Genomic DNA, 136,861 nt, shown 5'->3' on the forward strand with positions numbered 1-136,861 from the left:
TGGATCCACCAGCCCCACTCAGGCTTTGTTGTGAGTTAAGCCCCAGCTGATCTCTTTTTTTTTTTTTTTTAAAGATTTTATTATTTCCTTTTTCTCCCCAAAGCCCCCGGTACATAGTTGTATATTCTTCGTTGTGGGTTCTTCTAGTTGTGGCATGTGGGACGCTGCCTCAGCGTGGTCTGATGAGCAGTGCCATGTCCGCGCCCAGGATTCGAACCAACGAAACACTGGGCTGCCTGCAGCGGAGCGCGCGAACTTAACCACTCGGCCACGGGGCCAGCCCCCCCAGCTGATCTCTTAACTGCGACCCTGTGAGAGACTCTGAGCCAGAACCACTCAAATTCCTGATCCTCAGAAACTGTGTAAAACTATAAATGTTTATTGTTTTAAGCTATTTAGTTTGGGGTAATTTGTCACTCAGCAATAGGTAACTAATGCGGATTTGATGCCAGGAGTGGGGTCAATAACAAATACCTAAAAATATGGAAGTGGCTTTGGAACTGGGTAGTAAGCAGAGGCTAGAAAGATTCTGAGATAGTGTTAGTGAAAATCAGAAAATCTTGTGTTAGTTATCTATTGCTGTATAAAAATATTAGCACAAACATAGCAGCTTAGCACAACACACATTTATTTCCTCACAGTTTCTGTGGAGTCAGGAGTCTGGGCATGGCTTATCTGGGTCCTCTGCTTAGGGTCTCACATGGCTTTGATCAAGGTGTTGGCTTTGGTTGTGGTCTCATCTAAGACTCGACTGGGGAAGGGTCCTCTTTCAGTGGCAGAGTTCAGTTCCTTGCAGCTCTAGGACTGAGAACTTTAGTTTTCTGCTGGCTGCTAGCCAGAGGCCATCTTCAGCTCCGAGAGATTGCCTGCAGTTCCGTGACATGTGGGCCTCCCAATGGAGGGGGCCCTGTGGGGCAGCCCACAAAATGGCAGCTCGCTTTTTCAAAGCCAGCGAAGGAGTAAGAAAGACTCCAGGAAGACAGGTGCTACGAACTTATGTAACATAATCATGTACATGTAGTCATGTACACCCTGCCACCGTTAATATTCTATTGGTTAGGAGCAAGTCATACGTCCTGGCTACACTCAAGGGGAGAGGATTACACAAAGGTGTGAATACCAGGAAGTGGGGATCGTAGGGGGCCACTTTAAGACTCTGTGCACCACAGCCCCAAGGATACTTTCAGTAGAAGCCTAACAGCCTTTGATAAACTGACAGTAAAGGCTGAAGGAAGTGAGGAAAATGTTATCGGATACTCAAGGCAAGGAGACCCTTGTTATACAGGGGCAGGACATTTAGCAACACTGTCACCTGTGGTAATGTGGAAAGTAGAAAGCGTACCCGATGAACTGCGTGATCCAGCTAAGGAGGTTTCCAGGCAAAATGTTGAAGGTACCACCTCATTTCTTCTTGCTGCTTAGAGTAAAATGTGAGAGGAGAGATATAAACTGATAGAAGCACTTTAAACAAAACGGAGTTAGGACTTGAAGATTTTGAGAGTTCCCAGCCTCTCCGGACAGCAACCACACTAAAAATAAGAAAGGGCTTCTGGGAAAAGAGCAAATACAGAGCACTGTCAGGAAAATACGGCACAAGGTGGAAGCCCCAGGTATGGCTGTGAAATCCCTTGTTAAGGCCCCAGAAAGGTCTAAGGCAATAGAACCTTTCAGCCAACCAGTAAGTCTTTCAGGAAGCTTACAGGCATTGTCTATCAGCATAAGCCCAAGGTCAAGAGGGGCTTATCTCAAAAAGATTTGTGGGCCAAATTTAATGGAGTGAACCCCAATAAGATTCATAGAAATCTACAAAGTTTTTAGAATTGTATTGGCAGAAATACTGCCAACTTGGAGTGTAAAGGACAGAAATATTATAAATGAAAAACAGGCACTTGGATCCCTCAAACTTCTTTTTTTTAATTAATTTTAATTTTTTTCTTCTTCTCCCCAAAGCCCTCCAGTACATAGTTGTATATTTCTAGTTGTGGGTCCTTCTAGTTGTGGCATGTGGGATGTTGCCTCAGCATGGCCTGATGAGTGGTGCCATGTCTGTGCCCAGGATCCGAACGTGTGAAACCCTGGGCTGCCGAAGCAGAGCGCATAAACTTAACCACTCGGCCATGGGCCAGCCCCCTCCAAACTTCTATAGATAGGAACCAGGCTGAGAAAACTACTCAGTTATCAGGCTACCTGTCATAGAAAAGGAAGGATGACTCAGGGGATGGAGCTAAGAGCCCAGAGGGTGGAGCCAAGAGCCATGGATAATTCTTCCCAGGTTTTTGAGTTTTAATCAAAGAAATGCCAGTTTGTGTCCTGCTAGGTTTCAAAATTACCATGTACCAGTGACTCCTGTGTGCCTCCCGTATTCCCCTTTTTTGGCCAGGAGGGCATCTATGGCAACGATTCTATGCCTGTCCCACCATCGTCTGTTGGATGTGTAAGAAGAAGATAACTTCTCTCTTTAGTTCACAGGTCTTCAGGTGGAGAACTGTACTTGAGGGACTGTATCCAAGGAACCATGCCTGGGGAGCCGTATGCATACCCGGACCTGGATTAAGTGGAAGAGATTTTGGTCTTCCAGCTGATGCGGTCATGGGGTGAGATGGCATGGGCGGTTGGGGAGGGAGTGCATTTTTAATATGGAAGGAGAGTCAGAAGGCAGTCTGTGATGCCAGCCTCCAAGATGCCCCCCAACGATCGCTGCCTCCTGATACTCACACCCTTGTGTGGTCCTCTCCCCCACTGAATAGGGCTGATCTGTGTAGCCAACAGGATATTACAGAAATGACGGCGTGTGGCTTTAGAGGCTAGGTAAAAAATAGAAGACATTGTGACTTCTGCCTTGCTCTCTTGGGTCACTCACTGTGAAGAAAGGCAGCTGTCATGATGTGGGGACACTCAAGCATCCTTAAGAAGTCAAATGGAAAGGAATGGTTGACCTCTTGCCAACAACCAGCACTCACTTGCCAGGTAACTGAGTGAATCTTATAGAAATCGGATGCTTCAGCCCCAGGTAAGCTCTCAGATGACTACAGCTCCAGCTGGCACTGGACTGCAACCTCATGAGTGACCCCAAGCTAGAACTACCCAGCTAAGCCGCTCCCAAATTTCTGTCTGCCAGAAACTGCGTGAGACAATAAATGTTTATTATTCTAAGTCATTAAGTTTTGGGATAATTTGCTATGCAGCAATAGCTAACTAATACAGCCAGGCACTGAGATGAGCTATCTACAAGCACCATTTGGTTTAATCCTTACAATGACCCCACGTGGTGTGTCAAGTGTATATATTTAAGCCATCAGTCCTTTCATTATAAAAGGGAGCATAAATTATAACTTCTATCACCTTCCAGAATGGAAGTCAGCAAACTTTTTTGGTAAGGAGTCAGGCAGTAAATATTTACACTGTACTGGCCATACAGTCTCTCTCATGATTTAACTCTGCTGTTGTAGCATGAGAGAAGCCATAAACAATACATATGCAAGTGGGTGTGGCTGTTCCCCAAGAAAAGATAGTTTACAAAAACAGGCATCGGCCTGGATTTGGCCTGTGGACTGCAGTTTGTTCACCCCTGTTCCAGAACTAAACATCGTCTCTCTCCAGTCCCCATTGCACCAGTTGGGGGACAGTGTCATCTAGTAGGTTTCAGCTTTCCTCAGTCATTCCAGATTTAAACTCTGAGTCTTTCAGCCTCCTCACCTCTCTTCTACTTGGAATGGCTTCTCAGATCCAAGAAGACTTCCCTAGCATCATGGCACTGGAAAGATCCAGAGGCCTGTGGACCAGTGATTCTGGAATCTGACTAGCATCTACTGAGGTACTTGCATCGTCTGGCCTCTGGTTGTCAATCCAGGTAGGCTGACCCTACCTCCTGTCAGGTATGACACCCCTTCCCAACAACCTCTCTGAGCTTTGCCCTTCTTGGGGACAGAAATTTCAAGGTTTTCCTGTGTCACTTACGCATCCTGCAGGCACAGGCACAAACCCCACCCACTGCTCCCCTGACTGTGCTCCCAGGGCTCCCCTCCAAAGCTCGGCCTCAGCAATGAGGCCCAGGCCCCCTCTGCTCTGGATCCCCAAGTCTATCCGAGGGTACTTTCTTTTCCCAACCCCACCCCCCACCTACAATAAGGCCTCAAGGGCAGAGCCCAGCATCTTAGCTCTTCCTTCTCCTCTCCTCTCCAAATCTCCCGGCACAGAAAAAGCTTATTGTTATTGCTTTTTGTTTGTTTTGTTTTTTTCAACATTCCTTCTCAACTAGATACACAAATATTCTTCCAAACTGTTTATGCCAGCCCCTCAACTTTGAGCACTTGAAACCAAGAATTAAAGAAACAAAAGTGGTATCTTCTTCCTTCCTTTGTCCCTTTTTTTGAAGCAGTAGGGTCAAGATCTAGATTGAGGAGAAAGAAGGGAGGGGTTGAACAAAGGGATTTCAGAACAATACTGCCAATTTTTATCCCACCACAGGTAGGTGCAATTATTATTCCCACATTTCAAATTAGGAAACTGAGGCCTAGAGAGATTAAGAAGCTGGAGTTCTGAGAATAGAGCATGGGACTCTATATTAGATCCAGAAGCCATGAATGGAACTTGGGCATCTGCGTCTGTTGGTGGTGTCCCAGCTCGCCCTTCCTTTCCCCCACCTGACCAATGCTGGGATCAGGCCAACCCCAGGCTCCCAGAGGCCCGTTGTGGTCTGGGCATGCCCACCACGTGGCTCTGATCCCAGCGCTCTACCCCAGGAGGAGTCTCTGCCTCCTGCAGTGAATCCAGGCAATTTCTCTCAGCCCTTCCTCCCTGCAGTCTGGTGTCAGGTGGTAGCATTAGAGCTCTGCTCAAACTTCAGCTCCATACCTGTCTGGCTGTATGACCTGGGGCAAGTATCCCCGCCCCCCAGCCTCAGTTTCCACATTTGTAAATTGAGGATTCTAATAGTAATTCAGCACCTGTTCACTGAGGGTCTGCTCTGGCAGGCAGTGTGCTGGAAGCTGGGAGTGCAAAGGGGAGGAGACTGTCTCAGTGTTCCCACGTCCTATGGTGGCTGTGCATACCTGGCATGAAAGTGGGCATACTGTAGGCGTTCAGCGATGGGAGCTATTCTGTGGTGCAGGATTTGTAGGACCTGCTGCCAACAGCCCAGCAGTCCAGCCTGCTCGGCGGTGGCCTCTCTGGGAGTTTCTCTTTGATTAATGAGTGCCTTTGTCCCTAAAGGACATGCTGCCGGCTGCTTTCTTGTTTCATCTGGTTGCTGGGGCCCCAGAACAGTTGGCAAAGCAGTTGGTATCCTGGACTATTTTTAGGTGGGGGAGTTAGTGGGGTGTGCAGATGTGGTGGGGCCCCGGGGGAGTCTCGGAGACTGGGAGCTTCACAAACAACAAGTTGGGTGGGTGGGATGCTCTCTCTCAGGAAGGTGAGGGCAAACTTTCTCTTATTTTTCATGACTGGGGCCAAAGGCCACCTCCTCTGTGTAGCCTTCCTTGATTTCCTCAATAAAACACGCACACCAAAGACGGAGGTTAAGGGTCTAGCCCCTGGCCTTCCCCCAGGCCTTGGTTATAGTCCCAGAGATAATGAGCTGTAGGGATCTTATCTGATGCACCTCTGGTCTCTCCTGCTCTGCACCTGGGAGCCCCATCCTGCCATCTCTAGTCATAACAACAATTCCCGCCTCCAGGAATTAAAGGGCTTATTTTGCTCAAAGCACAGCGTACAGACTGAGAGACGAGATCTCTTGCAAGCCCAGGCCCGTAAGGGGCTGTGCACCCCCAAAGGTCTCCATCCCCTTTGCGGGATATCGGGTGGTGTGTGCATGCTGAGGGCAGGAGGGGGGTGTTTCTGGACACCCGGGGACCCAGAGCCAGCCGGAGGTCACCCAGCGAGAAACTGGCTGAGCTGGGCTGGAAGACAGGTCTGCGATTCGAGTCAAACGCAGCGGCTTTCCTCGACTTCCCTGCTGACGCACACCCCCTCTTCCGCCTCATCTGGTATTTTCTTTCTCTCTCCTTCTCGCCCCCGCTCCTTTTCTAATCCTGAGGCTTCCCCAGCTGGGAGGCGGGGTCTCAGACAGGAGGTGGAGAGTCCCAGGGCTAATGTGGGGAAAGGGGCCTCCCGCCCACTGCGAAGGCCCTCGCATTCGGTGGGTGGGCCGGCACCCGGATCTCCGGGAGATCCCCGGAGTCCCCAGAAATGAGGGCGGGGTTTGGGGAGCCCCCAATGGGGGAGGGGTCTTGTAGACTACGGGGAGTCCCTGAGCCAAGGAAAACGGTGGAGGGAGTCCCTGAGACAGAGTGGTGGGTGGGGCGTCCCATGGCCCGGGGCGGGGCCCTGAGGGGGCGTGGTCTCTTGGGAAGGGGCGGGACTCCGCCGACTAAGGCTAAGCTTCGCCGCAAGGGGCGGAGTCTAGGATGGGGCGGGAGCTCTCCTCGGGGCGGGGCATATTGGGCGGGGCATCGAGACAGGGGGCGGGGCGTGGCGCTTCGCGCTCGTCCCCCTCCCCGGGCCGCGGGTGTCCCCGTGACGAGGCAGCGCGGAGCCGCCGCGGGCCGGGCCCATCCCGCCGCAGCGGCCCCGGGGCCGAGCAGGGGCGAGGCGCGGAAGGAGCGGCGCCGAGCGGGGCCCGGGGCGAGGCCAGGTGAGGCGGCCGGGGCGGAGGGGGCGGGGGCTGCGCCAGGCGGCCCCGGCGGGCGCTGGGGGCGTGTTAGCGTGCCTGGGGGAGGCAGGGGGAGTGGGTCCGAGGGCGGGCGCCTGTGGCAGTTTGCGCGCTGGCGCCTGCGGTCGGGGGCCCGGGTGGGCTGTGCGCCCGTCCGGGCAGTGCCCGCGGGGCTCGGGCTGTGAGGGACTGTGTGCGTGCGCGCGCGTGTTTGTGTGGAGGGCCGCCGGGTGTGTATCTGCGTATGCGCTGGGCCGTCATTGTGCCTGCCCCGGGCGCGGGGCGCGGGCCTGCCCCGGCGCAGTCCCTCCTGCGCGGGGATGTTTTCCAAACAGGCTTCCTGCGGAGACGGGCTCTGCTGCAGCCGGAGCCGGAGGAGGGGGGAGAGCCGCCCCCGCAGGCCTCCGGAGACCGGGCGGCCGGGGGACTGCAGACAGACGCCTGAGGGAGGGAGGGGGCGCGCATCGGGGAGGGGTCTAGAGGCCTGCAAGGCCAAGATGGGGAGACTGAGGCAGGTGGATGGGGAGGTGGAGGTGGCCAGACAGGCAGAGATGGGGAGGAGGGTGGAAGAGAGACGGTGAAAAAGGACAGCGGCGAGGAGGACAGAGAGTCATTGAGAAAACAGACAGACAGGCCTAGACCTGCCAAGGGGCAGAAAGATTGATGGACAGATAAATTCCAAGAACCTGGCAGAAGACTACTCAGAGGTTTCCGGGCTGAGAGCTAAACCCAAGAACTGAGTCTAAGATGAGGAGTAAGGGCCCCAACTCTTGAGCTGCCCCCTCTTTCAAGCGTGTCCCAGACTGGGGTCCTGGCTACCCCCAAGTTGGTCCATGCCTGTGACCCTACCAAATATCTTGACCTCCTGATTGTGCTGCCCCTCCCTCTTGGTTCCATCTCATCCATCTCCCTTCCCTGATATGCCAGCAACCCCGGAGCAGTTTTTAGGGGAGGCAGAGGTGAAGTGGTCACCATAGCAACAGAGGGGGTGAAAGGTCACTGAGCTTAGGTGATCCTGCAGCAGGCAAAAGCTGGCATTGAGAGAGGTTGGGGTAGAAGGCTGCAAAGCTGTTTTTTCTCCCACTATGCCCAGGATGGTGCTGGAAGGAAACCCTGAAGTGGGGTCCCCCAGAACCTCAGACCTCCGGCACCCTGGAAACCAGGGCTCTTGCGTCCTCTCTCCTCCTGGTGAAGATGCGCAGCCAGGCGAGGAGCCCATCAAGTATGGTGAACTCATCGTCCTGGGGTGAGCATCCCTGGTCTGGGTGGGGTGGGGCACCAGGCATCCCCCAGGGCAGCCAGATCAAGGGCCCCAGCTCTCCCCAGTGTGGCCTTTTTGCTGTTGGTCCCTCCTCAAGTTCCCCGAGAGAGAGAGAGACAAAGTTGACCAAACCCACCTCAATTCGTAAGAGTTTTGTCTTCCCACTTGTCATAAATTATTGAGACAACTCTAACTGCCCACATAAGTTTCAGAAAAAACTTAGATCAGAAAAAAGTAATATCAGCTGCCTTTCATAGAGCACCGAGTGTGTAGTCTAGGGTGAAGAACTCTGGTTCTCCAGCAAAACTGCTTGGTTCAAATCCTACCTCTGCAAGTTGCTTAACTTCCCTGTGCCTCTGTTTTCCCATTTTACAAATAGGGATGATGATAATACCTCAGAGGGTTGTCGAAAGGAATGAATGAGGTGATTTCTGTAAAGCACGTAGAACAGTGCCTGGCACGTGTCATGTGTTCTGGGAGGCAGGCCTGTGCCAAGCCCTTTCATGGACATTATTTCATTTCAATCTTCACAAAGATGCTGTGAGGAAGGAGGTGAGGAAACCAAGGCTCAGAGAGGGGAAGTGACTGGCCCAAGGGCACACAGCTGGTAAGTGGCAGGGCTGGGATTTGGACCCAGGTCTTTCTTAATCTAGGTCTACTGTACTTTCACTAAGCCGCAGCTGACCCTCACGCTACAGATGAGAAAACTGTGGCCAGGACAGAGGAAGCGACATGAGTTGGTGACAGGGTAGACCTCATCCCTTCCTGGTCTGTGCCTGACCAGACCTTTGCCTGCACCACCCACTTATCTCTTCCCCCAGGCATGGATCCCTCTTCCTCCTCCCGCATCCGGACCTCCTTTTGGCCTCTCTCTCTGCTGTCTGCCCTGAAGAAAATATTGGATACATAATGTTATCATAAGGCTGATGATTTAGAAATAATAATGGCTACTGTTTGTTGACATGTACATGCCATGTGCTTTCATTTTTTTAATGATAATAGCTAACTTTTATCAAGGGCTTACTGTATATACGCCAAGCTCTGTGCCAAGCATTTTTAAATGCTTTATCTCATTTAGTTCTCACAACTAACCTGCGAGGTAGGTCCTGATAAATTAGCACCGTTTTACAGAGGTCATGTGATAAGTGGAAGAGCCAGGATTTAAGTCAGGCCCATCTGAGGCCCAAGCCTGACTCCTGAACTCTCCCAACCCCCATACGTGGGAAGAGCTTACGAGGGCAAAAGTGACCTCAAAAGCAGCTGCTTGGTGTCCCAAAGGAAGAGCTGGCTTTGCAGCTAAGAGCAAGGCCACTGATGGGGGAGAGTGTAGACCCCAAGTTACAGGCCCTCTTGACAGCTGTTTGTTCTCTGCAGAGCAGTGAAGCCCCACACGGGCTGTACCCCAGAGCTGCCTGGAGAGTGCATTGAAAATACCCATTGACGGGCCCATCCCAAACCCACAGAATCAGAATCTCCATGAGTGGGGCCAGGGAATCTGCATTTTAACAAGCTCACTCGAAGATTCTGATCCAGGCGGTCCTTGGCTGTATTTGGCAGCTCTTCATCCTGTCATTCCCTGCTGCAGAACCTTCTGTGGCTCCCCAGTGCCTACAGAATAAAGTGCAGATCCCTCAGCCTGCTGTTCAGGGCTTTTCCCCTGTTGCACTTTACCACCCAAGTCACCACTCCCTGACTTCCCCAAACCCAGCCTCAGGGCCTTTGCTCAGGGTGAGCCCTCCATCTAAAAGCGCTTCTGTCAGAGAGGCCGGAGTCAGATAGACCCAAGTTCAAGTCTAGACTTTTCCACTTACGAACCTGGGACCTCAGACAAGTCATTTCGCCTCCCTGAGCCTCAATTTTCCTCATTTGTAAAATGGGAAGGATACTTGCCTGGCAGGACATTGCACAGATTCCATTAGGTAATTAATAACGCGAAGCCCCGGGAACACAGGAGGCTCCAGTATATGGCAGCGATCAAGGCCATGACTCACCCCATCTTTGCCTTCCACAATCATTCCCTCCGGACAAGAGCTGGAAAGGAAGGTAGAGATTTGACGTGTATGGATATATGGAGGTGGTGGCATTGTGGGTCTGGTTTTTTTTTTTTTCATTCTGGTTTCTGGTAGTACTTGTGGTATAATAAACGACAGTTTGCTAAGGGTGAATCCTTTCCAGTTCTTCAAGGCCTAGTATAGGTGTTCCGTCTCCCAGAAACCTGATCCCCAGGCCAGAATTGCCTTCTCCTGCCTCTGGGCCTGTGGCACACTTGGTTTGTGCCTGGGTCATTTCAGGCAGCAGCCGGGTTCCTTGAAAAGCTGAGGGTCCCCCTCCCCTGGCACTGAGGACACAGAACTGACCCGTCATTTGTTATCTATGCCACCCCAGCGCCTAGCACCTGGCCAGACATGGCTCAGGCATCCAGAATTGGTTAATTGAATGAAAGGCCTTTTGCAGATGTTCTAAGCCCGACCCCTCTCCCAAAGGCACTGATTTGACATAGTAGGGTGTTCTAGTTTCGGGTTCTAGGACTTGTTTCTGAAGGTAGGATCTGCCCAGAAGTTAGCAGTTCCTCCTAGTCTCTCAGGGGCTCACTTTCTCTCTCTCTCCCTGCAACCCTTTCTTCTTAACACCCCACATCCGCAGCTACAATGGGTGTTTGGCAAGTGGGGACAAGGGCCGCCGGCGAAGCCGCCTGGCACTGAGCCGCCGGCCGCATGCTAATGGAGTGAAGCCAGACGTCATGCACCACATCTCCACACCGCTCGTCTCCAAGGCAAGCAGCTTGTCCCGGCAGACCTGGGCGCTGGGCCTGCCCTCCCTGCCCAAGTCCAGGTCTTCAGCCTTCCCAGCCCTGCTTGCGCCCAGCCCCGCTGGCACAGGGGAGCCCCCTGTGTCTTCACTCCCTGCCTTGGGCTACCAGCGAAGTGGTGCTAATGGGAGATCCCTTGTAGTATGCACGGTCCTTTACAGTTTGCAAAGTGTTTCCTTGACCACGAGATCCCATCCATTGGATGGGATTGATCAGAATCATTTTAGAGGCAGCCGAGGCTCAGAGAGGATGTGACAGTCACACAGCAATGGCAAAGGAAAAGCCTTTGGCTTCAGAGGATTTGGGTTAGAATTTGGGCTCTGCTGTTTCCAGCTGTGTGACTTTAGGCCAGTTTGTTCTCCTCTCTGAATTGCTGTTTGCTCAACTGCAAAATGGGAATAACAATCATGCCTCCTTCTTGGGGTGGCTGTAGCGATCAAAGGAGGTAACCTATGTAAAGAGCCAGCTGCACTCTTTGCAAAGGGTGGTACTGCCCCTTCTCTGGGAGTGGCCGCTGGGCCTTGGGCTCCAGCTTCTGGCTTAGTGGCTCGCAATTCTCATGGCCACGTGCTCTGGGAAGTGACTTCTCCTTTCTCCCCACCAGGCGCTGAGTAATCGTGGCCAGCACAGCATCTCGTACACACTGTCCCGGAGCCACTCGGTCATAGTCGAGTACACACATGACAGTGACACAGACATGTTCCAGGTATGCTTGGGCCCCTCCACAAGCCTCCTGGCCACTGGGCCACCAGGCCTCCACACTTAGCTCTGCAGGTGTTCCAGGGTGAGGCTGGAGGACCAGAGGCCATGGGAAAGTGCTTTGGGGGCACTCAGTGCAGTCGTCATCAGATGAGGAAGCAGGACATCCCAGTGAGGGCTGTTGACTTCCCAGAGTCACACAGCAAGTCGGTGGTTGTATCAAGATTCAAACCCAAGATCAGACTCCCAGGCTACAGGAGGCCATCCAGTTCAGGGTTCAGAGTGTGGTGTGAGAGTCATACTGCCAGGCTTCAGATCCCAGCTCCGTCACTTAGTAGCTGGGTGACTTTGGACAAGAGTCACTTAACTTCTCTGGGCCTTGGTTTCCTCATCTGTAAGGTGGGCCCTTAATAATACCCATCCCAAGGAATTCTTGGGAAGACTAACTGAGATATTGCACATAAAATGCTTAGGATGGTATACAATAAATACTTCCTAAAAATTCACTATTTGCTGCTAATATTTGAGCACTCCTTTCATGGTTCTATCAGCTAATCAACTGATTTTTATTGAGTGTGGTGCTCCCCACAGCTGTTGGGGAGACAGAGAAGGAGAAGCCCCAGACCCAGGCGATTGGATTTAGAGACCCCAGGACTTGGGATGGTGCTGCCTCATTGTTGATGACCCTGCATGCAGAGTAACTGCCGGGAACCCTGGGGTGGGAAGCCCGTGGGATAGACCTGTGCACACAGCATCCCTGTGCTTGCCCTCTCATTCCTCACAGATCGGCCGCTCCACAGAGAACATGATCGACTTTGTGGTAACAGACACGTCCCCTGGAGGAGGGGCTGCTGAGGGCCCCTCTGCCCAGAGCACCATCTCCCGCTACGCCTGCCGCATCCTCTGTGACCGCCGGCCGCCCTATACCGCCCGCATCTATGCCGCTGGCTTTGATGCCTCCAGCAACATCTTCCTTGGAGTGAGTGAACCCCCCAGGCAGGGACCACCGTTTCATCTGAGAGTGAGCAGAGGGGTAGGCTGGGAGGGGCAGCATCCTGGGGTGATGGACCAGCCTCCGGTAATCATCATAACCATGACCTATGCAGGGATTAGCAAGCCCACTTAACAAATGAGCGAAATGAGGCTCAGAGAGGTCAGGAGATACCCAAAGTCATGCAGCACCAATTCCAGTCCAGTCCAGGCCACCTCTGACCTTGAGGGTAGAGGGGCAGCACCCCTGGCTTGCAGCCTGCTGGGGGCCACTTGGAGATGTGATCTGATCCCACATGTGGTCCCAGGAGCGGGCGGCCAAATGGCGGACCCCCGACGGCCTGATGGACGGCTTAACCACCAATGGGGTCCTGGTGATGCACCCAGCAGGCGGCTTCTCTGAGGACTCAGCCCCGGGTGTCTGGCGGGAGATCTCTGTCTGTGGGAACGTGTATACTCTGAGGGACAGCCGCTCGGCACAGCAGCGGGGGAAGCTGGTAGGTGACCCGCTCCATCCCTGCCTCACCCCATCTTTCTTCCCAGGCCCTCCCAACCTGCCCTTCCCCCTGCCCAAGCCAGGAGAGCATCTCCAGTCCTCCTGCACCAGGGAGCCCCAACAGGTTCCATCTGGGGGAAGGTGCCACTTGCCCCACAGAGAGGACGAGACCAGCGTCCCCAAGTGTAGCCCACAGACTGCTGGAGGTCCATGGGTGACGTGAAGCGGAGCACACATAGACACACCATGCAGTGCCAAGTGGCATTGAGGATGCCCGCAGCTTAAAAAATCACACCCTCTTATGAGGGTGACACTTGGCCTGTGTGTGAACAGTTTATAATCAAAAGTGTTGGCAGTTTGTAACGCGTCTGTCACGTTCAGATGGGTTTAGCTTTATTATCATCTCCCAGTGGGAAAGGGCCTTGGAGTAGTTCTGACACAGGTGACAGTAACACTCCACGTGGTACAGATCCGAGAACTCAGGTTAGGAGCTGAGAGAGTCCTAGAGAGAGGAAGGAACTTGTCCAAGGTCATGTGGCCAAGCTCCTCAAATGGGCCATGCAGAGCTCTTCCTGGATGTGAGCACGTCGGGCAGAGAGATGCAGAACCTCAAAGGAAGGCATAGTTTATCTTTCCAGAGCATCACTTCTACTGGGAGACTTGGGACAACACTTATTTTTTAAATCATGCACATGACTGTTTCACTAGCATATGCTCGCTGAGCACCCGCTCTGGTCCAGGCACCGTCCCAAGTGTTTACAGTGAGTCATTGATAAGAACCACCTGATACATGGAGACGTGAACTCCATCTTGAGGATTAGGAAATTAAGACACAGAGAGGTTGAGTTACTTGACCAGAGACGCAGAGTTAGTAAACAGTGAAGCCAGAGTTCACACCCAGTCTTTACTGCCAGAGTCCTTGCTTCTAACCACAGCCCCCTTAGGACAGCTGCTTGGGCTAGGTCCCCAGTGTTTTGGATAGAGGAGTTTCCTGCCTCTGCCATTCGGGGAGAGCCTGGGAAAACATTTTAGAAAACCCCCATTTTGGTCCAGACTTCCTGATTTGACAGATCAGGTGACCAAGGCCCATATCCCTCAGAAAGTGAGGGACAGTGCCTCCCTGGAAGCACCTGCCGGCCCTCCCACATGGCTTCTCACTGATCCCCACTCTTCTGCCCCAGCTCTCCCCACTCCTCTGCCCCAGCCTGCCTTCCTGGTCCAAGGTACCCTCTCCAGGGAGGGTTGGTAGGGTGGATTGGTGGCTTGGCTGGGGTGATGGCTGCCCGATGGCAGGGGGTTTGGGAGTTTCTTGGGCAGTAAGGCCCTTCTGCTGCCCCTGGCAGGTGGAAAATGAGTCCAACGTGCTGCAGGATGGCTCCCTCATCGACCTGTGTGGGGCCACGCTACTGTGGCGCACACCGGCGGGGCTGCTGCGGGCACCCACGCTGAAGCAGCTGGAGGCCCAGCGGCAGGAGGCGAACGCGGCGCGGCCCCAGTGTCCCGTGGGCCTCAGCACTCTGGCCTTCCCCAGTCCAGCCCGTGGCCGTACGGCCCCCGACAAGCAGCAGCCCTGGGTCTACGTCCGTTGCGGCCACGTCCACGGCTACCACGGCTGGGGCTGCCGGCGAGAACGGGGCCCCCAGGAGCGTGAATGTCCTCTTTGCCGCCTCGTGGGGCCCTATGTGCCCCTGTGGCTCGGCCAGGAGGCTGGCCTCTGCCTGGACCCTGGGCCACCCAGCCATGCCTTTGCGCCCTGTGGCCATGTCTGCTCTGAGAAGACTGCCCGCTACTGGGCCCAGACACCACTGCCCCATGGCACCCACGCTTTCCATGCTGCCTGCCCCTTTTGTGGGGCCTGGCTCACTGGCGAGCATGGCTGCGTCCGCCTCATTTTCCAGGGGCCACTGGACTAGACTACCTGTGGTCTTCTGCTGCTGTGTCCGCCTGCCCACCCAGGTCCCCCACCTCCTGCAGCCCAGAGGGAGCTCTGCATGTGGGACTCTGTCTGCTGGCACATAGCCACACCAGATGGACGCGTTGGATGGGCTGTGCCCCTCCCCTCTTAACTCTGGCCCCTAACGGGGTCCCCGAGACCCCTACCCCAGTCAGAATGACGGGGCCCTCAGCACCAGCTCCGTCGCGGGCTGATGGAGGGAAGCCCACCTCTACGCCCCAGCCCTTCCTGGGGCATCCCACATCATGCCGCCTACACTGTGCCCCTGGGGGAGTGAAGGGGCCGTGGGCCCCTGACCCCCAGCTTAGGCTGGCTGCGCCCTGAGCCTGCCGACCCAGTTCCGGATATTCACCTTGCTGCTGCCCTGGGTTCCTCTATAAACCTTGCTGTTCAGCTGCCCTCACAAATCCCACGTGTCCCGCATGCGTGCAGTGCCTCCGGCCCCCATGCGAGTGATGGGTGGGTGGCAGGCTGGGGCTGGCATCTGCTGATTCCCACTGTGGGCTGGATTCCATGCCAAGGTTCTCTGGGGACACAGAGACAATCAGACCTGGTTCCCTGTCCAGTGAAGTTCACAGTCTAATGGACAACAGTCCAAATTGCTGAATGACAGCACGACTTCCTGTGTGCCAGGATCAGAGAATTATCAGCGGCTGTGGAGCAGGTGTCGCTGGCGGGTGGAAAAGGGAGGGAGGCTTTGCCGAGGAGGCACATAGGAGCTCAGCCTCCATGGCTGCGTGGGAATCCCCTGCAGGAAGGATCCACAGGCAGGGGGTGTTGCTCTGGCCAGAAGGGAGGCCAAGCACAGGCTCAGGTTAAGTAAGCAGGGAGCTGAGTGAGGGGTTCAGAGTGGCTGGAACAGGGCTGCGGGGGTACAGAAAGGAGGCTGGAACAAGAGGTTAGGACCGTGCTGACAGGGAAGATGCTGGATGGAGGATTTAGAACCTCACTTGTGCACAGTCAGGAGTTGAGGGAGGAGAGAGGACTCATGGATCCAGAGCATTGGCTGTGACAGAAGGTCTACCATGACTGTGCGACACAAGGCCCACTGTGTGCCCTGCACTGTGCTAATGAGAATAATAACTACGTTCATTGAGCACTCACCAGGCACCAGGCTCTGCTTCTTGGAGATTTTATTTAATCCTCACAGTAACCCAGGGGGGGAGGTGTCAGCCTTTCTGTGCACGGGGAGATTAAGGCACATGCTCCAAGTCACAGAGTTAGAGAGTGACCAAGCCAGATTCAAATCCACGGCTGCCAGTCTGGCCTCAGAGCCTGCCCTCTCCTCCATGACGCCATGCTGCTTTCCTTGGACAGGGGTGGGAGGAGTTGGGAGGGAAGCCCAGGTAAGGAGAACAGCATGGGCAAAGGTGTGACAGGGACAGAAAAGAGGAATGAGGGGTGGACACCTGGCTGGGGCCTGGTGGGCCGCGGTTGCCATGGAGGCCAAGACTGAACTGGACCCCTGTTCATTGTGGCTAAGTGTCACCTCTCCCTGAGAGCCAAGGCAAGCTTGGGGTGCTGCTGGGGTTGCCCCCAGACTGTTCCTGGGGGCAGGGAGCTAGGAAGACAGGTAGATGGAGGTTCCGGAGATAGAAACATCTGAAGAAGAGACTCTGAGTACAGTCCTAACCTGGGCATCGTTCCCAGTGGAAGACAGCCACCGGAGCCTTAGGGAGTAGATTCCAAGGGGAGAGACCTGCCCTAAACCACACAGCTGGCTGGGGCCACAGAGACCAGACCTGGGGCTGTTGAGAGGACAGAGGGCACCTGCAGGTGACAAGAGGAGCATGTGATCGGATCCTTGCTTCCAGAGCCTCACACTGCCACAGTGGGGGAGCCCAGATGGGGATGCTGTGAGGGATGTGGGAGCATTGCAACTCCTCCACACACACACACACAACACTAGGATCCAACTCTTCTCTCTTCTGATCTGGTTGGAAACCAGACGGGAACATTCTGATCCCATTTCTAGTAAGGAATCCCAGACTCTGGGAGGAGAGACAAGCAAAGGGCACAGTCACCACCCGAGGGGGAACTCGGAGGTCGTGGTGGAGCGGGTCAGACAGCCTGGTCTTGGCCCAGCTCCGCCCCTTTCCAGCTCCTGGAGCCTCAGTCTCCTTAACTAAGTGGAGTAACAGTCCCTATGTCACCAAATGGTTGTGAATGTATGGAGGGCACCTGTAACGTAGTATGTCCTTAATATTAATTCACCTACCCTTTCTTCAGTCCCATGGGAAAGAGCCAAAGCTGGGGACAGTTGTGACGCCAGTGAGCGAACTGATAGTGTGTGTATGTGTGTGTGTTTGTGTGTGAGTGTATCGGGGCAGGTGAAGGCAACTGTGGTGGAAGGTCTGAGTAAGGCTAGACCCCAGTTCAAGGATACCTGAGGACATGCTGAGTGGCCTTAAGGAAATCAGTGAACCTATTAGCCTCAGTTTCTCCATCTGTACAATGGGCACAATGATGATATCCTATCTCAGGGTTTTTACGAGAATTAAATGAGAGCCTCCATGTCAAGCTGCTGGCACAGGACTTCCGTGAGTGATGCAGCGTGGTTGGGGCGGGTGGGGGGGGTGGTCTCAGAAGTACTGGGATCTTCTGTTGGCCTGAGCTGCCACTGGTAGCAATGGACAGCACTACCTCCTTTACCAGTGTGCATTTCAACTTCACGCAAGTCAAGGAAGACTTTATACCCATTTAAAAGACAATGAAAACTGAGGCACAGGGAAGAAGAAGAGTAACTTTCCTAAGGACATAGACCAATCAGTTGAGCTCCTCTCTATAATGATAATCATCATCAGAGCCAACAGTTAGTGGCACTGTTGTGTCAAGTAGGTCCTTGGGCACCTTCATGAATGAGAAACTGGTGCGCACGGTGGGCAGATGATGCTCTGGGCCTAGACACAGGTGTGGCAAAGGCTGGCAAGGAGGGTGTGTGGATTTCAGGCATCCCCTCTTCCCACACGTGTCTCTGCACAACTCTAGGGGGTGGCACTGCCTAGTCAGCACTTCACTCAAGCCTACAACATCCCTCGGAGTAGAGGGATTATTAGCCTGGGTTTCTGGCTGAAGAAGTCAAGACTCAGGTAGAGGGACCCACCCAAGGACACACAGCCAGTAGGCAGTAGAGGCCTGATTCTCTACAAGGCTTGCCTTCGCCCTGACTCTCACCTGGGGCCCTCACAATGCTCCCCACGCGTGACGCCAGGCACTTGCAGACGCAGTGCCGGAGCCAGGCTGTCTTCTTCTGAGTCTGTGCAGACATGCGACAGTGGACCTCAGGCCCGGCTCTGACCTGGGCAGCCCAGGCAGCTTTCTCATCCATCAGGCACACGGTGCCAGCACCAAGAAACTGCCAGGCCCCTCGCCCCTTTGTGCTGAGAAAACCGAGGCTCAGAGATGTGTAGCGGCTGCCCTCCAGGCCCACGGCGAGGTGAGAAGTGGCGATGCAGTGATGCACTCAGAGCGTTTCTCCGCGCCCCACATGGGTGGGACCATCTATAGGTCCTGGCATCTACAGCCCGCTCGCCTGTAGCCTCCATCCCTGTAGCCTCCATCCCTTGCACTGAGCACTTTGCAGTCTTCACCTCCCGGCTCCTGAATCCAGTGAGGAAGGGGGAGCCACATCACGCCCATGATGCAGGTTCCCACCTGCAAAACCCAAGCTGGAGGAACTCAGAAACACCCCAAAGGAGAGCGGGGTCGGGGCTAGCGGGGTGGGTGGGAATCCCTGATGCTCCGTCCCTGACATCAACGCTGCCCCACCTGGACTCGGGGGATCTTGTCAGCCCGGTCTGCCAAGACTAGGCCACGGCCAGGCCGTCCGCGTAGGTTCCTGGCCGCCGCGCGACCTCGGCCCGTGGACAAAAGGCCAAGGCCGCCGAGGCCATTACGTATCTGACCTCGCAGCTCTTAGGGGCGGGGAGTGGGTGGGCCGACGAAGCTCTACTCGGCGCGCCTATTGGCTGTAGCCGACGCCCATCAGGGCTCCGAGGCCCGACTATTGGACGGCAGGGCGGAGCTCGCCGAGCCCCAATGAATGGGGGAGACGGAAGCAGGAAGTGAGTTTGCAATCGGAGCAGCTGCAGCAGGTGAGGCCCGGCGCCCGGGTTTCGGGGTCACAGTGTGTCACACTCGGGGGACAGGGCGAGTCTGGACCGCGCACAAAATCATTCTCTTTCTGCCCCCCATCCGGTACCCCTTCCAAATTCATCGCGGCCTGGAGGCCAAGAAATGCTCCGGGCAGCGAAGGGTTAACATCCCTTTCAGAACCCGGGGGTTTGTGCTGTCGGGGCGGAGCATCGGGAGTGGCGGGGGAGGCTGGAAACTCGTCCCCAGCAAGGGAAGGCAGTGTGGAAGATGCTCTGGGTCGGGAGATCCCCGGATTCCAGCGGGGCTGTGAGACCGTCGTAAGTTGCTTGGCCTCTCTAAACCTCAATCTCCCTATCTGTAAAATGAGTTTTCTTCCAGCTCTGAACTTCTGTGGCTCTGTAGCTCCCTGTGGCCGAGCACAGGGAGAGGGTAGGAGTATGGAGGGCCGAAGAAAAGACCGTTAGAGGGATAAGAGTGGGACAGATCCTAGGAGCAATGAGAGAGGAAAAGAGTACAAGGAAAATCATTTACTGCTATAGGTGCATTCCATCCGGTGTGACCTCATCTAATTTGCACACCGACCTGGTGAGTTTGGGGTTATCACCCCCATTTTACAGAGGCAGAAACTGAGGGACAGAGACAATTGACTTGATTTTAGGAGTCTGAATTGAGCCAGGATTGGAACCTGGGTCTTCCAGCTGGGAGCCCGGGTCTCTGTGCTTATGAACACAGTGGTGGGTGGAATTGAAGAACGTGCAGGAGAATTCAGAGGAGGAGAAGGTGAGACCGAGAGGTGGCTGGGCTGGGAGTCTAGAGATACGGGTCTTTGCTTCTGACTCCTCCACTGCGTGATTAGGCAAAGCTCCTGGCCTCTCTGGGCCTCAGTTTCCCCATCTGTAATACCAGGTAGTTGGATTCAATCTTTAAGGTTGAGTGGCTCAGGTCAAACATGGCCTACCAGTGTATTTTGTAATCTCCCTGGGTGAGTCACCTGACGTTCTCTGAGCCTCAGTTAGCATGTCTGGTGAATGGGTACGATGGTATTTTCCCTTTCTCATGGGCTTGTGGGAGGATTAAATGAGATCATGAGAGTGCAGAGCCAGGTGTGCAGTTGGTGTGTGTAAATCATGGCTGTGATGATGGTGATGGTTCTCAGCAGGGCCCATGGCGGACACCCAGTACATCCTGCCCAATGACATCGGCGTGTCTTGCCTGGACTGTCGTGAGGCCTTCCGCCTGCTGTCGCCCACAGAGCGCCTCTATGCCCACCACCTGTCACGGGCCGCCTGGTATGGAGGCCTGGCTGTTCTGCTGCAGACCTCCCCTGAGGCCCCCTACATTTATGCCCTGCTCAGCCGCCTCTTCCGTGCCCAGGACCCCGACCAGCTGCGCCAGCATGCCCTGGCTGAGGGCCTTACAGAGGAGGAGTATCAGGTCAGTTCTCTCAGGTCAACCTGCGTTTCTTGGGTGGCTTCTGGGTGTGAGGGATCAGGAAGCAGGAGTACAAAGGTCTTTCTCTGTGGATTAGAGCAAAAGTTACAAATCCAAATACAAAGGTTCCCCTCCTGGGACCTCAGTCTTCTCATCTGCAAAATATGCATGAGGGTTGTCTGTACCTCTCAGGGTTGTAGTGACCTGACGCCAAGATAAATGGTGGCTGCTGGGATTACAAGGACTGTGAGTAAAGGAAACAGCTGTGGAGGTTCAGAGACGGTGGAGGAATGAGTCCAGGGGAGGAATCAGGAAGTCTGAGTTCTGGACCTGATCATCCTCGACCACAGTGTGCGTTCCTGGGCAGGGTGTTCTGCCCGTCGCCTGGTTTTTATTTGTTTGTGGGTCTACTGGCCAAATAATACAGGAACGCATTCTTAAGTATTGCAGCAATGCGGACAGACACAAAACGAAACACGAAAATTGTTCATTCTCAATGCCCTTGCCAGAGGTAACCTCTGAGGCTGCCGGGTGTACAGCCCTTTCAATCCTCTGTCTGTATTGTGTACCGACACATGCACACCTGCCCATGTATCAGTTCCTTATTTTTCCTTTTACATAAATGAGATCATGCTCTCCATGTTCTTATGAGACCTTCTTTTTTCACCAAACACCATGTCTTAGAGAACTTCCATAGGGTACATATAAGTCCACCTCATTCTTATTTATTGGCTGTGAAGCTTTCTGGAGCAGTGTACACAATAAGCAATTTAATCTTCAATTTATTGCTGGGCAGATTGTTCCTGGTTCTTCTTAGAGATAGTACCACAATGAGCAGACTGGTGCCCATGTGTGAGTAGGATCTCTTTCTAGAAGTAGAATTGCTGGGTCAGAGGCTCTGTACATTGACAACTGATTGGTGCTGTTAAATCATCTTCTAAAAAAGCTTCACCAAGAATGTATGAGAATATGGGCTTGTTTTTCTACATGTAAAATAAAGGGATTGGATTGCTTATCTCTGAGCTGAGGCCCAGGCTGTTTTTTCCTCCTTTTTTGAACTTTGGTGATCACATCTCATCTCTAGGCCTTGATGTACTCGTTAGAAGAGCTAATAGCTGGGGGACTGCTCATAAATGGAAAAGTGCTGCCCAAGTATGACCATTTTCAGTGGGATTCTGTTGTTTGTAAGTAGCAGAAACCCACCTCGAATGGGCTTAAATGAAAAAAAAATTCTGACTTCCAGTTTCTGGTCTGGCATGTGAGGAGGTTAGAAGACTCCAGTTTGTCCTAACGACAACGAAAAACTTGGACAAACTGGAAAAACCAACAACTCTTCTTAGATCTCTAAGAGAAGTGAGGTCGCAGGGCAGACGGCTGCCCCCAGGGCTGGAGGGACAGACAGGCAGGTCAACAGAGAATCACAGCTCACCAGAGCAAAAGGTCTGAGCTGGAGCCTGCCCCGCAACCAGTGCTGGGGTAGGAAAACCTGAACCATGATTGACCAATTGCTGGAGGCTCAGTGTGGACAACGCGAGAGTTAAAAACTCCGGGGTGACCCAATCTTAAGGGGGCTCCCACACTTGTGGGGATTTTGCCTCCGAGAGCCTGACTGGATTCTCAGAAGGAATTTCAGAGAAAAAGCTCCTTGTGCTTTCAGCAGGGTGCGGGGAAAAGGAACCGTTTTTGAAACACACTGGAACATTCTGTTGTTAACATGGTCTGCTCTCAGGAGAGACTATTCAGCCAGAACATCACCTGCCAGGGTTTTCTCGGAGCCTGAGGAAATACCCAACTCCAGCTTGCTCTAGCCATCCTGTCCCACCTAAGGGAGGTGGGGGGGACATGGGACTGAGAAGCACATGTGAAGTTCACAGTCCAGAGGCAAAGGCTCCCTAGGAGACTGAGACTTAACTGTGGGACTCTAGAACGCTTTCCCTGCTCCCACATCTCACCATGTGACTGAAGGCCTACTTACAGCAGTTCCTTTTACCCAGGACATCATGTCTGGCTAGCAAGAAAAAAAACCATGAAACATTCTAAATGTCAAAAAACACAGTTTGAAAAGACAGAGCTGCATCAGAACCAGATTCAGATGTGGCAGGGATGATGGACGTACTGGGCTAGGAGTTAAAACACCTGTGACTAATATGCTAAGGGCTCTGATGGATCAAACAGACAGCATGCAAGAACAGACGGGCACGGTGAGCAGAGAGATGGAAATTCTAAGAGAGAACCAAGAATGCTAGAGATCAAAAAACACTACAGAAATGAAGAATACCCAGAATGGGCTTAGTAGCAGACTTGACACAGCTGAGGAAAGAATCTCTGAACTGGAGGATGTCTCAAATAGAAACCTCCAAAACTGAAAAGCAAGGAGAAAAAGGACTGAAAAAAGCAGAACAGAGTATCCTGGAATTGTGGGACAGAGGATGTAACATATATGTAGTGGTAATACCAGGAGAAAAAGAAAAAGAGAAAGAAACAGAAGAAATATCTGAAACCATAATGACTGAGAATTTCCCCAAATTGATGTCAGATACCAAATCGCAGATGCAGGAATCTCAGAGAACACCAAGCGGGATATTAAATGCAAAAACCCCCACAAACCCTGTACCTGGGCAGACCATTTTCAAACTACAGAAAATCAAAGATTAAAAAAATTCTTAAAAGAAGCCAGAGGGAAAAAATAATCTTACCTATAGAGAAGCAAAAACAAGGGGCTGGCCCTGTGGCCGAGTGGTTAAGTTTGCGTGCTCCACTGTGGTAGCCTAGGGTTTCACTGGTTTGGATCCTGGGTGCGGACATGGCACCACTCATCAGGCCACGCTGAGGCGGCGTCCCACATGCCACAACTAAAGAAGGACAGTCTTTAACGTGTGTGTGTCTAACAACAGAGCATCAAAATATGTGAGGCAAAAACTGATAGAACTGCAAGGAGAAATAGCTTAATCCAATATTATAGTTGGAGACTTTAACACCTCTCTCAGAAATGGACAGATCCAACAGGCAGAAAATCAGTACAGACATGGTTGAACTCAACAACTCCATCAATCCACTGGTTATGACATCTATAGAGTCCTTCATTTAACAGCAGGATACACATTCTTGTCGAGTTCACATGGAACATTCACCAAGATAGACCACCTTCTGGGCCACAAAAAACAACTTAACAAATTTAAAGGAATAGAAATCATGCTCTCAGATCAAAATGGAGTTAAACTAGAAATCAATAAAAAAAGATAGCTGGAAAATCCCAAAATACTTAGAGATTAAACAACACACCTGTAAATAACACATCGGCCAAAAAAGAACTCTCAGGCGCAGTTAAAAAATATTTTGAGCTAAATGAAAGTGAAAGTACAACTTATCAAAATTTGTGGGATGCAGGGAAAGCAGTGCTTAGAGGAAAATTTATAGCACTGAATGCATCTATTAGAAAAGAAGAAATATCTAAAATCAATAATCTAAGTTTCCACCTTAGGAAACAAGAAAAAGAAGAGCAAATTAAATGCAGAGTAAGCAGAAGAAAATAAATAGTAAAAATTAGATCAGAGATCAATAAAAATGAGAACAGGAAATTAGTAAAGAAAAATCAATGAAACCAGAAGCTAGTTCTTTGAAAGGATCAATAAAATTGATGTCTTTTGTTCTCTTGGGCTGCTATCACAAAATACTGCAGACTGGGTGGGGTATAAACAACAGAAATTTATTTCTGAGAGTTTTGGAGGCTGGAAGTCTTGGGGTGCCAGCATGGTCAGATTCTGGTGAAAGCTTTCTTCCAGGTTGCAGGCTGCTGACTGTGTCCTCACATGGTGAAATGGGCGAGCTGGCTCTCTGGGTTCTCTTTTGTAAGAGCACTAATCCCAATGATGAAGGCTCTGCCCTCATGGCCTAATCACCTGCCAAGGGCCCTACCTTCTAATAGCATCACTGTGGGGGTTCGATTTCAACATATGGGTGTAGTGGGGGAAGACAAACATCCAGACCATAACAATCAATAAGCCTCTAGACAGTCTAACTAAGAAAAAAAGAGAGAGGTCACAAACTGCTAATATCAGAAATGAAAGAAGGGACATCACTACAGATCCCATGGGCATTGAAGAAATTGAGTCCGTAATTAATAATCCTCTCAAACAGAAAACACTAGGCTTAGATGGGTTCACTGGTGAATTCTACCAAACATTTAAGGTTGACATTATACCAATTCTGTATAATCTCTTTCAGAAGAGAGAAGCAGAGGGAATACTTCCTAATTTTATGAGGCTGGCATTACCCTAATACCAAAACCAGACAAAGACATTACAAGAAAAGAAAACAACAGATCAATGTTTTTCATGAACATAGATACAGAAATGCTCAACATATATAGCAAACCGAATCCAACAATGTATAAAAAGAATTATACACCACAACCAAGTAGGATTTATCCTAGTATGAAGATCTGGTTAAACATTTGAAAATCATTAAGTTTTTTGATTCGTATCAACAGGCTAAAGAAGAAAAATCACATCGTCATATCAATAGATGCAGAAAAAGCATTTGACAAAATCCAACACCCTTTCGTGATAACTGTCAGTAAACTAGGAATAGAGGGGCACTTCCTCAACTTGATAAAGACTACTACAGAAAACCTACAGCTGGCATCATATTTAATGGTGAAAAACTCAAAGCCTTCCCACTAAGATCAGAAACAAGGCAAGGATGCCCCTCTCACTGCTGCTTTTCAACATGGTGCTGGAAATCCTAGCTAGTGTAATAAGGGAAGAAAAGGGAAAAAGGATATACAGATTGAGAAAGAAGACATAAAACCACCTTTCTTCACAGATAAAGTGATCATCTGTGTAGAAAATCAGAAAGAATCAACAAAAAAACTCCTGGAACTAATAAGCGATTGTAGCAAGGTTGCAGGATACAAAGTTAATATACAAAAGCCAATCGCTTTCCTGTGGAGACAGTAAAAAGATCAGTGGTTGCCAGGCATTGGGGGAGGGGAGGTGGAGCACAGAGGATTTTTAGAGCAGTGAAATTACTCTGTATGATACAGAAAAATGTATCATACATCATGGTGGATATGTGTCATACATCTGTCCAAACCTATAGAATGTAGATCACCAAGAATGAACCCTAATGTAAACTATGGTCTTTGGGTGGTGATGTGGCAGAGTAGGTTCATCAATTATAACAAATGTACCACTCTAGTGGGAGATGTTAATAATGGGGGATGCTGTGCATGTTTAGGTGCAGGGGATACATGGGAAATCTCTGTACCTTCTGCTCAGTTTTGCTGTGTTTTAAACACAGTTTTTCAGTTTTTAAGACTGCTCTAAAAAATAAAGTCTATTTTTTTTTAAAAAAAGGGAGAGTTATTGGTTCCAGGGCTAGGGGAGGCTTCAGGTATGGCTCGATTCAGGGGCTCAGTGCTACCATTGCGATGCAGTCTTCCTCTCTCAGCTTTACTTTCTTTCCTCATTCCATAGGGGGGCTCCAGGGGCTCCAGGCTTAATGATCCCTAGTATAAGATAGGCTTTTTATTTTTTTTTTAAGGAAGATTAGCCCTGAGCTAACATCTGCTGCCAATCCTCCTCTTTTTGCTGAGGAAGACTGACCCGAAGCTACCATCTGTGCCCATCTTCCTCTACTTTTTTTTAATATGTGGGATGCCTACCACATCATGGCTTTTGCCAAGCGGTGCCATGTCTGCACCTGGGATCCGAACTGGCGAACCCCAGGCTGCCGAAGTGGAATGTGTGAACTTAACCACTGCGCCACCGGGCCGGCCCCTAAAACAGGCTTTTTGCCGCTGGGAAATTGCCTGGGTATGGCTCTTCCTGGCTAGCCTGAGCCTGTGCCTACCACAGGAGTCGGAGAAGGAAGATTCCTCCCCCCGTGAAAGGAAGATGGAGCTCTTATTGCTGCAGGAAAGGAGACTAGATTTGGGGCCAGCAAAAGCTGTGGAATAGATGGCCAAGGCCCTCTAGCTCGAACATTTGATGCTTCCAACGTCAGCTGCCTGACAGGTTGGGGGCAGAGGACAGGCTTTTTGCAGAAGGAGGTCGTGCTTGAACTGGGCCTTAAAGGTCATATGGGATGGCCACAGGTGGCTGATAGGGAGCTAGCCATAGCAGGAACAAAGATGTGTGAGCCTTTAGATGTGTTTGGGAGCTCCTGAGAAGACTAGTTTGACTGGACAACGGGTGTGTGAAGATGGGTGTGTGAAAGTATGTTGGGGCCAGACTGGGGCTTCCCGGGATCTGGGTCCTGCCCCCAGATTTCCCAGCCTCACCCCTACTGGCTCCTCCGGGGTGTTCACATCTCAGGAGGGAACTTCCCTGGCGTGTGGGAGGCTGTGCTTCCAGGTTTCTGATGCTCCCCTCCCCCCAGGCGTTCCTGGTCTATGCCGCGGGTGTCTACTCCAACATGGGCAACTACAAGTCCTTCGGCGACACCAAGTTTGTGCCCAACCTGCCCAAGGTGAGCTGAGGGAAGGCTGGGGAAGGTGGGGAAGTCGGGGCCTGTGGTGTGGCAGTGGGGCCCCGAGCGGAGCCTTGACCCTGTTGCTGCCATTCCGCATGACCTTGGGTAAGCCACCCAGCCACCCTGGATGCTGCAGCCTCTTCGTATATAAAGAAAAGCAGTGGTTCCTGCGACCATGCTGACCCGAGGGGTGAACAAGGGGAGGATGTGGAAGTGCTCTGTGAACTGTTAGGTGCTTGCAAAAAGGGAGCCTGTTGGTCATCACTGTTGGGGACAGTGGAGAAGCCTGGGCACAGGGAGTCCCTCGCTGTGACAGGCAGAGGCTGCTCCTACACCGGGGCTCTCAGCCCTTGCTGCACACTTGAGTTGCCTGGCAGTCCTGCTGAAATGCACCTGCTGATTGAGCAGGTCTGTGACGGGGCTCGAGGTTTGACATTTCTCAGCAATGCTGATACTGCTGGTCCATCGACTGCACTTTGACCCGGAAGGTCTTGCGCTGTGGGAGAAGAGCTTGGGGTGGATGTGGAGGCTCCAGAAGGCAGGCTTGGGTGGTGTGGCTGGGCCAATGGCCTCTCTTCCCCTGCAGGAGAAGCTGGAACGTGTGATCCTAGGGAGTAAGGCTGCTCAGCAGCATCCAGAAGAAGTCAGGGGCCTCTGGCAGACCTGCGGGGAGCTCATGTTCTCTCTGGAGTCCAGGCTTCGACACCTCGGGCTGGGAAAGGAGGTGAGGCCCCCCAAGCGTACAGAGGAGTGGAGGGTGTCCTTTGAGGACACCTGGTAGGGAGGGACAGGTACCTGATGGAAAGGCAGTGGGCTTTGCCTCACACTCTTGAGGCAAAACTGCTCCCCACTGCTGGCCTCAGTTTTGTCATCTGTAAAATGGGAAGCAGGGCGGATGAAATGCTTTCTGAACACCCTCCTGATTCTGACATCCTGGGATGCTGTGTGCAGGAAGAGGGGAGGAGAGAAGCATTGAGAGCTGGAGGGAGCTGAGGAGGGGTGAATGGGGAAGGATTGGGCCCAGGCTTCCTGCCTCTGGAGGCTGCTTGGGAGCTGCGTGGGGTGAGGGACACGGCAAGCCTTAGGGGCAGGCCAGCCTGTGCGAGGCTGCAGCAGAGCTGCAGGAAGGCTGGAGATGGGCCTCTGGTGCTTGTGTTAGAGTTTTTTCCCCTGCAAAGAGATGGAGGGGGACGGGGTGGAGGCTGCTGAGAGGACGTATAGGAAGCCTGGGGCTGGAGAGTGCACTGGGAAGGGATTCGCCAGCCGCCCCTGCAGCACCCTGACCTCCGGAAATCCTCTTTCCCATCATTCTTCCCCGACAGGGGATCACCACCTATTTCTCTGGGGATTGTACCATGGAAGATGCCAAACTGGCCCAAGACTTTCTGGACTCACAGGTTTGCGGGTTGGGCACTCGGGCAGTGGTTTGATGGGGCCCCCTCACCTCCGGCACCCACTCCTGAGTCTCAGCTTGGGCCCAGAGACAGGGGCATCTTGGGTCCCCCAGGTGGAGAAGACTTGGGAATCCTTGTCTAAGAGTCAGCCTGGCTCGAATGAGGTAGCCATCCCCAGGGGGACCCTGATGGAGCTGCCCCTGCTCCACCCCAGGCTGAAGGGCCTTAGGACGGCCTCAGGGCTGGCGACACAGACCGTCAGAGCCACTTCCCACGGGGCTCTGGAGTCCACGCGTCGGTTTCACCTCCCAGCTCTGCATGACCCGTTTCCTTGTCTGAAACGGGGCCTGCCTGCCTCCTGTAGCCCTGGGTTCACTGAGGCCATGCAGTGCCTGGCACGGTCGAGTCAACGCTTAGTAAAAGTTAGTGCTCAGTGGGCTGAGCAGAGCAGCAGAGTCTGCCCACCCTGTCTCCCCTCCCAGCCGACTCAGGTGGGTCCCCCGCAGGCCCCGGCCTGCTTTGCTGCTGTATCTCCTTTCCCTGGTGTGACTCATTTTCCCTCCCCACAGCCCCCTCTGGACATACTCTCCCCCAAACCTCTGCCCTGGTCTTTTCCAGAACCTCAGTGCCTACAACACACGGCTCTTCAAGGAGGTCGGCCAGGATGGGCAGCCCCGCTACGAGGTGCGGTTGGCTTCCGTGCTTGGCGCAGGTGAGCCTTGCGCACACCCTTCTCCTCCCTCTTTAACGTGGACCGTGGTGGAGGGCGCCAGAACTGAGGACAGGGCTTAGCAGGTTATGGGGTAGGTGTGGGAATAACATTCATAAGAGTTATGGCAGATGTTGATCAAAGACTTACTGGGTGCCCAGCTCCGGGCCATGCTCAGCATCCCGTGGTTCCTGTGAGGTGAGCACGGCTAGCCCGGTATTGGCGGTGACAGTAAAGGTATGCAGTAGGGGGAGGGGTTCTGTTCAACTTGGCCAGTGTCACGGCTGCAAGCCTCTGAGGGGGCTGTGTGTTGGGCGTGGTCCCCATTCTCCAGGCAGTGGCCCCGAAGATAACAAACTACGTAAACAGCAGGGAGAGAGGCTGCACCATACGTCCCATAACAGCCTAGGAGAGAAATCCAAACCTCACACAGTGAAGGCTTAATGGAAGAGGTGACCATATCTGTCTTGGAGGTTGGGGGGAATATAAAAAGGTGAAGACGGTGAACTTATTAAATTCTGCTTCCTAAATATCTCTCAGAGTACCCTCAGACTAAAGCCTAAATCTACCTCCAAGGGCTCTGTCATTCAGAACTCTTTAGTTACAAGTGAAGAAACCTATTTCAAATTTCCCTAAACCAAAAGGGGACTTTACAGGCTTGGGTAATTGAAAAGCCCAGAATAGGATGGCTTCAGGCACCGCTGGATCCAGCTGCTCAGACAGTATTCTCAGAAATTTCTCTCTCTGTCTCTTGTCTTGGCCGTCTCTTTGACCTTGTCCATGGAAAGCTGCTCCCCATACAGGGCCTGGTGGCCAGTAGCATGGTCATTCCAGCAGAAAGAGACGCTTTTCTCCCAGGAGTTTCTTCATAAGGCCTGGAAGTGACTCTGGTTTCTCTATTTTGGGTCCCATATTTATCTGTGAACCAATCCCTGTGGTCAAGGACCAGGTCTCTGATTAGCTAGACCTGGTCCCAAGCCTACCTCAGAGCCAGGCAATGAGGTCAGCCCCTCCCACCACCTGAACTGGAGACAGTAGTGGGGCGGGGGATTCTCAAAAGAAAACTGGGGTCTGTTACCAGATGAGGAGGAAATGAATGCAGTGTGGACAGAGACGTCCAGACCCCTCTTTGCAACCTGGTTCTCCCTTCCCCATCCAAATCCCACCTCTCAGCCCCACCCTCATATGTCCCCAGCCTCCCACTTAGACTCTGTACCCCAGCCATGCTCAGCAGCTTCCAGTTCCCTGAAAACGCCATGTTCTCATGTACCCTCCCTGGGCCTTTGCACAGTCTGTTCCCCCTTTCCGCCTGGAATGTCATCCATCCCCTTGAGGTGTTCACCTGGTGACGATCTGCTCATCCTTTAGGGTGTACTTGGACATCACCTCCAGGACCTTTCCCTGCCTTCCCATAACTGAGTCCGGGCCCTTCCCTTTTCCCATCAGCATGCCCGGTAATTTCCCCGTGATTTTCCTGTTGACCACCAGCTCCTCGAGAGGAGGAACTGTGTGTTCCGTTCACCATTGTCTCCCCAGCAGCTGGCACTTGTAGATACTCAAATACTCAGTGTCGGACTAAATGAAGATGGGAGGGCACTGCGTCCCTGGTGGAGGGAACAGCAGGAGCAAAAGCAGTGTGAGGGAGAGTTTAGGGATTAGCCAGTCGTTCGGTTTGACTAGAGAAAAGGATATTGGGTTCCAGCAAATAGGAGTAGGTCACACCAGCATACAAACTCAGCCTATACTCGTAGGATAGGATGCAGCCTGGGACAGTGGTTAAGAGTGTGGCTCTGGAGCCTGGCAGCTTGAGTGTATCAATTACCTATTGCTGTGTAACAAACGCCCCCAAAATTTAGTGATGTAAACCCACCTTTTCATGATCACGGACTCTGTGGGTCAAGCATTTGGACGGGGCATGGTAGGAACAGCTCATGTCTGGTTGACGATATCTGAGGCCTCAGCTGGGAAGACCTGGAGGCTGGGGTGACTTGACAGCCAGGGGCTGGAATCATCTGCAGGCTCACACATCTAGTGGGAGATGCTAGCTGTCTGTTTGCTGGGACCTCAGCTGGGACTGTCAACCCAAACGCCTCACGTGGCTTCTGCATATTGCTCATGGTGGCTGGCCTCCGAGAGCAAGCGTCCCAAGAGAGCCAGGCAGAAGCTGTGTTGCCTTTTACAACCTTGCCTTGGCAGTCGCATGGCTTCACTTCTGTGTCGTCACAAACCCTCCCCCCATCAAAAGGAGGGAATATAGCCGCCATGCCCTAATGGAAGAAGTCACACTGGGAGATGGCAGATACCGTGGCTGTCTTTTTAAAATTCTTTTTACGTAACCTAGAAGTATATTATATTCTTCAGAGCCAACAAACAAAATACAGCAGTATGTTGGTATCCCATTGCTTCTGTAACAAAATCACTACAAATTTAGTGGCATAAAGCAACATACATTTATTCTGTAATAGTTCTGGAGGTCCAGTCTAAAACAGGACTCCAGTCCCTTCTGGGGTCTGCGGGGGGCAGTCTGTTTCTTTGCCTCTTTGGGCTGCTAGAGGCCGCCTGCGTTCCTTTGCTCATGGCTCCTTCCTCACATTTCTGCAACCCCTTTCTCCTGTCGTCACATCTCCCACTTCCCATTCACCCTCTTGTCTCCTTGTAAGGCCCATTGTCATTACGTTTAGGGTATGGCTGTCTTGTAAGATGCAGTCTGCTGCACTGGGTTTCAATCCTGCTCTGCCATTGCCACTTGCTGCTGTGTGACCTTTGAAAAGTTACTTAACCTCTCGGTGCCTTAGTTTCTTCATCTATGAAGTGGAGATAATAGTTTCCTTCTCTCCCCAGAGTTGCTGTGAGGCTTAAATGAACACATGTAAAGCACTTGGAGCATTTCATGTTACATAATATTAGTATACACTTACATCTTTAAAAATTTATATATTATGTAACATGAAATGTTCTTAGGGCTTTATACATGCGTGAGATCTTAGATGAAAGAGTGTCGTGGAAGGCTGCTGGGGTGTCTTGCACTAGCCTTTTCCCTGAGTGAGCCCTCCCCCCTCAGAGCCTGCTCTGGACTCCGAAATGACTTCCAAGCTGAAGAGCTACACATTCCGGGGGAGCCATTTCCAGGTGACCCGGGGGGACTATGCACCCATCCTCCAGAAGGTGGTGGAGCACCTGGAGAAAGCCAAGGTAGCGCTGGCTGGGGGCTGAGGTGTGTGGGGGGTGGAGGGGGGGTGGAGGCTGGATCCCTCAGGCAGCAAAGGCGGGGCTCTGGGCTGGGTGGGTGCCCCGAGGCTGATGGACCACTGCTCACCCCCAGGCGTATGCAGCCAATAGCCACCAGGAGCAGATGCTGGCCCAGTACATAGAAAGCTTCACCCAGGGCTCCATTGAGGCCCACAAGAGGGGCTCCCGCTTCTGGATCCAGGACAAAGGCCCCATCGTGGAGAGGTGAGGTGCCCAGCCTTCACCCCCACCCCATCTGCTCCTGCGCGCCGCTCCTCCATCTCTGCCCTTCTCTCCCCCAGTTACATCGGGTTCATCGAGAGCTACCGCGACCCTTTTGGTTCCCGAGGAGAGTTTGAAGGTAACTTCTGGGAGGAGGGCGGTCAGGTTGGAACCTTTATCCCATGTCCCCTAAGGCTGCTGCCTTCCCCCTTGGCAGTGGTAATAATAGTAACAGCAGCCGGCGTTGATGAGTTGTCTGTATTACCTGGGCACTTACCTATATTAGCTCGTTTAGACACCATCATCCCATGAGGATTTCTGTCCTCACTTTACAGATGTGGGAACTGAGGCACAGACGCCCTGTCTCTGAGCCACTTTGCTGTGCTGCCTCTGGTGTCTGGTCTGGGCACAGGCTCCATGCTTTCCAAGCTCCGCGACTATGTGACCTTGGGTCAGTTAACCCCACCACTGAGCATCAGTCACTCCCTTTCGGGTGTGTAGGAATTGAGGTATTGTATGCAGACTGCTCAGCACAAGGCTAGGCACCTAAAAAGCCCCGGGTGAATGGGAGCACAATTAACATTATATCTGTGAATGGTCTCAGCTGCTGTTATCCCAGGGCAGGTGGCAGGCTGCCTTGGCCTCCATGCTTACGCCCCCGTGGGACCTACCTGTGCAAGGCAGGGCATCCAGCCTGAGGATTTAGACTCGTCTCTGCCAGGCCTTACCCTCCCCAGACCTTGGGTGCAGAGGCAGGAGCATCTAACTGCTAGAAGCCAGAGAGATTAGCCTGGAAGGAGAGAGGAGATCCTCAACAGCCATCCAGGGGCCTTGGATCTGAGTCCATAGATCCAGGCCCAGGGACGAAGCATAAGGGGGCAGGCGGTCCTGGGGCCTGACGAGGAGAAAGGCATACACACCTGCAGTTTTCCTGATTCACCCACAGCAGCTTAGCCAGGCCTACTCTGGGGGCTGAGACCCCAGGGCCTCCTCAGCAGCCTCCATCTCAGAGGTTTCCCTTCTCATGTAACTTATTGTGATTATTAGAAAGATTCCATGTTCATGGTCAAAATTTTTGAAAATACACAGAAAAAAAAAGAACTGTAATTGCACCTACCCCAAGGTTAAAATTTGGAGTGTAAGTCTTGTCTTTTGATTTTGTATAGAGCTATAAATGTTTATAAAAGTGTGTGTATATGTGTGTGTGTGTGTGTGTATATAATTTAAAAATCCACGTTTGTTGTAAGTAATGGGAACAATATTGAAGTCCCTCCTTTACCACCCTCCCCTATGTCACTCTCCTTCAGAGGTCACCACAGTTCACAGTTGAGTACAGATCCTTCCAGACCTTTGTTTAAGGATTCACGCACACACACATTACTTTTAATTCATCCAAGTGAATGAGATTATACTCTCTGTATTGTTCTGCTACTCACTTTTTTCACTTAACAGTATATCTTGGATATCTTTTCATATCAGTACATATAGACTTGCCACATTCCTTTTAATAGCTGCATAGTATTCACAGTATATATTAAATAATTTCCCACAACATTTGATCTTGTCCTGTATGTCTAACAGTTGCATGGTGTGCTGTCGTATAGCTGCTCCCTAATTTATTTAGCCAATCCCCAATTGTTGGACATTTAGGTTGCTTTTCTTTCTTTGCTATTTTAATCCTCCTGTCTTCCTGGCCTGGTGTGACGATTCCACCTGACAGACGGGATCCAGACAGGGGGGCTTTGCCAAGCCTGAGTCTTGGCCAGGTTAACTCATTCTTCTCAAGAGCCTGACCAGCCAACAGTCTAGGCCAGGCCTTCCCAAGGTTTAGTCCATGCGGTGTTAACGAGAATTACATCCAGGAAGGTTCAGTGCTAAGCAGCAAGGGGTCTTGCCTGCAGGCTCTTAAGTACTTTTAAGATGCAAATGTGCATTAGGAACCTCCAAGAAGTTGGAAATAGAGTATATAGCATTGCCCAAACTTATTTGACAAGGGAGCTCTTTCTTTATGAAGGATCTCATAGAAAACGTGTTCTGTAGAGTGTAATTTTGGAAACACTACTTTGAGCCAGGAACTCTCACTGCATTAAGTCTAAAAGGATCAGTCCCAGTCCTCTGTGCAGCAGCCGCACTCACAAGCCAGAGGCTCTAGCCATGCAGGACAGCTCACAGGTCCCCCAAGGAGAGCATTTTTCTTTGTTTGTGCAGTCCCTTCCACTGGGAATCTGATCCTTTCCCCAGCACCCCCTACATGCTCCCTTTTAAGATCCATCTCAGACGTTACCTGGTGAAGCCATCTCTCCACACCCCTCACCGCCACCCTCCATGAAGGCAGAGCCCAGGCCTGGGTCACTGCTCTCCCCAGTGGCCAGTACAGGGTCATTACACACAGCCCGAGTCAATAAATTTGTGATGGCTGGAGCGGTAGAGGAGTTGAGTAGGGGGTGGGATCCCTCCTACACCCTGCCAACCCCCGGCCCCCCTTCCTCCCCTGCAGGCTTCGTGGCCATGGTGAACAAGGCCATGAGTGCCAAGTTTGAATGGCTGGTGGCAAGCGCAGAGCAGCTGCTGAAGGAGCTGCCCTGGCCCCCAGCCTTCGAGAAGGACAAGTTCCTCACCCCCGACTTCACCTCCCTGGATGTTCTCACCTTCGCTGGCTCTGGCATCCCCGCTGGCATCAACATCCCCAACTGTGAGCTTCCTCTAACCGAGCCCCTGGAACCAGGACAGTCACCCCAAGTCCCCAGGAGCCTCCATTGAGAATCGCCCCCTCCCCCTCCACACACTCACTCTGGCCACAAATTACCTGCTCAGTTCCCCATCCCAGCCTGTCCTCTTGTCTAGACTTCTTGTCCGTGACCCTTGACCTTTGCCCCTTCTCCCTGGTCTCCTCCCCGCCTTCTCCAGACGACGACCTGAGGCAGACGGAAGGCTTTAAGAACGTGTCACTGGGGAACGTGCTGGCTGTGTCCTACACCACGCAGCGGGAGAAGCTCACCTTCCTGGAGGAGGATGACAAGGTGGGCACTGGCAGCCCGAGGGTCAGGGCTGGGCCTGGCCTGACTTAGCTGACGCAGGAGGGCAGACAGCCCAGTGCAGTGGAGAAGAAAGGCTCTCCCACTTCTTAGCCGTGTGGCCTTGTGACTTCAGAACCGGTTTCCTCACCTGTCAATCAGTGGAGGCAGTCCCTTTCTCCCTGTTGTGCAAGGATGAGATGGGCCCTGTGGTACGCAGTGTGGAGCCTGGCGTGTAGTAGGTCTTTACCAAACGTGCATCAGGCTGGGCCCTCAGCTTGGCAGAGGGGCCGTTGGCAGGCTATGTGGCCATGGTGGGACAGTGGACAGCGTGGGCCTCTGCTTGTCTTGGCAGGACCTGTACATCCGCTGGAAGGGTCCCTCCTTTGACGTGCAGGTGGGACTGCACGAGCTGCTGGGCCATGGCAGCGGCAAGCTCTTCGTGCAGGTAAGAACATGGCCATTCAGCCCCTGGTGCCTAGGCCTGCAGCTCCCCTCCCTGTGATCAGGCCTTCCCTCAGGGGCTTTGGGTCAGGTGGGGGAAATGGCCCCTTAAGCAGAGAAGTCCCTGTCTTGCCCTCTCCCAAGATGTCCCAGGACCTCCAAGGACTGAGTGGGTGCAAGGATTGAGTGTGACCTGCAGGACAGTCCCACTGAGGTCCACCACCACAGAGTTTTCTGCCCAGAGTCTTCCAGAGGAATTGCTTGGCCCAAGCCAAGGAAGCCTGCCCTGAGGGTGTGACTCAGGCAGCCCCCGGGACAGAGAGGCTGGGAGGGGCCATCTCTGGGTGCTCCCAGTCCTGAGTCTTCAACACTGTCTGGCTTTGCACTGCTGTTCCCTGGAGCTGTACCTTTCTAGCCAGTGTAGGGAGCCAGGTCTCCTGAGGGCAGCACCTTCCTGCCATCTGGCCAGAGTGGCTGGAGCCCCCTCGACATACACTCAGGGAATATGAGAAAGACAGATGGCCTTTCTGGCAGGCTGAGGAGAGCCCATATGGACCCCCAGCACGGAGCCACAACAGATGAGATGACCGGAGGCGGGCGGGGCGAGGACCTCAGAGGGAGCAGAGTTCTGGATGGGGCCTGCTCCCTGTGGGGTGGGGCTGCTTCCCTGAATGAGGAGGGGCTGGAGGTGCGCCTGGATGTCAGGAGGATTCAGAGCACAACTGCTGGGCACAGCAGCCTGGCCTTGGGCCCGTTCAGGCTTGGAAGTCACAGGGAAGTGGGGACAAATGTGGCCACTCTGTGGCCTAGGATAAGTCAGTTCCCCTCACCGAGCCTCAGTTGGCCTGTCTGTAAAATGGAGTTCCTGACCCTTACTGTATGGGCTCACGTAAGGAATAAAAGCGAAGCCGGATAGTAAGCCCTGAGGTTTGCTTGACACGCAGTAGGCACTCTGGAAATGGATGCTGTTAAGAGACAGTGCATGGAGGTTATGTGCTCTGATTCCACTTTGGGGCTCTTAGTCTCTGAGCCTCAGTTTCCTCATCTGAGAAGTGGGCTAATGATGGAACCTTCCTCAGGGTGATTGTGAGGATTAAATGGATGATGCAGAAAAGATACTTGGCGCAAGGAGAGGATGGTGAGGGTGGTGCTTGTTCGAGGTAGAGAATCACATGCTGTGCCCTCCTGCCAGCACTGGGAGAGGGACAAGGAGGCACGTAGGGCGCGAGCAGCCCAGCTCTCTGGCCCACCCCCTGGGACATCTCCAGCTAGGCTCCTGAGATACGCGGGGTCTTCGCCTGACTCTGGGCAGGTCCTTCTGCTCTCTGGCCCTCAGTGTCCCTCTCTGTGCGGTGGGGCAGTGGCTCTGCTTCCTCCACCTCCTGGGGGCTCTAAGAGGGCAGCCAGTGTCACAGGCCTCAGGTGCGGAGGCAGCAGTTTGTCACTAGACCCCGTGTTCCTGCGGGTCGGCCTGCTGCTCCCGGGCTCACCTTTCGGAGCTACGCGTCAGGCCCTGGGATCCTGGAGCTGCAGGCCCAGACTAGGGCAGGGCCTCCTTTCCCTCAGCCGCCCCGTGTTCATGACCCTTCTCCTGCAGGATGAGAAAGGAGCATTCAACTTTGACCAGGACACGGTGATCAACCCCGAGACCGGGGAGCAGGTGAGGGTGGCCTCGGCGGAGCCCCAGGATGCTGGGAGGGTGGGCACGGGTGGGGTGGCAGCCGCCCCTAAACCTGCTTCTTGGGCCTCCCCTCCAGATTCAGAGCTGGTACCGGAGCGGGGAGACGTGGGACAGCAAGTTCAGCACCATCGCCTCCAGCTACGAAGAGTGCCGGGCGGAGAGCGTGGGCCTCTATCTCTGCCTCAACCCCCAAGTGCTGGAGTACGAACAGCAGGCGTGGGGCGGGGGGGTGTCCTGCGGGAGGAGGGGTGCCGGCAGAGAGGGCAGGGCCCAGGCAGCCTCAGACACCCCCCCACACACACACCTTCCTCTCCCTCAGGATCTTTGGCTTTGAGGGGGCTGATGCCGAAGATGTCATCTACATGAACTGGCTCAACATGGTTCGGGCCGGGCTGCTCGCGCTGGAGTTCTATACCCCTGAGACCGCCAGCTGGAGACAGGTGGGGCCGGGGGGAGCCCTCGGGAGCAGGGGAGCCTGCCGTGGGGGCCAAGATCAGTGAGCGTAGGGAGGGGACATACCCACGAGGCACATGAACTGGGTTTAATCCCAGATCCGCTGCATGTGGGGGCAGGTCACGCACTGCTGTGAGCCTGAGTGTCCCTGTCTGTGGAGCAGGAGCGATCATCTCCCTGCCCATCTTTCAGGGCGAATCAGATGAGAAGATTTTACTACGACTACTAATAGGTGACTTGCGTAGGACTTACTCTGTGCCACACACAGTTCTAAGCACTTTACGTGAATCAGCTCGTTTGCTCCCATTATCAACCCAGGAGGCAGGTACACTATCATTACCTTCATTTTAGAGATGAGGAAATTGAGGCACAAAGAGATTAACTAACACACTGGTAAGTAACAGAGCCAAGATTCAAATCCAAGCGGCCTGCCGGCAGACCCATCAGGCTGCAGCGCTCGATTATGAGATGTATTTGGAAATAGGGGAAGCAATAGAAATGTTGTAAAAAGCCAAAGTATGTTTTGAGGAGGTAATATATCACCAAAAGAATACACATTTTAGTGTCAGGAAGCTTGGGTCTGAGTCCTTGCTCTCCCTTACCAGCTGTGTGACCCTGAGCAAGTCACTTCACTTCTCTGGGCATCTGTTTTCTCATCTGTAAACTAGGGATATTGATGCCTACTTGGTCCCACTGTTGAATGCTAACAAGATTTTGGAGGAGAAAGTGCTCGGGGTCCTGGTGGCGAGGGACCCTCTGGGGGACTGCTGTCATCAGGGTGGGGTTTGGAGCAGCAGAGGGTGGGTGACAAGGGGGAGCAGAGGGCTCCGGGTCCTGCCTGGAAATGGCCTCCCAATCCCTCAGGCAGCCCGCCCTCCCTTGTGAGTAGAGGAGGGAGGAAGCATTTGAGGGGAGAGGAATAGGCAGAAAAGGACCCACAGGGTGGGGGAGAATAAAACAATAATAGTAATTGACGATTAATGAGCGCAGACTCTATTCGGCCTTGGAACAAGCTCTTGGTACGTCTTATCTCAGGGCTGCAAATGATTCCTTCTCCTTGGCCCCGGCAGGCCCACATGCAGGCCCGGTTTGTGATCCTGAGGGTCTTGCTGGAGGCTGGCGAGGGACTCGTGACCGTCACTCCCACCACAGGCTCCGATGGGCGCCCAGATGCCCGGGTCCGTCTTGACCGCAGCAAGATCCGGTCTGTGGGCAAGCCTGCCCTGGAGCGGTTCCTGCGGAGACTCCAGGTAAGCGGAGGCCTGTGAGGGGCACTCGATCTGTGTTTCTCGCATATTCAGCACAGGAGCACTATAGGAGAGCAGACACGGTCCAGGGCTGTGGCCCCTGGCAGAGCCCTGTGGACGCGGGGTGGGCGCCCATCACAGGCACCAACTCCATCTGCCCTCCCACAGGTGCTGAAGTCCACAGGGGATGTGGCCGGAGGCCGGGCCCTGTACGAGGGGTATGCGGCGGTCACCGATGCGCCCCCTGAGTGCTTCCTTACCCTCAGGGACACGGTGCTGCTCCGCAAGGAATCTCGAAAGCTCATTGTTCAGCCTAACACTCGCCTCGAAGGTAATGGACTCCTGAGCCCCCTCGGATGGGGGCCCTACAAGCCCTATGGGGGCACAAGGAGGCCCGGAACGGACCCGGTGTGGGGCTCAGGGAAGGCTGCCTGGGGTGGCTCCTCCCTCCGAGCCACAGTCCTCGCCATGCCACAACTCAGGCCCAAACCTTGGCTTCTACCACCACCACCCCGCACACCCAGGGTCACACTGGTCGTAAGAGGACAACAGAAGGTTTGAGGAAGGCCAGCAGAGCAGGGGCTAGTGGAACAGACAGATGCCACGCTTATGGGGAGACCAGGCAGGCTACTGGAGAATCAGGGGGCCCAGGAGTGAGGTCAGGTCACGCTGTGAGTTGGGACTCAGGAGGATGAATGGAACCCAGGGGACAATGCAACTTGGCAGAGAACAGGACAGGATCAGCATCCCCGTCCGTCATCCCTCTTCCTTAAGTGATGATTCCATTTCCAGAAGCCCTGACCCCGTCTGCGTTGCACTTGTACCTTTTGTATTAGAAGCCCTTGGGGTCCCAGCACCTCACTGCATTCACTTTCCTGTCACGCCTTGACTCATCTTTCCCGACACCTGTCACATGAGGCACCTGAGAACAGGTGGTGCCGTGTGGTGGTTAGAGCATGAGCTTCAGAACTGCCCTGTGACCTTGGCCTAATCACTTAACCTCTCTGGGCTTCAGTGTCTTCATTTGTAAAGCCAGTGTTGACAGTGTGCTGATGCTAATAGTGAACCTGAATTAAGTACTTCGAGTTCTGAGTGGTTTCCATGGATTAACCTTTAAATCCTCACAGTAACCCAATGAAGTAGGTATTTTTATCATCCCCATTTTACAGATAAGGAAACTGAGGCATAGAGAGTAACTTGCTCAAGGCTTGCAGCTGTCAGGGTTAAATGAAATAATTACCTCCTACTGGTGAGGAAAAAGCATTTAAGAGGCTTTTTCCAGACTCTTTGCCCTGCGCTCCAGAGGCTCCTTGGGAAGTGGCCCCGACCCGTTCCTGGCCTCAGTGACCCCTCTTCCCTGCCTTGCTGCCCTCCAGGCACACCAGCCTTTCTGTTTGTCCAGCCCCCTGAGCTCGCTCCAGCCCTGTAGTTTTTGCATTCACTATTCCCTCTGCTTGGCACGGTCCTCCCCCAGATCTTTGGCTGGCTGGTCCTTCTTGTCATTCGAGTCTCTGTTCATTGGCACCTCCTGGGAGAAGCTGTCCCTGACCCCTCTACCTAAAGAACGAGTCAGTCTCTCTAATCTGTCATTCAGCTTCATTTTCGTCATGTGCCCATCACTCTGCCATTTTCCTGGGTGCCTCGTCTCCATGGCAACAGGCATCTCCCCAGCACCAGTGCAGGGCCTGGCACACAGCAGCTTCTCAGTGTCTGTCAAATGTGTGAATGAACGAATCACGCCAGGCACATAGTAAGTGCTTCTTACATGGACAATATCAACATTGCTTTCACTGTCCAGCCTTGTGCGGGCCACTGGGGATCAAGAGATGAATCGGACCCAGGCCCTCCCCTCATTAGTTCACCACCCATTAGGAATGATAAAACATGGAGAGAAATGAGAAGTGTTCATGAGTGCCCAAGAGACACACAGAAGTGGTCTGCACACTTAGAGGAGGGGAGATCACATCCACTTTCGAGGGAATCAGGGAAGGTTCTGGGAGGAAAGTGAGGGTTAAACTAGGCCTGAAGAACAGGCTGGATTTTCAAAGGTCATGGTGGTGATGATGTTGATGACGTTGGTCACTGACTTCTTGGGACTTCCACGTGCCAGGAACTGGGTAAAAGCTTTCCATGGATTAACTCCCAAGAATCCAACGAGGAAGTTATTATCCCCATTTTGTGGAAACCAAGGCACAGAGGGGCTGTGTATCTGCCTGAGATCACACAGCGAGTGGGTAGCAGAACCAGGATTTGGACTTGGGCTGTCTAAACCCAGCACCTGTGCTCTTAGCTACATACCCCTCCCAGTGCACAGAGCACAAGGCGTGGTGAGTGGGCAGAGCAGTGGAAGTGTGTTAGAGGGACATGCTCCCCGTGAGTATTCAGGGGACCTTCGCAACAGCCCATGAGTTCAATGGATGCCCTTGGAACAGTCCCATTTGACAGATGAGTAAATGGGCTCAGAGATAATGATGCTGCTGGTAGCTGGCCTTTGTTGGGCACCCACTCGATGCATTATTGTATTTAATCACCACTGCTTCTTGAGAGAAGAGGTGCTGTGCTCACCCCCACTTTTCAGATGAGGAAACTAAGGCTTAGAGAGGTTGAGAAACTTGCCCAAGGTCCCACAAGTAGACAGAGATGAAGCAATTGCTGGACTGTAATTCAGGAGGCCAAGGACTGTCTGCTTCACCTCCTGTGGCACCTGGTGTAAATCTTTATTAACTGAGTGAAGGAAGGAATGAAGGAATGCACCAATTCATCAAATACTCCCCCTTTAATATTTCCTTCCTCATAGAGTTATTGTAAGAATTAAATTAGATAATTAACCCAAAACATTGCACACAATTTTTGTAACATGGTAAGAGCTCAGGAAGAACTAGCTGCTCCTATAATTACGATTATGATTATGATTCCACTTCCCTTTTAACACCTTTCCCTGCCGCTGTGTTCTCTCCATCTCCTCCCCAGGCTCCGAAGTGCAGCTTCTTGAGTACGAGGCCTCGGCGGCCGGCCTCATCCAATCCTTCTCCGAGCGCTTCCCGGAGGATGGGCCCGAGTTGGAAGAGGTCCTCACCCAGCTGGCCACAGCTGATGCGCGGTTCTGGAAGGGCCCCAGTGAGGCCCCATCTGGCCAGGCTTGAGGAAGATTTGTGTGTGTATCAGAGGCTAGGGGAGGCCCAGCAGCGTGGACTTTGGTGCTACCTGGGCCGAGGGTGGCGACACTAACTCTTTGCATTTGCCAGCACTTTTCAGTCTACCAAGCGCTTCCCTGTGTTATCTCATTTGATGGGCGCTCCCCGCATTGGAGTGGACAATGCAGGGCTTCTGATCCTGCTTTCCAGATGAGGAAATGGAAGTTCTGAGAAGTGACCTGTCTAGACCCCGCAGGACTCAAACCTTCTCTCCAATCCAGTGCTCCTCACATTACTTTTATAACCAGAAAAATAAATATAGAAACAACCACCATCTTTGTGATTGGTTCGATTCCTCCTTGCCTCCGTCTCACTTCTTACTTGCTCCCGGCAGGGTGGTGGGATCAAGGCCCGGGGAGGGGACAGGAGGGTCATTTTTAGGCTCTCATCCACAACAAGGGGCGGTGATTTTGACATCTCCTCTAAATGAAGATACACAGTCACAGAGATGAACACGACACAATTTTTGCAATCCTCCTTTGTGGTATTTCTTGTATTTTAAAATATTCCGGGAGCCTAAAAACTGGAAACCCTCCACTTTGTCAGAATCCTAGGATTTAATCTCTTAAGACTTGTGTTTTATGCCTCTAAGCCCGGACCCCTACAGTAAGGCGGGAAGAAAGGACAGGGCCCTTTTACGACCCCATTAACTGTGAAGATGGAAGAGAAGAGGAGTTAGTTTTGCTGCTGTTAAACACTAGAAGGGCCCCTTTCCAGGCCTCGAGGTTTGCAGTATCCAGAAGCTCTGGCTGGGAAGGAGCAAAGATAAAGCAAATGAGCTGGGATGAGGGACGGCGCCTCAGCAGGCGGAAGCCCAGCAAAGACCGCGCATCCCGCGCAGCGCCTCTTAGGCCCGGGCCAGAAAGCTGCTCGCCCGGAATCTTTGTACGCGCGCTTCCGGGAGCCCGGGCGCAATTGGGCGTTGCACGGCGGCGGGGGCGGGGCCGGTTGCCAGGGCGACGGCCGCGAAGATGGCTGCTGCGTCTTCGTCGGATTCCGAGGGCGGCCGAGCTGAGAGGTGAAGGACGGGGTCCTCAAGGCCTCCTTTCGTACAGATGTAAAGGGGGTGCCCTGGACCCTGGGATCTGGACTCCTGTGGTTCTCCTGGCAGTCCTTGAAGAGCTCTTAGAAATCAAATAGGGAAACTGAGGCCCAAGGAGTGTGTGTGTGCGTGTGCGTGTCTGAGTGTGAGAGTGAGACTCAGCGTCAGTCAGGGCGCCAGTGGGGCACCCTGGACTTGGACGCAGACGCTCTGTTCAGAGCTCCCCACTCCCTCACTCTCGGAGACCAGCTCCCCGCCTTGCGCCTCACTCTCCAACTCCTTCCCGCCTCTCCCAGCAGTGAGGCCAGTTCGAAATGGCTCGACGCGCACTACGACCCCATGGCCAACATCCACACCTTTTCCGCATGCCTGGGTGAGTCTTTGGGACCGGGAGCCCCGGGTTCTGGGGGGATGGAGGAGTCAGATAATGGTAGGGAAGCCTCTAGGATTCTGAGACCCTGGCTTATGGCCCTTTTGTGTTTTCCAGTGCTGGCAGATTTGCATGGGGACGGGGAATACAAGGTAAGCATATCACCCCAGCAGAGAGAGAATTAGGGGGCAGGAAAATACTCGAAGTGAGATTTCCCAATGACTCCAGAGAGGCTTAGCATAATCTGGAGTTCGTGTGTACTGTGAAAAAGTACATTTAGTGTTAAATTTTATTTTTATGTGGAAGGTGAAGAAAACCTATTGATTCCTTAATACAGACTGCAGAAAGTAACGCAGAACCAAATGCTGGTGGAGATTCTACTAAGAAAAAGCCTCTTAATTTAGTTAATTTGACATAATTCTTTGCTGGATGGGCACATCCCTTGGTTGGAGGCGGAGCGTTGGAATCTGGAGAGAAAGCAGGGAGAGAAGTGGGAGTTTTATGTTTATCAAAAGGGTGTGGATTTTAAGATTAGCCATGAGCTGATAATTATTGAAGCTGGATGATGGGTATGCGGAGGTTCATTATATGAATCTCTCTTGTATATGACTGGAAGTTTTCCATACTAAAAAGTAAATTTTAAACTTAATTTTAAATATAAAGATAAATAAAATTAAATAAATAAAAGTTTTAAAGGCATATGGAAGGTTGAGAAACATATTGTGCTAAAGAAATGAAGTTAACATGAATTGAATATCCGTTTCTGGACTAGACTCTCTTCCAGGCACTTTGACGTACATAGATATGATTTATTCCCGTTTTGTTAATGGGAAAATAGATTCAGAGAGGTTAAGGTTACTGAGTTTTTAAGTGGCAGACCTGGGTCTGTCAGATTCTACGTCGTATGTTCCATTGTGGCTCTGCCCTCACCGGGGGCAGTGAACCCACAAAGGGTGTATTGCGTGCTCAGCTAGAAGCTAGCCCTGCAATCGTACCCTACACCGAGAGTGCAGTGGGGCTCACTGGGTTTCACCTCCAAATTCCTATCCTTAAAGCGTTCAGCAAGTCGGCAAGCATTCACTGGGCCTCTGCTGACTACTGACGTGTGTCAGGTGTTGTGCAGACACTAAACTCAGAAACGAATCAGTACACAGGAGGAGATAACAGACACAGTTCTTAATTCATCCGTGATATTGACTGAACACTGAGTGTGCTGGGTGCTGCATTTACAGTATCGAAGGGTGTAGAAATCACAGACCAATAACTATTGGGAAATGTTAAATTCTTTCATGTAGTAATGTGTTTAATGGCTAGTTTACCCTTGGTTCCAGCATTTAGCCCAGTGCCTGGCACACATTAGGTACTCAATAAATACTTGTGGGGTGAATGAGTAGATGTTAAAATTGAATATATAGAAAGTGTTATGGGAGCAGCAGTGAGAGAATGGTGAAATCTGTCTGGAGGCACCAGGAGGCAGTAACATGAACTGGGTGTTGAAGGATGAATGAAGTGTATCAAGAAGGCACAGAAGAGGGGCTGGCCCCGTGGCCGAGTGGTTAAGTTCGCGTGCTCCGCTGCAGGCGGCCCAGTGTTTCGTCGGTTCGAATCCTGGGCGCGGACATGGCACTGCTCATCAAACCACGCTGAGGCAGCGTCCCACATGCCACAACTAGAAGAACCCACAACGAAGAATACACAACTATGTACCGGGGGGCTTTGGGGAGAAAAAGGAAAAAATAAAATCTTTAAAAAAAAAAAAAAAAAAAAAAAAGAAGGCACAGAAGAGAGGAGGGGAGGGGGAAGGCATTCCAGGCAGAGGGAACAGCACAAGTGGAGGCACAGAGGTTTGGAAGTTCATAGCATATTTGGAAAGAGTAAATTTGGAGTTAGAAAGTCGAGGTCAATATAAAATGGTAGTTAAGACCACGTGCTCTGGATTTCGACAGACCTAGGTTCCAGTCCCAGCTCCACCGTTTACTAGCTATGTGACTTTTACCTAACGTCTCTACGGCACAGCTTCCTCATTTGTGAAATGGGGCTAATAATGGTACCTACCTCATAGGTTGTTGAGAGAGGATTAAATGAAAGGATGCGGTTGTTCCTGGTGGGGCTCCTGGCACCTTGTACGGGCACAGAATCCGGACACTCTGTGGCAGCCCCCATTCTGGCTGGAGCAGCATGGATGAGAAGGTGGTGGAAAGCAAGTTGGGAACTAGATCAGAGGGGCCTTGAAGGCCTCCCTCAGGAGAATGGGCTTGCATGGCAGCTGCAGCAGCTTCGAGAGTGGAAAACAGAGACTGAGGAGCTTGGTTCTCCTCTGTGGGTCCTCAGGGCACGTGCTGCTCTGCAGGCTTGGGTCTGCTTCTTTGGCTCTGTTCCCACTTGCAAGCCAGGCCTCAGAAGCCTCAGATAGGAGTTTCCAGCCCCTTACTGACCTCAGCCACTGTCCCAGTGTCTAGAACAGTGCCTGGCACAGAGCAGTCCCTGAAGAAATGTTTACCGAATGAATCATGAAAACATCAGCTGCCACCTCCTCCTCACGAGAACTCACCAGATTCTGTAATTTATTCTGACATTTGGTTTTTCACTACAAGTGTGATAAGCTAGATATACCCATTTTGCAGGTGGGAATATTGGAGCTCAGGAAGTTTAATCAACTTTCCCAAGGTCACACAGCTTGTAAGATTTAACTGTAAAGCCTTTGCCCCCCTCCCTGTGTACACTGGTGTGGGGACGAATGAATGTGCACCAGCAAAAAGGCCAAGCCCAAGGAGAGGGTCAGTGGGGGGTCTTTAGACTCTGAGCCTGGAGTAAGGCAGCCTCTCTCTACAGCTGGCGGTGGGGGACCTCGGCCCCAGTGGGCGGCAGCCCTGCCTGAAGGTGCTTAAAGGACCCACAGTGCTGGCTGAAAGCGCGCTACCTGCCCTGCCGGCCGCCGCCGCCGCCTTCCTCATGGGACAGCATGAGCCGCGGACCCCAGCTCTGGCCCTCGCTTCAGGCCCTTGTGTCTATGTATATAAGAATCTCAGGCCCTACTTCAAGTTCAGCCTGCCCCAGTTGCCTCCAAACCCCCTGGAGCAAGACCTTTGGAACCAGGCCAAGGAGGTAAGTGATGTGGGGGGTGAGAACAAGAAGGCAAAGATGGCAGCCACTGGGTGGCCCTCATTCCCTGCCTGGCTCGGGAACTCACAGGCTCTACCTTCTTCTCATGCTGTCACAGGACCAGATCGACCACTTGACCCTGAAGGAGATGCTGGAGGGTATCCGGTGAGAGCCCACCTTCCCCTTCATACGCCTCCCACCCTTCCCTCACTCCCCCACCACGTCCCCTTCATCCCGGAGCTCTCGGTCTGACCCCCAGGGCCCTGTTCCTCAACTAAAACTGCTGTGATGGTCCCTCTCGTTGCAGGGAGAAGGCAGAGGTGCCTTTGTCTGTACAGTCCCTCAGGTAAGGACCCTCCGGAGGGCCAGGGCTCCAGAAGCTCCAGGGGGAAGGGAGTGGCTGTGGAGTGGCCTGTGGAGGGCAGCCAGGCCCAGGGCATGCAGAGGCCAGTTCTCTCTGTATCCAGGTTTCTGCAGCTGGAGCTGAGCGAAATGGAGGCATTTGTGAACCAGCACAAGTCCAAACCCATCAAGCGGCAGGTAATGCCCCTTCCCTGCTTATTTCCCAATAAAAATATGGACAGTTGTTTTAAAAGACCCGTGTAACAGGAGTGGTCGAGTCTATAACCAAACCCGACTAGTCTGATTTTGCAGTTTCCCTTCCAGCCCATGCCACATACACGGACGTGGTCCCAAAGCTGCGGGCCTTCTTCCCTTCCAGTTAACAGCGGCAGCTTTGAACGGATATATGCATATATCACTTTACATAACTTTTATTGTCTTGAGGTAATAGACTTTCATTAGAGAAAATTGGGAAAATAAAGAGAAGTATAAAGGAGAAATATAAATGACTACAAGCTCACTACCTAGAGGTCCTCGTTCTCACCATTTTGGCACATTTCCTTCATAAATATGCTTTCCATCCTGCTTCCCTTGGGTGCATAACATTATATCTTGAGCATTAAATAGTCTTTAAGAATGCCATTTTTAGTGGCCCCTTGATTATTTCATTGATCATTCATGATTTCATTCATAGTTGATGTCACTATTCACATGCCGGTCATTAGACAGGAAACATTTCCCTTCTATTCACTTGATATTTTTCTTAGTTATCATTTTAATGACGTGATTGATGAGTTTATTCACTGAGGAGCTCTAGTGGTTCCTGACCTAGGGGCTGACCCTCAGTCCAGGGACAGGCTCCCTGAGCTGTTCTCTGCATTTAGAAAGCCTCATGGGGACCGTCCACTTCCTGCAGAGGCCACTTGAGCCTAACGCATTGACCAACACATGCCTCGGCTTTGGCCAGGCCCAGACCAGTCCTGTGAGGAGGATCGTTCTCTCCTGCCGATTAGCAGTTCGGGTCCACAGTCGTCAACGTCCTTGAGTACTTTTAGAATCAGGAAATGAATTGATTATTGCTCCAGAGATGCAGTTTCGCGGAAGGGGCAGTCTTTCTGAGTATGTGTCGTGGTTACATGATTGGGAACTGCTAACGTGCACGTTTCTGTGACCTTCCCTCTTCCACCAGACATTGAGAATGCTTCCTTTTTTTTTAATCTTGAGGATAATCACATAATGAGCAGCTTTATCCAGAGAAAGATTTTGGTCCTACCAAATTATTTCCATAGGAGAAATTCCTGAAAAGGGGGTCATCCCCTTCTCCTTTGTTTTCTCTCCAGTCACAGTTACAAAGAAACCATAGGAATTATAGAAAAGCGCAATGAAGAACTTAAACATCGCCTATGATTTCATTGTCCCCAGACAAGCAATGTTTGGATTTAAGGGTTTAGCCCTCCAGCCTGTTTTCCTATTCATAGCATTTTTAAGCTAGGATTACACTAACATCACCTTTTCCCTATTTTTTTTCTCTTGATACATTAGAAGCATTCTTCCTGTCACTGAATCTTTTTTTAAAATGTGATTTTTTTTTTTTAGTAGCTGCATGGTTTTTGATCATATGGATGATTTGTAATTAACTTAGACAATCCTCTTTTGTTAGAAAGGCAGCTTTGTTGCACTAAAGATCTTTGTATACAAATCTTCTGTCCCATCTCTGATGCTCTTCCTCCTTTGCCCTCTTTGTTCCCTCCTGTGGCATCCTGGGAATGTCTGGGGTGGAGTGTGGCGATCCCCTGGGTGACCCTGGAGTCCTTCTGCAGGCAGTCATCACCACCATGACCACCTTAAAGAAGAACATGGCTGACGAGGACGCCATGTCCTGCCTGGTGCTGGGCACCGAGAACAAGGAGCTCCTGGTGCTGGACCCGGAGGCCTTCACCATCTTGGCCAAGGTCAGTGTGGGACCTGGCTCTGGGCACACTGAGGCCCAGGCTGCATCGCCCCCGCCCCCTTCCTGCCTCCAGTTAGTTCTTGTTCATACACATTCATTGTAGAAAAATTATAAAATGTAGATAAGCATAAAGAAAAAGATATCCAAAAATCTCACTATCCACAGATATCTACTATTAAAGTTTTGGCATATGTCTTTCCAGGCATTTTCATATTTAAACACAAATATATAACTTAAAAATTTTTTTTTCATAAAAACAGCTTCGTGGTACAGGATTGCGTAACCTGCTCTTTTCACATAGCAGTGGCTCATTAATGTCTTTCTGTATCTATACAAAACCACACCAGCCTTTTCAAAGGCCACACAATATTCATCATCTGGATGTACCGTAATTTGTTTACCCTGTCACCTATTGTAGGTCTAAGTTGTTTTTGGTTTTTCACTATTATTAACACCACTGCAATAGGCTTCCTTGCCCAAACGTCTTTGCATGCTTATCTAAATACTACCTCAGGATGTGTTCCTAGAAGTGGTATGGTTTAGTCAAAGGGTGTAGATTTAAAGGCTTTTGCTACATGTTGCCAAGTTTCCCTCCAGAAAAACTGTACAAGTTTAAACTGACCAGCAGGGTGAGTGAGAAGATTGGGACTTCAGACAAGGAGCAAGCTCAGAGGAGCTGCTTCAGGGCAGGGAAGGGCTGGGGCTCCAGGGAAAGCGGGGTGTTTGAGCCTCTTCTTTGCAGATGAGCCTCCCCGGCGTCCCCGTCTTCCTGGAGGTTTCTGGCCAGTTCGATGTAGCGTTCCGCCTTGCCGCTGCCTGCCGCAACGGGAACATCTATATCCTCAGAAGGTAGCCACATCCGTGTCTCTGGGGCCGTCCGTGGGGCCAGAAGGAGCATCTCAAAACCCTGGTGGTTTCGGGGGCTTGCAAGATGAGCAGGGGGCTTTGGGCATGGAATTTGGGATTGGAAAGAGCTGAGAACTTCTTATAGGGGGCTGCGCCCACCAGCACAGGGGGACGTCTGGAGGCTTGGGCGATGAGGGCTGGCAAAGTGAGAGACCGGGTTGGGTGCCGTGACACAGGAGCAATGCAATCAGAAATTGGAAGAAATAAAAATAGTCTCTCATATTTATTATATTGCTTTATAAGTGTGTGATACTTCCTAATGCATTAGTTTGATGTTCCTTACAACGTTCATTTTTTAATTCAAGAAATATTTTTAAGCACCTACTGTGTGTTAAGCATTGTATAAGGTATTAGGGATATATTGATGAACAAAATAAACATAGTCCCTGCTCTCATAGGAAGACAGATATTAAAATCAATAAACCAAAACAGTGTTGCAAATCGGATGCATGCTGTGGAAGAAAAATACAGGCTTAATGGGAAAAAATAATGGGGTGAGGGTGATCAGTGAGTGCCTGTCTGTTGAGATAACTTGAAGGTTAAGAAGGAGGCAGTTGTTAAAACAGTGGAGAGGGGCTGGCCCTGTGGTGTAGTGGTTAAGTTTGTACACTCTACTTCAGCGGCCCAGGTTTGCAGATTTGGATCCCAGGCACAGACCTACACCACTCATCAGCCATGCTGTGGCAGCAACCCACATACAAAGTAGAGGAAGATTGGCACAGATGTTAGCTCAGGGCCAATCTTCCTCACCAAAAAAAACAATAAAACAAAAAACAACAAAGAAAGAGTGTTGTAGGCAGAGAGGACTTAAGTAAACTCAAGTGGAAAAGACATTGGCATGTGCTACCCGAGCTTGGTGGGCAAGGAGGAGGGTGGAGAGATGATGTGGAGACCAGGGTTGGCTCCAGAAGGACCTAGTAGGACATGGTAAAGATTTTGGATTTTGTCTGAAGTGCAGTGGAAAACTATTATGGGGTTTTAATCAGAAGAATGACATGATTCATTTACATTTTAAAAGATTACTCTGCTGAGTGGAGGGTAGATTGGAAGGAGGCCCAGAGACCAGTGGGAGGCTCTCAGATGAGTCATCAGATGGGATGTGATGTTGGCCCAGGCTTGGTAATGAAGAAAGGTGGGCCATAGCCCGTGGTCGGTGGGCAGGAATTACCCCTGCCTTCTGGATAAGGGAAGCTAAGATTTGGAGGGCGGGCAATTGAAAACAGTGCGTTTCACAGAGCACGCTCCTCGTGCTTTTCTGATAACTCACTAAACTCCCTCAGTCCACTAGCTCTTGGTCTAGTCTAAGGTGCACTCACTGTGCCCTGCTAAGTGCCAGGTTATCGTACAAGTCCCTAGTAAAGGCAGGAGGGACACGGGAAGGGAAGCACGCTTGATGTCATCCAAGGTCCTGCAGCTGCTAAGTGCTAGAGGTGGAAATAATGCCACAGTCATTTGCTTTTGGACCAAGGTTCCTTCCAGGATAGTGTGTGGGGCCTAGAAAGAGGAGGGTCACCCAGGGAAGGAGAGAGGGTTTCTCTGGGGCTGCAGAGTGTGTCTTTATTCCACAGAGACTGCAAGCGCCCCAAGTACTGCATCGAGCTGAGCACCCAGCCTGTGGGGCTTGTCCTGGCACACAAGGTCCTGGTGGTGGGCAGCACCCAAGACAACCTGCATGGCTTCACCCACAAGGTGTGGCCTCTGGGCAAGCACCACCCCCAGCCTGTCCATGCATGTCTCCCCAGTCCCCCTTAGCAGGCGAGCCCTTCTTGTGTCCCCTTCCCAGCCACTCCTGCCACCCCTCTGTCCACTCTAAACCCTGAGCCCCCTGCAGACACTTGGCTGCTCCCTCCCAGGGTAAGAGGCTGTGGACAGTGCACATGCCAGCAGCCATCCTGACCATGAACCTCCTGGAGCAGCGCTCCCGGGGCCTGCAGGCCGTCATGGCTGGGCTGGCCAATGGAGAGGTCCGCATTTACCACGACAAGGCCCTGCTCAACGTCATCCGCACCCCGGTGAGCTGGCGACTCCCCTGCCTCTCTCCCACCTCTGGGCCTTCTTAGCTGTCTCTCCTGACCTGGCTCCACCTGCTGCCCTTGACTTCTGATGCATTTCACAAATGTTTGTCGAGCACCTCATACGCACAACTCACTGCACTGGGGGCCATAAAACAATGATGACTAAATCCTTGCCTTCAGGGAGCTGACAATCTAAGGTGACAGCCAGCCAAAGACAGCAAATTCAAATACAAGGCAGTCCGAAGCAGAGCAAAGTACTGAAAAAGCACAGTGGGCGCCAAGTGACTGAGGGTGGTGGTAAAGGATAAATGGGGATGGAACTCGAGCTGTTTCACAGAGCAAGTGACAGTTCAACTGGGCCGTGAAACAGTTTGCCAAGTGGGTAAATGGAGGAAGAAGGTTCCAGACTGGAAACAGCATGAACAAAGGCTGAGAGGCATGAGTGTTCTCAGTCAAGGAATCCAGAAAGTTAGAGGGGTTTGGACCAGAGTTTTTCAAACAGTAGGTTGTGAGTCATTAAATCAATTTAGTGGGCCACAACTAGCAATGTAAAAAAAAAAAAGAAGAAAGCTAGAGTACGTCACACCTGAAACTTTTGTGTTTATGTGTGTTTAAAGTGTCCTGTGTCACAGCATAAAATTTGCAAGCAACCAGTTTGGACCCCAGGCTGCTGGGAGGGCAGGCGGGGTGCAGGCTGGGGGAAGGGAGAGGAGAGAACTGGTGGAAAGGCAGGTTGGAGTGAGATGTGGAAGGCCTGAAATGTCCCAACATGGAGTATGGAAGCCGTTGGAGGGTTTTTAGCAGAGAATAGACATGATCCTATTTGTTTTTGAAAGGCAGCAGAGGCAGCAGTGTGAAGGGCAATCTGGGAAGAAAGACTAGCCTGGGAGACCTGCTGTTAGGAAGCTGACCCCAACAGCCCAGGGCTGTTTAGTTGGGAACTGTGGCCGTGGTAATGAGGTTGGAGGGGAGATTTAGCAAAACAGGAGATATTTCAGAGGCAGCATTGCCCCAGGCCTCGCCTCACATCTCACCTATTATGTCATGTCTGGGGTCTCCCAATCTTATCCCCACCCCTAGTCTTGCTCTCCTCTCTAAGGTATTTTCCCAGCGAAACTCTGGTGTTTCCACCATAGGATGCAGTGACCAGCCTTTGCTTCGGCCGCTACGGGCGGGAAGATAACACCCTCATCGTGACTACGCGAGGTAGGGGCTCAGACCTGGCGAGGGTTTTAGAGTTGGGAGTAGAGGGGACAGATCCCGGGAACGAAGAAGAGGTGGGTGTGAAGCATGGGTGGGCCTGGGTATAGAAAGCAAGGCCTACAGACACGTGTCCTATCTGGGGCTGGGCCTCCACTGAGGACACTCCTCGGCAGTTTGATATCATACCCAGGGGCCAGCCCTGCCCTGGGCTGTGTCTCCAGTTCACCCCAGTATCCCCAGCGCCTGCCACAATGCCAGGAATATCATAGTAGTCAATAAATAACTGCTAAATGAATGAATTAAATAATGGCAGGAGACTATTCAGACATACTTCACTCCTTCCAGAAATTCAGAGACTCGGCGGGAAGACAGACGTGCAGAAATGGGCCTATATGAGGCAGACTGGGGAGAAAGAACGGGAATGTAGGGTAGAACTGGAGAGGACAGATCTGTTTGTCCTCTCCCCTAGGTGGTGGCCTGATTATCAAGATCCTGAAGCGCACAGCAGTGTTTGCGGAGGGGGCAGGGGAGGTGGGCCCCCCACCAGCCCAGGCCATGAAACTCAACGTGCCCCGAAAGACCCGGCTTTATGTCGATCAGACCCTGCGAGAGCGGGAGGCTGGCACCGGTGAGACTCAGGCTGGGTCCTTCCTCTTCTTCCGCCACTGCTCCAAAGGAGCAAGAACTGGGTGAATGCCCCTGGGTGCCCTGAGCAGCGGGTGGAGACCTGGGTGAACTGGGCGGGTCTCGTGCCTCTGGGATGAGTCCAGGGACAGTGTAGAAGGTACGCCTGCCTACAGATAATCTCGCCTCAAGGTGGAAGGTGCTGGGGGTGAGCGGGGAGCTCTAGAACTTGGAGGAGGGAGTGGCCACTTCTAGATGCAGGAATTCTCATGAGAGAAGTAGAATTTGACCAATTCTGCTTTTCCTATTCAATTTTTCCTGCTCATTCATTACTTCATTCCTTCGTTAGCTGTGATTATGCCAGGCCTTGTGTCAGATGCCTTGAATTAGCTTAGTCCCTACCTCAGGAGCTCAGTCTACCTTGCTGACCTCATGTTGCATGACAGGCATAGAAGAGGTCTCTGCAAAGGGCTCTTGAGGCACACAGGAGAGAGTAAGTTTACCTGGGAGACAGGGAAAGGCTTCAGAGACAGGTGACGTTGGCCTTCACCCCAAAAGATGATCACAAGGCTACCAGCCAGAGAGGAGTAGGGAAGGGCCATTCAGGCAGAGGTGCGTGGGGGCACAGGGCCCTCCTGGATTCAGGCAGCATCTGCCATGTAGCTGCGGGGGCAGTGCAGGAAGGCCGAGCAGCCAGAAGGGAGGTGAGAGCGAGTTCCGAAAGGGCCTGGAATGCAAAGCTAAGAAGTTTAGGGTTATTCTCGGTAGTGGGGAACCAGGAAAGATGTTCAGCAGAAAAATACAGTAATTCAACCAGCTCTGTTTAAAAGGGGACCTTGCTTGCTGTTTAAAGGATAAATTAGAGGATAAAGTAAATAGCTAGCAGCCTATTGTAGCCTAGAGAATCCAAGAGAAGCAATTGATATATTAGAGAAATAAGTAGGAAGTTATCTAAGATGACCAAATGTAAACTATGCAAAAATCAACAGCTTTTGTATATTACAAAAGTAACCTGTTAGAAAATATAATGGAAAGCGTCCATTCACGATAGCAAGGAAATCCCTAGAAATAAACTGAGCACGAAAATGTACAAAGTCTAGTAAAGAAAATTATAAAACTGCTCGCAAGAACATAAAAGAACAGCTGAATATTTAAATTATGAGACTTACCAGGCCTCAGGGTAGCAAGACCTAAAGCAGTTGTAAAGCCGTTGGTTAACAGCTGCTAAAATGAATCCAGAAGCCTAGCAAAATTGCAGTGAAGATCTCAGTGGGGTTCATTTTGAGAACTTGACCAGATGATTCTAAGAGTAAAGCTAAGAAATCTGGGGGAAATCAGAATGAGGGGACTTAGCCTGTCAGATAGCAGGATGCACTGTGAAGCCGTGGGAATTAGCTGTGGGATCGCTCCGGGAATTGATGCAGATCAGCGGCCCGTTCAGGAAGTCCAGAAACAGACCCTTTTATGTGGAAAGTCAGTGTATGTTAAAGATGCCCTTTCAAATTAGTGGGGAAAGGAGAGACTGTCCAAAAAATGTAATTAGGACAACTTGCTTCTAGAAAAAAAAGGTTAGAACTCTACCTCATACCAAACACAAAAATTAATTCCAGGTAAATTAAAAACAAACTGTAAAAGGACTAGAGGAAAAGGAAGGATTAATAGATGGGACAGCATAAAGATGAAAACCTTCTGAATGGCAAGAGGCACCTCACACAAATAACAGGGCAAGGACAGACTGGCAGACCCAGGTGCTGAGTCTGGAAAGGAGTGGCAGCGGGAATGGAGGGGAGGGAGTGGCCTCTGGAGATGGCTTTAAAGAAGAGTCACATGATTAGATGTGCGGGGTGAGCCTAGGTGACTTGACGAAGGGGATGCGAGGATGGAGGTAGGGAGGTGAGGTGGGTTTCCGCAGTGTTGAATCTGAGGGGTTGATGGGACGTCCAGGTGGAGGTGACCAGTAGACAGTTAGAAGCAAGAGGCAGGCCCAGGCGCCGAGCTACTGGAGATGCGATGCACAGTATGGAGTGTGGACACGGGCTAGGCCCTGAGCTGGGCATTGAGGCCTCGTCAGTGACGAGTCCCTGCCCGCAGGAGCTCAAGGTTGTTCCTCTCTGAGGGTGGTCACAGCTGGGGCAGGACATAGGTTGTCCAGAGGAGGAAGACGGAGGATGAGAAGAGGACCAGGGACAAGACTCAAGGGGACGCCTGTCCTTAAGGCAGAGTAGAAGGAGCCAGTGAAGGAGACAGATTGTGTGGGCAGAGAGGTGGCAGGAGAACCAGGAAGGAGGAAGCAGGGAGTGGTCCACGGCATCCAGTGTCACCAGAAGGCTGGGCTGCTAGAGCTCAGTCCTCACGGGCCCAGGCTCTGCAGACCCTGCCCGCTGTGCCTTCCTCTGGGACGCCCCCACGGCAGCCTGAGCAGGAGTACACCCCCCACATCCCCCCCTCCCCTCGCCACCTTCAGCATCAGCCCTTTGTGCCCCTCCTCAGCCATGCACCGGACCTTCCAGACCGACCTCTACCTGCTGCGCCTCCGGGCCGCCCGCGCCTACGTGCGGGCCCTCGAGTCCAGCCTGAACCCCGTCTCTGCGACAGCCCGGGAGCCACTCAAGCTGCACGCTGTGGTGAGCACCTAGGTGTCAGGGGAGTCAGGCCACCTCAGGGCCAGAGAGGCAGAAGTCAGGGGTGAGTGAGAACCCCTCAGCCCCAGAGCCAGTTCCAAGCCAGCTAGGCCCCATGCCTCCTTCTCACCTTCCCAAGGCCCAGGGACTAAGTCTCCTGTCCTCCTTTGCGAGAGCAGTCTCACCTTCTCTCTCCTGTGCTGCCTCTCCCCTCGGCTGGCAACAGAGTGGGGCACCCTCTGCAGCTCCCTTGTTCGGGGCTGTGCCTCAGACAAGCCCCCAGGCACACAAGTAGTCACCTTGGGACGTTTCTTCCCAGGAGCCTGGAAGGACTCTTGCGGCTCTGGTACAGGGAAGAAAGCTGCTCGTTTCAGTAGCTGCAGGCAGCCCAAGGTGTCAGGAGCACCCAGTACAGGGAAGGAGCCATCCTGAGACTTGCACAAGTACAAGGAGGAGGAGCCCACACACTCAGACACAAGTGATAAGAGTGGGAGGTCGGCCAGGCCCTGGAAAGAGTGGGCGGGGACAGTGCTGAAGACATAGGTGGGAGTTAGGGCCTGCGTCCCCAGGCCAGCTCTGCCTCCCCAGGCCAGCTCTGCCTCCGACCAACTTGCTGAGTGGCCTCCATCAAGCCCCTCCCCCTCTCTTCCCATCTCTGGGCCTCTGCTGATCCCTGTACACACTGGAGCCAACCTTCTGGGCTTCTGTGCCTTTTGAGGGGCAGACGGACAATGTGTTTGAGCAGTTGGAGGGTGACTCAAGGACACTGATGAGGAAGCCGGCAGGCAGGGCCAGGGCACATCGTGTTCAGCACCCAAGATCACCAGGTCCTGAGGGCTTTTTCCACCCACCCCACCTCTCCACAGGTTCAGGGCCTGGGCCCCACCTTTAAGCTCACACTTCACCTGCAGAACACCTCGACAGCCCGACCCATCCTGGGGCTGCTGGTCTGCTTCCTGTATAACGAGGTGCTCTATGCCCTGCCCCGGGCCTTCTTCAAGGTACTGGACCCCCTCGCTGAGACGTGGAGTGAGGAAGGGTGGGGCGGGCCTGGTTAGATGCCCACAGAGCCCCCACCGGGTCGGAGGTGAGGGTGCTGGCAGGTGGCTGCAGCCACAGACCAGGCTAGGGTGTCTCAGGGGCCTCAGGGGAGAGCACCCAAGACCTGTCTCAGCTCCTTTTCTCCCAGCCTGTGAGAGGTCTCAGGGAGCCACATAGAAGGTTCTGGATCCCACCTGTGCCTCTCTCAGAAGCCTGTTGATGCTCGGGGTCCCAGAGCCCACCCTGCTTCACAGCCACTCCTGCAGCAGGAATGGGAGCCTCTCTCTGCCTCAAGGAGTGAAGGGCTGGGTTCCACCAGGTCCAGATCTGACCCTAAGTTGAGGGGACCAGAAATGAGAAAGACTCTGAGATGTGAAAGAAATAGCCCTGGACTTGGTTGGGGGTCAAGAGGTCTAGGTTTAATCATGGACACACATGTGGCCTTCAGGCATTCACCCCCCAACTGAGCCCATGTCCTCCTTGACAGGCTGGTCATCTCTGGCCCCCTGCAAGCGTTAGGCTTAGGCTTAGGGTTAGGGCATGCTGAAATTCAGCTGCGACAGCAGGTGTGAGAGTGCTTTGCAATCTGCCAAACACTTTCTGGGCATGAGGGCTGATTTCCTTACCTCTTTGTCCCCAAACTTAGGTCCCCTTGCTGGTGCCAGGGCTCAACTATCCCCTGGAGACCTTTGTGGAGAGTCTCAGTGACAAGGGCATCTCAGACATCATCAAGGTAGGTCACCCTTTGGTACTTCTTGGGAAGGACAATGAGACTGAGTGTGGACAGGGCCCCCAGGTGGCTGCCAGGTTGGGGTGGGTATCCACACAGTGGAGGCCTCCCAGCCTCCCTGTCCCCTTTGACACAGCCCTGGTGGCCTGTCACTAGGGCCAGTGCCGATTAGGCCAGGCTTGGCCTTTGCAGGGAGCAGGGGGAAGGGGACATGCCCCCTAATGCCACAGGCACCTCCTCCTTAGGTGCTGGTGCTTCGAGAAGGCCAGAGCGCACCCCTGCTGAGTGCCCATATCAACATGCCCGTGAGTGAGGGGCTGGCAGCAGCCTGAGCCCTGGGCCGGTGGTAGAGCCCCTGCGCAGTCAGGCCCTGGAAGATCCTGCCCCTTCCTCTGAGCTGGGCAGTCAGTGGCCCCAGGCCCACTCTACATGGCAGCGTGCTGGGGCGACAGCTTCCTTCTCTCCCAAGCACCCCCTTTCTCACCACCCCAACCACTGGGTGACCTATCGCTGCAGGTCCTGAGTAGCCGGGAGGTTGAGCTCCTCCCCTCCTCAGGAAGACCCAGGCACTGGCCCCCAGGGCCCCTGCTGCGCCTCCATCCTCCCCACTCTTCTCCAAAAACCACAGCCAGGTCCAGAGGAGCCCCGAAGTGGTCAAGGCGAGACGAGGGGCACAGGCCCAGCCTTCTCCTTTGCCACCTCCCTCAGGCACATCGCTCACCTGCCTCTGCAGGCCTTGGCCAGAATTGGCTGGGGCCTGGCCTGGGACACTCAGAAGCTTTTCTTGGGTGAGACTGAGCCCCCTGTTGCTCCCTGGGGTTCCACAGACTTGGCTGCTGCCAGCTCAGCTTGCAGGTAAAACGCACGCTCTGATCTCCCCTCAGGAGCTGAGCAAGGGGCCCAGGGAATAGCTGCCTCCTCTCAGGGGGCTTTTCTGAAATCTTGGTCTCAGCCAAGGTCTCAGGCCTATGATGCTCCTTAAGATTACCAAGGAGGAGCTGATACGCGAGGGCATAGGGTGCAGGGAGCTAGTGGCCCCGCCCCCACCAGCCTCCTGACTTGGATGCTCCTGCCCAGAAAGAGCATCCCAGGAGAAGAAGGCTAAGCTAGACAGACCACAGGTGGGGTCCAGGCACGTAGGTGGGGTGTTTTGGGGGAGCTGGCACAGGAGGCAGAAGCCCAGAACTGCCAGTCAAGATGCTCTTCTGCACCCTGGAGCCCAGATCAGTCATGCGAGTGGAAAGTTCACCAGGCAGCGTGAGCCACAGTGTGAGACAGTTAGCTGGAAAGGCGTGGACCAGAGGCAGTGAGTGAGTCTGAAGACTGACCAAAGGCACATGTTTAGACCACAAGGGCCAGAGACCCACAGTCCCTGCCCTTGGTGCCTCTGGGGGCCCCCGGCCAGTATGCCTGGCCCACCTCAGAGCCCTCTGTTGGGCTGCTGCTACCAGGGCCGCTCTGAGCCACTTGTGAACCAGGAACCCTGCTGCCTGAGGATGTATATCTTCCCCCCTCTGACCAGGTGCAGCCTAGCGTCTGGCAGACGGCTGAGGCTTGTGGGAAGTAACCAGATCTTTCTGGGCTTCAGTTTCCCCATGTGAGGAGGATTGACCAGATTCAGCTCTTACCATCCTATGAGCTTGGCAGCCCCTCTAGAAGAAACGAGGAGTCAACTCCGAAAGGGGATACTTGACAGGAGTAACTGCAGAGCTTTTGCCCTTGAGACCAAGGGCCTCAAGCTGACTGCCACTGCCAGGCAACAGCCTCTGTGCCCAAGACACAGTGAGGGAGTGGGGTGACACCCCCCACAGCCAACCCTCTATCCATCCCAAGGAATGCATTCTGGGGCCAGGTTAAGAGAAGCATGGAGCCTGGACCAAAGAAGGAGCCCATCCCCCTCCTAGGCTCCTCCTCTCTACAGAGTCCAGCCACTTGCAGACATAGACCAACGGGGTCAGGGTGGTGAAGGGTTTCTAGATCAAGCCAGCTGAGGCACAGTTGGAACAAGCAGGAGGTTTAGCCTGGAGATGGAAAGATGGGTAGAGGAAGTATGGCTGTCAGTCAGAGAGATTTCAACTTAAACTGAAGAGCTTTCTCAGAGAGCGCATCAGAGATGAGAGGGCCTGCCCTAGGAGCTGATGAGTCCCTCGTGACTGGAGCGAGCGGTGTCACTGGGGCTGGCCTACCACTTTGCAGGGTTGTGTGTTGGGCCAGATGACCTTACTTTCCCTTTCACCCCAGTCAAGTGATGAACTGTGTGAACTCCGAACAAAAAAGTCTGATGTGGGCTCTGTTCATAGCTATTCATGATAATAAAAGTGGAGAAACTGTTCGTAGGCCCAGCACCGAACGTGAGTTTATATGATGTGGTACTATGGACCTGTTAGTAAAGAACGTATGAACTGCACCAATGTGGACAAATGTACATAGAGCAGCACAGCAGTACAAGGAACAGCGCCTGGCACCCAGTGCCCTCACTAGTCAGAGCTCCAGGAAATTGTGTACATTAAGGATGAGGAGAGTTGGTGTCTTTTTTTCCAAAGCATCTATCTAAAAACATGCACCTGCTTAGTACTATGGCATTAGTTTATAACAAGGCCAAGCCTCTCCCCATTCCCCAGTCCTGCTCCCCTGCTACAGTCAGTTTCAGTTCTTGTAGCTGTTTCTTTTTAAAATATGCTTGTACTACTCTTGCCTGATTTACCAGTCTTAGACACATCTGTTGGCTCCCTGGTGTAATAGAGAGGCCCCTGCTCTCTTGTGACAGCACCCAGCCCCCTCTTTCCCCCCCAATGCTTAGGTAAATAGATGCTCACTGTTTGGATTACTATTTATATTACTGTGGAAAAGTTACTCACTGCAGAGCCAAGAATTGGGCTATAATTAAATTACCTTTTTTTGTACTTTTTCACGGAGTTAATAATTGCCCTGTTTTTCCATTTGCTTAGTTTTCTAGATAGACCAATTGGTAATTCTTCCCCAACCCGGTCTGACAGTTCTTTTTTCTAGACAGTTCACTTCCCTGCACCCCCTGCTTCAGTGAGGCCTGTCTGCTCTCTAGAACGGCTGCAGGGCACTTCTGGGGCTTCCCTTTGCCCTGTCCCTGGCTGGATGCCCTGACTCCTGAGCCCCATGTCTTCCTCTTTCACACTTCTTCTCCTCCTCACTTGGTGAAGCAGATCCACATGTACTTTCTTTACAAAGTCACTAGAGGGGCCGGCCTGGTGGCATAGTGGTTAAGTTCGCACACTCCACTCTGGCAACCCAGGGTTCACTGGTTCAGGTCCTGAGCGCAGACCTACACACCGCTCATCAAGCCATGCTGTGGCGGCATCCCACATACAAAATGGAGGAAGAGTGGCACAGATGTTAGCTCAGTGACAATGTTCCTCAAGCAAAAAGAGGAAGATTGGCAACAGATGTTAGCTCAGGGCCAATCTTCCTCACAAAAAAAGTCACTAGAGTTAAAATTTTTAAGACAGTGTTTGTCTGAAAATTTCTTTATTCAATTCATACATATATATGCTAGTTTGGGTCATAAAATGTGAAGTTGAAAATCATTTTTATGAAAGAAAATCATTTTTAAGGCAGTGCTCCCTGTATTCTAATTTTTGGTAATGCTCTTGAGAAGTTCCATGCCATTTTGCTTCCCTCCTTCTCTTTCTCTGAGGTTCTGAAATGTCAGGTCATGCCTTTCACGTGTCATTATGTGTTGTGCTGTGGGGTGGAGATGTTCATCCTTCAGTTCCAGAAGATTTTGTTTCTTAAGTGATTTCCTCCTATTTTCTCTCTTCTCTCTGAAATTCTAATTAAGGACCAGCATCTGATAAATTCCAGAGAGAACAGGATTGATCCTCTGATTTTCTTCTCTCATCTTCTCTCTTCTCTCATTTTGTCTTTTTCTTCTATTTTCTAAGAGATTTTTATCTTTCACCTCTTCTTTGAAATTGTTTTAAAAATTCCATTATTTTAATTCTCAACTCTTTTTTGGTTTCTGTTCCATGTTTAATTATGGTATCTTTTCAAGGACATAGTTGAGTTCAACAACACTATCAATCAACTGGATATGACTGACATCTATAGACTGTTTCAACAACAACACAATACACATTTTTCCCAAGCTCACATGGAACATTCACCAAGATAGACCACTTGGGCCATAGAAAACACCTTAACAGAACAGAAATCTTACAGTGTATGCTCTCAGACCAAAATGGAATTAAACTAGAAATCAGTAACAGATAATTGGGAAAAGTCCAAAATACTTCGAGATTAAACAACACATGGGTCAAAGAAGAAATCTCAAGAGAAATTTAAAGAATATTTTGAACTAAATGAAAATGAAAACACAACTTATCAAAATTTGTGGGATGTATTGAAAGTAGTGCTTAGAGGGAAATTTACAGCAGTGAACTCATATATTAGAAAGGAAGGAAGATCTAAAATCAATAATCTAGGTTTCCACCTTACGAAACTAGAAAAAGAAGAGCAAATTAAATCCAAAATAAGTGGAAGAAAAGAAATAAAAAGAATTAGAGCAGAAGTCAATGAAACTGAAAAGAGGAAATCAGTAGAGAAAATCAACAAAACCAAAAGCTGGTTCTTTGAAATCTCACCAGAACCAGCAATAGCAATTGCCTAACTCTAAGCCTACTCCAAGCTGGGCAGAAGGGGGAAAAACCTCTCCTGAGAATTTTTAACCACAAGCCAGCCTGAATAAGTTTGCAGCCTGAATTAACAACACCTAGGTGGTCCAAAAGACTCCTAGCTGAAAATTTAAAGTGTTGCAGGATTGGTTGCTCCTCAGGCAGCTGATAAGCACATTTCCTCTCTGGAGGAAATTACTTTTAACCCAATCTCAAAAAATCTGCATTGATAAAATTCTGAGAAATATGAACTCACAGTCACAACTTAAAAATTGCAAGAAAATAAGGCATTGTGAGCAAAGGCCAACATAAACAATAGCCTGCAGAGTCAGGCCTCAAAGACTTGAGATACTGGAATTACCAAACGGAATATAAAATATGTTTTCAATATATTTAAAGAAATAAAATATAAGTAGAGAGCAGGAGAGTATATAAAATGATCAAGCAAATTTGTCATAGAACTTCTCGAAATGAAGAATAAATATTTGACATGTAAAATTCAATGGATGAGTTGGTACAACCACTTAAAAAAAAAAGCACAGCTCAATAGATTGATTTAGCAGCTGAAGAAAGACTGGAAGATAGATCTGCAGAAATTATCCAGAATGCCGGAAATAGGAAATATGAGCTATTAAAACACAAGGAGGATGGAGTAGGGAGGTCTACAGAGTTCCATTAGGGACAAAGAAAATATCTGAAGATATGACTGAGAATTTTCTAGAACTGATGAAAGACACCAATTCATAGAATTAGGAAACCTAAGAAATATTATTAGGATAAATACAAAGAAAACCACACTTAATCACATCACAGTAAAACTGCAGAAAACCAAAGACAAAATATCTTAAAAGCAGCTGGAGACAGAAAGTATCTTCAAAGGAACAATAACAACAAAAAATAGATGACAGCTAACAGCAACAATGGAGACCAAAAGAATAATATTTTCAATATATTGAGAGGAAATAACTATTAACCTAGAATTCTGTACCCAACAAACAATAGCTTTAAATAAAAAGGGTAAAAACAACAAAAAACTAGAAAAGGTGGGACAAATTTTAGAAAGCACAAAATAAGGTGGTAGAAATATATCCAAGTACGTTAACTACAATAAATAGAAATGACTAAATGCTTCAATTAGAAGACAAAGTGTTATCTAGATTTTAAAAATCCATCTATAGGCTGTTCTTAAGAGACAGAAATTGACTGAAACTACAAGGATAAAAACGGTTAACATATTTGGATTAGAAGGGACCTTTCTCAGCCTAGTAAAGGGCATCTCTCTCTCTATATTTTTAAAACCCACAAACATATTTTATGGTGAAATATTGAAATTATTCCCTCTAAGGTCAGAAACAAGTCAAGGGTGGCCACTATCATTCCTCCACCCGTACAGCAGGGGCAAGAAAAATAAGAGATATAAACAATTAAAAAGGGAAAACAAAACTGTCTTTCCATAGATTATATACAATACAGAAAACTCAGAAGAATTTACAACTAAATTATAAGTTTTAGATTTGCTGGACACAAAAAGCTATTTTCATAAACCATGTACAATAGCATAACAATGTCAAATACTTAAGAATAAATCTAACCAAGAAAAAAGGTATTATCTTTATGAGAAAAAGTATATAACTATTGAAAATGTTAAATGGAAAGATATACCATGTTCATGAACTAGGAAATTCTATTTCATGTAGATGTCAATGTTCCCCAGACTGATCTATAGATTCAGTTGGGTTCCATGCACAATCTCAAAGGGGTTTTTATTGGTGGAACTTGACAAGCTGATTCTAAAATTTATATGGAAAAGCAAAGGCCAAGAATAGATCTTAGGGGATCATACACGGGGTAGATAAAATGACCAGTGGAACAAAATAGAAAAATTAATTGTGATGTATTTGATGGATCACTATACAGCAAGGAAAAGGAATGCCCTACAGCTACACACATTAATTTAGATAAATCTCAGAAACATAATATTGAGTAAAAAAGCAATCACAGAAGAATAAACACAGTATGGTTCCATTTATACAAAATTCAAAAACATGCAAAACTAATACAAACATAAGTAATAAAATGACAAAGCAAGGGGATGATTAAGACAGCACCTGTTCCCTCTACCAGGGAGGAGCACAGCAGAGACTTCAAAGGAATTTCTTCAGTGGGGCTGGGGAGGGTGTTGTTTCTCTTTATTTTATAAATACTTTCTTTCTTCTTCCCACTATTTAATAAAGAAACAAGAAAAGATATTCTGGAGGGTGAGGTAAAGCCAAGGAGGAAACAGGAAGTCTGCCGATGCTGATGTACGACACAAAGCCCCAGGCACACCAAGTTCCTGATGGAGCTAAAAAATAGTAATAGAGCGTGCCATTTGGAAAAACAAAAAAGTCCTAGCGGCTCAAACCTCTGTGGGCCTGGGCAGGGCCTGTGAGAAGGGTGGGCTTCTCCAAGGGTTCTTGAAGGGCAAGCCTGCCACGTCACTGTAAGGCCCTCCCCACCAGCAGCATTGTAGACTTTCACTTAACCCCATTTTTGGTCCAGCCCCTCACCTCCACCCTCGCCAGTGGCCCCGAGACCCAAAGCTTCTTTGAATAGCCCCACCTCTACCTCAGAGGCGCAGCTGTTTGGCTGCAAGGGGTGGGGTGGCCCCCGGGGGAGGGGCAGCCTGGCTGCTCCTATCTTTGGGTCTGTCCCTACTGTCAGCCCGGAACCTGGCCTTCCTGGTGCTGGTGGGACTCCTGAGCCTCTCAGGGCTCTGGGGGGCAATCTGGCTGCCTGGGCCCCTCCCTCTGGGAACGCTTGTTTTCAATTCCAATTCTCTGCTAAGAGAGGAAGTGAGCCTCTGTCCACATTCCATCTTTCAAGATGTCAGGCTCTTTGATCGACTGCTATCTCCCTCCTATTTTCTTTTTCTTTGTAAATTTATATCTTTTTTTATTTCTTTACTGTCATTTTTGATTTTAAGAGGAAGCATAAACCCATGTGTTTAAACCTGCCACATTTAACTGGAGTTCTGTTTACTAGATTTGAGTTAAAATGACTAATGAGTGGCTCTTGAAGAGTCCAGGAAGAGGAGCTTAGCCCTTCAGCACCCTCCTTCACAGATGCCTGAGCACCCCGCTTGCTTTCTCCGCCTCGATTCTTCTGCTCACTTCCCTCGGCTATGCAGGGGTGAAGGAAAGCACAAAGGTCTGGGTTCAAATCCTGCGCCTCCACTTACTGCCCCATGATCTTATCACATCTACTCTCAGACCTTTCAGTTCTTCACCCGCCTAACTGCTGCCCAGTACAGCAGGCTAGCTAGAGGAGGTTCCAGAACATTGTTCTAGAAATGCTTGTAACTATAAAGCACTGAACCTGGGAAAGCATTTGGATTCTCAAACCCTGGATCGCTACCCGCCACCTTGGCCCACTGGTGTCCTCGACCCCACCCCGCCACGGCCCCAGGAGGCAGAGCCCTGGCCCCTCACACCCTCAGGCATTGTGTGGTTCCCAGGCCTGACAATCAGAGGGACCAAAACAGCAGCACAGGCAACAGTGAGGGACGAGAGACCCACAAAGATGCAGGGAGTCCAAGAACCAAGTGGGCGCTTTATTAACTTGGCAAAGGGGCAGCTAGGCTGGCTGAGCAGCCCCTTGCCAGAGCCTCCACTGTACTTGGGGGCCACCAACAGAGGCAGAGTCACAGGGTCCAAGCCCTGGACACCAGGAGTCCAAGCTGGACAGGGGCAAGGGGAAGGATGGGGCTGGAGTTGCCGAAAGCAGGTGTTACATACCAACCCTCTCCTCTCCTAAGGCTGGGGCTGGGCCTGAAATGAGTTATGAGCCCCCTCTCCTGCTTTCCCCGCTCCCTCTACAGCTCTGGCTCTCCCTGGAGTCAGGAAGCCATGAGTCCCACATCAGCTGTGGTCTGGAAGGTGATCCCGTCCCCAGGCAATGGGGAGGCCAGGAAGGGCCAGAGCCAGACGAGGACCCAGCGGGGCCCCAGGGCCGCCTGCAGGTTGTGGTAGGGGCCCAGGTCATAAGAGTGCTGGCCCCGAGCCCACTCCCATGTGGTCTGGCCCCGCAGCAGCAGCATCCCATGGAAGAGCAGGCCAGCCCCGCACAACAGCGCACCCGCGACACATGTGTCGGTCACGAAGGCCAGGGCGAACTGTGCCAGAGACACTCTGCCTGCGAGGAAAGAGCAGAGAGGGTCAGGGTGCAGCAGCAGGCCCAGCCCTCCCAACGCCCAGCTCCTGCCTCCTTCCACCCATCCCTACCCTCCACCACGAAGCAGGCCCCATTCGTCCACTCAGCAAACACCAAGTCACTACTCCTTGGTCAGCCCGGGCTGGGTGGTGAGAACACACTGGTGGACCGGACAGACACAGCCCGCTGCCCTAGATATGACTTTAATTCATGCATCACAAATTTGCGAGCACCTCCCAAGCGCTGGACACAGTGCCAGGCACTGGTGAATACCAGGATGAACAGTAGATAGCATCTCTGACCTCGGAGCTCACAGACAGACAGTCAAGAGACCATTTCTCAGTTACTTAATTACAGCTGTGATGTGTGTTACAATGGAAAAGTACAGTGTCTTCTACCATCCTGGCCCACAGTGGGTAATAAGTATCTGCTGAACTAATGAACTACAAGATGCCATGGAACGTTATCCAAAAGGACACGTATAGTATGATGCTCTTTATATGAAATGCCCCAAACAGGCAAATCCACAGAGAGTAGAGGAGTGGTTGCCAGGAGCTGGGGGAATGGGGAGTGACTGCTTAACAGGTACGGGGTGTCTTATTGGCATAATGAGAACGTTCTAGAATTAGATGGTGGTGATGGTTGCACAACGTTGTGAATGTACTAAATGCCACTGAATTGTACACTTGCAAATGGTTAACATGATGAATTTCATGTTATGTGAATTTTACGTCCATAAAAAAGAGAGCCTATGGGGAGGGAAATGCCATGCACGCTTACTAAGGGCTAACTAAGGGAAGTGGACCTCATCTATTTTGATAAAGTGACATTTTGAGTGGTGCCTGAAGAAGGTTAAGGAGGTATTTGCTAGGTAAAGAGGGGAGAAAATATTCTGCTTGAAGGTCCCGAGACAGGACAGAGAGTTGCCTGCAAGACGAGTGAGAGGACAGTTCTGGAAGCTCAGGAGAGAAGCCCAGGCTGGACATGCAGATCTGCGGGCAGTCAGTACACAGGCGGTTCCGAGACCCCCGCGAGCATGCAGAGTGAGATGAGAACGGCGCTTCGACCTCAGCACCAGGAAACCAGGTCCTTAGGGACCAGATAAAGAAGAGAAAGGGAACCAGAGAGGAAGGGCTGTCGGTGACGCCCGGGGTAGAGCCCTTCCAGGAGGGTGAAAGGTGTTGTGAAGCAAGGAGAGAACTCAGAAGGGTCCTTTGGGTTTTGTGGAGACAGACGCCTGGGGACCACAGCAGTCTCAGGGGAGTGGTGAGAAAGAAGCCAGTTTGGAGCAGGTGGAGGATGGGTGGGAGGTGAGGAAAAGCAGCCCGTGAGCCCGGGCAAGTCCTTCAGGAAGCTTGGCAGCTGACAGAAGAGCAAGAGGAGGCGGCTGTGGGGTGAAGAGGTTTGTATCAGGTGGGAAAACGCAAAGGCAGCCAGTAGAGGGAGCCTGGGGAGTCAGGAGAGGCCTCGGAGCAGGGAGGGGCCAGACGCCCGGAGAAGCTGGGGGCAGGCAGCCTGGCTCGGAGATCTGAGGGCAGGACAATTCAGGGCGGCCCATCTGATGTCTTGTTTTCTCTGTGACGGACTTTCAAGAGGGGTAGGGGCTTGGAGGCCAGGAAAGTGGGAAGGTTTGAGCTACAATCACTCTGGGGAGCAAGCTTCTGAGAAGCCAGGACAGCCAGGCACGGCTGAGGGCCTGTGGAGGTCAGCAGCCATGAAATGTGGCATGGGACCAACCTGTCACAAAGTACCATGTGTCTGGCAGCTGTCAGCAGCCAGGGAGACACAGAGAAGCCAGGAAGGCACAGCAGGAGATGGAGAGAAGAGGTTTGAGGTATTGGTAGGAGAATGGTAGAAGTGAGCTGGATGTGGGGGCGATGAGAGGGAAGATGCTGACGGACAGAAAGGCGAGGGCCAGGAGCTCAGGGAACAGGTGTCATGGGGTAAAAGAGGAGAGAGAGACAGAAGGAGAGGAGGCGGGGAGCAGAGAGGGGCGACTGATGGGGTGGTTTGGGAGGTGAAACATTTTGGATTCTGACAGTAGGAGAAGGAAATAAAATGGAGGAGGAGGTCAAGAGGCTGGGCCATTGGGCACCGACTGGGCCATCTGCCCAGACTTTCAGATACCCGCGATCTCAACAGCGTCCAGGGCTCACAGAGACTGGGCACCCGAGCCCAAGTCTTCAGTGACCGAGGGGCGTGAGCGGAAGGCCGTGGATGACCACAGGGGCTGGGGGGCAGGGAGGGGCTTGACTTTCTGTGGAGGCCGGGGGTCCTGGAGGAGGGCTGCTCAGGAAGCCGGTGTGGGCAGAAGACACTGACAGTCCCACTGGGCCTCCCCAGGGCTGCAGGGAGGGGGGCCTTGGGACAGAGCTGAGCCTGGATCAGATGAGGAGACACAGTGACCACTCAGAGTGGTCAGGGAGTTAAGTAAGTACAGGACAAGGTTACAGAGGGGACCGTGGAGAGGTCAGGAGAGAAAGCCCAAAGAGTTTCCAGGGGGGAGAGAACAGAGTTTAAAAGACCAGTGGGCGTTTATCTTGGGTGGTATCAGTGGAAAGAGGAATAAATGTGTCATCTAAAACATAGCCTCGCAACCAGCCTCCTGATGCAAGTCTTCCCCTCCCAGCTGCCACAGACTGGACATTCCCTGCCTGCAACTTTCACTGGCTCCCCACTGCCCAGCAGAGCAGGGGCCATCTCCTTATGCCAGCATCAAGGCCCTCCACCAGCCAGTCCTAACCCACCTCCCAGCCTTAGTTCTCACATTCCCATCAAATTGCCTTTGCTACTCCCTGCCCAACCCCTAAGCGCTGGTTCACACTGATTCTCCCAGCCAGAACTCTGTCCCTGTGTTGAGCCCCCGTATTTTACTGTACTGCGCACTCAGCTGAATGCCAGCTGCCCTCACCCCGATAAATGACACTGGGACTGGGTCCCAGGGTGTTGCCAGGAGAACCAGCGGGAATCCCATCTCCCACCAGAATGGCCCACTACAGGGCCTCCGCCACCCCGTGGAGGCATCCCAGCTCCCCACCTGTGAGCAGCATGAGCCAGGGCAGCAGGAGGAGCGCGGCGGTGTGCAGGGGCGCGTGCGCGCGCAGCAGGGCTGACAGGGCAGGGCCCAGCAGCACAGAGACGTGGAGCAAGACGCCAGCGGCATGCAGCAGCAGGCACAGGAAGGGCCGGTAGTTGCGGAAGCCCACGCAGCGGCCCAGCAGGCGGCAGTGGTGGTCCCGACGCAGGATGCAGACGCGGCAGGCGGAGCAATGCCCGCTGCGTGGCGGCACCTGGCTTTGGCACTGGTAGCAGTAACTGCAGGGAAGGAAGCAGAGGGTCAGATCCTCCAGCGGCTCTGAGTGCCCCACATCATGCCCCGGGCAGCCCCTGAGCACACCCACCCTCACTAAGCCTCAGGGTCGTCAGGGGTCAACGAAGGCTGGACCCCACTGCCCAGGCCCTTCCAGGTCTAGCCCTGAAGCTCTGAGGTCACTTCCAGCGCTGACATCCCCAGTCCTAAGGCCTTTGTCTGGCCTCTAACATCCAGGAGCAAACTTCTCACTTCCTCCACGGCCACCACCTTGGTTCAAGTCACTACGCACTCCCCCCTGAATTATTGCAACAGCCTCTTGACTGCTCTCCCTGACTGCACCTTTGTCCCCTCCTATATAGTCTCACCAGCAGCCAGACTGATCCTTTTAAAATGGAAGTCAGTCCCTCCTCTGCTCAAAACCCTCCCGTGGCTCTCCATTTCACTTCTAGTAAAAAGCAAAGCCTTCAATGTCCTACAAGGTCTTTACATCTCTCCTCCCCGTCTCTCACTCCATGCCAGCCACACTGGCTTTCTTGATATTCCTGGAACAATCTAGACACACAACTGCTTCAGGGCCTTTGCACTATCTGTTCCCTCTGCCTGTAACACTCTTCCCCCAGATTCCCACATGGCTAACTCCCCCACCTCCTTCAAGTCTTTGCTCAGACGCCTCCTTCCAGGAGGTCAGGAATCTGTTTTATTGTACCTCCAGTACCTGGAACAGTACCTTGCACGTGGTGGGTGCTCAGTAAATATGTGTAAGTGAATGAATGATACTCCTTCTGGCCCCACCATCCTAGGTTCAAAAGGAGTTCACTGGCTCTAAGCGGATCCTATTGTAATCTGGTTCTAACATCCTCAGGTCCTAGGGCCCCTCCTCTTGTCCAAGACTCCCGCTTCTTCCTCCCCCCGCCCCCGCCAGATCCCCCACCCCACTCACGCCCAGCCCTGGCCCAGACCGCGGCCGGCCAGCATCACGCCCCGGATGCTGGGATCCGAGCGCAGGAAGAGCCCCACGTTGCCCAGCAGGTTGAGCAGCTGGAAGGCGGCCAGCGCGAGCTGCAAGGTCCGGGCCAGGGGTCCCAGGGGGGGCGGCCCGGGACCCAGCACCAGCACGTAGGCCAGCTCCAGGCCCACTGCCGCCGCCCACAGCGCGGTGAGCACGAGGGGCAGCCGCGCGGGCGCCCACTCCGCGCTCCCGGCCGCCCAAGGCTGCCCCATGGCTTGGACCCACCCGCGGTCGGCTCCCGGCTCCCCGCCGCTTCCGTATTGGGGCGGGGATAGTGGCAGACGGACGTCTGCTACGACCAATAGGAGCGCCGAAGGGATGCGGGGCGCCTTCTGCCTCACACGGAGCGGCCGGCAGATGCAGAGATGTGATTGGACGGCCGAATGAGCCAACGAGATGCTCGGAATCCTGTTGGCGCCAGCGCCCGGTAGGGCCGCGACGTCATAGCCCCGCCCGCCCGCGGAGGCCCCGCCCCGTTCGAGGGAGCCCTGCTCGCCCAGCCGCTGGCGGGCGCCAAGAGTTGAGTTGCAGTCTCCGTGGCGTCGGGGTTTCCCGGCTCAGCACATTCCCCCTCACCCCCCCCCCCCGGCCGCCCCGATATTAATAGCCCTGCATCGCCCATCCAGCTGGCCTAGAGCCCCTCCCACTCTCGAGTGTCTCCCTTCATCTCCCCAGAAAACATTCAAAAGAGCTGGGCGCCTGGGGTTTCTGTGAAATGGGGATTGGGCTCCCTGTTTCCCACCAGCGAAGCGCAGTAATAGGGACAGGAGGAGGTCCAAAGGGCAGCTTCTAGAGAGGTCTGCAGCCACTATTATTATCATCATCTCCGTTGTAGACATGAGGAAACAGACTCAGAGAGGGCCGGTGGCTTTCCCAAGGTCACACAGCGCCCAGAGGCGGAGCCGGAACGCGAACCCCGAATCTCCGCCACGGGATCCATTCCAGTGCCCCCAGATTCTGCAGTCCTCTGGCCCCTGGGCAACCTCTCGCCTGGTCCAGACCCGAGCGCCCTCGCCCCCATCCGGCCCCTCCCTCCTCCCCCATATTTAGCGCGAATCCGATCCGGGGCTGGGCCGGGCGCTACTTAACGAGGCCCCCGTGTTCTGGAGAGCGCGGAGCTGGAGCCAGGAGCCTGAGCAAGATGATGATGGTTATGCAGCCCGAGGGTCTGGGGGTCGGGGAGGGGCACTTCGTGGGCGGCGGCGGCGGGGGCGGCGAGTATATGGAACAGGAGGAGGACTGGGACCGCGACCTGCTGTTGGACCCGGCCTGGGAGAAGCAGCAGCGGAAAGTGAGTGCTCACGCATTTCCAGATGGCAAAACTGAGGCCTGAGAAGCCGGGCGGTTTGTCCTTGGCATCTCAGCAGGTCAAGGGCAGAGCCTGTCTTGACCCAGAGTGTCTCTCCCTCGCCCAGGCTCTGCCCATCCGTCCTCTGCTGTCCCCCAGGGCTGGAAGAGAGGACTGGGAGCCTTCATGAGGGGTTTAGGGTGACAAGGGGAGTTTCTGGGGTCCCCATCCCCAGGGTTCATTCCCCTGGGCTCACCGCCCCACTTCTGCTGGCGAAAATGGATTGAGAGATGCAAGTTTGAGGGGTTTGGGTAGACTAATCTTTCTCCCCACACCCCCACTCTCTAGTTTAATATTCCTGGCCCGCCTCGAGGGCTTGCAGCCAGGCAACCGGGTGACTTGGGGGTGTGGGGGAGGGGGAACCATCCTAGACCCCCCAGCCCCACATCCCCTCTGGATTCTCTCCATCCTGGCGTCCATAGTCACTCTGTCCCAATTGTCAAATGAGGAAACAGGCCTAGAAAGGGGCAGACATAGCACCCAAATCATATACTGCCAGAAAAAGGACCCCCCAACCTGAGGGTCTTTGCTCTTTGCTTGCCCCACCCCCCACTGTTTCCCAAGATACCCCTCCCCACCCCAGAGGCCCTGAGTCTGCTGAAAAGGCCACGAGGTCGGGAGGAGGGGAGCCCTGGGTCCCCTTACGCAGTAACCTGACCCTCTGACCAGATGGACACTTTGTGCTGAGGCAGCGCCTTGAGGGAGGCTGGAGAGGGGCACACGGGCAGCTGCTGCCCAGGCCCAGCCTTGTAGGGCCCTTGACCCCCCTCCTCGATCTATTTTCACTCCCCGACTTTCCCAAGTGGAGGGGGCAGGACACCTGGGTTCCCAAAAGAGAAAATGATCCGGGCTGGAGTGGGTAAACTGGGGAGCGGCAGGCCAGGGGTAGGGAGGACACCATGAGGTCATTGGACCCTGCTCAGCATTTGCCAGTAATACAATTGCCATGCCAATGGTAGGACTCTAGGAAAGGTCAGGGAAGAGAGGTGGATCTGAGAATTCCAGGACTTAGAATCAGAGCACTTCCGCTGGGTTAGAGACAGGAGATGACCCCCAGGGCCAGGAGGCTTAGCTGACTCGGCTGGGGTGCCCCCGGTGACGCGCCTCCCCGCAAGCTCCTCCTGCACCTGTCTCCAAGCAGGGCTGCGGTCCTCTGGTCCAGCAGTCTCCTGGTGATGTCATCCCTGCCCCTGCCTCCAGCTGCCATCTGTTCTGCAACCACTCCTCTGCCCACTCCCACCCACCCAGGCCTCTCCCAGATCCAGGTCCACATGCCCCGCTTAAGACACAGGCTACTCTGTAACTTGCTTTCATCACTTAAAAAGATATCCGTAATATCTTTCCAACCCAATTTAAAGCCACCCACCTCATCCATTCATTCAACAGCCGCACAGCATAGATGCTCTGTAAATTAATCAGCATCCCCTGGAGTTGGACATTCTGGTCATTTTTTTCTCGTGTTTATTACAATGTAGTGAACATCTCTGCGCTCGGCTTTAGCCCCACCCCTTCCCTGCTCCTCCTCCATGTCTTGGAGCACTCCCACCTCCTTCCGCTTGATGCCTTAGTCCTCTTCATTCAACCTCCAAAACATTCATTCAGTATTTTTTTAGGAGGTCCTACTATGTGCCAGGCACTGTTTTAGGTCCCAGGAATTCAGCACGGGGCAAAATAAAGCCCCTGAGTCAGGGAGCTTATATTCCAGCCAGGAGCAAATGTTTCTATCTCATCCAGCTGGTCCTGCCCCGTTCCCCTCACTGGCCCCCTCCCTCTCTCACGCTGGTCCCAGGCGCCAACTCCTCACTTCTCCCTTCTGCTCTGCCAAGCCGTTTGTCTCCCCTCTGCAACCAGGATGAACTTTCTACAACACAGTTCTGTCCACCTCTCTCCTCTGTCTGAAAGCTTTCAGCATCCCGAGGGAATGAGCTTTCCTCACTCCCTGTTGCCCTCGGGATCAAGTTCAAACTCCCTGGCTTAGCACCCAAGATGGTGCATGACCTGGCCCCTGCCGCCCCTCCGGCCTGCCTCTCACCAGTCACACCCCAACACCCCCAGCTTCATTCCGGCAGTGCCCAGCGAGCTGTAGCTCCACAGTCCTAGCAACTGTTTCTCGCCGCTGACACTCATCCGCGTGGCTGTCGCTGCCTGGAATGCCCTTGCCTGCCCTTCTCTGCCTGAGTGACTCCTGTCCTTCCATTGATCAAATATTAGCCTTCGCCAAGACGTCCCCCACCTGATTTGGAGAACTCCGCCCCTTGACTCCTCAACACTAGTCTTTCCCAGCACTTTTCAGACGAACATGACTCTCTGATTGACTGTGACCTCCTTTAGGGCCGGGACCCCGTCTCATTAAACGTCATGTTTGACAAATGAAATAATGTCCCTTCCTCTGCCATGGAGGCCCCACCCAGACCTGCCTTTCCCCTGCCCCATCCAGACCCAGAGCATCTCCGACTCCAGGGTTGGAAGGAACTACAGAGAATCCAACTGCTCTCTCCTGCGTGAGGCCCCATCAGTTAGTGCTCAGCACCCACTTACACACCACTGGTGATAGGAAGCTCACTCCCTTCCCTGAGCAGTGACAGCCTCTCAACTATTTAAAGCATCACCTTCCATGTCCAGCTCCTAGGGCATCTTAAAAGCTGATCTGTGGAAAAGAAGCTGGCTGAAGGAAATAATTCCAAATTACTTTCAGGGCCACCTCCCTGGAGTATCTGCTTTGCAGTGGGGGAATGCTCTGAATGCTAGAATCCTGCGAGGTCGGAGGAAGAAGGAGCTGAGACGTCATGGAGTCTGACCCCTTAATTGTACAACTGGGGAGACTGAGCTCAAGAGAGGGCAAGGGGCACACCCAAGGTCACAGAGAGGGAGTAGCTCAGCTGGGTTAGGGCCCAAGTATGAATTCTACCAAGGGCTCTACAGCCGATGGCAGAATCCAGGGCCTGGAAGCTTGGGAGGTTGGTGGAATCTTGTGCACCAGGCTCCGGGTCATGCCCATCCCCAAAAGACAAACAGCTGTATACCAGCCCTCCCGTCCCAGATGGAGGCTGAGGCTGAGGCTGATTCTGGGGAGAGAGGGAAGGCAGTCACCTCCAGAAACCAGGTCAGGCCGGCCCTGATCCTCCACGGCCTGCAAAGCTCTCGCACCCGCATAGTCTACTTGGAGGCCGGTTCACAGCAGCCTTGGGAGGCCCATGAGATAATAACACAGTGCCTTGGGCAAAACCCTCAGAGCCAAATGTGCTTCAACCCAGAGTTTTTCAGATTTTAGAAAGGCCATTTCAGCCTGCATTAGCCCTTGTGCCTCAGAGGGTCCAACACTTTGGAGTGTCTCCTTTACCATTTTCGAAGTCCCCCTCCAGTGCTTGAGACTGGCTGAAGCTGGAGTCCTGGCGGCAAGGTGCCCCTCATCCAAACTGGGACCTGCATGGGCCCCAGACCCCATTTCTCCTCTTCCAGGAGGACTAGAGCTCAGGGAGGGAAAGGGCCTGGCCCCAGATGCACAGCCAGCCCCGGGACTTGAATCCCGGCCTTCGGGCTCTGAGACCTACCTTGACCGAGAGGCCTGAACACTGTCCTCAGCCTAGAGTCTAAGCATTCTCTGCCCCCAGACCTTCACTGCCTGGTGCAACTCACACCTGCGCAAGGCCGGCACCCAGATCGAAAACATCGAGGAGGATTTCCGCAATGGCCTCAAACTCATGTTGCTCCTGGAGGTCATTTCAGGTGAGGGGTGCAAATCAGAGCACAGGGACCCCAGGACCTAGAGGAGTCCAGAGGGCTGGGGAAATATGGCAGCAGAGAGTTGGAAGGGGACTTGGTGGGGGAGGGGGAAGTTTGAGGACAATGTCTTCAGCTTCCTCTCATGACCTTTGACCCCTTGACCTCTCCTCTTACACCCAGGAGAGAGGCTGCCCAGGCCAGACAAAGGCAAGATGCGCTTCCACAAAATTGCCAATGTCAACAAGGCCCTGGACTTCATTGCCAGCAAGGGGGTTAAGCTGGTGTCCATCGGTGCTGAAGGTGAGGAGGTGGTAGGAGGAGGCCTGGTCAGGGGGTGGGGGGGAATTCCTGACATCAACAAGTCACCTCCATGGGGATAACCACCCATGCCTCACAGGAGGGAGTGTAGGGACCAAATGTACCCAAAGTGCCGACACGGGACCTGACACCTAGTAGATGTTGAGTGAATCTTTTTTTTTCCCTGAGGAAAATTAGCCCTGAGCTAACGTCTGTGCCAGTCTTCCTCTACTTTATATGTGGGTCACCATCACAGCATGGCTGACAAGTGGTGTAGGTCCATGCCTGGGATCTGAACCCGTGAAGCTGGACTGCCAAAGCGGAGTGCACCAAACTTAACCACTACACCACGGGGCTGGCCCCTTGATGAATCATTTTTAAGTAAAAAGATTGAGCAACTACTAGGCGCCAGCCCAGGGATGGGCGATAAGGGCCAGAGGGTGGAGCAGGGCGGAAGGTAGCTGAGGCCTGGTAGTACAGACCTTGAACGCCAGGTGGAATCTGTCCTCACCCTCTGGCCTGCAGAGATCGTCGACGGGAACCTGAAGATGACCTTGGGCATGATCTGGACCATCATCCTTCGCTTTGCCATCCAGGACATCTCTGTGGAGGGTGAGCAGTGGGGAAGCAGGTAGAGTGAGAGGGCTGGCCCAGACCCTGCCCCAACCAACGCTCCCCCCATCTCCACCCAGAAACCTCGGCCAAGGAGGGCTTGCTCCTGTGGTGCCAGCGGAAGACGGCGCCGTACCGCAATGTCAACGTGCAGAACTTCCACACCAGGTCTGTCAGCTGATCAGCGCATGCGCACGGGCCTCTGCCGGGCCCTAGGGCCCCTGTCACAAGCCACAGGGGAGGAGAGGTCACCACCAAGTTCCCAGAACAGTGACTGGAAATAGGAGGACTGAGTCAATGTTGAACTGAATCCAGGAGGGTGAGAGAGAATCCATGAGGAGGGAGGAGGGGAGACATCCCTGGAAGGGCATTCCAGCCAGGGGGAACCTCCTGAGCAAAGACTTGGAGGCCAAACACATCTAGAAATTGGTGTGGCCCAAGCCTAGGGGAGGTGAAGGAATTGTGATGAGCTCGGGGGGGATGGCACAAGTCTGGTAATGAAGGGCCTCACATGCCAAGCTGAGGAGTCTGGACTTTACCCCCTTGTACACATGACATTGTCTTGATGGGGGTGCTCCTGCGAGGAGGGCAGAAGAGGGCCCCAGCTTGAACCTGGGCTGACCTCCCTTCTCTCTGCCCAGCTGGAAGGATGGCCTGGCCCTCTGTGCTCTCATCCACCGACACCGCCCTGACCTCATCGACTACGCCAAACTGCGCAAGGTAGGCCTCCGCCGCCCCCAGCCCCAACACCCCAACCTCTGCCCTCAGCTGACCTTTCACCTCTCCTCCTCACACCCATCTAGGATGACCCCATTGGCAACCTGAACACTGCCTTCGAGGTGGCAGAGAAATACCTGGACATCCCCAAGATGTTGGATGCGGAAGGTGAGAGGAAGCCCAGCCCGGGCGAGGACTCCACTTATCTGTCTGCAGGGTCCAACCGCCATACCTGGAATGCTCCTCCTGGAACGCTCGGCCCCTCACCCCACTCCCTGGTCAGAATCCTTCCTGCCACAGGCCCCTGTCTCCAGGCCCCCTCTCTCTCATCCCCCTGCCCCTCTCCACCCAGAGGAAGCAGCCTCCCTGCCTCTCCCCTTACCTAATGGCTCCACCCTCTGGGAGCATATTGGTCCCTCAAGATTGGGAGCTCCTCTGGGAAAGATGCTGCCTCTGGCCCCTTTGCCCAAACAGGGTGTTTAGTCAGTTGAGGGAGCAAACACTTTCTGAGCACCTCCTGTGCCTGGGGTGTGTGGGCACTGATGGACGAGAACTTGGTCTGGCCTCTGAGGAGTTCGTGGACTTGGGGAAGAAACAGACAGACAGATGGAGTCATGGGAGGGTTAGAGACATCAGGCAGTGTGGACTGGTACCTCATGAGGGCCACAGTGTCCGCTGATGCACCCACTCCCTCGTGCTTTCCTCACCACACAGAGGGGGAGGTTGCTGGGCCCTGGGATGACCAGAGGGCTTCAGGGAAGAAGACACTGGGTTTGGGGTAGCTGGAAGCTAGTGGCTGTGACTAAATGTCTCTGCCCCCTTCTGTCCCAGGGGAGCTCTTTGCCTGGGTGGGGACATGAGTCCATTCCCCAGCCCTGGCTTTGGCTAATAAACACCTCACTGCCATCCCCCAGACATCGTGAACACCCCAAAGCCCGATGAGAAGGCCATCATGACCTACGTTTCCTGCTTCTACCATGCCTTCGCCGGGGCCGAGCAGGTAAAGGCACTCATCTGCTGGGCTGGGCTCGTGCACCCAGGGGCCCAACCTGGGCCGCATCCCGACAGTTGGAGGTGCCAGGCCCCACGTGGATGGGAGTGCTACGGCCCCACCTGCACATCCTCGGTCCTTGGGGAGCTCAGGAGCGGAGGCGTCTGGCCTCGAAGCTCCGTCCTCATCCTAAAAGATGTGCTCCCCTCATCCCTTCCCCGCTTTGCATGGGTCCAGGTTTTAAGGGCATCACACAGGGAGGCTGGGTTGGGGTGTCTGCGGCAGCTTGTTCTAACGCCAGCCCTTCTGCCCACTCCCACCGCAGGCGGAGACAGCTGCCAACAGGATCTGCAAAGTGCTGGCGGTGAACCAGGAAAACGAGAAGCTGATGGAGGAGTACGAGAAGCTTGCCAGTGAGGTGAGATGGGCCAGAGGGCCTTTCCCCTTCCCCGACCTGGGCTCTCCCAGGCCCGGCTAACCCCAGGTCTGCAGAGCGCCCCCCCTCCTCAGAGCAGCCTTGGCCTTCCCCAGCCTTCTCCTGCCATCTTCACCCATCTCTTGCCCCTTTCTGCCCATCCAAGCTCCTGGTCATTCAGTGATTCACTCGTCATTCATTCATTTATCCATTCACTCATATTTAGGCAGTCTCGTGGCCCTTTGCTCTGTGCCGACCTCTACTGGTCCCTGGACTCAGAAATTAACGATCCTATTCCTTCCCTGACTAGGGGGGACCCCCCCCATTCTGTCCTCCAGTACCCCCCCTCCCCCTCTGCTTGAGGCCCAGCCTTTTGGCCACAGGCTGGGTGTGGGTGGAGATGGGTGGATGAGGTGAGCAGGCCAGCTCAGAGCTCTCTGCTCTCCCCCTGCCTGGCCCTGGCAGCTGCTGGAATGGATCCGCCGCACCATACCGTGGCTGGAGAACCGTGTGGGCGAGCCCAGCATGAGTGCCATGCAGCGCAAGCTGGAGGACTTTCGGGACTACCGGCGCCTGCACAAGCCACCCCGCGTGCAGGAGAAGTGCCAGCTGGAGATCAACTTCAACACGCTGCAGACCAAGCTGCGGCTGAGCCACCGGCCGGCCTTCATGCCCTCTGAGGGCAAGCTGGTCTCGGTGAGCCAGGGTGGGGATGGGGGTGACTCCAGCTCTGCCCATGTTCCCTGGGTGACCTTGGGCTCTGTGTCCCCGTCTGTACAATGGGTGAACCGTGATGGAGGGCACCTCTGCCTGTCCCACAGGACATCGCCAACGCATGGCGGGGGCTGGAGCAAGTGGAGAAGGGCTATGAGGACTGGCTGCTCTCGGAGATCCGGCGCCTGCAGCGGCTCCAGCACCTGGCTGAGAAGTTCCAGCAGAAGGCCTCCCTGCATGAGGCCTGGACCCGGGGTAGGTACCCCTCATGGGGCTGGATTCTGTCCTGGGGTGAAGACTGGGAGGAGGGGGTGGTCCTGGCAAAATGCACAGGTCAGGGCTAGGTGTTCTGCTAGTTAGCTAGAGACCCATTTTCTAGTCCCACCCGGACTTGCCGCGCAACCAGGTCACTGGCCGTCTTTGGGCCACAGTCTCTTTATCGTAAACTCAGGCCCCTAACTCTCTCCTGGCTCTGGCCTTCGGCAAGTCTACTCTGATTAATTTGTCATTTAGCGTTTTGTTTGTATGCATAGCAGGTGTCCAAAGGTGAGTCTCCAACACTCAAAGTTTGACTCAAAGTTTACCGATGCCAAAATATTGCGTGAGTCAAATATAGCATGCTGTATGAAAACACTCATTCTGTATCTCATCAGGGGTTTTAATCCTACAAATGAATGAGTCCTGCCTAAAAATACTAACAACCATTAATAATGGATTATGGGCATAATGAGTATCAATGGTTTGATATAATAACAATTCTTTACATATACAGCCACTGATGGGACCCTGTGGAGGTCTCTGAGCCTCTAAAACTCAGTTACTGCCTCTGCATAATGCGGAGGCACTCAACAAATGGTCGTTGTGCAATTATTATAATTATGGGTTTTATTTGCATAATTATGGTAATTGTTATTCTCAAAACACTTTTACATTCATCATTGATTCATCCAACAAATAGTCATTGAAGGTCTATTAAGTACCAGGCACCGTGCCAGGCCCTGGGGACACTGGTGAGCAAGGGAAACCGGCTCAGGGGCTCATGGGGCTCATGGAGTCGTGGGGAGGCAGTTACCAAAACTGTCCGAAGGACCACCCTGAGCGTGGAGGGGATGCTGACGTCATTTATGGGCCATGCCCTGGAACGGGAGCTTCACTTAACTTTATCACACTAGCGCCTCAGGCCAAATCCCTAGGGTAGACTGGGCAGGTGTGGGCACCTGCATTTCAGAGAGGAGGAATTTCCGTGGTCACACAGCCCGGCTCGAACCCCCTGCTCCTGCGGCGGCCGCCGCTGCGTGACCAGAGCCGGGCCTCTCTCCGAGCAGGGAAGGAAGAGATGCTGAGCCAGCGCGACTACGAGTCCGCGTCGCTACAGGAGGTGCGGGCGTTGCTGCGGCGCCACGAGGCCTTTGAGAGCGACCTGGCGGCGCACCAGGACCGCGTGGAGCACATCGCGGCGCTGGCCCAGGAGCTCAAGTAGGCGTGACCCACTACCGGGCCCGCCCCCAGCGACAACGCCCCTCCCTGGCCCCGCCCCTCGGCGTCAATCCCCGCCTCACTCCCATGCCCTCAAGAGACTTCCTTCTCCCCGGTTTGGTAACCCTGCCTTGGTACCCAGGTCGTTCCCCATCATCACTTGTCCCGCGCCCCTCCTCCCGTAACCCTGTCTCCATCTCCCGACCCCGCTCTGCTAGGCATACTCTTCCCCACCTGCGCTCGGCCTGTCCCACCTCCGTGGCCTGCCCGCTCCCTTCAGCTCCAGGCCAGGTCTACTCCCCCAAATCCTCTCCATCAGCCTTGGCCTCGCCACCTCCTCCTGTAAACCCGCCCTTTTTTGCATAACCCGGCCCCCAAAACTCAAAGCCCCACCCCCTCCCTCCAAGCTCCTTGAGGGATTGGAGTTGAGGACCAGTGGGGGGCTGGGACCCCTCCTCCCCAGGAAAGCCCTGCTTAACCCCTACCTACCCTGGCTGTCTCATGCCTTCACCACCACCCCGGGCAAGGGTGCCAGCCCCGGGAGGGCAGGCAAGGAGGAAATCTAGGCTGGGGTCTGGCCCACAGTCACCCTGCTTCTCGCTCCCAGTGAACTGGACTACCACGAGGCAGCGTCGGTGAACAGCCGCTGCCAGGCTATCTGCGACCAGTGGGACAACCTGGGCACGCTGACCCAGAAGAGGCGGGATGCGCTTGAGGTGAGGCTGGGAGCCAGGAGCTGGGGGCTGGGGACTGTAGGTGGGTGAGGGGGGCCCACTGGGCAGGCTGCTGACTCACCATCCCCACCACCCCTAGAGGATGGAGAAGCTCCTGGAAACCATCGACCAGCTGCAGCTGGAGTTTGCCCGGCGGGCAGCGCCCTTCAACAACTGGCTGGATGGTGCTGTGGAGGACCTGCAGGACGTGTGGCTGGTGCACTCGGTGGAGGAGACCCAGGTGGCCGCGGGGGTTCCAGGTGTGGGGGGACTGGATGGGATGACAGGGAAGCTGGCCTAAAATCCTATCAGCCACTCCTTTGGGCTCCTGGGGAATGGGGACGGGAGGAAAGCGCCAGTTCTTGAGTGCTGGGCTGGGAGACAAGAGGCCTGGGTTCTTAAGCCAGCCCCGCCCTGGACCAGCTGCATGGCCTGGAGCACGTTGCTGCCCTTTCTGTTGCCTGTGGGAAGTGTGGGGGCACTGGCTGATGCTTCCTGCCTGTTGCCTCGCAGAGCCTGCTGACAGCACATGAGCAGTTCAAGGCAACGCTGCCCGAGGCTGACCGAGAGCGAGGCGCCATCCTGGGCATCCAGGCTGAGATCCAGAAGATCTGCCAGACATACGGGCTGCGGCCCAGCACCACCAACCCCTACATCAACCTCAGCCCACAGGACATCAACACCAAGTGGGACACGGTCAGTGCCGCCTGCGGCCTTCCCTGCCTCCCAGCCACTCCTGTGCATTCTAGCCACCCTGAAACCTCAGGTGTCCCCAGATGTGGAGAATCACGTCCACCTTCGGATCTGGAGTCTGCCACAGCCTCCACGTGGCGTCAGACAAGTCTCCTTGCCTGTCTTGGCCTCATCTGTAAAATGGCCGTAACAGCAGCATTTTCCTATCAGGCCTCACATGAAGTAGAATTAAATCTGGTGTGTGGACATCCTTTACAAAACAGCCTAAATTAGTTGTAAATGGTGCACTGACCCCATCTCACAGATGAGGAAACGAGCCTAGAGAGGTTGAATAACTTGCCCAGGAGCTTGTCCATATAGCCCAGACAATGCGGCTCAGAGCAGCAGGTTCGAGGCACTGGAGCCCATCTCCCCTGAGAGCCATCTCCCGGCCCCCAGAGCTGCCCCTGGCGCAACCACCCTCCTTCGCAGGTCCGAAAGCTGGTACCCAGCCGTGACCAGACACTGCAGGAGGAGCTGACACGGCAGCAGGTGAACGAGAGGCTCCGGCGACAGTTTGCAGCCCAGGCCAATGCCGTCGGGCCCTGGATCCAGGGGAAGGTGGAGGTAAGGCCTGGGTGGAGGGGCCACCCCGGGGAGTGCGGCCAGGGCTGGACCGTGGCGAGCTGGGGGCCCTCATCCCGCCCGGGTCCCCCTGCAGGAGGTGGGACGCCTGGCAGCAGGGATGGTGGGCTCTCTGGAGGAGCAGATGGCCGGGCTGCGGCAGCAGGAGCAGAACATCATCAACTACAAGAGCAACATCGACCGGCTGGAGGGCGACCACCAGCTGCTGCAGGAGAGCCTCGTGTTTGACAATAAGCACACCGTCTACAGCATGGAGGTGGGGCCACGCCCGCGCAGAGGGCAGGGGAGGCGGCACTGGCTGGGGGAGCCCGGGGCACCGCCGCTGGACACAGCACGTCTGCTCTAGGAGGGTCCCCCATTGTAACCATGGGGCTACTGAGACCTAGCAAGTGGAAGTGACCCATCCGGTCACAGAGCAGTCTAAAACCAGGCCAGGATTGGCCGTGGCTGCTTGATCAATACTTAATACATAATAAATCATCAAACTTTAAGGCAGGGAGGGCTGCTGGAGGTCACTCAGTGGAACCTCCAGATGCGGACAGAGGCCCAGACAGGGGGAGGACTTGCCCAGGGTCACACAGTGGGTTGGCCGGGAGCTAGAGCTAGGGGCCAGGCACTGGCCGCCCACTGACTTGGCCTGTCTCCTGCTCTGCCAGCACATCCGCGTGGGCTGGGAGCAGCTGCTCACCTCCATCGCCCGCACCATCAACGAGGTGGAGAACCAGGTACTGACCCGAGACGCCAAGGGCCTGAGCCAGGAGCAGCTCAACGAGTTCCGGGCATCCTTCAACCACTTTGACCGGGTCAGCAGGGGCCCAGGCCTGCGGGGTGGACTTGGGGGCTGGTGGGGTTTGGGACCCAGCCTGACATCTGCTCACCCATCACAGAAGCGGAACGGTATGATGGAGCCCGATGACTTCCGGGCTTGCCTCATCTCCATGGGCTACGACCTGGTGAGTGTCCCCCAGTCCCATCCCAGGAGTCCCTTCAGTGCCTCCCTCCTACATACTGACCACCTACTGTGTCCTTCCCACCTTCACATACATGATCTCAATTCCTCCTCATCACGCCCACTGGGGCTGGGTAGAATTACCCCATTTCACATAGGGGCTGTCAAAGGCTGAGGGAGAGAAATTAACCTGCTCAAAGACACACAGCTAGGATTTGGACCCAGTTCTGTGTGACTCCAAAGCCTGAGCTTGCAACATTTTTACCTCAGAGAAAGGGCACTACAGAAAGCCCCAGAAAAAAGATCAGAACCAATGGGCCACAGGGGGCATTGTCACGGGCAGGAAGCAGATCTCAGCCTAGTAGAAAGGACTTGCTGAAGCCAGAGCTGACTAAGGCTGCAGCAGACGGTCTATGGAGAAAGGAAGCACCTTGTCACCGGGGTTGTCAAGCCAAGGCTGGACAGTCCCCAGGAGGGGACATCAGGAGCCCTCCTGGCTCTAGCACCCATGGGCATGGTGCCTGCCCTCTGTCCCTGCAGGGGGAAGTGGAGTTTGCTCGCATCATGACCATGGTGGACCCCAACGCAGCCGGGGTCGTGACCTTCCAGGCCTTCATCGACTTCATGACCCGAGAGACAGCCGAGACTGACACAGCTGAGCAAGTTGTGGCCTCCTTCAAGATCCTGGCGGGAGACAAGGTGAGTCCCTGGCGGCGGAGGGGGCTGGGGGGCCGGGGCAGGGAACAGAACCTGTGGCCCTCAATGCCTCTTCTCCCCCAGAACTACATCACCCCTGAGGAGCTGCGGAGGGAGCTCCCGGCCGAGCAGGCTGAGTACTGCATCCGCCGGATGGCGCCCTACAAGGGGCCTGGGGCTCCGGCTGGGGCCCTGGATTATGTGGCCTTCTCCAGTGCCCTCTACGGGGAGAGCGACCTCTGACCTCTGACCTCGACCCCTGAGGTTCTCCACACAAGTAGGAGCGAGGTTGCTCCCTCTGGCTGATCCCATCCATCCCTCGGAGCAAGGGCCCCAGAGAATGACCAGCCAAGTGCTTATGAATAAAGATCCATCGAGGGGCCTCTCTCCATCTCCTTTTGGTTCCTGGAGCAGAAGGTGGGCCCTCAGGTTCCGGGGCAGGACCAGCTACCCGACTTTGACCCTCAAGCGGCTCCCACCACCTCTCCTTGCCCTCAGGGATTGAGCATTCACACTACACTAGGTCCCAGGACACCACTTTATTGCTGTTAGAAAAGGGTGCTTACACCGTGGAAGGGAACACTGTCCCCAGATCCAGGGGGACCAGAAAATTTAGAGCATCACACAGAGGGAAGCCGGGGCGGGAAGCCAGACCCTGCTAAGGACAGAGCTGGGTTTAAGACCAGAATGATTTCTTCCCACCTGCTCCTTACTGGAGCGCAGCGTCCTTGCCCAGCTTCGGCTGCCAAGACATCATCCTTCTCCCAGGATCCTCCTAGCTACCACAATTCAGCCAAGGTGCAGCTGGGGAACTTCAGGGTAGGAGCTGGGTGGAGGGCATAGGGGCCGTGCCCCTAGCCCAGTGCCCTTTGCTCACCCTGAGGTACCCTGTCCCCCAGCCAGCTGTGCCTCCTGGGGAGGGGCCTGGACATGCAGGGTAGGCTGGGGAAGGGGCCGCTCTGGTCAGCACCACGTCCTGAGCTGGCGCTCCTCAGTTCACCACCGCCGAGCTGGCCATAGTGTTCACCCCACAGGCCCCGGACCCACGATACAAGTAGTAGTAACCCTGGGAGAGAGGGGGCTGGTGAGGGCCCTAGGGCGGGACGCGGGCTGGAGGGCCGGGGGCCGAGCGGGCAAGACTCACCTCCTCACCCCAGTCAGTGCCCCAGCTGTTCTTGATGGCCCAGAAGGGGACTGCAGAGCCTGGGGGGGTGCAGAGTGCGCGGAGTCAGGGCCCCAGGCACTCTGCAAATATCTGCTGGGGGCCTACCGGGGGACAGGTGCTAGGAAAAGAGCAGAAAGCGAGACAGGCCCACCCGCCACCTTCCCGGAGACCTGGTGCAGATCTGGGGTTTGCGGACGGCACCCACCCCCTACCTCTAGCAGGTTATTCGCCCCTAACAGGTCAACCTTCCACCGCCTCAGCTTTCCCAGAGCCCAAGGCAGGGTAAGGACAGGGTCCCTAGGCATTCCTCTGATGTCCCCTTCCAGAGATCCTGAGATGCTGTGGTCTAACCTCTGCCTGTGACCTGGGGTGGATGGGAAAGGGGGTCAGCAGAACTCACGGTTGCCATAGCCCACGAGCAGCACAGCATGATCAATGAGCCAAGGGCTGCAGAGGGGCCGCAAGGGGTGAGAGATCCCGTGGCGGTAGAACTGGGTGGGGGGAGAATAAAGGAGTGGGGAGCCAACTCCAAGGAGAAGTGGGGGAGGAGGCACCCAGAGACGGAGCAGGGGCAGCGGGGTGGGGGCCTTACCTGCATGCCAAAAGCATTGATGGCGACGGAGATGGGGCCCTTCTTGGCCAGCCAGGCCGCCAGCTCTGAGACAGGGGAGGGGCAGCATCAGGGACACCCAGGCCCCAGGCCCACCCCCTTGGCTTGTCCTCACCCCATCCCTCACTCACTTTGCTCATTTTTGGTGAGCTCCACTGAATCGTTGATGTAGACCTTGGCCTTCTCTGCAGAGAAGCTGCAAGCCTGCAAGTGGCCATGGTAGCTGTAGTCGTCCTCTGTCTCCAGCCCTCCTAGGGAATGGTGGGGCGGATGGGGGTTAGCGAAAACACGGACCCATTTACCATACACTCGTCTTCTCCCAGCCAGGGGCTGTGCTAAGCCCCTTATACACGAAGTCTCATGTTCCTCATCCACCCCAGGCCACAGGCCACCCCCTCAGAGGGTCAGCCTCATTCTAGGGGTGACACAACTGAGGCTGAGGAGGACGGGGGAGGAACCGGCGAGAAATGTGGCAGAGATGGAACTCAAGTCCCAACTTCTGACTCCTCGCTCGTCCCAGCATTCCTGGGATTTTGACCTTGGCTTGCTCGTCCTGCTCTGACAGTCTGCTCCCCATCTGGCCCAGACCCCTGCCAGGCTCCCGGACCAGTCTCTGTACAGCTATCTGAGTCCCTCAGCCCTTCGGCCTTCTGCCACTGCAGCCCGCTGCTGAACTGAATTGCCAGTTTAGGTCAATACCTCCCCTCAAGGGCGAGGCGTGTCACTACCTGGTTTAGCAGCGTTACAGAAACACAGACCTCAGAGCAGCGAAAATACTAAGACCCCCCTGCCCTGCACCAGGAACCTGACACATTTCTGTCCTCACTTGCTACTCAAGGCAATCCTATGAGGTGGGCGTGATTTCACAGAGGAGGCAACGACCGCCCTGAGAGAGCTGACTTGCCCAGGGTCTTCAGGCAACCACGGTCAGCGTTAAGACGTGAACCCAGTTCACATGATTCCCAGGCTTCTGTCTCTCTCCCTCACACGGTGACTTCCTGTGGAGGGAGCAGTGGCTCCCGATGCCCCTCCTGACCCCACTAATGCATACCCAGAGTCTTTATGGCTGAGTAGGCGTTGGAGGGCAAGCCGCCCATGCAGGCCTTGTCCACCTTGTCACAGTCCAAGAGCTCTAGGAGACAGAAGGCCAGTCCCGAGGAGCCCTCTGGAGGGGCTGGGCTGGGGACAGGGAGGTGGAGCGGGATGCTCACCCTGCTCAGAGAGGGAGAGCAGGGCACCCCGATTCAGGAACCACTGGCCTTCCACATTGCCTGTGACTGAGAAGGCCCAGCAGGAGCCGCACATGCCCTGCAGAGAGATGGCAAAGTCAGGGCTGGGTCCTCTCAACAACCCCAGGGCAGTCCTTATGTCCCACCCTCACTTTTTAGGGGTCCAACCTGGTCCTTGACTTCGGTGACAGCTCCCTTACTCCTCCAGTCCCACTCAGGTGGGGCGGAGTCGCCGACAGACTTGGCTCGGCGCATCTTCACACCTGGTTCTTCTTTCAGGAGGGGATTCAGGTAGATGGTGCGGAACTCCTCCTCTGTGGGCAAAGGTGGGCAGGGCATGTGGGGAAGAATGTTCTAAGCCAGCCCTGACCAGGGGCCTTGGGAGCAGGTCCCGTCTCTTCCAGGATCCATGAGGGCTCTGGCCACCACCCCTACCTGTGAGGTCACTGAACTTGGTGACGCCGTACTGAGCTGTGCCACGGTCCAAGGCCTGGATCTTCTGCGCTCGTACCATGTTACTGGCAAAGATGGACATGCGCCACTGGGCTTCTGAGGACCAAGGAGCAGGAGAAGGGGGGCTTGGACCCCAGGCAGATCACAAGAGGGGCTTGGGGCTAACAGGCAGAGGTTTTCCTGGGGAGTAGGTGGGCTCTGGATCAGGCCTGAAGCGCTTTTCAAGAAGGACAGAACCCTGGGATGGGGAGGGGTGGGGGGCCAGACCTGCACGCGATAACAGTGGGAAGTATGATCAACTTTTGTGGCTAAACTGAGGTGATGACTTTCCAGGTGTGATGGCAGAACCAAAATGGGCTCCAACGGGCATCCCCAGACAGGAGGTGGTGGGGAGGCCTCCAGCAGAGAAAATCTGGCCTGTGTCCCATCCCACTCTACCCAGAATGATGGAGGCCCATGGCTTCTGACCAGGAAAATCAGATGTGAGAAGGGGCCAGGTACCTGAAGTGGCTGCCCAGTCCTGGGTGGCTGGGCAAGAACTTGGGGATTCAGGAGTCCTTGAAAGGACGCACTGCCTTTTGCGTCCTTTCCCTCCCCAACACCAAGGTGCCAAGTTGGAGGGAAGGCCCTGATCTGATTGGGACAGGTACAGCCAAGGCTGGGTCCTCACCCTCCTTCGTCTCATAGGTCCGGTTATAGGTGGTGACAAAGTGCTTGAAGATTGAAGCCATCTTCACAGAAAAGTCCTGGAAAGGCAGAGGGGTCTTTACAAGGGGTCCTTCTCAGACTGACAAGGGAGCCCCAGGCTAGGGTGAGAGGAAGGAAGGGGAAATAAGGCAGCAGCCTGCTCCCCAGAGACAGACAGCCTCCTCACCTGGGTCTGGGACTTGTTCAACAGCGGAAAGACTGAACTGAAAGACTCGCTTTTGTCATCTGGATAGGGTTAGAACAAAGAAATCACGGCTGAACCCGAGTGAAGTCTGATCTGGGCTATCCCAGCATCCTTGGGCTATCCCAGCACCTGTAATCTTGGTATCCACTGGGCCACAGTCCCGCCTCAGAAGCATATGTTTTCCTAGCTCATCAAGGACTTCGAAGCTGCAGAGCTGGAGGGAGAGGAGGTAGCCAGTCTGGGGGCCTTGGCAAGATGGAGCTGGAGGCTGGCTCCTCAGAGCCTCTAAGATTACCCCTAAGGCAATCACCCCCATAGTGGAGAGTGAGGCCCCTTTAACCACAGTGTCTCTGGCCCTCAGGGCCTGGGAAATGACTCGGTGGGGTAGCTGCTCCTCCCACCCCTTCCTCTTGGCTTGACCCATCATCCCAACTGCTGCCAGACACAGCCTGGGGGCGGGGAATCGCAGCAGTCCCATCACTCACCAGGGTTTTCTTGGACACAGGGAGTTGGCACACCGTGGGGTCGTTGCAGGGCGGCTCCTCTAGCGTCACCTTCAGGGAGTACAGCGACCCCCGGCCCGCCTGGATGGAAGGGCGGGTAAGGCGGGCACAGCCACTCCCTCCTCAGCCCGTCCTTCTTTGGGCCCACAATCCTCCCGTGTCCCCACCCCTCCCCAATCAGCAGAGGTTCGATTCTCTCAGGAATCCAGCACCCCCTACCCCAAGTCAAGGCCAAACTTCCCACATCCCTCGGATCAGGGCCCCGCGCACCCCGCACCGGGAAGGGTCCGTCCCCGGCGCGTCCTCACCCGGCGGACGCGACCGCGCACGGCCCCCAGCGCCGCCCGCATGCCGGCAGCCCGGCCGCGGTTGTACATCTCCAGCGCGAAGCGGGCGGGCCCCAGCAGCTCCGGGGGCGCCGGTTCCCAGGCCTGAGCGCCGGCCACTCGGCGGGGCGGGGCGGGGGCAGCGCCCGGGAGCAGCCCCAGCAGCCACAGCAGCTGCAGCCAGGGCGCCATGGCGAGGGCGAAGCCGCGGCCCGCACGCACTGACCGCCCGACGCGGTGACCAACCGATGGGGCGGAGCCGGCGGCGGCCGGGGGACCCGCGTCCCTCTCACGGCTCCTGGCCGCGGGGAGCGGCCAATGGGCGCCGGCCGGGGGCGCCTGCGCACTCGCTTATTTACGGGAGGCACGTGGGGCGCACAGGCGGCGCAGGCGGGACGGCGCCAGCCCCGCGGGCAGCCGGGGCGCGGCCCATGGGATGACTCCGACCTTGAGTAATCCTCTTAGATCTTGGAGCTGCTGTTTGGGGAGGGGAAAGGGCGCTGGGCGGAGAATAAAAATAATAACTAACACTTATTGCATCCTTATTATATATTACGCATTATATGCCGTCTCCCTTTAATCGTCAGCGCAACCCCGTGAAGTGAGTGTTATCCCCGTTTTATAATTGAGGAAATAGAGGCTTAGCGAGATTAAGTGGTTTACCAGAAATCTGGTAAGTGATAGAGCTGGACTTGAACCCTGGGAGTTGGCTTCAGAGCCTGAGTTCACAGCTCCATTGTCTCTTTGAGGCCCCTCTTCTCATCTGCAAAACGGCAGATAATATTCCCTGGACTGGCGGCGCCTCAAGCTGCTGTTGTGAGGACCAAAGGCAAACACGCAAGCATTAGGTAATCGCTAAAGCAATGTGCAGAGGGTTGGGACTGTGCTTGTGTTCTTTCAAGCGTTCACCGCTGTGTTCCAGCGCCTAGCAGGAAGAGGCACAAACAGATGCACGAGGACAGCGCTGCCTCCTCGGAGCTCACAGTCTAGGGAGACAGATGAGAAAAAGACGTGTTTCTGCAAGATGTTAGCAGCTGGCAGAGAGGAAACAGGGCAGAGAGAGTTTCAGGGATTTGGGGAAATCACAGAGGAGGGTGGAGGGTTGGTTTGGGGATGGAGAGTGGAGAGAACTGATATTAGTCCAAAGCTCACTTCTTACCCCAGAAGAGGTCTGAAAATATGAAATGACTTTCCAGCTGCCTGGAAATTCGTGCTGAAGCCAGAGCAGAGCCAGCTCAGCTCCCGGCTGAGGTGTGAGAGGAGAGGCCCCGAGGGAGTCCAGCAGATGCTGACCCCTCCCTGCTGGGGCTCTCCCCAGTCTAAGCTCTTTGGGGCACCCTTTGTCTCTCTTACAGGACACAGTCCCAAGTCCTTAATGAGGCTCCCTCACCCCCTCGAGGTCCAGTCTCAACTCGGTCCTCACCCGGTGCTATGCACTTGACACTCCAGCCTCGCTCTCTTTGCAGCTCCTCAGAAGTTCAAGCTCTTGCACACCTCAGAAGCTTCACACTACTTTTCCCTTGGCCTAACTCCCACACACCTTTCAGCTCTCAGTTTAGAGGTCACCATCTCAGGAATGTGTCCCTGGCCCATCCCCATGGTCCCTGTCTAGGCTCGATGCCACTGCCTCTGTACTCCCAGACCCCTAGCCCCAGGAACTTCCTCTCACACTGGACTGCAATTTCCTGTTCACTTGTGGGTGTCCTCTGCCAAGTCCGGAGCTTGCTAGGGCAGACTCCTTGTTATTCTGCTCACTGCTGTTTCCTTAGCACCTAGCACAGTGCCTGACCCACTTGTACCTGCTTAATGACCATTTGTTGAATGAATTAGTGACTCCCTTGGCATGCCCTGGAGTTGGCGTAATATTACCCAACTATTGTTTAATGTGTAGTTTCACCTTCTAGAAGGATGAAGGCTGTGACTATGGCTCTCACTGTCCTGGCAGAAGAATCTCCGAAAAGCCTGCCATCATTCCATCATTGACCCAGGACCCCTACCCGTGTCTGTGGAAGGCTACCTAGCCACACAGTACACTTTGTCTCCTGAAAGGTCTGAATGAATGAAATGAATTATGAATGAATTAAAAATAGGACTTTCTAAGGCCCCAGCAGAGGCAGCAAGACTTTTCTTAGATCCAGGTTTCCAGAGATCCCCATTAGTGTCATATTTGCCCTTTGTGGGAAACGGTCATCTTTCCCAAAGTCTGTCTCCTGGGCACTGGAGCCACCTGACAAGTGTCTGGGGAAAAGGGTGGCTCACCTTCTCATCAGAGTGAGGCATGAGAGTGTAGTTATATTTAATGGAGTGGGGGAAGAGGAATATATTTATATATATATTTCTTTTTTGGTGAGGAGGATTAGCCCTGAGCTAACATCTGTTGTTAATCCTCCTCCTTTTTTTGCTGGAGGAAGACTAGCCCTGAGCTAATTTGTGCCAATCTTCCTCTACTTCATATGTGGGTTGCTGCCACAGCATGGCTGACGAGTGGTGTATGTCCGTGCCTGGGTCTGGGCCTGCGAACCTGGGCTGCTGAAGTGGAGTGTAGGAACTTAACCGCTAGGCCACAGGGCTGGCCCCGAGGAGGAATATTTTTTAAAGCCACACATTACCTTGGGCAATTCTCACAACAACCTTTGAGAGAGAAATTGTACAATTACAAACGAGTATGCTGAAACCAGGGGCATGCCAACATTCAGAAGCTGAGCAGAAAAGAGAGAGGCAGCAGAGGAGACTGGGAAGAAATGGACGCTGAGGAGGCGGAAGACTACGAGAGGGTGATGCCAAGAAAGTGGAAGAAAAGAGTGCATTTCAAGAAGCAGGAGTGGTTGGCCGTGTCGAATGCCATGGAGGAGGCAAGTAAGATGAGGAGAGAGAAGTGACATTTGGATTGGGCAACAAGTATGTCACTGGGGACCTCATTAAGAGTGTTGGGTTAAGGAGAGAATGTGAGAAGTGTGGACAATGACTGGGGACAAAGATTTCAAGAAGTTTTGCCACGGAGGAGAATAGAAAACAAAGTGATAACTGTGGGGTGTGGGCATCTAAAGAGCGTTTTTAAGGGGCTGGCCCAGTGGTGTAGTGGTTAAGTTCACACACTCCACTTTGGCGGCCAGGGTTCGTGGGTTTGGATCTCAGGCACTGACCTAGCACTGCTCATCAAGCCACGCTGTGGCGGCATCCCACATACAGAATAGAGGAAGATTGGCACAGATGTTAGATCAGCGACAATCTTCCTCACCAAAAAAAATTAAAAATAAAAAAAAATAGTGTTTTTAAGAGGGAGACACTACATGCCTACGGGTTGATGGGAATGACCAAATAGAAAGGGAGATAGTGATGATTCAGGAGAGAGAGGGAAGAATGGCAAGAACAAAGAGCTTGAAAGATCAGGGATGGTATATTAGTTATCTACTGCTGTGTAAAACACTACCACAAACTGAATGGCTTAAAACAATACATATCTATTAAATCAGTTTCTGTGGGTCAGGGGTCAGGCCCAGCTTAGCAATCAAGGTGCTGGCCAGGGCTGCAGTCTCATCAGAGGCTGGCCTGGGGAAGGATCCGCTTCCAAGCTCACATGGTTGTTGGCAGCATTCAGCTCCTGGTGGGCTGCCGGACTTGGGCCTCAGTTTTTTGCCATGTGGGCCTTCCCAACATCGCCACTTGCTTTCTCAAAGCCAGTAAAGGAAAGTGAAGATATTACAATCTCATACAATAGAATCACGTACACATAATCCCATGTATGGATCACTTCTGCTGTGATCTGTTGGTTAGAAGCAATCAGAGGTCCCTTCCACACTCGAGGGGAGGGGCTTACACAAAGATGTGAATACCAGGAGGTGGGGATCATGGGGGCTGCTTTCGTGTGTGTCTGCCCCTGCTGCTCCCCAGAAGAGTGCCCAGCACACAAAAATATTAACCACAGCAAGATTAGCGGCTAACATTTAATGAGCACTAACTACATGCTAGGCACTCCGTGTTCTCAGCATGTCCATGTATCAGCCCATTTAGCCCCACAACAACCTCATGAGACAGGTGTGACGCAGAGGAGGAAACTAAAGCAAGAAGAGAGTCAGTCACCTGCACAAATTGCAGAAGCGGTGAAGGATAGAAGCAGGATTTGAATCCAGTTCCAATAGTGGTAAAGATTTTGCGTCTCAAACTGGCCTCTGCAGACCCCCCGGGGGTACACAAGGCATGCCATTTAAAGCCAAATGATAAAGAGAGCATTGTTTCTCCAAGCACATGCAATGGACTAAATAGATGAGTCTCCCAGTGGCCTGGGGGTTGTGACGGGTGGGGAGTGGGCGACAATGCATAGTCCCGGCTTCTGGTTCAGGAAGTCTGGGTGAGGAACGTGGAAGATGAGCACCTGTGTTTGAAAAATATGCCCTTATACATCAATTTCTGCGCTGGGATGAAGTTTATTTGAAATTTATTTTCTACTGGAATATGCCCCCAGAGTAATCGGGATGGTGTGCAAAATTTGCTACACTTTTAAGACCTGTTTCCAATGAGATGGCAGTTGCTTGCAGCTCACCCTCAGGTCCCAGGGTAATGGGTTGATTTCATCCTCTTCTGCCACTAGGGTTTGAGAAGGCCTGTGCCATTTACATGGAGGTAAATGCTGCCTAGAAATGAAAACGTCTAGGGGATGGCCCCAAACCTAGCACATGGCCAGATGGAAATGACCTGCCTGGGACAAGGTGGGGCAAATGGCAGAAGGTTTGCCTGGGAACGCTCACCTGATGGATGAGAATGACGGTTAACAACTGTATGGTCTGAATCCATTCCAGACAACTCTGACTCACCTGTTGACTTTTGAGAATGGCGGACAACTAATACAAATTTTACCCGGTAAGTAAGATACTTCTGTTTTCTAAGCCTCAGTTCCTCAAGATAACAGAAATCTTCTTCTGGGGCTGGGAGATGGGATAGATTAGAAAAGATGGCAAAATCACAGGCTTTAGAGTCCGACTGACTGGCCTCGGTTCTAATTCTGGTTCTGCCACTTCAAATTGGCTGTGTGACTATGAGCAAGTTACTTCACCCCTCTGAGCCTTTTGGTAGAAATAAGGAGAGGTCAGAAATGTACGTCATTTATCACATCAGTTCTAGCCTTCTGGCAAAAAACCAAACCAAAACAAAACAAAACCCTTGCAGAGAGAGTCCTAAAGGGAGGGATGAGAAGTGAGAGTATAGAAGCCCAGGGCTTTGGGAGGGCCCTGAAGGAAGGAAAGGCCAATAGAGCAAAGCGTAGGTGGCTGGGCTTTAACACACACCACATACACCGGAGATCTCAAAGGGAGACCTACTGTTCCTGGAAATTTGGATTTGAACTTGGAGGGGCATTTGTGGTTATCACATTAATAGGGGCTCTTTTGGTCCTTAGCAGACAGGGCCAGAGATGCTAGACATCCTTCAGTGTTTGGGACAGCCCCACACTACCAAGAGTGGTTCCATGTCCTGCCAAACTTTCTAATGTCCTGCTGGTCATCTACCTAAGTGGAAAAACCTGTTTATAACTCTCTGCACCGAGAATCCTAACTCTGTTGTCTATGTAAATACATGATATCATGTTCACGGTTTTGGTGAATTTTCCAGAAACACTACTGGAGTATAAATCAAGGGGAGAATTTTCCTTGCATGAGTTCAGATCTTTACAAAGGGCGTTCACCATTTCGGAAGGTCAGGTCTCAGCATGCCGGGTCAGTCTGTATTTGGAGCGGTGTCAGTGATCACAAGGATCAGTTCATTATGTCTTTTGACCCAGCATGTACATGTGGAAATGCAGATTTCTTTTGCACAAATTACTTTCATTTTATTTTCCCTTGATTATTTTTTTTTTAAGATTTGTACCTGAGCTAACAAGTGTTGCCAATCTTCTTTTTTTTTCCCGCTTTTTCTCCCCAAATCCCCCCAGTACATAGTTGTATATTTTTAGTTGTAGGTCCTTCTAGTTGTGGCCTGTAGGATGCCACCTCAGCATGGCTTGATGAGCAGTGCCATGTCCGCGCCCAGGATCCGAACCAGCGAAACCCTGGGCCGCCGAAGCAGAGCACGCGAACTTAACCACTCGGCCACAGGGCCGGCCCCTTTCCTTGATTTTTAAAATTATGTGGTTAGGTAGGATATTAGCTACGAATTTCATTTCATTCTTTTACAAATACTCACCAAGTGCATACTATGCATCAGGCACAATCTAGATGCTGGGGATGTCAAGAGGGCCTTGTAAAATATTTGTCGTTAAATGGCGTGTTGGATCTGACACAGTTGGCGATTCACTGGTAGGCTCACCCGGGTTTTCATCCTAACTCCACCGTGACCTGGGACACATCTTTTCCCTTCCTGAACCTCAGCTTCCTTGTAGATTGCATAAGATCACGCGGCCTCTCACATCTGCTCACTGAAAGGTAGCGGTGGACATTTTTATTATGTTGATTGATTCCTTTTTGGCACAGGTACAATAACACTGCTTTACCTTTTTTAAATAATTCCTCAAACTCCATTGCCTAGTTACCTTTTTTCTTTTGAGGCTCTTCCTTGCTCTCCTATCTCTAAGTTGTCCAGAATCTTCAGTGATTTATTTAGTCCGAAAGAGCGAGGGGTGGGAACTGGATTCTAAGGGCGCTGGCTGTGGTCTGAGCTCTCTTACCACGCGGGGTGCGCGAGCCTGGGAGCCCACTGCTGTTATGACTTCTCCCGACACACGGTGGCGCTGTTGAGTCTGGTCCTGGACATTCCGAGTGTCGTGAGCCCTGAACGGAAGTTGAGGGGCGTGCTGACTGTGCCCTCACCTCCCATGCAGACACTGCCCTCCAAAGCACGACCGCTGAGCCAGAGGCCAGATCCAGAGAAGAGTCCGGCATCACTGGACGAAAATCAGCCCTAATCTACATCCCCTACGTGCAGCTAAAAATTAAAGCAGAGATCAGGCCTCTGAGCTTCACACCACCTACTTGACATCAACTCTTGGATCTCAGACTCAGCCAAAAGTGCATACGGTTTTCATCCCCAGCACACTTCAGGAATCCCCCATCTCAGCATATGGCATCACTATTCCTCCAGCTGTTCAGTCCAGAGACCTGAAGTGTCCTTGATTCTTCCCTTTCCTCCATGTCCCACGTCGAACCCGTCATCAGGTGCTCTGCGTTCCATGTCCCAACATCGCCCAAATTCGTCCACTTATCTCCATTCCCTTGGCCACCGCTCATGGCCACACCATCCTTGCTTGCCGGACTGGATCCACTCTTGCTTCCAATAATTCCCTCTCCACGCAGCAGCTAGAGGGACCTCCTTAAACATAAACTGGACAATATGATTAAAATTGCCTTTTAGAATAAGTTTAAAAAGTGAATCAAGGGGCCGGCCCCATGGCTGAGTGGTTAAGTTTGTGCGCTCCACTTCGGCAGCCCAGGGTTTTGCTGGTTCAGATCCTGGGCCCGGACACAGCACTGCTCATCAAGCCATGCTGAGGTGGCATCCCACATGCCACAACTAGAAGGACCCACAACTAAAAATATGCAACTACGTACCGGGGGGCTTTTGGGGAGAAAAAGGAAAAATTAAAAAAAATTGAATCAATATATGGGGCCAGCTGGGTGGTGTAGCAGCTGAGTTTGTGCACTCTGCTTCGGTGGCCCAGAGTTCACCGGTTCAGATCCCAGGCGCGGCCCTATGCACCGCTTGGCAAGCCATGCTGTGACAGGCATCCCACATATAAAGTAGAGGAAGATGGGCACGGATGTTAGCTCAGGGCCAGTCTTCCTCAGCAAAAAGAGGAGGATTGGCACAGATGTTAGCTAAGGGCTAATATTCCTCAAAAGAAAAAAAAGTGAATCAATATAAAGAAAAGCGTGTGGTAAACGATAGTATGAGGAAAAGGTGGGTCAAACACAGAAACCCCAAGGCATGGGGCCTGCCCGGTGGCGCAGCAGTTAAGTGAGCACATTCCGCTTCTGTGGCCCGGGGTTCACCAGTTCGGATCCCGGGTGCGGACGTGGCACCACTTGGCACACCATGCTGTGGTAGGCGTCCCACATATAAAGTAGAGGAAGATGGGCATGGATGTTAGCTCAGGGCCAGTCTTCCTCAGCAAAAAGAGAAGGATTGGCAGCAGTTAGTTCAGGGCTAATCTTCCTGAAAAAAAAGGAATCCCAAGGCCAAGAGGATGGGGGCTGCAGGCTCAGTGGCGTCAGAAACACCTGGGCTCAAATCCGGTCCGCCGGCACCTGTGAGCCTGGGGGCACTTGGCTTCAGCTCCACAGGTCTCAGCTGCTCAGAACGGCCAGATCACCAAAGGCCAATCTGCTTGTCCAGTAGCTAGATGCCCAATTTCCAGAATTGTCAATTGTTTTCTTTAAAGTTGTAGTTTTACCTCTGGCCTTGCCCTTGACATTTTATGAGCAAACATGTGTCCCTGGTCAACCATCCCTTCCCCCGCTTTACTGCTGCTGCCCCAGCAACTGCCCTGTCCCCTGACCCAACATGTCCCACTGCCCCTCCCACAACTCTCTCTTCTGCCCTCACCCCTATCTCTGCCCCTTCCTCTACTTAAAGAAAATACAGAGTCCCCCAGACCCTTTCTGGGGTTTCACGGTGTCAAAGCTACTCTCACAATCCTGCTAAGACATTATTTGCCTTTTTTAACGCACTCTATCCTGAGTAGAGTGTTTTCCAGAGGCTGTGGGACTGCAATACTGCACAGACGCCCGCAGAGACAGACAGGAGAATCCAGCTTCTCCTCGTAAGCTAGACGCTAGATTTGCCCAAGCGTAACATGGCTACTCTTCACTACATCTGTTTGTTTTGGGAAACAGTTATTTTTCATAAAAATACATTATTTCTGTTAACACATAATGGGATTAATATTAATTTAAATAACTAATAAATATATATTTGAGTATGCAAATGAACGAGCCATCCCTGTCATATCCTAGCAGATGGAGAACATATGGGACTTTTAGGGGTGGGGCCCTGCCCCTGCCTGGGTAGCACAAGGGCTGAGCAAGTCACCCCAGCCCGGATATAAAGTATATGTCGGGTGGCCTCTGGATCTAGGGCAGGCACAAAACTAAAGTGTCTACAAAAATCCTCAGTAATTTAGAGAATTGATTTTTGTCCCATTATCCTAGAGTCCAATTTCCCCAGAGGGAGGTAACAATGCCTTCTCTTTCTTGCAAGACTGTTGTGAAGATTAAATGAAATAATATCCTTAAAGCACCTGAGCATGACACCCAGCAGACAGGTGGTTCTCAGCACGGCTGAGTTTGCTGGGATGGGCCCAGGGGCCTCCGGCTGCACGGAGGCTTGGCGCGAAGCAGGGGCCCCTGCCACAGCCAGACATCCAGGGCAAAGGATTTGAAGTCCCCAGACCTGGACCCACTGAGGCAGTGTGTTGAGTCTCCATGTTTCCTGTGGCTTCCCTTCTCGAGCCTGTCCTGGGTTTCATGATGCCCTTTCATGCCACCTGAGGCCCAGATACCCCAACTAGGCCTGTGCGTTTAGGAACGTACACTCCCTGTCCTGTCTCTGTGCACTAACCTCATCCAGAACTGTCAGCGGGGATTCCAACGGACTAATTCACGGCGAGATACTGTCCCCCAAAGCTTACTGCCCACTAACCATAATGGCTATGAAGGTATAAAAGGGTTCTTGGTCAAAGTCAAACAGGCGTATTTTTTGCAAGACCCACCAGGGCTTTCAATATGCTAAGGGAATGCAGTGTGCAATGTTCCCCAAAGTTATTTGACCATGCAACCCTTTTTCCAGGGCTAACACCCAGAATTAGTTTACCATGCAACACACTTTGGGAAATGCTGCACCAAGCTTCCCGTCGTACTCCTCCTGCGTGTGTTTGCTTTTTAAAGGGGCTGATGTGGTAGCACCTGGGTTAGCAAACGACAGCCTGGAGGCCAAATCTGGCCAGCTGCCTGTTTGTGTAAATAAAGTTTTATTGGAACACAGCCCTGCCCATTTCTTGTCTATAATTGTTTTCACACAACAAAAGCGAAGTTGAGCCTTGCGACAGAGACCATATCACTCACAAAGCCTAAAATATTTACTACCTGTTGCCCTTTACAGAAAGTTTCAACCCCTGCTGCAGCGTCTCTCACCTGGGTTCAGTGTGACTTCTGGGGAATTCGGTAGTATGCCAGGAGAGACGGGAAGCTGCACTCTAAATGCTAAATGTGGCATATCTGCCTGGAGGGCCAGTTTAATTTGAAGGTAAGTCATTTCAAGTATCATTTTTATATTAAAACAAACATGGACATATTATGGAGTAGAAAGCAAATTTTGCATAAATTTCAAAAGTAAAAGACTTTAAAGAAATTTCTCAGGCAGGCTAGAACTACTTTCCTCCATCCCCCAGCCAGCCCCTACCCACCCCAATCCCTCACACCTGACCAAGATGCTTATATACGTTCCTCCATTCTAAGGGGCACTGGTGGAAAAGTTTGAGAAGTGCTGTTTTATCGGGAAAACAAAACAAAGTGGAAGATTGTGTGCCAGCAAATGGTGAGTGGAGGAGACCTGGGGCTTTCACGTTAGCCATGTAGACGGGCAAGGGGGGCTGTGTCTAAGAGCTCTCTTACCATCTCTCTGAGAATCAGTGCACCAAGAAGACACATGCAGGATTCCGGGTCAGACAGACCTGGGCTCAGATCCTGGATCTCCCACTCACTGCCTTTATGACCCTGGGTAAGTTGCTTTACCTATCTGAACCTTCATTTGCTCATCTGTAAGACAGCGATTAAAATACATACTTCTTAAGGTGGTTGTGAGGAGTCAAGAAATCAAGCAGAAGGTAAGAACTTAACAAGTGTTAACTGCTAACATATTAGCTAAATTTCCTGAATATATAAAGAGCTCTGAAAAATCAAGAATATAGTCAAAACCAATCGAAAAGTGGGCAAAGGGCATGGGCATTTTACAGAAAAGGAAAAGCAAATAGCTTTTAAACATATGAAAGATTCAACTTCCCTCATAAGAGAAATAAGAACACAAGCCAAATGAGATACTATTTTTCACTACCAGATGGTAAAGATCAAAGAATTTGACAACGCTCTATTGGTGAGAGTGGGGAAACAAGTATACTCATGAAATGTGGTTGATAATGTCAATTATTACAACCTTTGTGGAAGGTAATCAATAATCTGTCAAAATTACAAATGCTTATGCTTAGACATAATTCCTCTTCCAGGAATTTACACTATAGAAAGTTGCACATCCTAAATAGAAGAACAGGGATGTTTTCTAGAACATTGTTTTTGTTTGTGAATGTAATAAAGGACAATAATAAAGGACTAGTTAAATAAAATAAAAATACACATAGTGGAATACTATACAGCTATCAAAAAGAACAAGGAGGCTCCATGTGTATTGATGTGGAATGAGCTTGAGGAATGTTAAGTGAAAAAAGAAAAGGGCAAAAGAGGGCTAGAGTGTGCCACCATTGGTGTAGTTATAAACATATGCATAGATGATATATACATGTATGCTCATATATGCATAGGCTACCTCAGAAGTTCATACAATGGCCTACGAGGCCTGATGTAATCTAACCTGTCTCTGGCACCTCACTATGACCCCTCCGACTCATCTCTCCTCCTTGCTCTGCTCCACCCCCACTGGCTTTCTGGAACACTCCAGCACTCGGGGCTTTGCAATGGCTGTCAGGAAAGTTGTCCCAGATGTCCACGGGGCTCACTTCTTCCCTTCCTTCAAGCCTTGGCTCAAAGCTTACCTTCCCAGTGAGGCCTACGCTGACTCCCCTAATTAAAACTGCTTCCCTCACCCCTTATTTCCTCTTACCCTACTCTACTCTTTCCTTTTCCCACAGTATCTATCACCCCCCAACATTCCGTTCCCTAAGTGTGCTTTGGTACTATGTTTATGGTTTCTGGTCTGTCTCCTCAGCAGGATGTAAACGCTACAAAGGAGTTTCGTTTTGTTCCGAGCTGTAGACCAAGCATGTAACATCTGGTAAGTGCTCAATAAATATTTGCTGAATGAGGGAGTCAAGAGATACACAAGAAACTGGTAACAGCTGTGACCCCGGGGAGGGGAACTGAAGTGGTGCAGGCAGGGATGTGCAGGCAGCTTACTTTTCAGTACATACCCTTCTGTACTTCCTACCACGTGCTGGTAGAAACTGGTAAAAATTTAATAAATCTTTTCAGTTCTACCAACAATCTGCTAGAACTGCAAGAAGTGACAACCTGGACCCAAGCCGTGCAGCTGACATTTGATGGTCCAGGTGCAGAATGGTTAGGTAATTTGCCCAAGGTTACACAGCCAGGATCTAAACCCACATCTATTAACTTCACAGCCCTAGCTCGTAATCATTACGCCAGAGAGCCTCTTGATTTGGGGCTCGAATCAGCCAATTTAATGTCGTGTGACAGAGATGCGAACCTGAGAGATTCCCAAGGTGACGGTTTCCTTCTGTTTGACATTTCCCGTTACAGTGAACTCCAAGGGACCATCTCAGTTCTTTTAACGTATGAGATTTTTGGCTGTATTGTGCATGGCTTGACATAAATGGAAATTCTGAGCTTGGGGGTTCTCTTATGAGAACTTCACAGTCAAAACAAAGTGTTCATCTCAGTCCTACTCTAGTCGGAAGCACAAGGTTCCTGCACCCTGCACTCCCAGATATTTCTTCTTCCAAAGCACTCAAGAGGTCTGGATGAGCTGCTGGGTGTTGGGGGGTGAGGGAGGGATCTGAGGGCATTTGGCCCGGTCAAAGGTTACTGGGACTATTTCCAGGAGCTACCAAAGACTGGCTGCTGAGCCTCCTGAACAGGGCCGACTGGCGAGATGCCTTCTGGGCCCGGACCAGGTGGCGGGCCCGCCGCCACTGCTGCAGCCAGTACAGCATCTCCACTTTGTCGCGCTTCATCTTGTCCAGGTAGTGCCGCCCCTTGAAGGTCACTGGCTCACCGAAGATTAACTCGATCTCCTCCAGGAGGGAAGCCAAAGGAGCCTCCACTTGATTGAGCTTCCTGTGTAGACGGCTGCGGAACTGACTCTCCTCCAGGAAGCGACTCAGACCCAGGTCAGTCTTTTGGAAGAAGCGGTTGGGGTCGGAGGCATGTCGCTCAAACCACTCCAGTCTCCCCAGCAGTCCCTCCCGCAACTGAATGGGCTGCAGGACCTGCTCCCAGGCATTCACCAACGAAGGCAGCTGCCTCAGACGGGCACTAGAGCTGTATTTGATAGCCATGTCCAGCCGGTCCTTGTCGGGGACCTCAAGCATGGACCACAACCGCTCCAGACGCTCCTGCAGGCTCAGGATTTTGTGGGGTTCTCTCGGGAGGCTGGTCTTCCTAGCTCCTAGCCTCTGCCCCAGCACCGTGTCCCAATTCCACTCTCCTGGCACAAAGTCTGGCTCTTCATCTTCTAGCAAGGGAGGTGGGTGCTGAATCTTTGGGGACTCTCTGACGGGGGCCACGATCTCCACAGGCACCTCCTCTTCATACATCTGGAAGATGACGTGGAGGAAATCTGTGTCCTGGTTGGTGAGGTACTTGAAGTAATCATCCACAGTCGTGGTGGTTTTGCACCAGTTCATCCACGACGCCCTGTTTAACCGCTTTTCCGAGCTTTTCCCTCCGTGGAGTGACGTAATGGAGACCATCCTATCAGAGCTGGGCTGTGCAGTGTTTTCTCTCTGGGAATAAAGTCCGGCCAGGTTGGGGTTGATCATACGATACTGTTTTTCTTGACGTAGAAAGGCTGAGGTCAGGAAGCTCGACCAGTCTTTCTCTGCTGCAGGCTCAACCAGGGGTCCCTGGTTAAAAGATAAGTGGTTAGTAGAGACACGGCTCATCAACTCCTTGTAGATTTCCCTGATGCTACTGCCAACAAAGAGATCAATATCCATTTCTTCAATAAGTTTGGGTTCCAGTTCACCAGCCAGGTGGTTGTATAGGACTCCAGCCCCATCAACATGGAAGGAGTCCAAAAAGTTCCTCTCAGAGACCCGGACAGCAGCTGCCTGGACCACGGCCTGATTTCTTAGCTTCAAAGGAACAGTCATTGGCTGTGGTTGAAGTGGAGGGCTTTTGGGGGACTGGAGGCCCCACTGCCCCAAGGCTTCTTCCTCCTTGAGGCCCTTCAACATTCTCTGCAGCTCTTCCATGCGATATGCTGCAGCTGGGCGGCGGGTCAGGGCCCCCAGGAGCGGGGGCAGGCCTGAGTCCAGCGGCGAGTAGCCAGTCCACTCCAATTTCATGTTCTTTATCAGCTGCTTCAGGTCCTCAGCCACCGTGTCCCCTGCCAGCTCTGGTTTGCTCTCTGCAACCAGGACCAACGGGGTTAAGGGGCGAGGGGGGAGAGGAGGAATGCCCAGCTCATCTGCTAGCTTCCAGCCCTCACGCAAAGAGGGCATGGACTGGCCCCTCCGGGGCTGGGAAGAGAGGGGCAAGTGGGAGGTGGGCGGGGGCCCGCTGGTGGGAGCCACAGAGTACTTCACAACCTGTGAGGAACTGAAGTCGCTTTCTCTCTTCTTTTGCAAGGAGGGCAGCCAGCGGACAGGCTTTGTCCTCTTCAGCTGGGGGATAGACATCAATTCCTTCACTGGATCCGACCCAGGCCTACTGAGAAACTCTGGCGGGCGGCTGAGTTGGATGAGGTAGTTCAGATTGAGGCTGGAGCATGGCACTTGGGCGAAGCCGGTGCTGTGAGGCCATAGGCTCGGGGAGAGCTTGAAAGCCCCGCCGCGACCGAGGGCACGCAGTGTGTGCACGCCGCCCTGGGCCTGCTCCGCTTTCAGCAGCGCGCGGAAGTCAGCGAGCAGGCCACGGTAGACCTCGGGGCTGGTGAGGAAGACCGTGCAGTCCCTGGCGAGGCTGGCGGCCAACCGGGTGAGCGTGGCTGATTCCGTAAAGACACCTCGGGAGGTCGACATGGTCTGCAGCAGGTGCAGGTAGCGTAAGAAGAGCTGCTCGCTGCTGAGCAGCACGTAGACCTGAAGCCGCTTCCGCAGCCTCTGGTTGTTCAAATGGCTCAGACTAGGTTCGGCGGGAGGCTCCTGCCAGCTGCACTTTAGCTCGTCCAGGATGACCTCAGTGAAACGGAGTCGGCCCTCAGGAGGCAGCTGCGCCGCTAGCCCGCTGCTCGCCAGCCGCTGGGCCACCTGGCGGCAGAGCGACGCCACGGTCAGCCGCGAGACCGGCAGGGGCAGCAGCAACGGGGCCTCCTGCGGGAGGCGCTTCTGAGACTCTGGGCGCGTCGCCGGGCGGGGGAAGAGCGATAGCGGACGCAGCAACCGGTGGTAAAACCGCTGAAGCTCGGATTCCGGCTTGTAGGGCTCCATCTCAGCGCCGGCGGCGCGGTCAGACAGCGCAGAGGAAGCCGAACGGTTACTAAGGCAACCAGGCCCGGACAGCCGGAGTGCGCCTGCGCGGTCCGTGCTCACGAGTCGGAGGGTGTTGGGGGCGGGGCCTTGCGTGCTCACGCACCAGGAGGCGGGGCAAGGTGTGCCTTCCGGCGCTCCGCCTTCCCGCGACGCTGCTCCGGGTTTGCGCTTCTGGACCCGAGCAGTAGAGGTCCTCCGGCCGGTGACTGGGTCCGAGATGGCGTCGGAGTCAGGGGACAGCGGGACCGCCTGCACGGTGAGGGTCGAGGCCTCGTGTGGGAGTCTCGCCGGCAGAGAGCCTTGGGCCCTGGGGTGATCATCAACTCGGGAAGTGGGGGAGAAGCGGGCACCCGGGGCGGGGCCTGGGGCGGGGGCGTGAAAGTGGGGTGCGACAGTAGCAGGGCCCTGGGCGTTAATGTTGAGGGGTGTTGGACCTGGAATGATCATGAGTGATAATGAAGAAGGCGCTTGAGGAGGGGTCACGTGGGGCGTTTCCCCAGGTGTTTGGGGTGGTCACAAGGGGAGGTAGTGAAATAGGGCCACAAGCAAGAGGGGTCCCCAGCTTTCATCGGCCCGTCCCTGCCGCCCTTGCAGCTGGAGTTCGCGGTGCAGATGACCTGTCAGAGCTGCGTGGACGCGGTGCGCACGTCCCTGCAAGGGGTGGCAGGTAAGAGCCAGATAAACTTTTCTGCGGATAGTCCAGAGGCCTCTGGGAGGGGCAGGCAAATCTCTCAGACCAACCCTACTCCGATTTTACAGACGCAGGAACTGAGGCCCAGAGAGAGGAAGGAATGTTCTCAGAGCCACGCGGAGACCCAGAGGCAGAGCCTAGAGGACGGGTCTCAAGTCTGCCCTGTCAGAACCCTCTCCTGGCTCTAACTGCCTGTCCTGGTGTCTTAAACCCCAGGGGCCCAGAAAATGTGGGGCAAGGGAGAGTACGGCCCCACCTGCAGAGGGAGTTCCCTGGAAAGCAGGCAATTCTTGCTTGGGAAACAGCATAATCTTGACAAAGCAAATGGCAGCCCTGGCCAAGTTCCATCCTAAGCAGGTCCTGATTCTTAGCCACCTAGCTGGTCTGGAGGCGACCTGGCAAAGTTGGAAAGATCTGAGTAGGCAGAGCTAGCAGCATGGCCCTGGGAACTGCCTTCCTTTGGTTCTGTTAAATATCCCTCTAGTCATCCAGCAGGAATGGACCAGACACTGGGGGCTTTTTAGGGAGAAGGGTTCACAGGTGTTTCAGGCACAGACCCTGCCCTCAGGTGAAGATAAGCCCGCAAGCATTGCTCTTGGAAGCAGTTCTGGGAGGAGACGAGATGAGGTGGGTTTTGAGGCTGGGACAGTGGTCCCGCTTGGCTCTGTACAGGGCAGCAGTGTGTCGTAGTCGTTAGTGGTATGTGCTGTGGAGTTAGACCGTTAGGTTTCAGATCCCCTCTTTGCCACTTAAAGGCACTGAAACCTCATGCATGTGACATTTTGTGCCTCTGTTTCTTCAGCGTTTAAGTGGGTGTGATAACAGAAGCTACTCTGGAGGATAGCCGTGAAGAGTAGATTAGTTAATACGTATAAAGCGCTTTAAAAAAGTCTCGTGCAAGCTCTCCAGCGCTTGTTGGCTGCAGGTGCCAGGAACGTGGGCAAGCGGAGTCCAGGACCCCACCTCTGCAGCCGCCTTGGGTGGGAGGGAACCAGGCGGGGCAGGAGCTCCCACACGGTGCTTAAAATATTTAAAAGAAAGACAGAGCGGGGGAGGGGAGGTCTTTAGCGTGTAGTGAGAGCCCGCTAAATCTTAGGAGTTATGAGACGAAGGGTTTACAGGTGGTAACGTGGTTGGCCCGGGGCATGAGCGGACAGATCTCGAAGCTGGGTGTGCTTAGACTATGTGTTTGGGGATGGTGGGTGAGGGTCTGAGAAGATTGAGCCATTCCTCTGAGAGTGGAGTGTTCTGACCAAAGCCTTCGAGGATGTTGGGCTCTCCACTTCCCATAAAACGTTCTTGCTGGGAGAGCAGACAGCTGGGCTTTCTGTTTTTAGCCCTCGGCAGGCTAGATAGGCACAGATGAAGACTTCTGGTGACTCCGGGTTTTCTGGTCTGGGTAACTGGAACCAGCTTGGCTTTCTCGGGGGCTGGCAGGGAAGTTGTACTTTCCAAGAATGCGGGGAGAGAGAGAGACAGACAGAGATTGAATGAGTGAGTGATTTGCCCTCTCCAGGAGGCCTGGGCCTTTGGGGAAGAGGGCTCAGCTCTCCTCCTAGGGGTGGGTGGGAGGAGCTCCCAGCCCAAGCCTCGCTTCCTTGAACCCTTAACACGTACCCTAGAGTTCCCTGTGGCCTTATCTTTTCTCCCTCGCTGGACTCTGAGCTAAACAAAGGCTGACCTGGCCACGCTCCACCAACCCAGCGGAAGTGAACTGTTCAACTGGAGAGCCAGCCTTCTTCTTGGTTCAGACGCAGCTCCAGAGTTCAGGAAGTTCATAGTCACCAGGAGCTTCTCACTCGGGGCCCTCCCACTTCAGGAGCAGAGAATCAGCTCTTGTTAGGAGACCCCAGAGCAGGAACCCACCTGTGCCCAAGCCCGTCCATCAGAAAGTCTTGTCTGCTCTGTCTAAAACGTACTCAGAATCCAGCGTCTCTTTTTCCATACTTCAGCCCTCACACCGGTTCAAGCCACCTCACCTCTCCTTGACCCACACAAGGTCCTCATCTTTGGGCTCCCTGTTGCCTCTCTTGCCCCCTCCAATAGCTTTTCCATATAAAAGCTAGAGTGATTTTTAAAATCGTACACTGGATAATGTCATTCCCATGCTTAAGTCTTGTAGTAACAGCGTTGAGAGCTTCCCGTGGGCTGGGCACTGCTCTAAGTGCTATGTATGAGATAACTCATTTAGGCCTTCAGTAACCCTCTGAAGAAACTGAATAGAAAACTCAACAGAAAGGTTGAGTAACTTGTCTAAGACCACACAGCTAGTATGTGGCAGACTCAGGATTTCAATTTCAGAGCCCACACACTCAAGCACTACACTCATGGCCTCTCCCGATGGCCTCCCATTGCGTTAAAGTTAAAGTCCAAATTCTTCCCTGTTGCCTACAGGGCTTTGCTTGATTGATCTCCACTTACAGCTTCGTATCTTCCCATTCTCTTGACTCCCAGCTCCAGCCACATTGACCTTCTTTTCTCTTTCTAGAACACATCGATGTCATTCCTCCCCAGGGTCTTTGCCCATGTTGTTCCCTCTACTGGAATGCCCTTCCCTAGCTACATTTAGGCCTTTGCTTAAAGGCTCAGAGAGACCTTCCTTGACCAGCCTAAGTGGTCACCCCACCGTTGTTCCTGACACCTGATTCATTGGTCACACTTTTCACTCTCTGAATCTCTCTTGTGCGTGTATTTGATATCTACATCCCTGCCCTGGAACACGTGCTCTGCATGGGGCAGAGACATCACCTGATTTGTTCCTTGCTGTGTCCCCACTGCCTGGAACGTGGCCCATGATAGGTGCTTAGTGTACGTTTGTTAAATGAAGGATAGACAGGTGCATAACTGAAACCTCCCACACTGCATGCTTATCCGAGGCCTGGGAACTCAATCAGTCCTTTGGGGCCCAACCCTACTTCCTGTGGGGCAAGGGGAACAGGCATCAGTTTGGGGCTTGGACAGGCTGCCTTCCAGCCTTTGTGACCTTGAGCCAGTTGTGTAACCTTCTAGTCTTGTTTCCAGCTGAGGACAGTATCACTGTCCTGATGTGTGCAAAGCGGAGCACGCAGTTCTTGGCATAGTCTGGAGGCTCAGGCCACAAGAGTTCCCTGCCGTCCTGCCTACATTCCTTTTGCGGCCATTGGCTCCTCCAGGTCGACCTGGAGCCCCAAGGCTTCGCAGGCTGCCGGGTGGCCCCGGATGAGATGTTCTGTGAAGTGAGGGGCAGTTTGGTTATTTGCAGGGTTTTCTTCTCACAGCATCGCCCGCCCTGTACTTGCAGGGGAGGAGATAGGTGTGTCTGTTTGATCTGTTACAAATTGCGCCCCTCCCCCAACGGTGTCCCCAGTGCCACAGGGGAGCTGAAGAAGCAAGCCGATGAGACCTCTGTAACCACAGACCAAATATTCCTGTCTCAGTGCTCCCTCCTCCCAGTAGGAAGTCCCGGTTTTGCCTCCTTTGAGCTGGAAGGAATCTGAACAGCTGAGGGACCTTGTCTGTACCTCGGGGGCTCTTATTCCGTTCTCTGCCTGATGGTTGATCCGGGCACAGTCTGGGTTCTCCCGCAGCCTGTGAGCTCCCTTGGACAAGGGCTGGTGCTTTTCCTGACTCTGGCCTCCTCTACACCCAGCACGCATTTGTCGTAAGAATATGGAGGAGGGAAGCCAAGGATGAAGCCGACAGTCAGCGTAACCATCCGTTCACAGAGCACCAGCTTAACAGAGAGTGAAATTCCTCACGTAGCCTGTGTCTTCTGGACGCCCGTGGCTCCCTTGAGTTTGCCCTGCACGGCAACAAACACACTAAGATCAAAGCAGGATGGTGTAAGCCCTCCAGGGGAGAGCAGCATTATAGTTCCCAACCTATCCCCTGTGTGCTGGCTCAGGATTCGAGAATTCTCTTAAAAGGCTTGGAATTTCAATTCCAGTCATTCAGTCATTTTTCGTGTATTCTTAGTTGTTAGTATGTTCTTAGAGTTGTGCAACCATCACCACTATCAATTTTAATTGTACCCTTTAGCTATCACCTTCCTTTTGTCCCACCTCCTAATCTGCTTTCTGTCTTGAGATTTACCTGTTCTGGACGTTTCATCCAGAATGGCATCATCTAATATGTAGTCTTTTGTGACTTGCTTTCGCTTAACTTAGTTTTCAAGGTTCACCCATGTTGTAGCAGGTGTCAGTGCTCTGTTCCTTTTTATGGCTGAGTAGTGCTCCATTGTGTGGCTACACAGGTTTTTTTTTCCATTTGTCACGTGACGGGCATCACCTTTTGGCTATCATGTATGATGCAGTGATTGATAGCCCATTTTTGTAAAAACATTTTAAAAGAATTATCTATGTTTCAAAAGTTACAAATAATGCCTGGCATGTAATCAGGACGCACAGCTATCGTGGGGGTGAGGTGGTATTATCCCCGCTTTATATATAAAGAAACAGACCCAGAGAGGTTAAGAGCCTCACACAGCTAGAAGGCAGCTCCCTAGCTTGCCTCCGGCCGTGGGAAGATGGATGAAGGTGGGGATGGGGGATCGCCATCTGTTTCTCTCTTCCCTGCTCCCAGCACAGGGGTGCTAGCCCTCTGCTGCCCTCTGCCCACTTCCTCTCCCAGGTGTCCAGAGTGTGGAGGTGCAGTTGGAGAACCAGATGGTTGTGGTGCAGACCACACTGCCCAGCCAGAAGGTGCAGGCCATCCTTGAAGGCACGGGGCGGCAGGCAGTACTCAAGGGCATGGGCAGTGGCATATTGGGTAAGTAACCACTGTGGCCCTGGCCTTGGCCTCTCTGCGGGGGTGGTGGCCTGGGGCTACTGCAAATCTAACCATAGGCTTTTGGGGCTTTGGGTTGGGCAAGGCGTGAAAGTTCTGTGGGGCTCTCTCCGTGCCCTTCCTGAGCTGATGCAGGAGGTGGGGCTGGGTGAGTTGGTGAGCCAGCCCGGGTGTCTGATGCCTTGCAGAGAATCTGGGGGCAGCAGTGGCCATTCTCGGGGGGCCTGGCCCCGTGCAGGGGGTGGTGCGCTTCCTACAGCTGACCCCAGAGCGCTGCCTCATTGAGGGGACCATTGACGGCCTGGAGCCTGGGCCGCACGGGCTCCACGTCCACCAGTTCGGGGACCTCACAAGGAACTGCAACAGGTAAATCATCTAGAACCTCCCTTTTGGCATCCTCATCACCCCAGTTGTGTCCCCACTATGTGCAGGGGACTGTATTCAGCCCTTTACACACACACACACACACACACACACACACACTTGGTTCTCGCAGGTACCCTTGAGTCACATAGACACAGACCCAGTCTATAGATGAGGAAACTGAGGCACAAAGACATGAAATGACTTGTCAGAGGCCCCAGAGCGCATAAATGGTAGAGTGGAGTTTTGAACCCAAATCTTACTTTGATGCTCCTGCGCTTAGCCACCTTACTGCCTGAGATGGAAGCTGACTGCTGGACACAGGAAGGGCAGGTCCCCGTGTCATGGTGTTTGTCACACTATGATGCAATTAGTTGTTTACGCATCTGTGACTCCCCTGGAAGCTTACTGGGGGCAGGACCCACGTCCAATTCTTAGTGCCCTCAATCCAAAGCCTGGCACATAGTGGGCCTGTTTGTTGAATGAATGAGTGAGTGAGTAAACAAATGAGTGAGTGAATGAATGAGTGAGTAAATGAATGAGTGAGAGAATGAAACAAATGTACTTTACGTAAGAGGATAGATCACCGGGCCAGGGGCTCTTATTTCGCTGACCGCTGGCTGCCTTTTCTTCTTAGCTGTGGGGACCACTTTAACCCTGATGGAACGTCTCACGGGGGCCCCCAGGACTCTGAGCGGGTAAGTGTCCATCTGAGCAAGGCCTGGGCTGAGAGAGGACCCAGGGTCTCAGAGACAGGACAGGTAGCTCTGGGGGCCTCCGAGTCCGAGACACTTTTTGGTGGCGTCTTGTCTCCTCACTTTATTTGGTTCAGTTTGGAAACATTTATTGACACTCTCTGTGACCAAGGCCTGCCCACTAGGAGCTCGCAGTCCCGTGAGAGAGACCACTGAGGACTCTGTGGCTGCGGGACAGTCAGAGGAGCCTGTGGGAGGCCCGGGAGCCCAGCAGGCACCTGATCCAGCCCCAGGGGCACGGGCAGCGGGAGGAAGCTCCCTGGAGAAGGTGACGGTGTGGAAGTCGAAAGTTTTACCTATACTAACAAGGCTGTTGCTGATGCCCCAACTCCTGGTCCTGGTTTCGTTTTTCACCAGAGAATTGTTTCCCCAACAGCAGTGAGTTACATCCTGCCTTAGTGATTTTCGCCTTATCTCAGTACTATTTCTTCTGTTAGTTACTCGATATTTTGATTTAAATGGACTCACTTCTTTTCCTTAGGTAAATTTAGTTATTTTTAACGTTTTCATCTATCACAGAAGCTTTCAAACATATTCCAAAGTAGAGAAACTGGTGTCCTGAACCTCCTTGTCCGCTTCACCCGGCTTTAACAGTTACCAGCTCATGGCCGGTCCTGTTTCATCTGCGCCCCTGGCCCTTCTCCACTGTTGTTTTGAAGCAAATCAAGATATCATTTCATATAATTAAGGTAGATTTATTTTTAACAAGAAACTTGATATTGCCACAGAGACTGGAAAACCAGTCCTTGCAGCCATAAGAGGAGGATCGGATCATTGTAAAAATAAATCAATGGGGGCCAGCCCTGTGGCGTAGTAGTTAAGTTTGATGTACTCCGCTTCAGCAGCCTGGGTTTGTGGGTTTGGATCCTGGGCGCAGACCTACACCACTTGTCAGCCATGCTGTGGTGGCAACCCACATATAAAATGGAGAAAGATTGTCACAGATGTTAGCTCAGGGCTAATCTTCCTCAAGTAAAAAAAAAAAAAAAAGGAAAATTGATAGCAGATGTTTGCTCAGGGCCAATCTTCCTCAGCAAAAAAAAAAAAAAATAAATCAGTGCAGGCCTAGAAAGGGTTGTTAGAGTCCCACTAGGGACTGAGGCCTGCTATATCTTTGTTAAAGTGATTAGCCAATGTTGGGTGTTAAAGACCTGTTAACACCAAACTGAAACTTTGTCCTGGATGTCATCCCAGGAGGACTGCCTTCTCTCTCAGTGATTTAATGTTTCCTAAAGCACTGTTGACACATACCTAAGACCATTTCCCCTGCTTCTGGTGGTGTGTGTTCCTCCTCCTTGGAGGTTCAGTACCAGGAAGGCCCAGGGTCCTGGTCCTAGGAACTGGCGACTCCTCCTTACACCCTCCCAGGACTCTCAGGCTTTCTTGGTTTTGATTTTCTACCTTGATGAAAGTTTGGAACTTTCCACCATGAAACAAATGAAAATCTGGTATGTATTTCCCTTTTTTTGGTATGTATTTCTTAATTCATGTAATTGATTTTGTGGACTTTTGACAGCTCTGTCATATTTCTAACGGTCAAAAGTTTTTACTCCCTGTCCCGCCCCCGGCAAGTTGGAGAAGGCTTTCTGTGGGCCCGTTGCACAGTGCCACACTTGTGTTCAGGGTGATCAGTTGTCTGTTGCTGCGAATGGAATTACTCCAAACTTAGGGGTTTAGAACAACAAGCATATATCATCTCGCAGTTTATCTGGGGCAGGAATCTGGGCACAGCTTAGCTGGGGGTCTCTCACAGGCTGCCATCAAGGTGTTGGCTGGGGCTGCAGCCATCTCAAGGCCCCACGTGGGGAGAATCTCTTCCACGCTCACTCATGTTGCTGTTGGCAAGCCCCTCAGGGCCTCCCTGGCTGTTGGCCAGAGACATCAGTCCCTTGCCACATGGGCCTCTCCCCAGGGCAGCTCACAACACAGCAGCCGGCTTCCCTCAGAGCAAGTGGGAGAGTGAGGGAGAGAGGGCATCCAAGACTGAAGGCACACTCTTTTGTAACCTAATCCTAGAAGTGACACTAGGTCCAGCCCACACTCACTGTGGGCACAAAGGGTTGTGAATACAGGAGCTCTGCGTCTCAGAGGCTGTCTTCCTCTTTGAGCCTTGAAATGTGCTGAGCAGGAATGAGGCAGGGGAAGAAGGAAGAGTGGGAATGGTGGGCTCAGCAGAGGAAGCCCCGTAGCAAAGCCTCAAGGCCTGAACCAGCACGGAGCCTCTGCGAACTGGCGGCCCTGTGGCTCTTATGAAGCGGAGGTTTCTGAAGGGCAAGAGACCACCTGGCGACCTGTGCCCTGGCCCGGGCCCCTCTCTGGCAGGAAATCCAAAGAGGCTGGAGCCAGCTGCTCTGCTCTCTCAAGCCCTTGAGACAGACAGAGGAAGACTGGAGAAGAGCTGTGTGGCCAAGGCCACCATGGTGACCAGCAAGTTTCTTTTGAATTTCAGCTCTGGTTTTGCCCAGACGGAAGTGAATTCAGTGTGAGAATTTACATCCAGGCCTGGTTGTCCCTTTGCACGTCTCCTAACTGGTCTTTAAGCTCCCCTCCCATCTCTCCCCATCCCCCTCCAATCCTTTCTCTTCATATGCTGTATTAGAGGGATTGCTCCAAAGCATGGAGTAACCTTGTCATGCCCCTGCCTGAAACCCTCCTTGGCTCCCCAGTGCCCGAGGGTACAAGGCCTGCCTGGCTACTTGGTATGACGTTCAAGGCCACCCAGCCCAGTTCCACCCACCCGTGTGCAGGGGAGGAACTGGAAATGCTGCTTCTCGTGAGCCGCTGCTGCTGGCTCCTGCGTCCGAGCCATGCTGCCAGGCTGCTCCCTCCCTCGGCCCAGTCCTGAAAACACTCCTCAAGGCTCTGGATCGTGGCCTCCCGCTCCTTGAACTTTCTGCCATAAAAGCCCCCAACACAGGGCGTAACAAACAGTGCCAGGTGTAAGCAGCAGATGGCTCTCTGGAAAACAAGATAAAGCAGAAGTGGCTCTTCTTGCTGCTTGTCAGCCCCATCACACAGAAACATGCTCTGTGAGTGTGCTTTGCAGCAAGGCCACGTGTACCAGCCCACATTGGCACAGGCACTGGCTTCTGCCTGAAGTGTCAGGTTGGGATAATTTATATGCACTGACGTGGGCTTCTGACTCACCAGTAAGGTCTTGTCACCAGAAAACACACTCACTGTTGTACTGATCCTGTGTTTTGTAATCACTAGTCTGTTCCACATCTGGCTCCCCGCCGTGCCGCAAGCCTGTTGGGGGTGGTCGCCACGTATGCACCTCCCCCCACCACTGTGCCTGGCAGAGGGTATTTGATGTAGGAGGTGCTTCCTAGATGTGTTATGACATTCGCTATCTCCAAGGGAGAAGGTGGGCAGAGCCAGCTCCCTGAGGGGGGCAACAGGAGCCTTTGCCCTGTGTGTTTCTTTTCTCTGCTCCTGGAGGCTGGACGTCAGGGAAAGGATGCTGGCTGCCTCTGATGGTCAAGAAGCCAAGCTTGGCCAACTTAAGGCCAGGGAGACTGCAGACTGCCAAGGGCTCATAGAGTCATCAGGAGGCTGAGAACTAGGCTTAGAAAGAAGGAGGAACCGGGCTAGCTTCTGAGGCCAGGATGCAGGGCTGGGCAGCGGCCTCGTAGGAGAAACACTGTGGTCAAGTGGGCATGACTTCCTAGGAAGGGGGGTCACTGGCTATTTTCAGAGCACTGTCATTCTGCCCAGGATTTCAGTTCCAGGGAGGGAGCATCCAGTTGTCTTCCTTGTGTCCTGGGCTGTCCCTTCATCCTACTGGGCTGCACCCACAGGAGGACACTGGTACTTTTGGGGAATAAGATACTGGGAAGCCAGAAGCTAGCAGCTGTGTGCCATGTGCCCCTTTCTCCCTGGGCCTCATTGCAGCACCGTGGAGACCTGGGGAATGTCCACGCTGACGCTGAGGGCCGAGCCGTCTTCAGGATAGAGGATGAGCAGCTGAAGGTAAGGTGGAGAGGAAGGCGGGCACCTTTCCTAACAGGTCCACTGTCTGAGGCCGTTGTCTTCTCTTAAAGGTGTGGGATGTGATTGGCCGAAGCCTGGTCATCGATGAGGGCGAAGACGACCTGGGCCAGGGCGGCCATCCCTTATCCAAGATCACGGGGAACTCAGGAGAGAGGTGAGGAATGCCGCCCCAGCAGGAAGCTGTGCTCTGCCAGCAATGCACACAGAACCCTCCAGGGGCCCGGACGGGTGCCCACTCTTGACTATGTATCCTTCTACAGGTTGGCCTGTGGCATCATCGCACGCTCCGCTGGCCTTTTCCAGAACCCCAAGCAGCTCTGCACCTGCGACGGCCTCACCATCTGGGAGGAGCGAGGCCGGCCCATCGCTGGCAAGGGACGAAAGGAGCCGGCCCAGCCCGCTGCCCACCTCTGAGCACAGCCTCAGCCTCGGGTCTGTTTCTGTCCTCCCAGCTGAGCACCGTCCACTTCCAGAGGGAGCAGAGGGAGGCCCTCCTTGGCCCCGTCCTGGGAGAAATAGGGTAAGGGGTGTATAGGGGCTGCTGTGACGTTCCCTTGACAAATTAAAGTTTTATTTTCATATGGAACTTTGTGTTTCGTCCATGTCTCATGTCCGTTAATGGGCTTGGTGAACACAGTCCTTCTGCCTCTGTCATCCCCATCAAGGGCCACCTCTTGGCCTTGGAGCCAAACAAAACTGTATTCAAATCCATACACATATGAGGGCCACGTCCTCCTCCTCAGGGTCACAGTGAAGGGCCACAGCAGCCATATTTATGTCTGTGGCCTGTCCCCGTCACTATGGCTGATTGTAACCAACATGGACACCTGACCCAGGCAGGGCCTTCCTTTCCCTGAGAAATCAGAGCAGATCCCACTTTAGTTTCTCCCTGTGGCTGGATCTGTAATGTGGGAATATGGGGACTGCGGGTGGCCCTCTTCTCCCTGCCTTATCAACTGAATATCAGAAAAAGCCTGTCTGCCAAGGAGGCGGGATGAGGCAGATGCACAGGGAGAACCCAAGAGTTGCTGGAGAATGCCAGATGCTCCAGAGTCGCCAGTCTGGGCCTTTCCTGAGGCCAGCTACCTCCTGACCTGGGGGTCAAGAGACATTCCTGTATCCTCCCAATGCATCCCCCCACTTTTTAAAAATTAGTCTGGCTTGAGTTGATTTCTTTACTCACAAGTAAAAGCCTCATAATTAGTCTAATAAGTCAAGTCCTTGGCACAGGACCTGGCACATGGTAAGTTAAAGGAGCAGTGGCTGTGAGTCTGAAGCCAAGCGGGGCCCCTGGAGGCAGCTGCAGCCAAGCTCCCCTCACAAGGATGGCCAGTATCCAGGGATTCGTGTGTGGGGCCAGGGGTTCTAGGCCTCCCCACTCATCTGTTTTGCCCCCCACCCTTCCCCCACTGGACTGTGTCAGGCTTGCTCATCCATGACAAAGCTGCTTTGATGACGAGGTGGCCTGTCGGAGTACAGACTTTGCCCCTTACCCTGCCTGCTTGGAACCAGGCTGATGGCTTTCCAGCGAGTTGGTCTTGGCTTGCTTGCGCCTGGCTCTCCTCCCACTGCCCAGGCCCTGCCGGCTTCCTCTCGAGGCCGTTGGCTCTGCCTCTCACCCCAGCCCTTGGACGCTGCTCATCATTCCTGTGCTCAGCCAAACCTTCGCTGGTTGTTTTCCAGCTCCACTTGGTTCCTGGTGAACCAAATCCTTTTAAGCCTGGAGCTCAGGCTGTCTTTCCTCACCTCCAGATCATTACAGGAACTCCCCTTGGACTCTGCCCGCAACCAGCCCCTGACCTCCTCGTACCTTGGTTCTCGAATTATAGCCAGATTTAACCCTTTTGTGGCTAAGCTGCTTGCCACCCGCTACCACTCTGTTTCCACTCTTAAGAGATCAACATCCACGTTGGTTTTTCTCTCTTCTAAACTCTTAGCCATGTGGTTTTCAAACTTTGTTTTTAAATCACAGAACACAAACATCTGGAGGCCCCATCTGTAAAGCAGAAGTGGAACCACAGGCAAAGGCGCTTAACCCTGCTAAGGGCTTCCCAGAAGTCCTGGTACTCCAGGGAACACAGTTGGAAAATCTTGGCAAATTCAGGCATTTTTGTGTTACGTCTCAACTTCTGCCATGTCCACAAACCATCTGTACTATCATTTAGCAAATACTTCTCTTTAAATTGATTCACTTTTAAACTTGCTTAAAAAGGAAATTTTAATCATATCAGCTAATACCTATATAGGGATTATTAAGTGCCAGGCTCTATTCTAAACACTTTACGTGCAGTAATTCATTTAATCCTCGTGACAATGCTGTGAGTAGGTTCTGTTATTATCCCATGTTACAGATGAGGAAACTGAAGCTCAGAGTGGTTATGTAACTTGCCACAAGCCACACAGCTAGTAACATGGCTGAGTCTAGATTCAGACCCAGGTGGTCTGGTTCCAAGTCTATGCTCTTAAGCACTATATTGGTCTTCACTGTAAAATACGGAAAGCAAGATTCATTTGTCATAAATAGAAGTTTGCTAGAAAAAGAACATGCATAGCTATTAAAATAAAATTTGTTCGTCCATTAACTGCCCCAAATTGTGTGTAACTCCAGTGGTGGTGGGTTTTTTTTGAGGAAGATGAGCCCTGAGCTAACTACTACCAATCCTCCTCTTTTTGCTGAGGAAGACTGGCCCTGAGCTAACATCCATGCCCATCTTCCTTTACTTTATAGGTGGGACGCCTACCACAGCATGGCTTTTGCCAAGCAGTGCCATGTCCGCACCCGGAATCCTAACCAGTGAACCCCGGGCCGCCAAGAAGCGGAAGGTGCGAACTTAACTGCTGTGCCACCAGGCCCGCCCCTCCAGTGGTTTTTGCACTGCATTTCAGGGAACCCAGACGCTTTGTTTTGCCCCCTGTTCTCTCAGCCACCGTTTACTATCTTTCCTCTGCCGCAGCTTCTTTCTCAGTGGCCCCCAGCCTCATTATTCATGCTTAGGGACCTCCTATCTCTTCTGCCCTCTTCTCCTTGGGTTTTCCCCTCCTGGCACTCCATCCTCTGTTCTGCCTGGGATTCCACATGGTGGGTTTGCAGTGCTGCGAACATTGAAAGAACATTCTGTTTTCCCAAGTAGGAGAGCTTCTTCCCAGCTGAATCCTAGCAGAGGGGCCCCGTTGGGGTCCCTCTTCGGAGCAGTGGCAGAGGCTCTCCTCAAGGACTCCTGGCAGCAGGTGGGGGTCCTTGAAAGAGCTGGGGATGTTTCTAAATGGCCCCAGGTGTGATGGCAAGTGCAGCTCCGGCTTCTGAAAACCCTTCTTCCCGTTCCTCGTCTGTCTCCTCTAACTTTTCCACCACCAGTGGCTCTCAAGTGGGAGCGCTTGTGGTCCCTGGACCAGCAGCGTGAGCATCACCTGGAAGCGATTAAAATGCAAATTCTGGGGCTTCACTCCAGACTTACTGAGTCAGAAACTGTGGGTGAAGCCTAGAAGTCTGTTTTAAAAGCCTTCTCGGTGATTTTGAAGCATGCTAAATTTTGAGAACTACGAGTCTCAAGTTTCAAAAAATGGTTAGCTCAGGGCCCGCCATCCTCTCAGAGCAGTGTGTCTGCCCACCGCTCCCTATCCTGGGGTTGAGGTGGAGATCAGGACCTTCCTCCCTGAAACTTCCCCTCTAACTTAAAAATCTATATGTCCCTACTTCCCAAAAGGACTTGCTGTATCTTAGCCGGAGATGGAGAGATTATACCTAAAAACCTGGGCGAGGGAAGCACCATAAGGCAAAGAGGAAAGTGCTCTGTGTTCCCTTGGCCTCATTGCCTAATAATACCACTAACAATTTCAGCAGGAAAGAGTCCTGTCATGTGTTTCTGATGCACATTAATGGTACTGGTGCACTGAAAAAGACAATTAATGATTATTATTTTTAAAAAATTATGGTAATAAGAGCCTGCCTCAGAGCCGAGTGGTTAAGTTCACACCCTCTGCTCCGGCAGTCCAGGGTTTTGCCTGTTCAGATCCTGGGCGCGGACCTAGCACCGCTCACCAAGCCATGCTGAGGCAGCGTCCCACACAGTAGAACTAGAAGGATCTACAACTTGAATACACAACTATGTACTGGGGGGCTTTGGGGAGAAGAAGAAGAAAAAAAGAAAAAAAGAAAAGATTGGCAACAGATGTTAGCTCAGGGCCAATATTCAAAACAAAAAAAGTTACTGATAATGGTCCCCAAAGTTACCGGATACTAATCTCTGGGAGCTATAAATGTTAACCTTCTTGGGAAAAAAGGGTCTTTGTAGATGTGATTAAATTAAAGGTTTCTGAGATGAGATTATCCTGGAATATCCGGATGGGCCCTAAACGCAAGCCCATGTATCTTTATAAGAAGGAAACAGGAAGTTTCAACACGGTTACACGGAGAAAGTGATGGGAAGACAGCAGAGAGAGAGTAGATGCTGCTGACCTGGAAGACTGGAGAGATGCAGCCACGAGCCCAGGAATGCCAGCAGCCACCAGAAGCTGGCTGGAAGAGGGAAGGAACGGATGCTCCCTTAGCGTCTGGGGGGGGGGGGGGGGGGGTGGAGCAAGGCCCTGTGGACTCTTTGATGTCAGCCCAGGGCTGTTAATTTTGGACTTCTGGCCTCCAGAACTCTGAGAGAATGAAGTTTTGTTATTTTAAGCCATCGGGTTTGTGGTAATTTGCTACAGCAGCCACGAGAAACGAATGCAATGATGATTCACTTTTATTAAAGTAGTACATTTCAAACCTGGTTTTCCTTAAGCCTTTAAGTACGAATTACAAAATTTTTTGTTCTATTTATCAATCTAGTAAAATAAGAACTATTATCTTTACTTTTTCTTTGATAAAACTCAGGTTGGATACACTGAACTCCCTTAAATGATGATACCCATTTGTAACGCAAGTTCCCTCAAACTTTTAAAATTGCATTTGGATATTTAATATATTTAATTTTCTTACGTATCACAGATGCCTGGCCTGAATGTAAACTTCCCAACAAACTTGCTGGTAAGTCTTAAACTTATAAATACAGTGAAACTATTCAACTACCATTTACCAAACTTAAATCATACATTTTAGCTAAAAATCATAACCCTAAAATCAATTTTTAAAGACTTTTTTTATTTTGAAATTATTTTAGATTAACAGAAAAAGTTGCAATGTGGATGAATCTTGAAAACATGCTAAGTGAAAGAAGCCAGACACAAGAGCCATATATTTGTACGATTCCATTTATGTGAAATGTCTTGAACAGCCAAATCCAGAGTCAGAAAGATTAGTGGTCCCCAGGGTCTGGGGGAAGGAGGGAACCGGGAGTGACAGCTAATGAGTACAGGGTTTCCTTTTGGCGGTGATTAAAATGTCCTGGAATTAGAGAATGGTGATAGTTTCACAACCCTGCGAAAATACTAAAAACCACTGAATTGTACACTAAAACGGTGAATTTTATGGTATATGAATTATATCTCAATATTTAAAAAATCATTTACATAGAAAAAAACAGTAGAGAGTTCACCGTACCCTTCACCAGCTCCCCCTAATGTTAATTTATGTAAGAGTAGTGCCGTTATCGAAAGCGGTTAATTAACATTGAGACAATACAAGTAACTGAACTGCGGACCTTATTCAATTTTTGCCAGCTTTTCCAGTAATGGTCATTTTCTGTTTCTGGACCCAATTCTGGACGGCTGCTCTTAGCTGTCGTGTCTCCCTGGTCTCCTCCAATCTGTGACAGTTCCTCAGACTTCTCTTGTCTTCCCTCCCTTGTCTTGACACTTCGATGAGTACTGGTCAAGTAGTTTGTATAATGCTTTTCAATTGGATTTGTCTGCGTTTTCTTGTGATTAAGTTGAGGTTATGTATTTTTGGCTTGAAACCGCAGAAGTGACGTTGTGCCTTCTACAGTCCATCATGTCGACATATCTTATTACTGGTATCTGGGATCATGTGGTTATGATGGGGTCTTCTGAGTTTTTGCATTGTAACCTTAAGACTTTTCCCTTTGCAATTAGTAAATATCTTGTGGGGAGTTGCTGGGAGACTGTGTAAATATCCTGTTTCTCATCAAACTTTTGCTCACTGATTTTAGCATCAAACATCAATTATTTTTTATTGCGGCAAAATATCCATAACATAAAATTTACTATTTTAACCTTTTTTTTTTTAAGATTTTATTCTTCCTTTTTCTCCCCAAAGCCTCCCGGTACATAGTTGTGTATTTTTAGTTGTGGGTCCTTCTACTTGTGGCATGTGGGATGCCTCCTCAGCATGGCCTCATGAGTGGTGCCATGTCCCAGCCCAGGATTCGAAACCACAAAACCCTGGGCCATCGAAGCAGAGCGGGCGAGCTTAACCACTGGGCCACAGGGCCAGTCCCTATTTTAACCTTTTTTTTTTTTTTTTAGGAAGATTAGCCCTGAGCTAGCTACTGCCAGTCCTCCTCTTTTTGCTGAGGAAGCCTGGCCCTGAGCTAACATCATGCCCATATTCCTCTACATTTTATATGTGGGACGCCTACCACAGCATGGCATGCCAAGTAGTGCCATGTCTGCACCCAGGATCCGAACCGGCAAACCCCGGGCCGCCGAGAAGCCGAACGTGCGAACTTAACTGCTGCACCACTGGCCGGCCCCTATTTTAACCATTTTTAAGTGTACATTTCTGTGGCATTAAGTACATTCACAGTGTTGTGCAACCAACACCAAGATCCATTTCCAGAACTTTTCATCTTCCCCAACTGAAGCTCTGTCCCCATTAAACACCAACCCCCCATTTCCCCCTCTTCCCAGCCCCTGGCAACCACTGTTCTGATACCAGCCCTGACATTGGTTCCCCTACATTAAACCCAGCATGTATGGGGTTAAAATCAAAACATTCATCCCCTTTTCCTGCTTCCTCCCTGGCTTCCTGGCACCAGAATGCGCCACCCACCAGGGAGACAGACAACCAAGGATATCTACATACAGATTCCCTTATGTTGCCATCCTCTTGTCTATAAGCAGCCTCACAAGGCCAAATGCAGGTTGGTGGGAAAGCACCAACTAGCAAGGCCACAGGTTCCCCTCCCTACAAGCAGCAACATTCCTCAAAACCTTTAAAACCCCTTACCCACTTCTTGATGAGGAGCTAGTAATTCCTAAGGTGCTAGCCGGCTGCTACTCCCTTAGGTGAGCAGAATGTAAATATTCTCCAATCTTGTCTCATTTGATAATGTGCTTAGTAGAGTACTTTAAAAATTAAATTCAGGGGCCAGCTGGCAGCATAGTGGTTAAATTCGCATGCTCTGCTTCAGTGGGCTGGGGTTCACAGGTTTGGATCCTGGGTGTGGACCTATGCACCACTCATCAAGCCATGCTGTGATGGCACCCCGCATACAAAAATAGAGGAAGATTGTCACAGATATTGGCTCAGGGGCAATCTTCCTCACACATACACACAAAAATTTAAATTCAAAGGTTTTTCAAATACCCTTTGTATCCTATCGATTTTCTTTTATTTTTGCCGACTGTTCAAAGCACTTTACATTTTATTTTTATCTAAGTAATATATGTACATAACCTAAAAAGTCAAATAGTACTATTAGACTATAGTGAAAAACAGCAATCTCTGTCGCATCTTTTCTGAAATCCACTTCCTGGAGGCAACAGCTTTCCACTCCTTTAGCCTTCCGGGAATTACCTCCATATTTTTAGACATGACTATATTGCCATTTCTTATGTGCAGTCTTTTTTTTCTTTTTTGAGGAAGATTAGCCCTAAGCTAACATCTGCTGCCAATCCTTCTCTCTCTCTTTTTTTTTTTTGCTGAGGAAGACTGGCCCTGAGCTAACATCCATGTCCATCTTCTTCCATTTTACATGTGGGACGCCTGCCACAGCCTGGCCTGCCAAGCGGTGCCATGTCTGCACTCAGGATATGAACCAGTGAACCCCAGGCCGCCGAAGCAGAATGTGCGCAACCAACCACTACACCCTGGGCCGGCCCCTGTGCAGTCTTGATGTTGTCTGTTGGTTTTTATATTAGGGTGAAGTCTGCTGCAAGTAACGAGAGTCTTGACTAATAGTGGCCAAAGCAATTAAGACATTGAATTATTTCATAAGGTCAGCAGTCTGGAAGTTTGAGGAGTCAGAGCAGGTCCGGTGGCTCGATGGTGTCAGGACACTGTGTCACCCTGAAGTATGTGTTTCTCTTTTGTTTTTTTGCTGGAAAAGATTCACTCTGAGTTAACATCTATTGCCAATCTTCGTCTTTTTTTTTTTCTCCCCAAAGCCCCAGCACATAGCTGCATATTCTAGTTGTCAGTCCTTCCAGGTCTTCTGTGAGAACCGCCGCCACGGCATGGCTACTGACAGACGAGTGGTGTGGTTCCGTAGCTGGGAACTGAACCTAGGCCACAGAAGCGGTGTGCGCTACACTTTAACTGCCAGGCCATCTGTGGCCTAGCTCTGTGTGTTTCTCTTAGCACCCCTCTCCTCTTTTGGTCACGGGGTGGCTGCCGCAGCCCCAAACCTCCCCTCCTCACATGCTCACACACAACAGGTTGGAGAGCAGGAAGGAAGGGGGTTGAAAAGGGAAAAGCTCTTGCCCTTTATCAGGGAGGAACATGTATGGAACAAAATCATATAAATCCATGCTGTGAAAATGTCCTCATCTGTGTTTTAAGAAAACATAATTTACAACTGTATTAGTTGTCTTTTTTTTTTTGAGGAAGATCAGCCCTGAGCTAACTATGCCAGTCCTCTTTTTGCTGAGGAAGACTGGCTCTGAGCTAATGTCCATGTCCATCTTCCTCTACTTTATACGTGGGACGCCTACCACAGCATGGCTTGCCAAGCAATGCCATGTCCGCACCCGGGATCCGAACCAGTAAACCCTGGACTGCCAAGAAACAGAATGTGTGAATTTAACCAGTGCACCACCGGGCCAGCCCCTGTATTAGTATTCTGTGGCTGCTATAACAAATTACCACAAACTGATTGGCTTAAAACAACAGAACTTTATTCTCTCGCAGTTCTGGAGGCCAGAAGTCCAAAATTAGTATCACTGCACCGAAATCAAGGTGTCAGCAGGGCCACGCTCTCTCCAGAGGCTCTAGGGAAAAACCCATCCCTTGCCTCTTCCAGCTTCTGGTGACTGCTGGCATTCCTCGGCTTGTGGCCACGTCACTCTAATCTTCGAGGCCAACATCTTCAAATCTCTCTCTGCTCTGTCTTCCCATCACCTTCTCCTCTGTTTCTCTGTGCCAAATATCCCTCTGCCTCCCTCTTACAAGGATACATGTGCTTGCGTTTAGGACTCACTCGAATAATCCAGGATAATCTCTCTGTCTCAAAGTCTTTAATAACATCTGCAAAGACCCTTTTTTCCAAAATAAGGTAACATTTCCAGGTTCCAGGGATCAGGACCTGATATCTTTGGCCTATGACAGTGACCTATTCAATTAAAGAACTTTGGGTTCGCGAATGTAATTAACAGAGGCGAAGGTCTTATAAGTAAATTTGACTGGGCTCTGTTCTCTTGCTTACAGGATAGAATTTCTAATGTTTCTCTTCCATTCATTGTAAAGAGATAAGGACTTTTCCTATCAGATTGCTTTGTTACAGAAATTGGGTTTTACCCAGAGTTAATTCAAAGTCACCCAAAGTTAAGTTAACTTCAAATTTACAAAATTTGGTTTAGATCAGTGGTTCTCAATGGGGGTGCTACTGCCCCTTAGGGGACTGTCGGGAGTTTGTGAGGGAGATTTTTCTGGCTGTGACAATGCCACGTAGGGGATGCTTTGGCATTTATTGGGGGGGAGGCTAGGGATCCTTGCCAAGCTGCTATGTGCAGGATGGTCCAGCACAATGAAGAACTGTCCCCTTTCAAATGTCCCACCAGATAGCCTTGCAGGTGAAAAACATGTTTATAACTAGAACCTAATTCATTTTATTTATTTATTATTTTATTTACAAACAACAAAATGTTCTTGGTGCAGTTTTCATAGACACTTAATTTTCCTGTTTCTTGTTAGGTTTGGAATGCTACTGAGAGTTCTTCCCTATTTTGGAGAGTGCTGTTGCCCGTGGTAATGGCAATGGTCCTATTCGAGTTGCCAACGCAGTGCCCTGGATCAGTCTGCATTTGTAGCTGACCAGAAGACATGTTTCATTATAAATATTTCATATGACATGTTATTGTATTAGAGATGCCTTTTCTCTTAGTTCTCCTTTTTGTTACAGTTAAAGGCCATTTGGAGCAGCCGAGATGGGCTATGTCGCGGGACTACAACAAGGGGAGAGGTGAGGCACAGGGGAAGTCTAGCATCGCTACGAGAGAAACAGACCAACTGTGGGTACGAGGTATGGCGAAAACAGAGAGAGATTTTTTGTCTTTAAGCACATACAGGACATTATAATTCTAATTGAATGTTGTTCCTGAAACTAGAAGAATGCCTGGCAGATAGTAGGTGTTAATAAAATTCTAGTTGACATACTATAGGTTCTTTTTATTTGACTTACAACAGAATTCTGTAGCAAACTTTTCTAATAGATCCGTGTATTGAGCTTCTTCCTATGCGCTTTACATGGTGGCAAACACTTTATTGTATTTGTTTAATGCTCAAACCACCTTGTGGTTCACAGGTATTTACCAAGAAAAATTTTGTTCAAACAAACATGCAAGCTTTAGTCATGACTGCCCGAAAGTGGAAACAATCCAGATGTCCTTCAGCTGGGGAATGGAAAAACAAACTGTGGTACATCCATACAAGGTAAATCATTGATGCAAAGGAAGTAACTGCTGATACAGGCAAGGACATTCATGAATATCAGACGCGTTATGTTGAGTGAAAGAAGCTAGACTCAAAAAGCTACATACTGTATGACTCCATTTAGATGACATTTGGCAAAAGACAAAACTATAGTGAAAGAAAACAGATCAGTGTTTGCCAGGGACTTGGGGGCGGGAAAAGGACGACTGCAAAAGAATAGCATAAGAAAATTTTTCAGGGGCCGGCCCGGTGGCACAGTGGTTAAGTGCGCATGCTCCGCTTCGGTGGTTTGGATCCAGGGTGCGGACATGGCACCACTTGGCAAGCCATGCTGTGGTGGGCGTCCCACATATAAAGTAGAGGAAGATGGGCACGGATGTTAGCTCAGGGCCAGGCTTCCTCAGCAAAAAGAGGAGGATCAGCGGTGGATGTTAGCTTAGGGCTAATCTTCCTAAAAAAAAAACCAAATAAATAAAATCCAGCAATTTCACTTCTGAGTATCTACTGAAAAGAAGTGAAAGCAGGGACTCAAACAGATACTCGTACACCCATATTCATAGCTGCATTATTCACAATAGCCAAAAGGTGGAAGCAACACCAATGTCCATTGTCAGATGAATGAACAAAATACACTATATACATACAGCAGAATATTATTCAGCCTCAAAAAGGAAGGAAATTCTGACACATGCTACAGCACGAATGAACCTTGAAGACATTATGCTGAGTGAAATAAGCTAGTCACAAAAGGACAAATGTGTATGATTCCATTTATATGAGAAGGGGAACCTAGAGTAGTCAAATTCATACAGACAGAAAGAAGAATGGTGGGTGTTAGGAGCCGAGGGGAGGGAGGAATGGGGAAATTAGTATTTAATGGGTTCAGATTTTCAGCCGGCGAAGATGAAAAAGTTCTGGAGATGGAGTGTGGTGGCAGTTTCACAACAATGTGAATGTACTTAATGCCACAGAACTCTACCCTTAAAAATGCTAACACGGTAAAAATGGTAAATTTTATGCTATGTATGTTTCACCATAATACAAAAAAATCTTATTTAAAAAGAAAAAACCCACAAAAATCCTTGTAGGAAGGCCAAGTTATTTTATAAGTAAAGGAGGTGATGCTCACAGATAGGAAGAATCTTGCTCAAGTTCACACAGCTGGAAAAACGTGATTTGAACATAAATCTAACTCTTTGACGTGGGATCATGGAAAGAGCACCAAAGCAACGTCAGTTCTACCACCAGCTTGATGGTGGGCAATTCCTTTGTCTTCTCCAGCTCTGAGTGGGTCTCTCCTGTGTAAAGTGATCAATTGGCTGGCCTGGCCTGGCTTAGCTCATTTCCCAGAACGCTTTGCAGCTTTGACTCTATTTGTTGATGGGTATTTCTGAGCTTGATCTTCCTGCTCACTCTCATTCCCCACACTTGGCTCTGAAGAACATGGGACTATTTTAAAAAATCAGATGCATCCCCAACGTTGAAGTTCTGCTTTTCTTAGGATGTCTCTTCAGGATCTAAAGGCCATTTTGAGAGAAGGACCCACTCTAGTCAGTATGGTAGCCACTGTCCCCATGTGGCTACTGAACACTTGAAATGTGGCCAGTCCAAATTGAGATGTACTGTAAGTGTATGATACACAATGAATTTCAAAGACTTAGTGCGGGGAAAAGAAGGTAAAACATCGTAATAATTTTTATATTGATTACATGATGAAATTACAGTGTTTTACATATACTGGGTTAAATAAAATACATTGTTAAAATTATCTTGTCTCTTTTCATCTTTTAAAGTGGATACCAGAAAAATTAAAAGCACATGAGTTTCACATCATATTTTTGTTGCAGTGTTTTGACCCTAAGTCCTACCAGTATTATTGGAACAAATGTGGAACTGCCGCCATGATACCTTTATTTATTTATTTATTTTAAAAGATTTTATTTTTTTCCTTTTTCTCCCCAAAGCCCCCCCGGTACATAGTTGAATATTCTTCGTTGTGGGTCCTTCTAGTTGTGGCATGTGGGACGCTGCCTCAGCGTGGTTTGATGAGCAGTGCCATGTCTGCGCCCAGGATTCGAACCAACGAAACACTGGGCCGCCTGCATCGGACACACGAACTTAACAACTCAGCCACGGGGCCAGCCCCCATGATACCTTTAAAATGGCTATGCTTACTGGGTGGCTAGGGGCCTGCTGATACCCATCCATCTTGGATTTGCAGATATCAAAGTGGTATCAAAGTGGTGCCCCTCTTTCCCTCCTTAAAACAGAATGTAAAAAAATTATAAAATAATTAGAAGCTCATTGTTAAAAGTCTAATGATATAGAAGAGTATAAAAAAAATTACCCCCCATCTCACCCCCTTGAGGTAACCAATGTTATTTCTCCATGCTGAAAAAAACATATGCACATATATGGAAGGTTTTTACCCCTATAGCTTGAAAGGTGTAACAACGTACAATTACATTGTATTTTTTCCGTCTTAAATTATGGTCATCCTTCCATATCAATAAATTCTGAACTTTTTTTTTTGAGGAAGATCCGTGAGCTAACTGCTGCCAATCCTCCTTTTTTTGCTGAGGAAGATTGGCCCTGAGCTAACATCCATGCCCATCTTCCTCTACTTTCTATGTGGGACGCCTACCACAGCATGGCGTGTCAAGTGGTGCCATGTCCGCACCTGGGATCTGAACCAGTGAACCCCAGGCCACCAAAGCGGAACGTGTGCACTTAACCGCTGCACCACCGGGCCAGCCCTGAACTATTTTTAATAGCAACATAATATTCCATCATAAGGCAATACCTAATTCCCTTATTTATAAACATTCAGGTTGCTTTCATTGCTTGCTACTACGAACAATGCTACAACAAATAAATTTATACCAATGTCCCTGTTGGTGAGTTTTCTGTAGCATAGATTTCCAAAGTAGGATTACTATGTTAAAGGCACACCAGGTTTAAAGTTTTGATATTGCCCGAATACTTCTCAAGAAGGATGTAGAGTTCACATCATCATCAGCAATATGCGAGTGTACTTTCCTCACACCCTTACCAGCAATAGATAAAATCTTTTAATTTTGTTGCAAATCTGAGGGCAGAAAAAATGTTCTCGTTTTCCCAGGAAATTGCATTTCTGACTACCAATGAAGTTTCTTGCTTATTGGCCATTTGCACTTCTTTTCCTATAAAATTGCCAGTTGGAATCCTTGGCCCCTTTATCTCACCTTGTTTTCCACATCAGTTTGTAGGAGTTCTTTGTACAGTGCAGATTCTTTAGGCTCCCAAATTTCTATCTTCAGCCCAGACGTCTGCTCAGAACCCCAGATAGATATCTAATTGCCCATTGGTATCTCCACTTGGATGAGTTAGAGGCACCTCCAACTTATGCCCAAAACTGAATTTCTGGTCTTCCACAGAAAATCTGTTTCTCCTGCAATGTTCCCCATCTCAGTAAATGGCAACTCCGTGCTTCCAGTTGCTGGGTGTCGTCTTTGACTCCTCTTTCTCTCGCAACTCACATCCAATTGCATATTGTGTGGACGCTACTGTCAGACGACACTCAAATCTGAACACTTCCCCCAAATTCTACTGCAGCCATCGTGATCCATGTCACCATCATCTCTCTCCCGGATTTTGGAGTGGTAATTGTTCTGAGCAAACAATTGTTGTCCGTTTGTTTTTGCGCATTTCAATAGCAGCTAGAGAGATGCTTATAAAACTGTGAAAAATCACATCAGATGAACCCCTCTGCCCTAAGCTCTCCATAGACTTTCAGCCTCACTAAGAGTGAAAAAAAGTCATTTCAATGGCCCACAAGGTGCTATCCCCCAACCACCCCACCCCCATCCGTATGTGTCTCTATTATTCACTGTTTCCGCCTCCAGCCATACTGGCACTTTGCTATTTCTTCAACAGGCAGACACGCTCCTGCCCCAGCACTTTTTGGCTCCTACTTTCTGGCTGCAATGATTCCCCTAGGGGATGGCTTGCTTGCTCCATCAGTTACTTCAAATCTTTATCACCATCTAACAGGCTGTATGTTTTACCTAGTTCATTATCCGTCTCTCCCCACCCTAATATAACCTCCATGAAGGTCGGGATTTTTGTCACTTTTTGTTGACTGCTATATCCTTGGTGCTGTCCACACGGTAGCTGCTCAATAAAATTTGCAAAATATACATGGGCAAATATTTCCCTGAGTTTGTCACCTGTATTTATGTTTTTGATGTCTCCTGCCATGCAAAAAACTTATTTGCATACGTCTGTAGGGTTTGAAATTTTTCTTTTATGTTTTTCTAAAGGCTCAACTTTTGCCCCCTCCAAGATCATTCTTTAGCCCTAATTTTCTATTTTATTAAACTTTTTCTTGTGGAAAATTTCAAGCATTCACAAGAGAGATACAGCTTATTATTCCTCGTTTGGAAATTCCATAAAGGCAGAGACAGGCTCTGATTTTTCACTGTCTCCAGCGTCTGCCAGGACCTGCAACCTCAGGGAATGTTTCCAAAGAATGAAATAGTGGCACGAGAGTTTCTCCGGGGCAGACGCCCCTCAGCTGCCCTTAGATCGCCCAGCACAGTCCCGGAGGCAACATTTGCCAACTGAAGGCGTCTGTCCTGGTTTCTCCCGCCAGGCCGGGCCTTCCGGTGGACACTCTCGCTGCCACCTCCGGGGGGGTTTGGCCTACGCAGCCACAACGGGAGGAGCTGTGACTACCGACTGAACAAACTTTTTCCTTGGGGCCCGCCGATCAGGGCCCCACCCAGGCCAGAGGCCGCCTCACCGACTAGGCCTCTGGGCCGCCGACGCTCCCTGCGCGCGTACCCCCTTCTCCAACCCTCTTCCCCCTCCCCCCGGCAGCGGCGGTTGGTCGCGCGCCGTCGTCCCTCTCCCACCCCCTCCGCTAACGAGCGGGCTCCACGCCCTCTGGGATTGGCTGCAGCCGAGAGCATCTTCTCTCAGCCTCTCTGATTGGCTGCAGGACGCGCGGGATGCGGGACCCGATTGGCTGGGTCAGAGCGCCTGCGCGGCGGGGTTCTCAGTCGCCAGCCATTCCTGGGGAGGACTGCCGGCCGGTCGGACGTCTCGCCTGTACCTAGAGGAGAGGTCCCGGCTCTCCGGGAAGGCGGCTGCGGCGGCAAAATGAAGATATTCGTGGGAAACGTCGATGGGGCGGATACGACGCCAGAGGAGCTGGCAGCTCTCTTCGCGCCTTACGGCACGGTCATGAGCTGCGCCGTCATGAAACAGTTCGCCTTCGTGCACATGCGCGAGAACGCGGGCGCGCTGCGCGCCATCGAGGCTCTGCACGGCCACGAGCTGCGACCGGGGCGCGCGCTCGTGGTGGAGATGTCGCGCCCACGGCCTCTGAACACATGGAAGATATTCGTGGGCAATGTGTCGGCTGCGTGCACGAGCCAGGAATTGCGCAGCCTCTTCGAGCGCCGCGGACGCGTCATCGAGTGTGACGTGGTGAAAGGTAACGCGGAGGCGCGCGCGGGGGCGCGGGCGCGTTCAGGGCACTCTGCTTGTTAGCCACGCCCCTTTCCCGGGGGTCGGTCACTGCGCGGTTGGGGCGGGGGAGTGGGGAAGTCTGCGGGAGCGAGGTCGGAGGTGTTGGGGGCGCGTTGGGTAGAGCCACCCTCCTCCCCTGCGGTCCAGGCACCATTCACCAAATGGGAGGAAGCGGCTCTGGGTGGGTGCGGCGGCCACTGTGAGCCGAGCTACGGGGCCGGGGACGCGCCTAAGAGTTGCGAGTGTACCGGGGGCGCGTCTTCCACTGGTCTCCTGGGCCTGGCACCGAGCGGAAATTGGGAAGTGACGGGCACAAGCCGGATCATGGAGCGGGGAAGATTTCGCCACTTCCCCACTTCCTCTCCAGACGTCGGTCAGAGCAAGGGAAGAGGGAAAAGGTGGGGGCTGACGCCCCAAGGCCACCCTCGTGTTCCCTCCCGATGAATGCTCCCGAGCGGAAGGTAACGGGGCCCTTGGATGTTTCTCGGGCTGGGATCTTTTAGTCTTGTGTGGCATGGGTCTACTCGTGGGTACAGGAGGGGCCCCTTCCGAACCCCTTTGGCCTTTCACTATTGTCAGGTGGATTAGGCGTGGCTACTCTGCGCTTTCCAACTCCCTCAAACTTGGGTTTTTTCTTTGGGTTCGATTTTATATCTATGAACTGGAGACCCCGACTTTCCGCATGTGGGAGGAGGCTTGTTTTATTGAAGGCCCCTTCTCCGTAGCCTTTGCTTGCCAAGCCCGGCCCCAGAGCAGTGTCATTCTTTTATAAGCTTGGTGATTTTGCAAGGGGGCTAACTCGGTGGTGAAGGTGATGTGGGGAGGGGCGTGTGAGAGGTCTTCGTTAAACATTGGCTAAACAGACTTGCTTTCTGGTCGTCTTTGCTTGAGTAGTCTAATCCTCAGGGCAGATCCCTAGTTTGCCTTTTCTTCGAGAAAATATATTACCACAAATTAGGCCCGACTTCTCTTTTGGGACCCAGTTGACTTTTTTCATAGTCTAGGTTATTATTCCCAAGCTCTTTTTCTTTTATGTTGGCAACGTTTGGTGGGATAGCCCTTGTGCCATGTGGCCAATCTCCGTTCCACTTGGGAACAGATGGGTTCCTTGCCCTGCTGTTTTCAGGGATGCAACCTGGGAGTGTCTGGTGCCCTGCTGTTGGTGTTGGTTTCATACCTACCCTGTGTGAGAAGCTTTGAGCATAGGAAATAAATATGGGTGCAGATGCTTATTCATTTCCACCAAGATACTTCATTTGTTGTCCCAGAAAGCCACGTCTTTTGGGAGATTCTTGTCCTTTCCGTAACTGAGGGAGATGTAAAGAGTCCAGTCTCCACTCCTAGGAGCAATCCCTTGTTCTGCATTATTATTGCATTCTGTTTTCCTCAACTCGAGTTGTGCAAGACCACTACAATCCAGAATCGAGCTTTCCTGCTAGGTGCTCTGAGGCAGGCTGTATGGTGCATCGATTTTTGCATTAGTTTGGAGTAAAAGAGCGGGAAGGGCCGCAGATTGAGCTTCTGGTCAGGAAGTGGATGGGGGTGTATGACTCATTATGAGAGATCTGTGTTTAAGTGACTTACCACGCTTGTTCTGTGGTTCTTAGGTAGGGTGCCTACTAGATTGGGAGTCTAGAAACCAGCATCTGAGGGGACAGTCTCCATGGAACTCATTGGTCGAGATGCTTGCTTTCAGATGGCAGAGAAAGCTGAAAATTTGCTTGGGACCGATAGATACCAAGTGACAATGAGGGGCAGGGTAATGTGTAACTGCACGTGGTTTTTAGAACTCCTGGCTAACTACTTGTGAAGGTTAGAGCGAAAGTTTTGTGCATTTTGTCACTTTGTAAACATTTGATTAGCAGAAATGCATTGACTTCCTCAGGATGTCGTGGTCCCCTGTTATTTGTAGTTTTGCTGATATGTAACACAGCTTTGTAATATACCTGATGTAAGGAACCGTGTTAAAGATTGACGCCTTTCTATGTCTTTGGGGTAAAGGAAAGTGAGGTTTTTGAGTTGGGAATGTAGTAGAAGAGACTGGCTCTGGCTCTAAAATTAGCTTACTCATTTCTTGGGCTGGGAATGGGCTTTCGATTGAGTCGTCTTGTCTTGGCTGTCAGGTCTTTGAAGAGCTCAAGCTTGGCATTGCACAGGACAGCCAGTTCTGTTTTATTTCACAGGGGAAAAAAAACATAGTTGCTTGGTTACCCCAGGAGCTTAGATATGATTTGATTTGTGGAGTAGAAGTCTCCATAGCAACAGTGGGTTGTAACCACTCTCCACAACTACATTCTATTGGGTGTTCAAAGATGAAGAATGAGAGTTGCTGACAGCTTTAGGAACCGTTTAGATTTCAGGGGAGGTCTGAAAGGCAGGAGCGGAAACTGTTTCCTCTCCTTTTTTTGTGGGTGATAGACAGCTCTGTAGTTTCTATTTAGAGATTTTTACTCTTCTCAGGATAGGAAAACTCATTTTTCTGGATTCTCTTAACTTTGGTTTGCGATGCCATCAGACCATTAGGAGATCTCTATAACACGTTGTTTGCTAGTCCCTTTAAGTGCTGTGAATTTCCTTCAGAAGTCACTATTCCTTGAACTACCTCTCCAGGCAAATGGGCCCTTGGAGCTCTCAAGATCTCTGGTTTTTCTTAATTGTCCTAGGGGTAGTTGGCTTCCTGGGCATCTTTGGTAGGGCCAGATCTGGGTTTAGCTGCTCACTGTGATAGGATTAGATAGCCCTGGTGTGATTGAATCAGCTGGACAACCTGTTTACACTTCTCTCCAATATCAGGCTTAGGAACTTCCTGATATAAATTGGTTATAGGTAAGATCTGGTGGCTTGCTTTTTTTGTCAGTTGTATAGCTAGACTGGGCAGTCAGTTGAGTTGTACGTGTGCAATCTCAATTTTCACATTTCACAAATCTTTTTTTTTTTTTTTTAAAGTGATGAGGTTGCATTCTTTTTTTTTTCTTTTTTTAAGGTTTTATTTTTTCCTTTTTCTCCCCAAAGCCCCCCGGTACATAGTTGTATATTCTTAGTTGTGGATCCTTCCAGTTGTGGCATGTGGGACGCCGCCTCAGCGTGGTTTGATGAGCAGTGCCATGTCCGCGCCCAGGATTCGAACCAACGAAACACTGGGCCGCCTGCAGCGGAGCGCGCGAACTTAACCATTCGGCCATGGGGCCAGCCCCACATTTCACAAATCTTAATAAAGATCTCTTAATAAAACCCTGCTAAGAAGGGAGTAGACTATGGGATGTCCTATTGCTCTTGTAAACCCATTGAAATTTTTTTGTTGGGTGTTTTTTCCTAGCTCATTGTAGTCTCAGGTATTTGTGGATAGATTAGCTAAGAATGTGGTCTGCTTCTTTAATATTCCCTCACAGTGCCTGGAGGGTTTTTTCCCCCGTTCCCCTTAATCTGCCTATAAGCTCCTGCTTTCTGCTTGCCATTGCATTCTTGGGGTGGTTTTGCCATTCCCGGGAGGGTCAGCTCAACGTCTGCTTTTAGAGAGATCTCCGACCACCAGCATCTCTTTCTTAGCTCACTCTACCAAAGTAGAGGTGAGCGATGGAAGGACAATTCTAGTGCCCTGTGGCTAGGCCGAAAGGAACACTTTTGCTTTCCACAGTTGGTAGGTAGGAATCAGGTTCTGGCCATGGGGGTGTGAGGACTGAGAGTTGTGATAGTTCATTTTGTTTTTTTGTCGTCTCTGGCAGGTTCCAAGTTTGCATGTATTGATGGCATTGTGTCTCAGGTGTTTTATCATGGATACCCTTTGTAGGGAAATAAGCTTGTGGTTATAAGCACCATAATTCTTCGTCATTTATATTTTATAAGGGACTTTTATCTTCTTATTTGAACCTCCTAACTGAGGTAAGTAGGACAGATCTGTCAGATGGAGAAATAAATTATAAGTTCTTTAAGAGCTTGCAGCAAGTCAGCCATACCTGGAT

The 136,861-nt window shown here is 52.0% G+C and overlaps 9 protein-coding genes and 1 long non-coding RNA gene across 25 annotated transcripts in view; 7 read left to right on the top strand and 3 right to left on the bottom strand.

Annotated features, from left to right (window-relative positions):
- Positions 1-6,499: 6,499 nt before the first annotated feature.
- On the top strand, positions 6,500-17,370 carry PELI3 (pellino E3 ubiquitin protein ligase family member 3). Of its 3 annotated transcripts, none has more exons than XM_070488219.1 (8): positions 6,500-6,631; positions 7,743-7,895; positions 8,446-8,517; positions 10,554-10,683; positions 11,324-11,425; positions 12,203-12,397; positions 12,717-12,905; positions 14,248-17,370. In XM_070488219.1, the coding sequence occupies exons 2-8, from the start codon at positions 7,744-7,746 to the stop codon at positions 14,815-14,817; spliced, it is 1,410 nt and encodes a 469-aa protein (XP_070344320.1). In that variant the 5' UTR covers positions 6,500-6,631; position 7,743; the 3' UTR covers positions 14,818-17,370. The 3 variants fall into 3 exon arrangements, with proteins under 3 accessions (XP_070344320.1, XP_070344322.1, XP_070344321.1); XM_070488220.1 differs by lacking the exon at positions 6,500-6,631 and adding an exon at positions 6,719-6,879; XM_070488221.1 differs by lacking the exon at positions 8,446-8,517.
- A 1,457-nt stretch (positions 17,371-18,827) lies between these two features.
- DPP3 (dipeptidyl peptidase 3) lies at positions 18,828-42,718 on the top strand. 6 transcript variants are annotated; one of them, XM_014844767.3, is made up of 18 exons: positions 18,828-18,952; positions 20,110-20,387; positions 26,766-26,855; positions 27,445-27,582; positions 28,181-28,255; positions 28,871-28,964; positions 32,023-32,153; positions 32,284-32,414; positions 32,492-32,550; positions 34,909-35,103; positions 35,319-35,431; positions 35,781-35,873; positions 37,467-37,529; positions 37,627-37,751; positions 37,870-37,990; positions 39,074-39,253; positions 39,419-39,581; positions 42,221-42,718. In XM_014844767.3, the coding sequence occupies exons 1-18, from the start codon at positions 18,901-18,903 to the stop codon at positions 42,391-42,393; spliced, it is 2,274 nt and encodes a 757-aa protein (XP_014700253.2). In that variant the 5' UTR covers positions 18,828-18,900; the 3' UTR covers positions 42,394-42,718. The 6 variants fall into 6 exon arrangements, with proteins under 6 accessions (XP_014700253.2, XP_014700254.3, XP_014700255.2 ...); XM_014844768.3 differs by having other exon boundaries at positions 18,865-18,952; positions 20,113-20,387; XM_014844769.3 differs by having other exon boundaries at positions 18,931-19,270.
- A 655-nt stretch (positions 42,719-43,373) lies between these two features.
- BBS1 (Bardet-Biedl syndrome 1) lies at positions 43,374-60,727 on the top strand. 4 transcript variants are annotated; one of them, XM_070488227.1, is made up of 18 exons: positions 43,445-43,462; positions 43,786-43,859; positions 43,974-44,008; positions 45,919-46,046; positions 46,689-46,961; positions 47,077-47,123; positions 47,266-47,304; positions 47,426-47,498; positions 49,121-49,252; positions 49,994-50,100; positions 51,726-51,846; positions 52,011-52,169; positions 53,309-53,378; positions 53,845-54,003; positions 56,490-56,623; positions 57,487-57,621; positions 58,308-58,394; positions 58,637-60,727. In XM_070488227.1, exons 4-18 carry the CDS (start codon positions 46,035-46,037, stop codon positions 58,721-58,723), a joined length of 1,635 nt encoding a protein of 544 aa, XP_070344328.1. In that variant the 5' UTR covers positions 43,445-43,462; positions 43,786-43,859; positions 43,974-44,008; positions 45,919-46,034; the 3' UTR covers positions 58,724-60,727. The 4 variants fall into 4 exon arrangements, with proteins under 4 accessions (XP_014700246.2, XP_014700245.2, XP_070344328.1 ...); XM_014844760.3 differs by lacking the exon at positions 45,919-46,046 and having other exon boundaries at positions 43,374-43,462; XM_014844759.3 differs by lacking the exon at positions 45,919-46,046 and having other exon boundaries at positions 43,383-43,462; positions 43,783-43,859.
- A 1,128-nt stretch (positions 60,728-61,855) lies between these two features.
- On the bottom strand, positions 61,856-71,865 carry ZDHHC24 (zinc finger DHHC-type containing 24). Its single transcript, XM_014844766.3, has 3 exons — positions 71,482-71,865; positions 70,266-70,543; positions 61,856-67,210 (listed from the first exon to the last, which is right to left on the bottom strand). Exons 1-3 carry the CDS (start codon positions 71,760-71,762, stop codon positions 66,915-66,917), a joined length of 855 nt encoding a protein of 284 aa, XP_014700252.1. The 5' UTR covers positions 71,763-71,865; the 3' UTR covers positions 61,856-66,914.
- A 759-nt stretch (positions 71,866-72,624) lies between these two features.
- ACTN3 (actinin alpha 3) lies at positions 72,625-85,909 on the top strand. 3 transcript variants are annotated; one of them, XM_014844758.3, is made up of 21 exons: positions 72,625-72,841; positions 76,510-76,624; positions 76,802-76,921; positions 77,444-77,530; positions 77,611-77,698; positions 78,172-78,250; positions 78,334-78,415; positions 79,162-79,247; positions 79,564-79,656; positions 80,119-80,349; positions 80,475-80,622; positions 81,693-81,843; positions 82,451-82,559; positions 82,657-82,797; positions 83,070-83,252; positions 83,721-83,855; positions 83,950-84,129; positions 84,530-84,676; positions 84,761-84,826; positions 85,363-85,521; positions 85,603-85,909. In XM_014844758.3, exons 1-21 carry the CDS (start codon positions 72,692-72,694, stop codon positions 85,759-85,761), a joined length of 2,709 nt encoding a protein of 902 aa, XP_014700244.1. In that variant the 5' UTR covers positions 72,625-72,691; the 3' UTR covers positions 85,762-85,909. The 3 variants fall into 3 exon arrangements, with proteins under 3 accessions (XP_014700244.1, XP_014700242.1, XP_070344326.1); XM_014844756.3 differs by having other exon boundaries at positions 72,666-72,841; positions 84,530-84,826; XM_070488225.1 differs by having other exon boundaries at positions 72,666-72,841; positions 85,363-85,909.
- Positions 85,910-86,038: 129 nt separating this feature from the next.
- Positions 86,039-91,022, bottom strand: CTSF (cathepsin F). Of its 2 annotated transcripts, XM_014844763.3 has the most exons (14): positions 90,679-91,022; positions 90,353-90,451; positions 89,997-90,081; positions 89,850-89,908; positions 89,646-89,721; positions 88,958-89,071; positions 88,691-88,836; positions 88,505-88,601; positions 88,345-88,425; positions 87,425-87,544; positions 87,276-87,340; positions 87,084-87,174; positions 86,663-86,721; positions 86,039-86,584 (listed from the first exon to the last, which is right to left on the bottom strand). In XM_014844763.3, the coding sequence occupies exons 1-14, from the start codon at positions 90,886-90,888 to the stop codon at positions 86,510-86,512; spliced, it is 1,377 nt and encodes a 458-aa protein (XP_014700249.1). In that variant the 5' UTR covers positions 90,889-91,022; the 3' UTR covers positions 86,039-86,509. The 2 variants fall into 2 exon arrangements, with proteins under 2 accessions (XP_014700249.1, XP_044618184.1); XM_044762249.2 differs by lacking the exon at positions 88,345-88,425 and having other exon boundaries at positions 90,679-91,018.
- A 12,046-nt stretch (positions 91,023-103,068) lies between these two features.
- On the bottom strand, positions 103,069-106,018 carry CCDC87 (coiled-coil domain containing 87). The gene has a single exon (XM_014844754.3). The coding sequence runs from the start codon at positions 106,016-106,018 to the stop codon at positions 103,442-103,444; it is 2,577 nt and encodes an 858-aa protein (XP_014700240.3). The 3' UTR covers positions 103,069-103,441.
- Positions 106,019-106,184: 166 nt separating this feature from the next.
- CCS (copper chaperone for superoxide dismutase) lies at positions 106,185-117,212 on the top strand. The gene is made up of 8 exons (XM_014844755.3): positions 106,185-106,316; positions 106,655-106,727; positions 111,360-111,497; positions 111,704-111,881; positions 112,516-112,576; positions 116,528-116,605; positions 116,677-116,780; positions 116,887-117,212. Exons 1-8 carry the CDS (start codon positions 106,278-106,280, stop codon positions 117,038-117,040), a joined length of 825 nt encoding a protein of 274 aa, XP_014700241.2. The 5' UTR covers positions 106,185-106,277; the 3' UTR covers positions 117,041-117,212.
- Positions 117,213-119,353: 2,141 nt separating this feature from the next.
- Positions 119,354-126,985, top strand: LOC139040821 (uncharacterized). The gene is made up of 3 exons (XR_011495179.1): positions 119,354-119,449; positions 121,608-121,646; positions 126,859-126,985. It is a non-coding gene; the product is annotated as an uncharacterized lncRNA (long non-coding RNA).
- A 1,493-nt stretch (positions 126,986-128,478) lies between these two features.
- Positions 128,479-136,861, top strand: part of RBM14 (RNA binding motif protein 14) — a 19,784-nt gene continuing 11,401 nt past the window's right edge. For 2 of the 3 annotated variants that reach the window (XM_044761963.2, XM_014844743.3), the window contains exon 1: positions 128,479-132,867. In XM_044761963.2, the coding sequence (XP_044617898.1) occupies positions 132,531-132,867 (337 nt within the window). In that variant the 5' untranslated portion in view covers positions 128,479-132,530. Of the gene's footprint in view, positions 132,868-132,975; positions 133,364-136,861 lie in introns of those variants that run through there. The other variant, XM_014844744.3, reaches the window with a different exon arrangement.

Source organism: Equus asinus, chromosome 17, assembly GCF_041296235.1.
Source record: "Equus asinus isolate D_3611 breed Donkey chromosome 17, EquAss-T2T_v2, whole genome shotgun sequence".
NCBI lineage: Eukaryota > Metazoa > Chordata > Mammalia > Perissodactyla > Equidae > Equus > Equus asinus.

Coding starts and splice junctions, on each gene's coding strand:
- PELI3 (XM_070488219.1), top strand. CDS start 7,744: ATGGTGCTGGAAGGAAACCCTGAAGTGGGGTCCCCCAGAACCTCAGAC. Junction 10,684..11,323: donor CCACACCGCTCGTCTCCAAG/GCAAGCAGCTTG, acceptor TCTCCCCACCAG/GCGCTGAGTAATCGTGGCCA. Junction 11,426..12,202: donor GTGACACAGACATGTTCCAG/GTATGCTTGGGC, acceptor CATTCCTCACAG/ATCGGCCGCTCCACAGAGAA.
- DPP3 (XM_014844767.3), top strand. CDS start 18,901: ATGGGGGAGACGGAAGCAGGAAGTGAGTTTGCAATCGGAGCAGCTGCA. Junction 32,415..32,491: donor AAAGGCCCCATCGTGGAGAG/GTGAGGTGCCCA, acceptor TCTCTCCCCCAG/TTACATCGGGTTCATCGAGA. Junction 37,991..39,073: donor AGACCGCCAGCTGGAGACAG/GTGGGGCCGGGG, acceptor TGGCCCCGGCAG/GCCCACATGCAGGCCCGGTT.
- BBS1 (XM_014844759.3), top strand. CDS start 43,416: ATGGCTGCTGCGTCTTCGTCGGATTCCGAGGGCGGCCGAGCTGAGAG. Junction 44,009..46,688: donor ATGGGGACGGGGAATACAAG/GTAAGCATATCA, acceptor CTCTCTCTACAG/CTGGCGGTGGGGGACCTCGG. Junction 58,395..58,636: donor GCATCTCAGACATCATCAAG/GTAGGTCACCCT, acceptor CCTCCTCCTTAG/GTGCTGGTGCTTCGAGAAGG.
- ZDHHC24 (XM_014844766.3), bottom strand. CDS start 71,762: ATGGGGCAGCCTTGGGCGGCCGGGAGCGCGGAGTGGGCGCCCGCGCGG. Junction 70,544..71,481: donor GGTCTGGGCCAGGGCTGGGC/GTGAGTGGGGTG, acceptor CCTTCCCTGCAG/TTACTGCTACCAGTGCCAAA. Junction 67,211..70,265: donor CTGGCTCATGCTGCTCACAG/GTGGGGAGCTGG, acceptor CTTTCCTCGCAG/GCAGAGTGTCTCTGGCACAG.
- ACTN3 (XM_014844756.3), top strand. CDS start 72,692: ATGATGATGGTTATGCAGCCCGAGGGTCTGGGGGTCGGGGAGGGGCAC. Junction 80,623..81,692: donor GCATGAGGCCTGGACCCGGG/GTAGGTACCCCT, acceptor CTCTCCGAGCAG/GGAAGGAAGAGATGCTGAGC. Junction 83,856..83,949: donor GGATCCAGGGGAAGGTGGAG/GTAAGGCCTGGG, acceptor GTCCCCCTGCAG/GAGGTGGGACGCCTGGCAGC.
- CTSF (XM_014844763.3), bottom strand. CDS start 90,888: ATGGCGCCCTGGCTGCAGCTGCTGTGGCTGCTGGGGCTGCTCCCGGGC. Junction 89,909..89,996: donor AGTGGATACCAAGATTACAG/GTGCTGGGATAG, acceptor AACCCTATCCAG/ATGACAAAAGCGAGTCTTTC. Junction 87,341..87,424: donor GCTCACCAAAAATGAGCAAA/GTGAGTGAGGGA, acceptor CCCCTGTCTCAG/AGCTGGCGGCCTGGCTGGCC.
- CCDC87 (XM_014844754.3), bottom strand. CDS start 106,018: ATGGAGCCCTACAAGCCGGAATCCGAGCTTCAGCGGTTTTACCACCGG.
- CCS (XM_014844755.3), top strand. CDS start 106,278: ATGGCGTCGGAGTCAGGGGACAGCGGGACCGCCTGCACG. Junction 112,577..116,527: donor GCCCCCAGGACTCTGAGCGG/GTAAGTGTCCAT, acceptor GCCTCATTGCAG/CACCGTGGAGACCTGGGGAA. Junction 116,606..116,676: donor TAGAGGATGAGCAGCTGAAG/GTAAGGTGGAGA, acceptor CTTCTCTTAAAG/GTGTGGGATGTGATTGGCCG.